Below are 144,179 nucleotides of genomic sequence, written 5' to 3'. Positions count from 1 at the left end.
TCTCATACTGCAGTAGCAGCAGGTGTACATAGTTCATACAACTTGCAGTCTCCTTCACAGCCGCCAGCTCCAATACTGCGGGCTGTACTTCAGTGTATCTTACTGCAATAATTGTTATCACACATTAACTTGCAGTATGTATAATCTATGAGACTGGCGACATACTATCAAACTTTTGGAAAAATATCATCAACATAATTCTGAAGATAGCAAGGAGAGATATATGCGAAAACTATCGCTCAATGGGCTTAACAGCTCATGAACCAATCTGCTGTCAAGAATAATATTCAGAAGAGTGGAAAAGAAAATTGATGATCTGTTAGACGATGATCAGTTTCGCTTTAGGAAAGTTAAAAACACCAGATGGGCATTTCTGACATTGTGCTTATTAGTGGCAGTAAGGCTGACGAAAAATCAAGAAACGCTCATAAGGTTTGTAGATCTAGAAAAAGCGGTCGACAGTTTAAAATGGTGTAAGATGTTCGAAATTCTGAGAAAAATATAAGTAAGCTATAGGGAAAGATGGGTGGTACACAATATGTACAAGAACAAAGAGAGAACAATAACAATGGAAGACCAAGAACGAATTACTCAGATTAAAAAGGGATGCAGTCTTTCACCCCTAGTGTTCTATCTAATGACGAAAATAAAATAAAAATTCCAACAGTGAGATTAAAATTCAGGGTTAAAGAATATCAATGATAGTATTCGCTATGACAGTGCTGTCCTCAGTGAAAATGAGTTAGAATGATTGGATCTGTTGAATGAAATGAGCAATCTAATGAGTACAGATTCTGGATTGAGAGTAAACAGCAAAAAGCAAATATAATGATACTAGCCAAAATGAAAATAGTGATAAATTTAACACCCAAATTGGTGATCATGAAGTAGACGAAGTTAAGAAATTCTGCTACCCTGGGAGCAAAATTATCAATGCCAGACGTAGCAAGGTGCAACATAAAAAGCGGACTAACACAGGTGAAGAGAGCATTCCTGGCTGTGAGAAGGCTTCTGGTATCAAACATACACTCCTGGAAATTGAAATAAGAACACCGTGAATTCATTGTCCCAGGAAGGGGAAACTTTATTGACATGTTCCTGGGGTCAGATACATCACATGATCACACTGACAGAACCACAGGCACATAGACACAGGCAACAGAGCATGCACAATGTCGGCACTAGTACAGTGTATATCCACCTTTCGCAGCAATGCAGGCTGCTATTCTCCCATGGAGACGATCGTAGAGATGCTGGATGTAGTCCTGTGGAACGGCTTGCCATGCCATTTCCACCTGGCGCCTCAGTTGGACCAGCGTTCGTGCTGGACGTGCAGACCGCGTGAGACGACGCTTCATCCAGTCCCAAACATGCTCAATGGGGGACAGATCCGGAGATCTTGCTGGCCAGGGTAGTTGACTTACACCTTCTAGAGCACGTTGGGTGGCACGGGATACATGCGGACGCGCATTGTCCTGTTGGAACAGCAAGTTCCCTTGCCGGTCTAGGAATGGTAGAACGATGGGTTCGATGACGGTTTGGATGTACCGTGCACTATTCAGTGTCCCCTCGACGATCACCAGTGGTGTACGGCCAGTGTAGGAGATCGCTCCCCACACCATGATGCCGGGTGTTGGCCCTGTGTGCCTCGGTCGTATGCAGTCCTGATTGTGGCGCTCACCTGCACGGCGCCAAACACGCATACGACCATCATTGGCACCAAGGCAGAAGCGACTCTCATCGCTGAAGACGACACGTCTCCATTCGTCCCTCCATTCACGCCTGTCGCGACACCACTGGAGGCGGGCTGCACGATGTTGGGGCGTGAGCGGAAGACGGCCTAACGGTGTGCGGGACCGTAGCCCAGCTTCGTGGAGACGGTTGCGAATGGTCCTCGCCGATACCCCAGGAGCAACAGTGCCCCTAATTTGCTGGGAAGTGGCGGAGCGGTCCCCTACGGCACTGCGTAGGATCCTACGGTCTTGGCGTGCATCCGTGCGTCGCTGCGGTCCGGTCCCAGGTCGACGGGCACGTGCACCTTCCGCCGACCACTGGCGACAACATCGATGTACTGTGGAGACCTCACGCCCCACGTGTTGAGCAATTCGGCGGTACGTCCACCCGGCCTCCCGCATGCCCACTATACGCCCTCGCTCAAAGTCCGTCAACTGCACATACGGTTCATGTCCACGCTGTCGCGGCATGCTACCAGTGTTAAAGACTGCGATGGAGCTCCGTATGCCACGGCAAACTGGCTGACACTGACGGCGGCGGTGCACAAATGCTGCGCAGCTAGCGCCATTCGACGGCCAACACCGCGGTTCCTGGTGTGTCCGCTGTGCCGTGCGTGTGATCATTGCTTGTACAGCCCTCTCGCAGTGTCCGGAGCAAGTATGGTGGGTCTGACACACCGGTGTCAATGTGTTATTTTTTCATTTCCAGGAGTGTAGGTCTTAATTTGGAGAAGAAATTTCAGAGGATGTACGATTGTTGCACAGCATTGTATGGTACTGAATCATGGGCAGTGAGAAAACCGGCACAGAAGAGAATCGAAGTGTTTGAGATGTGGGTCTACAGAATAATATTGAAAATTATGTGAACTGATAAGGATAAAGAATCATGAGGTTCCCCACAGACTCGAAGAAACGAACATATGAGGACAGGATGATGGGACATCAGGGAATAACTTCCATGGTACCAGAAGGAGCTGTTGATGGTAGCCAAAGATCTGGATATGTCCAACTGATAACTGAGGGCATAGGGTGCAAGTGCTCCTCTGAGATGAAGAGGTTAACATAGGATAGAACTTCGTAGCTAGCCACACCAAACCAGTAGAAGACTGCTGCGAAGAAAGAAAAAAAGAAACTGACTTCCCTGGGAGTAGAAGGTGCAGTTTGTGCGAAAACCCAGTATGTATTGTGTGTGTGTTAAACCGGGGACCTAGAAGCGACGGAGAGGCTTCGTCCCACCATAACCCTCAGTGGTTCAAAATCCTACAACAGGCCACAGCTGTCCACTCACCCCACTCACATCGAACCCAGGGTTATTGCGTGGTTCGGCTTCGGCGGAGCTCCCCCCCCCCCCCCCCTCCCGGGAACGTCTCACACCAATGTTTGCGTCGTAGAGTAATTATGGTGTGCGCATACCTGGAGACACTGTCTGCTCAGCAATCGCCGACATAGTGTAACTGAGGCGGAATAAGGGGAACCAGCCCGCATTCGCCGAGGCAGATGGAGACTGGCCATCGCACAGGACCTCGACACTAATCCGCCGGGCGGATTCGTGCTGGGCACTGGCGCGCCTTCCCGCTCGGGAAGCAGCGCGTTAGAACTCGTGGCTAGCCGGGCGGTCAAACCCGGTGTACTATGAACCGATTATAAACCTCAGCTCCCACAATACCTTTGTACAGAGGCCAAGTAAACGTGTGCGATTACTACAGATGCAGGGGATCCTGGTCAAGTGCAGAGGTTAGATCAGCAGCAGAGATGAACTCACAATAGCTCGTCACATCGGCTCTTTTCTCGTATATCACCATTACATACTCTTATGCAACATGTAAATGCAAGTTTAAGAGATTTCCCACTAAGGAAAGAGGGGTTGCGGTGGGTGAATGGTGGGAAATGCATGTTTGGAAATTGGGGAATCAGGCCTTTACCACAGAATAGCGAGTAAACAGGAGGGCAACTCGGCTGCAATCCAGGCGCCAAAATTTAGGCATCATGCGCGAAGTTTGCCGTATGGAAACCGAGTAAACAGCTATGGCTGAAGCCAAAGGCGAACGGATAACTTTTTTTTCACTTTATGAATTATGCATTTTAGTTGCTTGGCTTACCTACAAGTAAATACTTGTTTGATGTACTGTTAAATTTAGAAATATATAATGAGCGATAGTAAGAGAAAAGATCACACAGGAAAATAACGAGTGGTTCCAACAAACCAGCTGATAGCAGTAATCTCAAAAATGAGTTTTCCGATCTTCTTGCTGTAAACAATAAAAGGTCACTAAACTGTAAACAATATTGCTAGTAAATGAAGCAAAACTACATCAACTCCTGGAGTTAGTTTTTCGGTAGAAGTTCTGCTTTTTTCGTTAAAATATGAAAAACGACTCGTTTCACATTTACGCGTTTTCCTCATTACTGTATCAATTCTGAGGAAACTAATTTGTGCACAAAATTGATTTCTTTCGTATCTTATAGTTTCATATCACAGCTCGATGATGAAGTGTCTATTTTTTCGATATTTGTCACAGTTACCCTGATACTGAATTTCCTAGTAGTCTCCAGGATAAAATCTGAAGAGGTTGCAGTGAAAAATGTGGCTGCTGCCTACTTTATGTTTGGTTCTTTTTAGGTGATATGTTGCTGTGTACTAAATATTCCTTACATGTCAACATTGTTTTCAAAGTTAGAAGGAAAGCCACGTCTCACTCAAGTGTCCAGAAAATAGAAGTCAGTATTATTTGAGTCCGCTGCCTGACGGTGGAGCATGCAAGTGACTTGCAGCTTAGTCATTAACAGTGGGTGCAAGTAGACACACATTTCTCAAATTAGTGATCGTGATTTATTGTTGTACTTACTGCTGGAAGAAAATGATGATGAAACCATTCCACACCAAAAGGTCGAAACAACTTTCTGTGAAATTAAACGGAAAAGCTGAAACACATCTCATATTTAGAACTAAGTTTGCAGAAGTTTCTTTGCGACACTTATCAGTAGTCATTTATTAATCGATGAGTGAACCTACAGGTCTGGGTTTAATTCAAAAAATTGTATAGATTACGTTTTAATGAAGTCTGTTGTCTCCTTTTAAAGTAATACCTACGTTCATTCGAAATAAATTCGCTGACTGCATTAGTAACATGTGAAAATTTATACTATGCACGTATTCGAACCGGAATTTCCCGCTTATCGTGGGCGGTTGCCGTAATCTTTTTTTTTATGGTTGTCCTCATTTTGTTCTATATTGTCTGTTGAATTTGTTCGGGGCGGACGTCCCATGACACCCGTTTGGGTTCTTTGTTGATCCATTCACTCGTTGTTTTGTTTCAGAGAATAACTAACCCATTGACAGAACACGCCGAGCTACCGTGCCGGCTATCAATGCCGCTGTCAGTACACCTCTAGCTGTTTCTAATTGGCTTAAGAAGGCTGTAAATCGCCATTAATGACTTTTCATCCAGACATGCGAATAAATAATACATATGTGTTATTTTCAGGTTGAAAACATGAATGAAAATTACAGCTCTGATACGAAAACTGAGACTCCCGCCGTGTGTCACCTAACAGCTGTTTCTATTAGAAGTGAGGTTGATGTATCAGCTCAAAGTCCCGGAAAATATAAATTAAGAAGTAAAATAAAATTTCTGAAAGGAAAAAACGATATTTATAAAACGATGTAGCTCCGTTGTTATCTGAAGCTTAACTCGACGTTAAATCCTAAATTTTCTAGGATCGTGGCTCTTGCCGTCATGCCAGAGCTACCTAGGAAATGCAATCCGAAAACAAAGGAATTAGGTTACAGTACGCTTGTTCGCCCACTGCTTGAATACTGCTCAGCAGTGTGGGATCCATATCAGATAGGGTTGATAGAAGAGATAGAGAAGATCCAACGGAGAGCAGCGTGCTTCATTACAGGATCATTTAGTAATCGCGAACTCTGCTGTTATATCTCTGGCACTGAGGCAAAAACCCAAAGTAAAATTAAGGACAATACACTAGTAAACTTGTTTTGAGCTATTTTATGCTTACTAGACTTGTAGTAAATCTCCTGAGCGTTATTTATGCTAACAGTATACGAAATTACACACAGTGAATGAAAAACATATTTATGTAGCTACGTATTTTTGATTTGAATCTACTCCAGGAGACAAATCACTGAACTAACAAGAGCATATACTACAAATTTAGGTGTTTTAAAATTTGTTTTCCACGTAAAGTCCACGAAGTCAAACACAAAACACACATTATGTCAGATAAATCAAAACTCCACAATATATATTAATGTCTTAATTTAGACAGTAAATTTGCGTGTTTGATATGTCATGAGACTATAAATTGTACAATCTGAAGTATTTTTAGTCCGATTTGTTCAGAAAAATATGATCAAGCGGACGTTTATTTACAGTAATTAGTGCTATAGACACCAACTGCAAATACGAAAAGAAAAACAGTAGTCGTCTAGTAGACTCTAGAAAGTAAAAATTCCAAACGCTGGACTGTATGTACAGACAGATGTGCTGGTCAACTGCAAATGAATCTTTTCCTGGACATCCTACATCTCCTCTATTTATTGCCAATGCCCACTAATTTCTTCGTTCCGTGGAGCAACAAGCATACAAAATGCACCAGTCTTATTGATGGAGCTTCCCAGCATGCTGATATGGTTTTAATCTGCGTGGAAGTTCCGTTTCATACTCCGCTGCAGAGTGAAAATTCATGTATTACTGTATTATTGATGTATACAGCGTAAACATTAATAAAACCTATAAAGTGTAGGGGCTGATTTCTGTCTTGATATGGAGGAAAAAGGACCTGTGAACATGTGTCTGGAAATACATCGTTGCCACAGTTGGTGGCGCTGACGAATGACAGCTCCTCTGACCACATGCCATGTGTTCCTTGTGTGTATAAGGCTGTGTGATTAACACAGAGTACCGTAAGCAGCAAAATGGTCTGATATTCATGACAGGAAGAACTGAGATGGTGTTTGTGTTCGGCCAAGCATATGGTAACAGTCGAGAGGCAGCCCAGCAATACCAAAACGAGTACCCTCACAGACACCAACCACATCACACAATATTTCAAGCCCTTTTTGGGCGTTTGTGTGATCATGGTTTTTTTTAAGCAGACGAACGTGCAGAGAGGCAGCGAACTCTGTGTATACAAGAAACTGGTCTTACAAATCTGGTGTACGCACAGTCCACCGCCTCCTTCCACGTTTGTCTGTCTGAAAGGACCCATGATCACAGAAACGCCCAAAAAACGCCTCAAAATGTTGTTTGATGTGGTTGTTGTCTGTTAGGACACTTCTTTTGGTAAATCCCTGCTGCCTCTCGACCGTTTCCATCTGCTTGCCCATATGCAAACACCATTTCGGCTTGTTTGCGACATGAATGCCGTACCATTCTACTGCTTACAGTACGGTTCGTCACTCACACGGCCTGCGACACACAAGAAACACACGGGACGTGGTCAGAGGAACAGTCATTCGTCAGTGCCATCTACTGTGGCAACGATGCATTTCTGGACCCATCTTCATAGGACCTTTTTACCTCAATTTTCAGTAGGGAATACACCCCTGCAGTTTGTTGATTTTGTTAATGTTCACTCTGTATACGTCATTTCACAGGTCTCTATCAAATTTTAATTTGTTTCATGTGATCCATACTTGAAAATAAAATGATGTTATTTTCTTTAGAACTTAAATAAAAGTAAAAAAAGTTTTATGTAGGTTTTTCGATCTTGAGATCCTGTGATATCCTGACTTAAACGTTACTCATTCCGCTACTGACATACCTTACTCTTTGGTGAATATTTTGGTACTTAACAGACTTCGTGCTTCTCAATCACAAGAGCAAAGGGAGGCAGCCCATGAAATGGCTCAGTTGGCAATGCGAAATCGTCGAGCGAACAACAAAGATCAACATGTAGATAATTTTCGACGAGATCCAACATTGCGGTTGCAGTTGCCTGTTCTGGAATAGCAGCCACATTGTTAGAAGGATGCTGTACGGCACATTCAGCATTAAAATTACCGTTAAATCTTCAAGCTATTGAAGAACCAACATGTAATATTACAAAAAACTCAGCAATGGGCAGAGTTTTATCAGTATCCAAGATCATCATCTGGGACAAATGCATTGTGGCGCATAAATGTGCATTAGAGGCACTTACCGAACATTGAAAGATCTACGCAATGACTCAAGATGATTTGGAGGAGAAATGGTTTTACTGTCTGGCGATTTCCGCCCAACACTGCCAGTACTTCCAAGATCAATGGCTGCAGACGAAATAAATGCTTGCCTCAAATCATCGAATCTATGGCGCTATGTAAAGAAACTTCAGCTGACAACAAACATGAGAGTTGCATTGCTTAATGATACATATGCTGAAGATTTTTCTGAGCAATTGCTGACTATCGGCAATGGTCGAGTACCCTTAGAAGAAGTGAACAGATTGATTTAATTTCCTCATAATTTATGTAACTTTGTCTCATCAAAAGACGAACTTATCAACAAAGTATTCCCAAACATCATTACTAACTACAAAAGTAATGAATGGTTGAGTGAGCAAACAATTTTAGCGGCTAAGAATAACGGTGTAGATGACCTAAACTACATAATTCAGAATGAGATCATTGGTAAAATGCATTCATTCAGATCTATTGACTGTGTAACAAATGCAGATGAAGCCACCAACTATCCAATTGAATTTTTAAACTCCTTGGATGTGCCTGTCTTACCACCACACAATTTATACCTAAGAGTTGGCTCTGAAGTAATCATCCTTCGAAACATAAACCAACCAAAACTGTGCAACAGTATGCATTTGGTGGTAAGTAAATTGATGAACAATGTTATTTACGCGACGATACTCAGAGGAAAATTCGAAAGTGAGGAAGTTCTCATACTGAGGATCCCAATGACCCCAACCAATATGCCATTTGAGTTTAAAATACTTCAATTTCCGATCCGTCTTGCATTCGCCATGACCGTTAACAAATCACAAGGCCAATCCTTGAAAGTCTGTGGTTTAAATCTGGAACACACATGTTTTTCACATGGTCAGTTATATGTGGCATGTTCACAGGTTGGAAGACCATCTGCATTGTTTGTTCTTGCGCCTGATAATAAAACAAAAAATGTCGTGTATCACAAGGTACTTAATTGAAGAGTGGAAGCTATGCATCAAAAAATATAAAGATTAAAGAATCATTAAAATACTTAATTTTTATTTGTATTTCCTAATAAAACATTGAACTTAACATCCAAAATCTGATTATTTATTGGTTTAAGGCAGAACAGAGTTCGCTGAGTCTGCTAGTAGTTTATATGCTATAAAAACGTGTGTGCTAATTTCATATGTTATGCAGTATTGCTTTTTGTTGTATCTCAGTACATTACTTTTGGTCTTCAGCCCATTTAGAATGGGCTTCCAATAAGAACACAAGTTGATAGCAATTTTCATTAAAGAACATTTGAAATAAAAAAGAGAGTTCCACTGAAGTAGAAAAATACACCTTTTTATTGTGTTATTAGTTATGTATTAGAAAAAAATGGAGGAGGTAAACAGTCTCTATTTTTTCCCTTATAAATATTGTTTTGTGTATTTGTCTGTACATATTTTCGCTAGCAATAAATGTCGATGTTTTGAAATGTTATTTCACTTCTCAGGACATTTCCACAAAAAATTGATCAAGAACATACGTTATCAAGTTTTTTTGCCATTAGTGAATTTCATAATTGTTAATTCCTCAATTCTGATAACATACTCATACTTTTTGTATCACAGATGGTAACTCATAACCTTATTTTCACCATTTGGTACTGGTCTAAGTGAACCGATGTGATATGATGTGAAGGACAGCGCGAATACACCCTCATGTAATGGTACCATGACATGATGGCTGTGTGAATTGGCTTTTAACCAACATATTTGAAAACTGTTGCCAAAACTCTTCATATTACATTTTTATGACATTTTCTTTCACATGTTATATATTTACTATCTGTTGAAGTTCAACAGAAACCTTCAGAAAGTCTTTTAATTTTTTTCAACTCGATTCTGTGAAACATTATGATATTTTCTCCTTGTTGAAGTAAATAGAAACGTTTCCATTACAGCTGTAATCTACACTGGTTTTTTAATTTTATTGTGATAAAGAAGTAAGTTTTGCAGTTTATAAGTACATAAACTAGTGAATTTTGTAAAGCAGTATTCTCTACCATTTTTTTAATTCTTAGAAGTGAACTTAAAATTTTTACAAAATTGCAACACTGTGTGTGGACAATGACCTTCAACCTCTATTTTCGTGCCAGCCACTATAATGTGAACCCTCCTTCACCATCTGACAGTGATGTCTGATATTCATCTAGCATGAGTCAGCCTTAACAGGGCAATCAGTGTTGCCAATGCAAGGTAGAGTTATAGAAACAAAACTCAGTAAAATCTTTTGACCACAGCACAAGTGCAGGAGAATGTTATTGAATTCCTGATCAATAAAATAACTGCAACTGGAAATTTACAATAAATACTATGAAATTATGCTAGGGAATAAGGGTTTGTCTAAAGGATATTGCCAATTACAGTTCTCAAAATAATATTTGATTGGCGATTGTTGTCACAAGAAAAATCATTTCATTTTTCAGAGGAGCTAAATTTAATGAAATTGATCCCTCAGAAATTACTGAAGAAAAGAAGGAAGATTAGAGTTTAACGACCCATTGACAGTGAGGTCAGTGCTGTTAGGTGCCTCACTTACAGATTAACAAAATTTCATATTAAGTTTCGATAACATCTCTCAGTTCGTTTACAGGGTTAGGTTGAAATGATAAATCTAGCTTTCAGTGACTTCCTCCATTAACATCATCATGTGCTGACATGTCATCATTCATGCTGTCATAGTATTTTATATGTAGCGCTCCACCAAATTGTGTCTTGGAGATGTCATGCAGAGAAAGAGATATTTACCTTTGCTACCAGAGGTTATGTTTATATCTGTAATAGAAGACAGATCTCATTGGAATAAAGTTTATATCTTCCAAGTACCAAGAGTGCACTACCATACACTACTAAGAGTGTAGACCCTGTACTAACAAAAATAGTTGTTGCACAATCTAATCTCAATGGTTTTCCTGGTGACATAAACCAAATTGGTCGATGGATGGAGAAAGATTTTTATCGTATCAAAAATAGTTCCATACTTGTGTTTGAAGCTGTGCTTGACATCAACTGATTTAGATACTATGAATCAAGTCACAAAGGAATACAGACATTAGCTGTGAGTGGGCATTGATTTAAATCAGTGGGGAAAGTTGAAACTTTGTACCGGACTGGGATTCAAACCATGGTCTCCAATTACTAGGCAGATGCTCTGACCACTAAGCCATCTAGACACAGTTGTCATCGTAACTGCACGGACTACCCTAGCACACTTCTCATCTGCCCCAAATTCTCGACTTATCCACACACAATTACTGCAGTGCCCTTTGGCCATTATCCTCATTACTCGTCGCACTTCGCCTATTTTCGTAAAAGCTCGAGCCTGGTGTGCATGTCTGAAATAACAGGCACAACATATACATAAATAAGGTGAAGATGGACAGTGATATCTGCAGTGCTGATGCACACGAGGCTTGAACCCTCACAAGAATTGGCGAAATGCTGCAGGTAATGAGGGAAATGGACAAGGGGCACTACAGTAGTAGTGTGTGGATAAGTTGAGGCATACTAGGGTATTTCATGGAAATGTGATGACCACTGTGTCCTGATGGCTTAGTGATCAGAGTTTCTGATAGTAAGCAGGAGACCCGTGTTCGAATCTCGGTCTGGCACAAATCTTCAACTTTCCCCATTCACTTAAATCAACGCCCACTCGTAGCTAATGTCTGTAATTCCTTTGTCTCTTAAGTCTGTCTTTTTCTGCCTAACACACACTTTATCTGGCTCCTGATAATAACAACAAAGGAAGTAATCAAAAGCTTCAGTTATCTCTTAAATCTAATGGGACAAGAAAACTGAGTGAAGTTTAACCAAGAATGGTGTAAGAACTACATTGCTCTACGTTGCCAAGCTACTGTCCCCTTAGGTCCATCTCTGTAACTTTTATATCTTTCACTCTGATAGTCATACCTGCTACCAAAGACATACAGCTAGTTCAGAACAATATTATTGTGAGGCTGGAAATGGCATCTTGATGTACCGACTTACTGAAAACAGACACATCAGATCTTTCCACTTCCTGCTTTAGAGCTGCAGTTACGAAATTCTTCTATCATATTTGAAGATTACTTAGTTTTTCTGCAGTGGGAAGTATGGTACATGAAACAGCCCTTGGATCTCCATTGGTGCCAATCATTGCTAATTTTCCAGTAGCAGATTTTACAGAAAAAGCTTTAAACTCTGCGCATCTTCATACAACTTGTTTCTATAGACATAAAGACAACACCTTTTTAAACTGAAGCACTTAACTGGATACACTTTGACCACAGGAATTACACATATCTAATCATCAGGTTTACAACACACACAGAGAAAGAAAGCAAGTTGCAATATTTTGATGTGCGCCTGAATGAAAATTCGACAGCTGAAAGAACCAGTTTACCAGGGTTACACTGACACATACATATCATTATCTGAAGCTTGGTTTCCACAGGCATGAATTACTTAAATGTGCATGCCCTCACCACCACTCATGTAAGGCAGTTTACGTCTGGAAGCATCCTATTTGCACACTGTCATGTCAGCTTACACATAAGCTGCGAAAGTTAAAAGGCATTTAACTTTCTTGCACAATATCATTTCCCCTGCCATCACATATGAACTTCAGTAACTGCCACTAGTTTGAGCTGCTCTCATTTTACCCTTGTTTGTTGTTGTTGGACAGTATTTGTCTTGAATGGTTTGTTTAAGCACATGAGTAGTTAGTGATAAAATAATGGCTTGGTCTTCAGTAAACAAGTAAAAACTTCATAAAGTTGCACTGTGTTCTTAAACCATGAGATGGGAATCTCATTCTAGAATTTAGCAAATCCTTATAATCACTTATTTGCAATAAAGTCACACAGTATCGGTTGATGTGATTCAGGGACTCGAAAAATACTATAACTGAGTGAGTGGACTTGTTGAGGTTCATATTACAGCACAACAGTCAATATTGTATGGGTATTTTTTATTTCTATACAATGATAATAATTTTTTGCTTTTGTGATTGAGTGTAAATATTATGGTGAAGTAGAAATACAATATTTATTTGTGCCTTTAGAAATTTAAAGCTACTCTTGACCCCAATTAAAATCTTATATAAATACAACAATGTCTGTATTGGTGCAATCATTAAATAATGACTATTCTGCACAGTAGTAAGAAGTTTGGTTGCAAAATAAAATACTGTAATGATTAATAAAACGTTATATTTCTGTATCTATCAGAATGTTGGCTAACTCCAAAAATAAAAACAAAGCAAAACTCTTAAAACAAAATTTTACTTTCCACTCTATCTTTAGTGTGGTGTAGATGACATCCAAATACTTAACACAAAAATTTATAAATAACGCTCTTCAGAATGCGGCATGTGTATTGCAGTGATGATAGTGTCTCCAGCTGCCAGATATTCACTTGTAATTTAGTGTGAGGTGGTGCGGCACCTCACATATGTGTATTAAACGTGCAAACAAAGTTGACACTCGGCTCGCTGGCTGAGGGAGCGGCTGTAAATGGGAAATGTCTTTGCAGTCGCTCCCATCAGCCAACGCGCCAAGTGTCAACTTTGTTTGCGTGTACAATATTAGATTTTTGTGTAGAGCCAGAATGGTGACTCAAAAGGAATTCAGAATTGATTTTACATTCGAAAATGATTTTCTTCCTCGACAGATAGCTCCCTTGTTAGCTTATTGGATGTCTAAATGGTTTCTGATAGACACCCATTAACTCACATACGAATATGGGAGAAGCGAGTTTTACCTAAAGCTTACTGATTGACTTTGGCTGATATAAGTTTCTCCCCACAATACTTCACTTGTGACCATCTGTAAAGTTGTGTAAGTAGTGTTTCCAAATTCGGCATGTGGAAACGCTAAGTAAGGGTACTGGTGGAGGGTTGCACTTGTAAACACTTCAGGAAGGCTGGTGTCAATCAACACTGCTTCTATTAAAGAGCTTAGAAGAATTCTGTCCTGACCTCTGTAATACTCAAGAGTTAATATAATTTCATATCACAACAATTTGAAATCTACTTTAAAATATTTAAAGCATGTTTCCAGGGTAACAAACATAAATTTCACCAAATTAGATTTATGTTCTCAAGCAAACAAAGGTGCAATTGCATTCAGCCAATAAACTGATGTAGATTATTCACACCTCTTTCATTCTGTGGATCTAATTAAAACGAAACAAAACATTAGACCATCCAAACGACTGCTGCAGAAAAAATGCTTTATTCAGTGAATGACTATCTTGGTTAAAGAGTGCCTGATGTTCACTCATTCGTAGCTGATGGGACATAATATGTCCCACTAAAGTGATACGTAGTTTTCTGCATTGCGACGTCTCTAACCCATACCTGGCTGGTGCTACCATCCATCGAAAAGCTTTCGGAGCATGGGGAAAAATTTTACAAATATGGATATATAGAATGTTGCGAGTGGTCAAATGGAGCACAGGTGTTTACAGCTGACACAGCGCAACTGTTTTCATGAAAATCCAATTAAATCACTATCTCCTCCATTCCAAAAATGTCTAAGTTAGTAATTCTGTGTCCTTATTCATGACAGACATTATCTTGAAACCATACTAAGAGGCGCCGACTTTGAAGGGGCAGGGTACTTTGTGATCCCCTACCCCTCGTTATTTAGGAGTAGGGGCACAGAATATATAGAGTATGCAGAAAAGAAAGCAGAGGGCGGCTCTTTTTATGTATGAACTCTTATATGACAAGGGGAACTTATGGACTGGCCCTGTTAGATTTACGTCATGTATATTTATGGAGTTTGAAAGTGTCTTTGTCCAGACATCAGTTTCCTGATACGCTACGACATAATTTTGAAAAAGTAAAATTGGAAAACGTTGCATCTAAAAAAAAAGATGGACTGTGTGCTTCTCAATCACAAGAGCAAAGTGAGGCAGCCCATGAAACAGCTCGGTTGGCAATGCAAAATCGTCGAGCGAACAACAGAGATCAACATGTAAATAATTTTCGATGAGATCCAACATTGCGGTTGCAGTTGCTTCTTCTGGAATAGCAGCCACATCGTTAGAAGGATGCTGTACGGCTCATTCAGCAGTAAAATTACCGTTAAATCTTCAAATGGCTCTGAGCACTATGGGACTTAACTTCTTAGGTCATCAGTCCCATAGAACTTAGAACTACTGAAACCTAACTAAACTAAGGACATCACACACATCCATGCCCGAGGCAGGATTCGAACCTGCGACCATAGCGGTCGTGCGGTTCCAGACTGTAGCGCCTAGAACCGCTCGGCCACTCCGGCGAGCGTTAAATAATCAAGTTATTGAAGAACCAACAAGTAATATTACAAAAAACTCAGCAATGGGCAAAGTTTTATCAGTATCCAAGATCATCATCTGGGACGAATGCATTGTGGCACATAAACGTGCATTAGAGGCACTTAACCGAACATTGAAAGATCTACACAATGACTCAAGATGTTTTGGAGGAGCAATGGTTTTACTGTGTGGCGATTTCCGCCCAACACTGCCAGTACTTCCAAGATCAATGGCTGCAGACGAAATAAATGCTTGCCTCAAATCATCGAATTTATGGCGCTATGTAAAGAAACTTCAGCTGGCAACAAACATGGGAGTTGCATTGCTTAATGATACATCTGCTGAAGATTTCTCTGAGCAATTACTGACTATCGGCAATGGTCGAGTACCTTTAGAAGAATTGAGCGGATTGCTTTAATTTCCTCATAATTTATGTAACTTTGTCTCATCAAAAGAAGAACTTGTCAACAAAGTATTCCCAAACATCATTACTAACTACAAAAGTAATGAATGGTTGAGTGAGTAAGCAATTTTAGCAGCTAAGAATAACGATGTAGATGACCTAAACTACACAATTCAGAATGAGATCATTGGTAAAATGCATTCATTCAGATCTATTGACTGTGTAACAAACGAAGATGAAGCCACCAACTATCCAATTGAATTTTTAAACTCCTTGGATGTGCCTGTCTTACCACCACACAATTTATACCTAAGAGTTGGCTCTGAAGTGATCATCCTTCGAAACATAAACCAACCAAAACTGTGCAACAGTATGCATTTGGTGGTAAGTAAATTGATGAACAATGTTATTTACGCGACGATACTCAGAGGAAAATTCGAGGGTGAGGAAGTTCTCATTCCGAGGATCCCAATGACCCCAACCAATATGCCATTTGAGTTTAAAATACTTCAATTTCCGATCCGTCTTGCATTCGCCATGACCATTAACAAATCACAAGGCCAATCCTTGAAAGTCTGTGGCTTAAATCTGGAACACACATGTTTTTCACATGGTCAGTTATATGTGGCATGTTCACAGGTTGGAAGATCATCTGCATTGTTTGTTCTTGCGCCTGATAATAAAACAAAAAATGTCGTGTATCACAAGGTACTTAATTGAAGAGTGGAAGCTATGCATAAAAAAATATAAAGATTAAAGAATCATAAAAATACTTAATTTTTATTTGTATTTCCTAATAAAAAATTGAACTTAACATGTAAAATCTGATTATTTATTGGCTTTAAGGCGGAACAGATTTCGCCGTGTCAGCTAGTTAATGATATATACTGATACTTAACCATAGACCGTTAGCTGTCATTTGCATTTTGTTATTCCATGCCAGATGCGTTTTTGTTATACCACGTTTTATAGCGGTCGAACAGGATAAAAAGTATCCTATGTCCGTCTCCTGGTTCTAAGCTACCTCTCCACATATTTTCAGCCAAATCGGTCCAGCCATTCTTGAGTTATAAATAGTGTTACTAACACGACTTTCTTATATACACTCCTGGAAATTGAAATAAGAACACCGTGAATTCATTGTCCCAGGAAGGGGAAACTTTATTGACACATTCCTGGGGTCAGATACATCACATGATCACACTGACAGAACCACAGGCACATAGACACAGGCAACAGAGCATGCAAAATGTCGGCACTAGTACAGTGTATATCCACCTTTCGCAGCAATGCAGGTTGCTATTCTCCCATGGAGACGATCGTAGAGATGCTGGATGTAGTCCTGTGGAACGGCTTGCCATGCCATTTCCACCTGGCGCCTCAGTTGGACCAGCGTTCGTGCTGGACGTGCAGACCGCGTGAGACGACGCTTCATCGAGTCCCAAACATGCTCAATGGGGGACAGATCCGGAGATCTTGCTGGCCAGGGTAGTTGACTTACACCTTCTAGAGCACGTTGGGTGGCACGGGATACATGCGGACGTGCATTGTCCTGTTGGAACAGCAAGTTCCCTTGCCGGTCTAGGAATGGTAGAACGATGGGTTCGATGACGGTTTGGATGTACTGTGCACTATTCAGTGTTCCCTCGACGATCACCAGTGGTGTACGGCCAGTGTAGGAGATCGCTCCCCACACCATGATGCCGGGTGTTGGCCCTGTGTGCCTCGGTCGTATGCAGTCCTGATTGTGGCGCTCACCTGCACGGCGCCAAACACGCATACGACCATCATTGGCACCAAGGCAGAAGCGACTCTCATCGCTGAAGACCACACGTCTCCATTCGTCCCTCCATTCACGCCTGTCGCGACATCACTGGAGGCGGGCTGCACGATGTTGGGGCGTGAGCGGAAGACGGCCTAACGGTGTGCGGGACCGTAGACCAGCTTCATGGAGACGGTTGCGAATGGTCCTCGCCGATACCCCAGGAGCAACAGTGTCCCTAATTTGCTGGGAAGTGGCGTTGCGGTCCCCTACGGCACTGCGTAGGATCCTACGGTCTTGGCGTGCATCCGTGCGTCGCTGCGGTCCGGTCCCAGGTCGACGGGCACGTGCACCTTCCGCCGACCACTGGCGACAGCATCGATGTACTGTGGAGACCTCACGCCCCACGTGTTGAGCAATTCGGCGGTACGTCCACCCGGCCTCCCGCATGCCCACTATACGCCCTCGCTCAAAGTCCGTCAACTGCACATACGGTTCACGTCCACGCTGTCGCGGCATGCTACCAGTGTTAAAGACTGCGATGGAGCTCCGTATGCCACGGCAAACTGGCTGACACTGACGGCGGCGGTGCACAAATGCTGCGCAGCTAGCGCCATTCGACGGCCAATACCGCGGTTCCTGGTGTGTCCGCTGTGCCGTGCGTGTGATCATTGCTTGTACAGCCCTCTCGCAGTGTCCGGAGCAAGTATGGTGGGTCTGACACACCGGTGTCAATGTGTTCTTTTTTCCATTTCCAGGAGTGTATATACACTCCTGGAAATTGAAATAAGAACACCGTGAATTCATTGTCCCAGGAAGGGGAAACTTTATTGACACATTCCTGGGGTCAGATACATCACATGATCACACTGACAGAACCACAGGCACATAGACACAGGCAACAGAGCATGCACAATGTCGGCACTAGTACAGTGTATATCCACCTTTCGCAGCAATGCAGGCTGCTATTCTCCCATGGAGACGATCGTAGAGATGCTGGATGTAGTCCTGTGGAACGGCTTGCCATGCCATTTCCACCTGGCGCCTCAGTTGGACCAGCGTTCGTGCTGGACGTGCAGACCGCGTGAGACGACGCTTCATCCAGTCCCAAACATGCTCAATGGGGGACAGATCCGGAGATCTTGCTGGCCAGGGTAGTTGACTTACACCTTCTGGAGCACGTTGGGTGGCACGGGATACATGCGGACGTGCATTGTGCTGTTGGAACAGCAAGTTCCCCTGCCGGTCTAGGAATGGTAGAACGATGGGTTCGATGACGGTTTGGATGTACCGTGCACTATTCAGTGTCCCCTCGACGATTACCAGTGTAGGAGATCGCTCCCCACACCATGATGCCGGGTGTTGGCCCTGTGTGCCTCGGTCGTATGCAGTCCTGATTGTGGCGCTCACCTGCACGGCGCCAAACACGCATAAGACCATCATTGGCACCAAGGCAGAAGCGACTCTCATCGCTGAAGGCGACACGTCTCCATTCGTCCCTCCATTCACGCCTGTCGCGACACCACTGGAGGCGGGCTGCACGATGTTGGGGCGTGAGCGGAAGACGGCCTAACGGTGTGCGGGACCGTAGCCCAGCTTCATGGAGACGGTTGCGAATGGTCCTCGCCGATACCCCAGGAGCAACAGTGTCCCTAATTTGCTGGGAAGTGGCGGTGCGGTCCCCTACGGCACTGCGTAGGATCCTACGGTCTTGGCGTGCATCCGTGCGTCGCTGCGGTCCGGTCCCAGGTCGACGGGCACGTGCACCTTCCGCCGACCACTGGCGACAACATCGATGTACTGTGGAGACCTCACGCCCCACGTGTTGAGCAATTCGGCGGTACGTCCACCCGGCCTCCCGCATGCCCACTATACGCCCTCGCTCAAAGTCCGTCAACTGCACATACGGTTCACGTCCACGCTGTCGCGGCATGCTACCAGTGTTAAAGACTGCGATGGAGCTCCGTATGCCACGGCAAACTGGCTGACACTGACGGCGGCGGTGCACAAATGCTGCGCAGCTAGCGCCATTCGACGGCCAACACCGCGGTTCCTGGTGTGTCCGCTGTGCCGTGCGTGTGATCATTGCTTGTACAGCCCTCTCGCAGTGTCCGGAGCAAGTATGGTGGGTCTGACACACCGGTGTCAATGTGTTCTTTTTTCCATTTCCAGGAGTGTATATATAGGTATATTCTTTTTCTGGACAATTAAATGCAGTTTTCTCCCACCTTGCACCAACTATCCAATTGAATTTTTAAACTCCTTGGATGTGCCTGTCTTACCACCACACAATTTATACCTAAGAGTTGGCTCTGAAGTGATCATCCTTCGAAACATAAACCAACCAAAACTGTGCAACAGTATGCATTTGGTGGTAAGTAATAAATAAATATATACATATGCTGCAAGGTGGGAGAAAACTGCATTTAATTGTCCAGAAAAAGAAAAGTATATATATAAGAAAGTCGTGTTAGTTACACTATTTATAACTCAAGAACGGCTGGACCGATTTGGCTGAAAATTGGTGGAGAGGTAGCTTAGAGGTGGGAGAAAACTGCATTTAATTGTCCAGAAAAAGAAAAGTAAAACTTGAAAGCAAAAGCTGTCTTTCACATTACCTTATTCATACCAAATGGACTAAGTCCACAGAGATGTCATGCTATATTGATTGACAAAACACTTCTAATTATAAATATTTTTTTGACATGTAAACAATGCAATACGAAAATCATCATAGTTTCTTAGATCTTCTCAGCAACTGATATTCTGTTCGTAGAATCATATGCACTGCCAGTGGTCCTCATCTTCCCAACAAGATTTTTCGACTTCGTATCTTGGCATCTTCACCAGCTGTTCCCCAAGTCTGGTCACTTTGCTGAGCTTGACGATCCACTGGTGAGCTTTACTTACTTGGCATGTTGAGCAGTATAAGCATAAATATGCTGTTCATGTGGAGAAGAAAGAAAACAAAACCTTACCCTTATGAATCGGCCTGTGGCAATGTGGTGACGATTCCTTGTGTCTGATATGAGAAATAATTACTCTCTCAGTAGGTCAGGCCAATGCATGGTGGGCCTATGATGTAATTGATGGCTCAGTTCATGGACAAGCCAGTTGCGGGATTGTACTGCCTTCTCATAGAAGGACCTCATGGTAATCTGGAATCTGTCCAGCAGGAGCGGGATGCCACTGTCCCCATGCTGTGGACAAGTGGAGTCATCATCATCTTGGACAGTTTCCACTCAAAAAATGCAGAGCGGCCTTGAAGTCCAGGCTTTGAACCTCCTGCAGCATTGCGATGAGTGAATCTGCGGCCTTTACCGACATCATGGCTGCATATTGCAACACTGATTAGACCAGAGTTCTGTACAGTGTGACACCATAATGTGGTGGAAATGTCGACTATAGGTTGAGCAGCAGATATAGAGTCTGAAGGTGCTCTATGGCACTGCCTCTGACGCCACAAATGTGAGGGGCTCTAGAGAGTATTTGTTCTATAATGACACCTAGGTACTTTGCCACCCTGTTCCATAGGATAGGTGCTCCCAGTTTTTCAGCTCACAGAAGATCTGGCGGCAGCATTCTTCAGGTGAAGATCACTGCCTGGCTCTTCGCTGCATTGAATTTCAACTGCCACTTCGTCTACCATGAACCCAAAGTGTCACACACGAGCTGGTGGCGACGTCTCATTACGTGCCGACGTCTGCTGCGGATAAACGGCGCTGTATTATCGGCGTAGAGCACCAATTCAACGTGTGTCATCCGTGGTATATCTTCAGTATACAGGGAGTACGGTAAGGGGCCGAGTACCGACTCCTGAGGCACTCCTGCACGTATATGTCGATCTGTAGATGTACCATCGTCTGCCCTCATGTGGAAAGTTCGCTTGGATAGGTACGACGTCGGCACCTGACAACAAAGAGGCTATACACGAGGCGGTCGTGCCAAATGGAATCAAAGACGCTGGAAACATTGAGGAAAACTGCTCCAAGATATTCCCTTGTTGGCGGTGCTCTCATCACAGGCTCTATCATTCTCAAGAGCTGGTGAGAAGTTAAGTGGACCGCATCAAAAACCGAATTGCTTGTTAGGAATTGCATTCCCCCAGGGTGATGTGTTCAATCAGCCTCTTCGTGTACAGTCACTCGAAAACTTTCGAGAGATACAGGAGTAGACCGATGGGTCGGTAGTTGGTTATCTGGTTTGGATCTTTGCTGGTCTTCAGTATGGCCACAGCTCCAGCGTGTTTCCATGCTGAAGGGTAGCCGCCTGAGCAGAGTATCTAGTTGAAGACGTCGGCTGAGTGCCGATGGGCTCCCAGCGGAAGGTTATCAGCCGGTAGTTGTTGCTTCCATCGCTGCCTCTTGCTTTCCTGGGGCTCAGCGAGCGAAGTTCCTCTGTGAACGGTTCGATGACATCATATTCATTTCTGTCCACTAGGAAGATCTGTAGTTGCTCATCAACTCGACGGATATAGCCCTCATCCAAGACGTTGGTCACCAGTGTGAAGTTAGCAACAGTCGAATAAACAAATTCTTAAAAATTTCTCTGTTCATTTGCAAATGATAATCGAAATGGCAAGAACTTTTACCACCATAAAAACAGTTTTGGGTTCTAGTACGGTTCCTAGGTTCAATGAACAACAAGAACGATGATAAGTTGGCCACCTCTACCAGTAGGCACTTTCAAACCAACGTTTCCTTTGCAGACATGTCGTATATACGGTACTTCTATGTTTTCGTGATACCCAAGTTTCTTCTAAATATCCTACAGACCTATTATCCTCAGCTCACAGTGAGTGCATTGTGTGTAAAAACTTCGCTCTTGCTGCTGCAATGTCTCTGCATTCCATACAGAATGGAAATCTCTGAGCCAGTATAATTTATTTTACCACATAGATCACCCTATATTTCTCTAAGTGTCAGATACTCTTCTATGATGTAGTAACCAAGTACAGATCTACACACGAGCTCACTGTTAAAATTGTCAAACGCTATAGATTTCCAATCTCATTTTTATCCCTTTCTTGGAGGTTGAAGTATATGTTCACATCTGTAGACCCCACCGATATTAGTGCTCTGTTAATATGACCTATAGTCAGCTCCGAAGTACCACAAGCCTTTGCTATCACTTTACGAATTTGTGTCAAATTTATATTCACACTTGGTTCTTCACCATTGGCCAGATCAGTGAAAAACTTTAGCACATTCGATATGACAATTTCAGTTTGTTTTCGAATGTCTTCTCGTCCTTTGCGCACGCCAACCAGTGTAGTGCTACACATAGGCCCTTGCACACAAGTCAATGCACCTTTTCACAGAAGATTGAAACCACACGTAAACATGTGACGTTGTGCAGGAACATTGAACATTTAGCTGGTACTAACGTACTTCACTGCTACAATGTATACATGGTAACAGAGCTGTCAGGTGGATGAATCACAGTGCTTTGCACCTAGAGATTGCATGTAGTTGGTGTCACTTCGAGTCATCTATTTTCTTAATGGCCACTGTAGACAGAAATTCAACATGACGTCAGTTTGCTTAGCTCATTACCAAATGGTGAAAGTTAGGTTATGAGATACAATCCATGATGCAAAACGTCAGAGTATAATATCAGGATTAAGAAACCAGCAATGATAAAGTTAAATAATTGCCAAAACAAAATTCATAATTAATATGCTTGACTGATTTTGTATGGTAAATTGCTAAGAAGTGAAACAACATTTCAAAACTTCGACATTTATTTGCTACAGAAAATTTATACATACAAACTTATGAAACAATATTATAAGGAAATATATGGTACCTATTTGCCTTATCTCTTATGTTCCTTTTTCCTACATGGCAAATAATGCCATGAACAACTGTATTTTTTTCCTTCAATTGAACCGACTTTCTCACTTAATGAAAGGTTATTTAATAAAAATTGCTTCATAAGTTTATGTTCTTATTGATACACAGTGTAGTAATCAGATCTTTTCAGTTATTGTAAAACCAAAGTCGATTTTCACTTTCAGATACCTGGCCTCTTTTATAGACGAACAATCAATGGAAAAAGTATCCAGTCGTCATGGAACACATCAATTTGTCACAAAAACAAAGCAGCATAATAAAATAAAAGCTAAGTAAATGCAAAAGCACGAAATCTACATTAGTGACTGCTGTGAAAATAGGTTAACTTCTGACAGTAGCAGACGACGACACAGTTCCCCCCACCTTCAACCCAATCTCAACATCAAAACTTTCTTCCCAAGAAACTTTGACTGTAATGTCCCATTCTGATCTATGCTGTCCTGTGCCAGTGACAGCTTATGTGAATGCCGCCATTTGAAATGCACTGTGTAATGTTTTGACATGATGTTCCATTCTGTTCCATTGGGTGTGAATTGGCTTTAAGCTGTTATATTTTTCAAGATGTCAGAGACAAAGTAATTTGCTTACACATTCCGCTAATGATGCCCAGAATGTTTGACTATATTGTGGAATCTGTAGATTGATTAATAAACAAATAACCCAGGGAACACATTGATCTATGCTGACCGTTTACGAGAGTGGTGAGTGATTATATGATACAATAACAGCCTGCCCCAATTTTGCATGGGCAGCACTAAGGACGATTGTTCTGGCATAACATTAATTTTGTTTACAGGCCACTGTGTACGGTTATGATCAAAATTCAGAGAACAGCATTAGGTAACAGAATGTCATCATTTTTTATATATATTCAATGATTTAAGCAGTACATACCAGCAAATTTATCGCGAGGCACAAATGTTATCTGTTCCTGCCCTCTTGAAAGGATATATGCTAGAATTGGCATGAAATCCTTAGGGGACTCTCGAAAAACCTAAGCTGATCACGTGGGAATCTGAATCTCTGTTCATCTGCGTATGATTCAAGTACGTTAACTATAGTACGATAGCATTCAGCACCTGTTGTTGTAGGCGCTTCCTAGAGAGGTAATATTATAAACTTCACCATGGTTGGACTACATATCAAGGCATCCGTGAAACTCTATATTTTGTGACTGCATTTGTTATGTGTGTGTGTTGAAAGTGGAATTCCCTATGGTATCACAGCAATAATGGCACTCATAATATGAGTCTATGCTACTTTAGTCTACATTTGTGCATAATCTAAACTGAGTAGTAAACAACTGTGATCATAACAATAGAAAACTTTTATCAATATGCACAAGGTTCTTTTCATATGCTACCCGTTCTCACATTTCCCTTCACACCACTTCAACATTAACTCTATACCACCAAATCTGTTCTTATCAGCATAATATTTGATACACCCTGAACCACACGGATGACTGAAAGCAGTTCTGCCATTCATCACAAGGTGGCAATGGCGTCGTTTTCACAGTGGTAGGTGACTAATTCATCATAGTTCAGCCAATTTGTATGAATTATTTAAAATGTGTACACACAAATCTTCATTGAGATTCCGTCTATCTTTTCAAAATCCCACAGTAGTTCCTGAGATTAGCCTGAACATACAGACAGAAACCAAAGAGGGGGACTTTGGTCGTGTAGGTAGGAGATTTATTACTTTTCCCCCCAAAACCACTGTTTAATGAAGCTACATCTAGCTTTACAAAGAACTGTAGTTACTTTGTTATTTTTACGCGAAATATAAGATTAGTCACAAAATACCAGTCAATAACTTTTGGTACAATTTTGTTTGTTAGCAAAAGTTTTGATTGCCTCATTATGATACATCCATTATGATACATAATTTTTGCCTGGTCAATTTATGAGTGAATTTCAGTTACGCACACCAACAACACAAGTAGACCCAATATAGGAGTGTATGGTACACCAGCAGCTTCTAAACAAAGACAGAAATTAATGAAACTACTAATGACAACTCTCTGATTCCTGCTGTTTGAATATAAATTATATCATTTAATAACTGTTCTGTCAGTATTATGGAGTTAAAATTTTTCCAAGATAATGTTATGAATCGCTCTATGAGTTGTCTTCATGCAGATAATAAGATGTCTTAGTTCATAGGAGTTTGTCTTTAGACAGCAACCAGTAGACCCCCAATTCTTTAAAGAATAGAACTCACCTGTATAAAACAGCTTCAAGTGTCTGATTACTTTACAAATGATTTAATGTGTTAAATACTTGATATTAAGTGTGTAAATGAGAAAAAGGTTACAAAAGGTTTGAAATTATACACATAGTACTCTTGTTATAAAACAATGGATGAATATAGGTTAGGCAAATTGCGCTCCATTTTAAGCAAAAGCACGTGTTTCACACATCTCAGTGATTATGATGTCATATATTCTGAACTATGTGTCGTACAATGATATAATTTGGAAGGTACATTGAGTAATATATGTAGTCACTGTCTGCAAAATGTGTGATGAATAGCCTCTGTAAAGTAATTTATTAAAACGTCATGCCTGATGTTAAAGTTTTACTGTGGGCCATTTTAAGCAGAACCTAATTTTTCACACACCTAAATGTCGGTGATGTCATATCTCTTAAACTTTGTGGCACACAATGATTTGATTTTGCAGGTACATTCGCTAAGTGCTGTCATTCTCAAATACTAGATGAATAAAGTCCAGGTATTTGCATGCCATCAGCTATGCTGCCTCAAGACAAATACAGTTTTTCACTGCAATACTTGCCTCGTGTTAAACTTTTAATATCATAGCTCTTAGTGAGTAGGCAGCGACGGTATTTTAAATTTTTGAATTCCGTCAATAATTACGTGAAATATTGAAAATTAAATTCTTGTTGTCCCTGGAATCCGTTAGACAGGCAACATGCAACTGGCATTTAGTTCCTGGATAGTCACTTAGTAATATAGATCTAAGTGGAGTGTTCTTATGGAATATAAATTGTGAAGTATTCAAGAACATTTGTCCATCTTCGCAATAATAATGTTCGTCAGTTACATTTTTCAGAACTTTAGAAGAATATTTTAATAGCTAAAGTGGTAATCAATTATTAACATCTCATTTAATATATTTATGAATGTTTGCACCGAGCTCTACTGCCGATCGCATATTTATAACTTTAAATCTGAACAATAACACAGCATCGGAGTTGCCCCCGATATTAGCTTTCCTTATGTTAAAGAGAATTTAATCCTACCTCGTTTGGGAAAAAGAAAGGTTGTCGTCACATTTACTGTGCCAAACGGGTGATAAACCATTAGACGAATGCTGAGTTTTCACTAAACTTGAAGAAAAATGAAAATGTCGTTGCATTGAAGCTGCTGATTTGATGTTGCAATAAAAAGTAAGCTTAAATTTTACTCCGTAATTCTTACATATAAAACATAAAATGCATTGAGGACAATACAATTATCGGAACCACCGAACGCAAAAAACATACTATCATAAAAAGGTACTGTGACAGCAATTTCAGCTGTGGGCCAAAAAATATATCTATGAAACCAGTGTTGCCAGATTTAATCGTTGTTTCATTAATTGTGGGTGGAAGGGGCACGGAATGGAATTTTGTGGTGATTGTTTGGGAAGAGAAGAGTGGGGATTTCTTTGATATACGACTAAATTTAGCAACACAAATTAAAATCTTAAAAATTTCTATTCCGTCGTAACGATTTGAGACAAAGTATGGACACGGCATCGGGTAACAGTCGATTTAAAATGAGCGAAGGTGATTGGATATGCAGTGACCCTCAGTAAGTAAAACAAATAACACTGAGGTAGCGTATTAACTATTCCCTCTGCCTTTTGTCATCGTTAATATTCATGGTTCATTTGTTGGTATTTCAAACTATTTACCGCCATCGATTTAGAAGCAGAACTCTCGTCATTTAATTTTGACGCGGGTAAAACAAGTGCCGCCCCCCCCCCCCCCCCTCTATCCAGTTTATTCTATAGTGATTGTTTACCTCGGCACCGATCAGTGCCTGGATTAAATTCCAAATCGCAGCGCAGGATAAACTAACCTAGGAAATACCCGATAATCGTCATTTGGTGTTGCATTGCGTGACCTTCGAAGAGAAATCGCAGAGATCTGTTCATCCATCCGTAAAAGACACACCAATGGACAGTAGTTTCCGCCTATTAGTGTTTACCCTATACAGATCCATTAACAACTCGAGGGTCTGAGATTTAGCCTAATGTTCTTTCTTTGAAATGTGTGTAAGCTTATTCTTTGCAGTACTATACTTTATCATGGATCTTCAATGAGAATACTCATACTGAAATTTAAGTTTCATCACATACGAATATTTGTGAGCGTACAAACGTTGAAATCGTATTAAATACGTATTTCCAATGGTACTCAAATCTCTACAACGTCTACTCTGTTGTGAGCTGGAGACCGGTATTGTGTAGATTCATTAGTTAATTTAAATTCCGATTTTACTCAAACGTTGTGTTGTTTTATATTTGGGTTGTTTCAGTAACTACACTGTGCTGTAACGGAATTTTCAGATGCAAAACACTTGATCTATATCGTCATACGAAATGTAAGATATGTTCTAAATACGAACATCTGTATTTTAAGATGATTAAGTCTGACTAGTTGGAATAGTATAATTCTTAAAGTATGCTGTACAGAATAATACGGCTTCCTCATACACGGATCAAACTTCTCTTTTGTCTTTGTCTTTAGAAACATATGTAACTAAAAAATTTATGCTCTACACACACTTAACTATGTATGTATGTGCAAAAGTAACTGATGACCTCTGTAGTGGATAACTAACTGCATCAAACATAAATACTGGTGAACCACGGTCTTTTCCTCCTATTTCTGCATTTGACAGAGTGGAATTAGTTTATGTATCATCGTCCAGATTTAGCTTTTCTAAGTAGTCCTGAATTACCACCACTGAATACTATGATGGTTGTTTTAAATGATATGGTTGCTTACTTCTGTCATTTTTTTCCTCACTCAGTGATCATGAATTTTCGCAACTGATATTACTGTCAAAAATTTCTCTCTAATTCCCTGGAGGTGACTGTAGCAGGCTATAGCCGAAGATGATGATCTGCTTGCCCACGGAGGATCCATCCGCAGCTTGTGGTCTAGTGGCTAGCGCTGCTACCTCTGGATCACGGGCTCCCGGGTTCTATTCCCAGCCAGGTTAGGGATCTTCTCTGCCTGGGGACTGGGTGTTTGTGTTGTCCACATCATTTCATCATCATCATTTGTGGCAGTGGCTAGATGGGATTGTGTAAAACTTGGACTTTGAAAAATTGGGCTGTTGTAAGGGCGCTGATGACCGTGCAGTTGAGTGCCCCACAAACCCATAATTATCATGAGTAAGGATCCACCTGGATAATACTCAGAACACTTTATCCATTGCCCTGTAGAGTGTATAAGTAGTTTTCCACAAAAGCGAGGGCTAACACATACTAACTTGATTTCTTGTGACATTGATTTTTTTTTTTTTTTTTTTTTTTTTTTTTTACATAAAAATTCTCATATATCCTGTTCATTTTAGTTTATATGTAACCATACTAGTGGTGCAGCACTGGATTTCTTGTCAGTCTTCAAAATGCACCAATTGTAGTATTAAAATCTGCATTCCAAATTAGTGCAGGCTTATTACTGATAGAAAATTAGTGTTTTATGGATTCTCAATGAGGTAAGAGCTTATAGTACTGTAGATGTTAACCCAGGGATATGTGCTTCTGTGTTTTAGAACATTTAGTGTCTAGGAAGAGCACGATTTAAATCTCAGTCTAAAGCGCTTGCAGATGATGTCAAGTTAGTGGTAGCAAAATGGCTGTCGAAAGCATCCAATTCCACCCATCTGCTTTGACCCGTGACGTAAGGGTGTTGTGTATGACGTCGTCATTGCGGAGTTTGAGTTGGTTGTGTTTGTAGATATCATCTTGTATCTTTTGGTGATAAGTAATTGTTTTTTTGGGACTGTTTGTTGTAATGTTGTGTGTATTGGATGTCTTTTAATTTCCGTAGGGATGTTTGACTTTTGAATTTTTGAGGTGTTGTGGTTTTGGTTTTGTTTTTCGAAGTTGTAGGTGTTGGTTTTTTTCATATCAGTAGTTGTGGTTGACCTATAAAGGTCAAGGGAAATGACCGATTCCATTTTATGTAGTTTTATATGTAGGTACTGGTGTTTTGGTATCATCAGCAGTGTCTGATTCCAATTTCCGTAGTTTTTGCTGTAGGCATTGGTGTTTTGGTATCGTCAGCTGCGGTTGACCTATATAGGTCAAGGGAAGTGTTCGATTCCTATAGATATTGTAATTATTTTTGTGTTTGCCTTTTTGTGTGCTTTGGGATTGCGTTTTTTATATATATATATATATATATATATATATATATTGTCCCCTCCCAAAAAGAAACCATTTCCCACATTTGTCCTGTTATTTTGATTGTATTTTAGGAGGAAGATGTTATTGTCTTATTTATGTGTATTGTTGTGTTTGTTGCCGTGTGTGTGTAGTGACATCATAGGCGCCATATTGGGGAGTCTTAGAATAGCCATTTCCGCCATATTGACGACGTCATGCGTCAAAGCGGACAGGTGGAATCGGACACTTCCGTAATCCCAGATGACTGACACTCCTATTAAAGGCATATATAGTATGGCGAGCACAGCATGACTCATTACACTTGTGAATAAACATAGAACACTGAAATATTTAACCTTCACAGTGAAATGAAACAAACAGGCCTACTGAAGGAAGTAGAAGTTTTGAGAAGGGGGGGGGGGGGGGGGAAGACAGATGGAATATTACTACATTAAGAATGATGACACCATTCCAAAACAAATAGTAACCAAAAATTGACAACACTATATTCTCAACTTTCAGCAGAACCTAAAAATGCAAAACGAAACCATTGGTATCGTACATTTTGCTTGATATATCTAGCTGAAACTCTGCTCTTGATCGAAGGAATGCACATACAGTTTACAACCCGGTACTGCAAATTTTGTCTTGACCCATACAACTCATGTGCAGCCCTTCATACCAAGAACTCTCACAGAACTCCAAAATCTGATATTGCAAATTTCCCTTGACCTCTATGGCAGCTAACACGAAGGCCACAGTACCAAAAACCAATACATACAACTTGTCAGACCCATTATCCAAACCTTCATCTGCCCTATCCATCTAAAATGGAGTCAACAGTACAACAAGCCAAAACTCATTCGCATAACTAATATCAAAAACATAACCTGACAAACAATGGTAAATCAATGTCGATAAACCACAGTGTAACAAAATTACCAAACTGTAACAAGAAAAACACTTGGGAATCTTGCATCATCCACTATTTTGATATACGTAAAGAACTATTCATACATACCATATCTGCGCGAATTGTAACATGCAATAACGTATTCTTAGATTTATCTTTTCTATCTTTACCATCAAAAAAGGAAAACACTATTAAATTTCTGACCATAAGAAACATACAGCACTAATATTACAAAACTTGTGCATGAATCCATCTCCCACAATAGGCAAAATCAAAGTAACTCACTATCAAACTGGTGCAAACTTGTCCAGTGACAGCCTCACACATTCAGTTAATGTCAAATGACACATTAAGATACCTAAAAACAACTTGGAAACAAAGCACAACACACACGTCATTCACCATTACGTGCTATGCACTGCTCAGTAATTCATTATTTAAGTAATCATGAGTGATTACTCATGCTTGCTTGTACTTTGAGGCAATGCCCAGTCTTTAATAGCATCTATGTTGGTAATACATTTAAGACCTAATAACAATGAAATGAAAGTCTTTTGAGAATGACAGTTATTTCAAATAATCAGTTAAGTTGAAGATTCTATATTCTTAGTCCTAAAATGAATTAGAAAATTCTAGAGAGTTCTTAATTCAAAACAGTTTTAATTCTACCACTTTTACAATCAATATTGTTTTCACACTCTGGTGAATTGCCATATTTTGTTGTCAGTCAGTCACATGTAATATTTTTGGCTCAGAAACAAGTTAGTTTCGAAGTATGTGATTAAATGTGTGTCTCACATAATACATTGTTCATCTGTTTAAAACTTCAAATGCTTCCATCCCTGTATATATACTCCTTTATGTAATTTTTCCTGACCCCTGTAAACTTGTGACCCTGTGGTATTCACATGCCATGGTCTAATTAAAAACACTTGTTGGGTGAGATCTTCCATGCGCCATTGCAGTATTGCTGCTATGACTATCAGCAGTCCATCTCATCGGTTATGGCTTCGGCAAACAGCAAGTATGTAGTCCTGCTCTTGTACACTGACATTAATGATAGTCATACAGACTGCTGGCTACTGAATGTATCAGCTACTATGCATGATTCAAACACTAAGCTACGAGTTCATTGATGTGATATAGCACATTGGCAACAGTGGGCAATTTGTGTAAGACATTGAGAGCTCTTATTGGAAGAAATCAGTTCCAAGGTGTGAAATTTCAACTAACAAGAAATGTCAGTCTGACTGTAAACACAAGGAAGAAAGCCAGTCGGCACTCAAATTACCTTTCTGTAATTATTATACAGAAAGGAGTGAAAAAAAAGGGCACCACTGATATCGCATTACAGTTGCTATGTTGTTTAAGGCATTTGTCACATTTCCTGTCACTGGTCAAAGCTCATGACTCGTATTGAATATTTCTCTTTATCTGGCCTATGCTGTGAATGCTATTTAATGTTCTCTTGCAAGGAATGAGAAGATTCAGTTTACTGGGAGACATTGCTGAAATTGTGAAAAGTGATGTCTGTGTTTTAGTTAGGGTTCATCCAAATTGATAGATGGATACATCAGTGTGGTCTGGCATCTACAAAATGTTATATGATGCTCCCCGACTTCAGTGACCTATTACACACTTAGCTGTAGTCCACCTGAAGTAGTTTACAGCTATTTATGTACTTTCTTTATCATTGGTACAAGCATTAGAGTCTTACTCTTCTGAATTTCTGTTAAGTGTGTATTATATTCTGTCTGAATTTTTCAGGTGTGGCAATATTAACTTTGCGAGGCGGGACACCTGTAATCGGTGCGATAAGGGTAAGTGTACACACAAATTTGAAAATAGTGTTCTTATGGAGAATTGGTTTTGTGGATTGAAAATCTATCTCTGCGTAAGAAACACTACAGTAGTTCACTGTTTTACAATATTAAGATATTTTTTAATGTAAATTTTGTACAAGACGTGTCTGAGCTTGTTGCATCAAAGTTTCGAACACTGAGTGAGTATTTGGTCTGTTCGAGCAGCAGTGAGAATTCATCATGTGTGTGCTCATAAAAATGAGCATCCGAGCTGTACACCTGACAGCACAGAAAGTAGCAGTAGCTGAAATTGGAAATGGTCATCATATTATGCAGGAGACAGTCCCATTACAAAGTGTACATCAGGCTTCTTCGGTTTCTGACAAACAGTACACTATTTAAGCAGTGGCTAAAAAGCCATACACACACGGTTGGCATCAGTGAGGAAATTAGTTTGAGAATTTTCCTCAAACTGCTAGTTTTCTCCCAAGTGCATAGCAGCCATTTTGTGTCATTTCTTGTGCTCATTTTTTATGACTCATATGGTTTGTGCCTTCTGCAGTGTTCTTTAGTCTTTGTTGATTTTATTTTCTTGTAAGTGTGTAAAGTTCTTCTGCAAAATTCATTTGTTTTAATAGCTTAGAAGAAATGCAATATGAGGGGTGATCAATGACATTATAGAAGAAGAAGGTACTTTCATTACAAGGGAAAAAGTCTTAAAAACTTATCGTACATTTAAAATATGTAATCAGACAAAATTGACATTGGCAGTATGTTAGGAAATTTTATAGCCTATTTGCCAGTTATTGGAAACTCAAATTTTATCCGTATTGTCGGATTTTTCTTTTTTTGCTTTATCAGTTTCACATTCCATTCCATTTCATGTCTAGAATAATTTGATGATCCTAGAATATAAAACACTGAATCGAATATTGTATTGAAATTCAGGGGAAACATTTGAATGGCCCCACCTTATCGGTATGACATCAAATTTTGCAGACATAGTGACAAAATCTGCACCTAGTACGACAGAGTACCAAATCTCAAAGCTTTAACTCCTTGCTCTAGTTGCACATCAAAGAATGTTGTCTAACTGAATGAGAGGACGCGACCTCCCTTGACCTCAAACTCATAGCATGGGTGGCAATGACATCATTAGTGGAACCACACACACCTAATTTTCCTCAAGCATCACATGCCAAGTCACCCTCTCCCCCTTTCAGAATGAAATATATCACCAGACTAACAACCAGTGGCTGAAAGAGCCACAGACTGCAAGTAATAGAAAGAAATAATCATCTTCCATCCCAGAAGTCGTGACAGGAAAGTGCTCACAGAAGCAGAAGTCTCGCAGTGACAGGAAGGAAAAATTGAAAATCAAACTAAATTTGGCAGTACCAGCCAATCCAGCTCAATCGTCCCTGATGTTGACCTATGAAAACTGAAGAAGAACTTCATCCTCAGATTGTACACAAGCCACTATTAACGTAACTTGTACTACCTTCCCCTTCACTGTATTCACAAAACCAAATCTGATGTACCATCAAGAGACTCTCCAGCTGGCCGAATTCTGTTAACAGATGGCTACTTACCCTGCTGTCTGTATGACAGTACACGAGATATGGTATTCAGAAATCAAATTCCCAAGTGATGATAACTACAACATCTATTGTTATATTCACACTAACAGCAAGACGACATCTGGAGGTCCCTAAATACTGATACAGTCGGACACCATCAGTGAGCAAGTGCCACTAACCTATGGATTGGAAGCTGTGGCAGTGCAAGTCCATTTGTCCATTAAGGGGAACAATATCTAATATCTACTTCTCCCAGATAGAAACATACCATATCACAAGCTGGCAGACCTAGTAGAACTAATGTCTCCGCCTTTCTTGCCACTGGGGGACTGAAATACCCGCAACAATGTGTTGGCAACAAAAACCACATCCAGTAAGGGTCAGTCAACAGAGCTATTAATTTCTGAGCCAGAGTTGAGCCGACAGAATTCACACTTCATCACACATGTTGATCGTATTTCACCATAGATATTACAATCTGTAGCCTGAACAGCTCCCCCAATCTGGTGGGACATCCATTGCCACACTGACCATTTTCTTATCAGTGTGTGTCCATTAGCAAGTACCTTCCACAAGAACTTGCAGAGATATTTACATTAGTATAAAAACTTGCACAAATTCGCTTGTGCAAGTTGCTTGGGCAAAAATTGATCCTGTAAAGGAAAGGATACTGCGGCATACATATTTAAGATTACAGGAAACACTTGATTAATTTATTGCCCATACAGAGCCTGCAAATTGTGAACTTTTTTTTTTACATTTTGCGTTATCTGTTGTATCAAAATAATTCTGCTACAATATTTTATAGTGCAGCGTACCTTTAACCCTATTCTTCAAATCTATATGCACATCCCACAGCTGGCTGCTTTGGCCGAGCAGTTCTAGGCACTTCAGTCGAGAACTGCACTGCTGCTACGGTCGCAGGTTTGAATCCTGCCTCGGGCATGGATGTGTGTGGTGTCCTTAGGTTAGTTAGGTTTGAGTAGTTCTCAGTCTAGGGGACTGATGACCTCAGATGTTAAGTCCCATAGTACTTAGCCATTTACATCCCACAATATAGGAAAGCACTCAACTTTCCTGAGAAAAAGTTGTGTTCTTTCACTGGTCTGCATGTATTTCTCGCTTCTTGACACCACACTGCTGTTAAACACAAGATGCAAGAAACTGTTTCCATGAACCTGCAGAAACTGCTAATGGAAGTTGATGAAACTTGCAAAAGTACACTTTCTGGGGATGTTTCCACATAAAAGGACTAGTAGAAATAGCTTCTACAACTGACTTCAAGAAGTCAACTTGCTGTTGGATACACGTCTTTATCTTCCCAAACTATTGATCAGCAGAATTTGACCGTGCTAATCATTTAGAAAAGCCAACTGGCAAGCTTACACCTCGAAAGCAATATCTGAAACCAGTCAACAGAAGGAAATCGAAAGAGTGATAAAGGATGCTATTGACAAAATTATACTGTACATGCTGTGGAAGCAAGAATCCTCTATTCATTGTGCCCTCCCACCACTCGAGAAACCTGTGCCCCGATGGGCAAAAAGAAATACCTGCAGCTATTGGAGAGCATTGGCGGGTGCTTTGATGACACAAATGCACTCCTTCTGTGGAACATTTAATTGCGTTTAAGGTACATTGAGTAAGGGTACAATTTTTAATAAACAAGAATAATCTGGAGTGCTGGGAACACTATGTATGATCAATGAGCCCATTCCCCGTGCACAGAAATATACTGATTCCTCAATCATTGCAGACTGGGTATCTGCCCCAGGTGGGAATTTCAGGGGTTCTAAATTCATATTCTTGAAGGAAAAAAAAGTACTTGTTTCACAAATGCACTGCTGATGACCTGCTGTATTCAGTGCACATTGGTCTATTGATTATTCATATGATTTTGTAATACATTCTTGTTGGTTTTTGAACACATTCTAAGTTGTTTTCTGAATGAGTTATAAGTTGATTTTTGAATGCATGCATAGTGTATGTGATGTTTCTGCCAGGGGAATAGCCATCTCATCTACAAATAAAAAGCTTTCCTGCAGACAAAGAGGAGATAGGGCTATACGAGCTGAGCCGAATAAACCCGAATGAGTGAATGTCAGTACTGTTTGCTTATGTGGTTGACTGGGTGTGTGAAAGATCAGCATTGTTATAATTATTAACAAAATCCATAGATTCAGTCTAGCAGAGTGGAAATAAATGACTAACAGGAATGACAAGTAAGAAATATTGCATAATATCTTCTTGGTGTATCCAAGAAAATGAAATTTTGACAAATTTTTGCCAGAGCGCTGCACTATTAAAGACCAGTTGTACAGTCCTCGGCTAGCAGTTGCTTGATTCTATTGTATGTTGTAAACGTAATAGGCATTTGATATTGGCACTTTGTGACTTATATTATGTCATGTTATTTGTGTAAACAAAGTACATAAAAATGACCATTTTTGCAATAAAAGTCTCGCTTATTTTGCTTGCTGCAATATTAGAAAAACCTATTTAATTTTATCAAGCAGAGAGCGACAAAATAGACATAATCAGATTGAGATTGTAATAATTGAATCCTTAAAGGATCTTGCTGAGGCCAGGATTTCTGTGGCAGAATAATCTATAGAATTTCCTGTGGAGATACATGCTTGACTATGGCTGACTTACAGGGCTACGAAAGGCGAGTGTGGCATTAATGTTCAATGCACCTTTCACATACTATGTGTGTTCTCTGAACAATGTAGACTTTGCCGTGCTGTGAAGATATTCTGTAGTTTCCAGCCCTCCGCAATCCCATATCATCTTTCACTGAGCTGAGAAGAGAACAAGTCTTTGTAGGTGGCCAGAAGATTGCTTTATGTTTCCTTAGGATTCACCTAATTTTGATGAAATATTGATGACATATGGAAGGAACACCGTGGATTTGAACCACTCCTCGTCTTGCTCTCATCGGAGGTCACATTTCTTGCTCTTCAGAGCTGTGCTGATCCAATGTGGAGGACATCCATTATTTGTGAACACAGTGTAAGTGTTTCAACTCCTTTGCAAGGCTGTCTTTGTTAGACACACCATGTGTCAGGCGCACCAAAGTTCGAAGGACACCTGTAGCTTGTGATGGATGGTGGCAGCTAGACGCCTACAAATACAGGAGTGTATGTGTGGGCTTACAGTAAATGGAATGTCCCAATGATCAATCAACTTTCTGACTTAGCAAAACATCTAGAAACAAAGCCAGCCAACCTTCTCCACTTCAGTTGTAAATTGGATATTCTCGAGAATTGAATTAAATTGCTGCAAAAAGCGTGACAGTTTTTCTTTACTGTGGGGCCACACTGCAAAAGTATCATCTGCATAGCAGTAGAAAACTTTCGGTTTAATTCTGCCAAATCAAGTGCCCTCTTCTCAGAGTCTTCAATAAAAGAAAACTTTACTACCAGAAAGGTAGAGGATGACCCATGGCACCACCATCAGTTTACTCAAAATATTCAGTGTTGAATAAAAAGTAGATTGAGGAATGTGCTTGATGAAGTAGCACTGTTGTATCGGTTTTGAACTTACTGCTGATGGGTGACAATGAATTGATGAGATGGACCATAGCGAAGAGTGAGATAGACTCAAAGCTTACTAATAAATCTGATTGAGTCAGAGTGACTTCAGTCTATTAATAAAGTCACCTGAGTTGTGAATATGAATTGGATTTGTAAGACTTAATGAAAATGAATACTCCAAGACTAGCTGCAGTAAAGTAATATGTTTTTTAAATATTTTACGACAAGCCTGTTATGGATTATTGCCATTATCAAGTGACCTGCGAAAATAACATTTGCATTGTTACTTATATCTAGTAGGAAGTGACGAACATATTGCATCTATAGTAATTTCTTTTTGTGTTGGAGCTTCCTAATTATAATACCTTTTGTAGTTAAAATGTAAAAATATGTTTTGTCAGATATTTTGACAGTTCTTTACTACAATGCTATATGTTTACAAAGTATATACAGCTTACAAGAATGGTGCTACATTTCATTGTTCTTGTTTTCCCTTTAAATTTTGTCTATGGTCTGTGTAAGTTTTGTTTACCATATGACTATTTCTTTTTGTATTCTATTATGTCAATAAAGTTTTTGAAATAGTATTTACATACACAAAAACTTCATTAGCCCCACGGTGAAGATGAACCGTCACGCTGTTTGCAGCATCTGAGTTCAATCCAAGAGTGTATCCAATTTATGATGGAAGTTTAGAAGGGCAGTTGTCTGTCTTTTCTGGATGCCTTGGTCAGTTGGAAATTGGATGGATCATTGGGGCATTCCATGTACTGTAAACCCACACATACAGATCTTTATTTGCAGATGTTTAGCTGTCACAACCCATCACAAACTATGGGCATCCTTTGAACTTCAGTACACTGGACGTATGTTGCGTCTAATAGATAGCATTGTAAAGGAGCTGGAACACCTACAATCTGTGTTCAAAGGTAATGGATATTCTCCACATCAAATCATCACAACTTTAAGGAGGAAGAAATGTCATCACTGACAAGAGCCAAAAAGAGAAGCAGTGGTTGACATCCAGGGTGTTCCTCCCATATGTCAGCAATATTTCGTCAAAATTAGGCAGAATCCTAAGGAAACATGTCAAAGTAAGCCTCTGGCCACCCACAAAAACGTGCTCTTCTCAGTTCAGTAAAGGGCAATCTAGGGTTGCAGAGGACCAGAATCTATGGAATACCTTGCCAGCGTGGCAAAGCCTACATTGGTCAGACAGTAAACACAGTAAAAGGAAGTTGTGTTAAATATCATCACCACACTCGTTTTCACAGCCCAGTGAGAAAACCATAGCTGAACACTGTATCTTCGTGGGACATTCTTTGGATTATTCTGCCACAGAATTCTTGGCCTCAGTGAGATCCTTTTAGGATTCAATGATTAAGAAATTGGTGGAAATTCATTTCGCAGAAGATCTTATTAATTGTGACGGTGGGTTTCGATTGGATAAGGCACAGGACACAGTGACTTCTTTAATTTCTTCAGAAAGAAAACATTTTATGACTAATGACACGTCTATGACAATTTTATTAAATTGGCGTCTGGATTTTAACTCCACGAGCCCACGTTCAGACAATGACCACATATGGAGTGTCACCATTATGCAAGCACCTCTGCACCCTAGGTGGAGCAATATTTGAAGGGGGCTCTGAACTTGACAGAGGTCACTCATGTATCAGCTGCTCTTGCCCGTGTATCTCCATGCCAATTTTTGGTATAAAAATACGAATGTAAAGAAGCAGCCTCCAGTGCAGTACACTCACCTGAAGATGGCAGAATGGTTGTCAACAGAAATATCGTGGCAAGAAGTCAACGTCATCCAGCTGCAATCCTAAAACTTCAACAAACAGGGGTTTTCATGTTTGATCACAGATTTTTGTACATGACTTAGTATCCCATTGACTGTTCTGGGCTGGCAGGTTCAGTCATCAGCAATTAGTTTATATAGGAGAATGGAGTCCTTCAGGATTCAGTTTTCAGTGTTACTGTCTACACCATTGCAATTAATGGTGTAGTGGCCTCCATGATGCCCATAGTTTTACCATTCCTGTATCTGGAGGACTTTGATCTGCACTATAGTTCCACATCATTGCACACCACAGTAACAGCTTCATGGAGCCATGTAGAAAACACAAAACTGGGCTGTGGATCAGGGTTACCCCTTTTGTCCTATGAAAACTTGCCTCATGACCTTTTTGCTGACTTCAGACTGTGCAGTCTCATCCAGAGATTTACTAGGTAACTAGTTACTTCAAGGGATTGAAAATGTTAGATTTTTAGACATTTTGTTTGACACTAAGTTAACAGTGTTACCTCTCAAATGCAGATTCTATGATGAAATTTAATAGCATCAGATTTCTTAGCAACATCTTATCTGCAATTTGACACAGCATTTATTACACGTGCACAAGCGTACACTCGTGTGTGTGTGTGTGTGTGTGTGTGTGTGTGTGTGTGTGTGTGTGTGTGTGTCTCCTGATGGAAATGGGTATCGGGGTAAGAAACCAGCAACTCGTAACAGATTATACTTGCAGATTGTGAACCACTCATGTTACTCCACTCTTGTTTCACAACCAACAGTTCAGACTGTTTACAAACCAGCCTAGAACAATTGCGATATGATTGGAATGTACTATGTGCCATTCAGCACTCCATGAGTACCCTAAATATGGGACCCCTGCGGGTCCAGGGGTAAGAATAGGCCTGAGGTATTCCTGCCTGTTGTAAGAGGTGTCTAAAAGGAGTGTCTCATGTTTCGGCCTTTATGTAATGGTGCCCTGTAGGATTTGACCTCTATTCTTCAAAATTTTCCGAAGAGCGAGCCCAGCGCCTTACATGGTGCATTGTGTCCATCATGCCTTGAGATCTGTAGTTCGCTTTTTCGTTGTCGCATTGAAGTCCCACTCATTCTCCATCTCTTGGATGAGGACACCCTCCTGGTTGCATTTTCCAACATGCACTATGCCAGTGTCGCTTTCTGTGACGATGATGACCATGGGCTTGTTTGCACCTGATAACCAGCACGTTGCGGTGGGGCCACCATGTACCATGTTGGCTGTAGCCCCTGACAACACAGGGATCGCTCTGCTGATGCCTGTGCCATTAACTCCCCACATATGCCAAGGAATAAATGCATGTCACCCTGGGGCATTGGGACTCCCGGCAATGGCCATCCTGCCAGGTGGACTTTGCCGGCCGCGGTGGTCTCGCGGTTCTAGGCGCGCAGTCCGGAACCGTGCGACTGCTACGGTTGCAGGTTCGAATCCTGCCTCGGGCATGGATGTGTGTGATGTCCTTAGGTTAGTTAGGTTTAAGTAGTTCTAAGTTCTAGGGGACTGATGACCACAGCAGTTGAGTCCCATAGTGCTCAGAGCCATTTGAGCCAGGTGGACTTTGCTGCAGCTGGGTGGCGGCCGTGGGGAGGCCCCCTGGTTGGAGTGGGTGGCATCAGGGCGGATGACACGCGATGAAGCGTACCACGTCATCACTTGCTCTTGATCAAACACCAGCAATCTCTAAGCGTTCTAAGTCTCAGTACAATGCAAGGTAGTATGACCCTAAATCGTTCCTCTCCTTGGCGACACCATGAGAGGATTGCCAGGTTAAGGATGGAAGGATGGCAGCGAACCTTATTCACCCTGGTACCTCATATGTACAAGAACTAATGGGGGACTCCTTTGTTTCAATGAAGCCACAGTTTTGTAGAGCATTTAGAGGACAAGTTTGGGGAGGTGGAGAGCTCGTCCAAAATGCGCTCTGGGTCAGTCTTCATAAAAGCAGCTTCCTATGCCCAGTCATGGGCTTTACTCGCTTGTAACAACTTGGGAGATGTTTCCGTTACCATCACGCCACATAAGAGCTTAAATATGCTGTAGGATGTTATATTCCACAGGGACCTTCTTTTGCAGTCTGATGATGAGCTGCACACCAGTTTAGAGCGATGAGGTGTTCATTTCGAGTGGCGTGTCCATCGGGGTCTGAGGGATGATCAGGTTGCCACCGGTGCCTTCATCTTGGCCTTCGAAGGTGACAACTTACCTGAGAAGGTCAAGGTAATGGTCTACTGCTGCGATGTCAAGCTGTATATCCCTCCCTCGATGCGGTGCTTTAAGTGCTGGATGTTCAGCCATATGTCTTCCTGCTGTACTTCCAGCGTTGCGTGTCGAGTTTGTGGACCTCCGTCACATCCCAATACTCCATGTGCCCTGCCTCCCACCTGTGTCAACTGCGGAGAGCATCATTCACCTTGCTTGCCAGACTGCAGAATTTTACAGAAAGAGAGGAAAATCATGGAAATCAAGACCCTGGACTGACTAAATACACTGAGGCTGAGAGAGAATATGAGTGCCTACATCCTGTGGCTATGACCTCCTCATACGCTGCTGCTATATGAACAGTTGTAGCCCCATCAGCTCTGCGAATTCCAGTTGGCTCTCAAAACCAGAAGGCTACACCTGTCCCCTTGATGGTGGGGGTCAAATTCCCCCCCACCCCCCAGTTGCTCCCGCACCACATACCTCGGGAGCGCTGCCCCCCCCCCCCTCCCCATTGGGGACACACCAGTCCCCACCTCCCAGCCGGAGAGGTGTAAATCATCTTTGGCTTCTCTCACCAGGAAGGGATGCCTTGGGTCACTTCCTTCCCAGGCATCTGCTAGTGGGAAAGATGATGCCCACCAGTGGCTGAAGTGCCCAAAAGCAGCTGGTCATAGGGCTTCATGATCATCCTCAGGTCCCCAGCTCGTGGTCGTGCGGTAGCGTTCTCGCTTCCCACGCCCGGGTTCCCGGGTTCGATTCCCGGCGGGGTCAGGGATTTTCTGTGCCTCGTGATGACTGGGTGTTGTGTGTTGTCCTTAGGTTAGTTAGGTTTAAGTAGTTGTAAGTTCTAGGGGACTGATGACCATAGATGTTAAGTCCCATAGTGCTCAGAGCCATTTGAACCATTTTGATCATCCTCAGTCCCGGAGACTGAATCAGTGAAGCCCTCCCAGTGAGAGAAAACCAATGAGCAGCGAGAAAAGTCCAAAACAAAGACCTCTAAGACCAAGGAAATTGCAGTGGCACCCACACCACTGCTATCTAAAAGCTCTGTGTCTGGGGGTGAGGTGGAGATGCTAGTGTCCACTGAGGACCTAGATCTCAGTGTCAGTGTCGTCGTAATTGCCGTCTGTGTCACGTCTGCTGTGCAGCGAGCTTCGTTAATTTAAGTATTCACTGTATTTTTCTTACTTGTTACTTCTTCTTCTGTGTGTTTTTGCTTTTAGGAAGCTTTAATTGTCGAGTGCTAGTAATATTGTTCCACAGATTTCGTGTGTGTTTTGAATACAGTCCAGAGACAGGTAGTGTTATTTTCATTGTTTTCTACAAGAAGTGTCTAGTAACCACAGTTTAGTCAACTATCAGCCGCCTTTAGTGAATTAGCAGTCTAGTTAAAAGTTGATTAACTCTCTACAGTAAATTGATTTCTTAGGATGGATAGGATGTGCGACTGCTTTGTACGGACGCAGGAGCAGCTGGCCACTGTTCGCGAACAGCTGAACGTGTTGGTGGCAGCGGTCAGCCGTCTTCAGGCTGCTGCCTCGGAGTGTAGCAGCAGTGGGGAGTCTGGTGTGTCGCATGGTACACCCAAGGTGTTACATGCTTCACCCACTGTCTCTGCTGTCGAGACATCTTCATGGGTACCGGGCGCAGTTGGGCCACCCTCTCCCCAAGGGGAGTGGTGGGTTCAGCGGCGTTCGCGGCGCACGAGGCGGAGGGTCAATGTGGAGGCTGGCCATGTGGCATCGCCCGCTCTGCCTGTGAGTGGACATGTGGCCGCTCCTTCAGCAAGGTCCGAACAGGCACACGGGGGGAGGGGTTTATTAGTGATTGGGAGCTCCAACATTAGGCGGGTGATGGAGCCCCTTAGGGAAATAGCAGAAAGGTCAGGGTAGAAGACCAGTGTTCACTCTGTCTGCTTGCCGGGGGGTCTCATCCGAGATGTGGAGGAGGCCCTGCCGGTGGCGATAGAGAGCACTGGGTGCACCCAACTGCAAATAGTTGCTCATGTTGGTACCAATGACTCTTGCCGTCTGGGTTCAGAGGTAATTCTCAGTTCATACAGGCGGTTGGCGGAGTTGGTGAAGGCGGAAAGCCTTGCTCGTGGGGTGGAATCTGAGCTAACTATTTGTAGTATCGTTCCCAGAACCGATCGCGGTCCTCTGGTTTGGAGCCGAGTAGAAGGCTTAAACCAGAGGCTCAGACGACTCTGCGGAGATCTGGGGTGCAAATTTCTCGACCTCCGCTATCGGGTGGAGAAATGTAGGGTCCCCCTGAATAGGTCAGGCGTGCACTACACGCAGGAAGTGGCTACAAGGGTAGTGGAGTACGTGTGGCGTGCACATGTGGGTTTTTTAGGTTAGAGAATTCCCTCCCTAGGCCCGACAAGACGCCTCCTGAGACGCGGCAAGGTAGGAGTAGGCAAGATGCAACAGGGAATAACAATATTAATGTGGTAATAGTAAACTGCAGGAGCGTCTATAGAAAGGTCCCAGAACTGCTCTCATTAACAAACGGTCACAATGCCCACATAGTACTAGGGAGAGAAAGTTGGCTGAACCTGAAACCAGATGTAAACAGTAATGAAATTCTAATCTCAGATTGGAATGTATACCAGAGAGACAGGTTGGACAGTGAAGGGGGAGGCTTGTTTATAGCGATAAAAAGTGCAATAGTATCGAAGGAAATTGACGGAGATCCGAAATGTGAAATAATTTGGGTGAAGGTCACGGTTAAAGTAGGCTCAGGCATGGTAATTGGATGTCTCTATAGGCCCCCTGAAGGATAATTTGGAAAATATTTCGAGTAGATTTCCCCACCATGTTATAGTTCTGCATGGAGATTTTAATTTGCCGGGTATAGACTGCGAGACTCAAACGTTCATAACGGGTGGCAGGGACAAAGAATCCAGTGAAATTTTCTCAAGTGAATTATCTGAAAACTACCTTGAGCAGTTAAACAGAGAACCGACTCGTGTCGATAACATATTAGACCTTCTGGTGACTAACAGACCAGAACAATTTGAAACGGTTAAGGCAGAACAGGGAATCAGCGATCATAAAGCGGTTACTGCATCGATGATTTCAGCCCTAAATAGAAATATTAAAAAAGGTAGGAAGATTTCAGAGTACCTGATGGCCCAACGCAAAAGATTTGTCTCAAGTACAGGTAGTGTTGAGGATCAGTGGACAAAGTTCAAAACCATCGTACAAAATGTGTTAGATGAGTATGTGCCAAGCAAGATCGTAAGAGATGGAAAAGAGCCACTGTGGTACAACAACCGCATTAGAAAGCTGCTACGGAAGCAAAGGGAACTTCACAATAAACATAAACATAGCAAAAGCCTTGCAGACAAACAAAAATTACTCGAAGCAAAAGGTAGTGTGAGGAGGGCCATGCGAGAGGCGTTCAATGAATTCAAAAGTAAAGTTCTATATACTGACTTGGCAGAAAATCCTAAGAAATTTTGGTCTTATTTCAAAGCGGTGGGTGGATCAAAACAAAATGTCCAGACACTCTGTGACCAAAATAGTACTGAAACAGAGGATGACAAACTAAAGGCCGAAGTACTAAATGCCTTTTTCCAAAACTGTTTCACAGAGGAAGACTGCACTGCAGTTCCTTCTCTAGATTATCGCACAGATGTCAAAATGGTAGATATCGAAATAGATAACAGAGGGATAGAAAAACAATTAAAATCACTCAAAAGAGGAAAGGCCGCTGGACCTGATGGGATACCAGTTTGATTTTACACAGAGTACGTGAAGGAACTTGCCCCCCCCCCCCCTCTTCATGCAGTGGTGTACCATAGGTCTCTAGAAGAGCGTAGCGTTCCAAAGGATTGGAAAAGGGCACAGGTCATCCTCGTTTTCAAGAAGGGACGTCGAACAGATGTGTAGAACTATAGACCTATATCTCTAACGTCTATCAGTTGTAGAATTTTGGAACATGTATTATGTTTGAGTATAATGACTTTTCTGGAGACTAGAAATCTACTCTGTAGGAATCAGCATGGGTTTCGAAAAAGACGATTGTGTGAAACCCAGCTCATGCTGTTCGTCCATGAGACTCAGAGGGCCATAGACACGGGTTCCCAGGTAGATGCCGTGTTTCTTGACTTCCGCAAGGCGTTCGATACAGTTACCCAGTCGTTTAATGAACAAAGTAACAGCATATGGACTATCAGACCAATTGTGTGATTGGATTGAAGAGTTTCTAGATAACAGAACGCAGCATGTCATTCTCAATGGAGAGAAGTCTTCCGAAGGAAGAGTGATTTCAGATGTGCTGTAGGGGAGTGTCATAGGACCGTTGCTATTCACAATGTGCATAAATGACCTTGTGGATGACATCGCAAGTTCACTGAGGCTTTTTGCGGATGATGCTGTGGTATATCGAGAGGTTGTAACAATGGAAAATTGTACTGAAATGCAGGAGGATCTGCAGCGAATTGATGCATGGTGCAGGGAATGGCAATTGAATCTCAGTGTAGACAAGTGTAATGTGCTGTGAATACATAGAAAGAAAGATCCCTTATCATTTAGCTACAATATAGCAGATCGGCAACTGGAAGCAGTTAATTCCATAAATTATCTGGGAGTAGGCATTAGGAGTGATTTAAAATGGAATGATCATATAAAGTTGATCATCGGTAAAGCAGATGGCAGACTGAGATTCATTGGAAGAATCCTAAGGAAATGCAATCCGAAAACAAAGGAATTAGGTTACAGTACGCTTGTTCGCCCACTGCTTGAATACTGCTCAGCAGTGTGGGATCCATATCAGATAGGGTTGATAGAAGAGATAGAGAAGATCCAACGGAGAGCAGCGTGCTTCATTACAGGATCATTTAGTAATCGCGAAAGCATTATGGAGATGATAGATAAATTCCAGTGGAATACTCTGCAGGAGAGGCGCTCAGTAGCTCTGTACGGGCTTCTGTTGAAGTTTCGAGAACATACCTTCACCAAGGAGTCAAGCAGTATATTGCTCCCTCCTACGTATATCTTGCGAAGAGACCATGAGGATAGAATCAGAGAGATTAGAGCCCACACAGAGGCATACCGACAATCCTTCTTTCCACGAACAATACGAGACTGGAATAGAAGGGAGAACCGGTAGAGGTACTGAAGGTACCCTCCGCCACACACCGTCAGGTGGCTTGCAGAGTATGGATGTAGATGTAGATGTAGACCCTCAGACACAATGAATATAGACTGCTCAGGCAATAAGTCGGTGGCCCTGAGGCGTAGTCTGCCTCATTGAATGTTCCATGCCTTCGCCGTCTCACGATGTCATCCTCCAGTGGAATTGCAGCGGTTTTTTCCACCGCATGGCTGAGCTGTGGCAGCTGTTAAGCCTTACACCTGCTTTCTGCATTGCCCTCCAAGAAACCTGGTTCCTGGCAATGTGGACCGCTGCCCTCCGTGGCTATTAGGGATATTACAGGAACTCCAGCAACTATAATCGAGTGTCAAGTGAAGTTTGCGTTTATGTCCTAAACTCAGTCTGTAGTGCAATTGTGGCCCTTCAAACCCCTCTTGAAGCTGTGGCTGTCAGAATAAGGACGACACAGGAAATAACTGTCTGCAATTTATATCTTCCTCCAGGTGGTGCAGTACCCCTGAAGGTATTAGCTGCACTGATTGACCAACTCCCTAAACCTTTCCTATTTTCGGGAGATTTTAACGCCCATAACCCCTTGTAGGGTGGCACCGTGGTTACTGGCCGAGGCAGAGATGTCGAAACTTTACTGTCTCAGTTTGACCTCTGCCTCTTAAATACTGGGGCCGCCACACATTTCAGTGTGGCTCCTGGTAGCTACTTGGCCATTGATTTATCCATTTGCAGCCCAGGACTTCACCCGTCTATCCCCTGGAGAGGACGTGACAACCTGTGTGGTAGTAACCATTTCCCCATCTTCCTGTCACTGCCTCGGCTTCAGGCCCACAGATGCTTGCCCAGATGGGCTCTCAACAAGGCATACTGGGAAATTTTCACCTCTGCGGTCACCGTTGATTCTTCCACACGTGGTAGCATCGATGTGATGGTTGAGCAGGTGACTGCAACAATCATAAATGTGGTCCCTCGCTCTTTGGGGTGCCCCCAGCGAAGGCGGTCCCTTGTTGGTCGCCGGAAGTCACTGAGGCAATTAAGGAGCATCGGCGAGCTCTACAGCAGTGTAAGCGGCACCCTTCCCTGGAGCACCTCATAGCCTTTAAACAGCTCCGTACCCGCGTTCGCCAACTTATCAAACAACGGAAGCAGGAATGCTGGGAGAGATATGTCTCGACGATTGGTTGCCATACGTCACCTTCCCAAGTCTGGATGAAGATCTGACGTCGTCTTGGGTATCAGACCTCAACAGGTGTCCCTGGCATTAATATCAATGGCGTGTTGTCTACCGATGCAAACGTGACTACTGAGCACTATGCTTGAGCCTCTTCATTGGGGAACTACCCCCCAGCCTTTCGCACCCTCAAACAGAGGATAGAGAGGAAAGTCCTCTCGTTCGGGCCACAGTGAACCCTATAATGGCCCATTTACAGAGTGGGAGCTCCTCATTGCCCTTTCACATTGCCCCAACACAGCTCCTGGGCCAGATCGGATCCATGGTCAGATGATTAAACATCTCTCATCTGTCTACAAGCGACATCTCCTCATCATCTTCAACCAGATCTTGTGTGAAGGCATCTTTCCATCACTATGGCGGCACAGCACCATCATTCCGGTGCTTAAACCCAGTAAAAACCCACTTGATGTGGATAGCTATCGGCCCATAAGCCTCGCCAACGTTCTTTGTGAGCTGTTGGAACGTATGGTGTGTCAGCATTTGGGTTGGGTCCTGGAGTCATGTGGCGTACTGGCTCCATGTCAGGGTGGTTTCTGACAGGATCGCTTTACCACTGATAATCTAGTGTCCCTCAAGTCTGCCATCCGAACAGCCTTTTCCAGATGCCAACACCTGGTTGCTGTCTTTTTTTACTTACGAAAAGTGTATGACAGCACCTGGCGACATCATATCCTTTATACAAGTGGGGTCCCCAAGGCCCGCTCTCGATTTTTTATCCAGAATTTCCTGTCGCTTCATACTTTTCATGTCAAAGTTGCTGCCTCCCATATTTTGCTACATACCCAGGAGAATTGGGTCCCGCAGGGCTCTGTATGGAGTGTGTCTCTATTTTTAGTGGGCATTAATGGTCTAGCAGCCGCTGTAGGGCCGCCTTACCATCTCTGTATGCAGACAACTTCTGCATTTCGTACTGCTTCACCAGTACTGGTGTTGCTGAGCGGCACCTACAGGGAGCCATCCACAAGGCGCAGTCGTGGGCTCTAGCCCATGGTTTCCAATTTTCGGCTGCAAAGTTGTGTGTTAGGCACTTCTGTCGGCGTCGTACCATTCATCCGGAACCAGAACTTTGCCTTAATGACGGTCCACTCACTGTAGTGAAGACATATCGATTCTTAGGACTGGTTTTTGACACCCAATTGACTTGGCTTCCTCATCTCTGTCAGCTTAAGCGGAAGTGCTGGCAGCACCTCAATGCCCTCTGCTGCCTGAGCAACACCTACTGGGGTGCAGATAGCTCTACGCTGCTGCAGCTCTACAGAGCCCTTGTTCAATCCCGCCTTGACTATGGGTGTCTGGTTTATGGTTCAGTGCCACCCTCAGCCCCAGTGCACCACTGTGGCGTTCGCCTAGCAGCAGGAGCTTTTAGGATGAGTCCGGTGATGTGTACTGGTGGAGGCCGGAGTCCCTCCATTGCAGGTCAGGCATGCGCAATTGCTCTCCAGATATGTTGTACACATTCATAGTTCTTTTGCGCATCTGAATTACAATGTCCTTTTCCCGTCCATGGTGATTCATCTCCCGCATCGGCGGCCCACGTCAGAGCTTACAATTGCAGTTCGTGTGCGATCCCTTCTCTCCAAACTGGAGTCCTTGCCTTTACCACCTATACTTGAGGTTCATTCATGAACACTTCCATGGTATACACCTAACCCACGGCTTCGCCTGGACCTTTCACATGACCCTAAGCACTCAGTTAACCCTGCGATTCTCCCCTGGCACTTCCTCTTGGTGACATGTACAAGGGCCATGAAGTGGTTTACACCAATGGATCGATGGCTGATGGTCACATTGACTTTGCCGATGTTCATGGAGGACATATAGAACACCTCTCCTTGCCATATGGTTGCAGTGTTTTCATTGCAGAGCTGGCAGCCATATCTCGTGCTCTTGAGCCCGTCCATTTATGCCCAGGTGAGTCATTTCTCCTGTGTACTAACTCCTTGAGCAGCCTACAAGCTATCGACCAGTGCTACCCTCGCCATCCTGTGGTGGTGTCCATTCAGGAGTCCATCTATGCTGTGGAACGGTCCCATCGTTCATTGGTGTTTGTCTGCACTCCATGTCACATTGGAATCCCAGGCAACGAACTTGCCGACGGGCTCGCCAAACAGGCTATGCGGAAACCGCTTCTGGAGATGGGCATTTCTGAACCTCACCTGTGTTCTGAGTTACACTGTATGGTTTTTTGGCATTAGGAGATGGAATGGCATAACAGTATACACAACAAACTGCGTGTTGTTAAGGAGACTATGAATGTGAGGAAGTCTTTCATGTGGGCCTCTCGCAGGGAATCAGTTGTCCTCTGCTGGCTCCGCATTGGCCATGCCTGAGTGACCCACAGTTACCTCTTGTGTCATGAAGGCCCGCTTGAGTGTCGGTGTGGCGCCCGGTGACAGTGGCCCATATTCTGGTGCACTGCCCCACTTGACAGCCCTGCGACGAAATCTTGGGTTACCCTACTTGTTGCTGCTAATTTTATCTGACAAAGCCTCATCGGCTGATTTAGTTTAAGTTTTATTCATGAGAGTGTGTTTTATCATTTGATCTAAGTTTTAGCGGATGTCCTTTGTCCCTCTGTGTCCTCCACCGTAGTGCTTCTAGGGTGGACGTGTTAATGTGTTGCAGAATGGCTGGCTTCTCCTTGTTTTATTCTCATAGTCAGCCAGCCATGGTAATCTGCTTTGTTGTTTTAATCTCTTCGTCCCGTTTCTTGGGTTTCTGTTGTTTTTCTTGTCCTCTTTTGTCCATTTATATGTTTGTTGCCCTTCATCGTTCTTGTGATTTTTCCTTTCATTGCATTTTGAGTTGCCAGTCGTTTGTTTTATTTTCACACTTGTGGCATTCTTTTATTCGGAATAAGGGACTGACGAACTCATAATTTGGTCCCTTTGCCCCTCTTTTAATCCAACCAACCAATCAACCAGCCAACCTAAATATGGATTCGCCCACACAGACGGATCCAGAATTCGTGACTAGGTTAGTTATTTTTGTGTACACAGCCCAGGAGAGGTTCACAAGCAGTGTTCTCAGAGTGCATGCTTTATGTATATATGACAGGGTTGGTAGCCATATGTCTAACCTTGCATTAAATAAGATCTCCCTCAGCCAAGACCTTTGTGATTTGTAGTGATGCCCACAAAAAATAAATTAGTGCTATCTCTGAAACGTTTTGTTCTCTTAACATACAAGACATTTTATTTGAACCTACAGTGCGGGAACCAGCATGACATTCATTTGGACACCAAACCAACTGGGCATACTGGGAAATCACAACTGAAGCACCAGATTTTGAATATGTAGTATAAGGAATTATGGGCTGCTACAACCTCAATAAAGGCATGTGATACTTCTTACCAAGCCTCTCTGAAGGAAACAGTTGTACCGTTCTGGTCATGAATGGGCCACACCATATTGAACTGAGAGTTCATCTTAAGGCTTCTGGACTCTGGTGGGCATGGGTTCCCAAGCTATTGCAGCTATTCTTCCTTTCATTTGCTGTAATCTTATTCTGACTGTAGCAGCCAGTCCATGAGGAGGTCGTGAGGTACCTATAGAGTGGTAGCCGTCTGACTGTGCAGGGAATGCACTATTGATGCCAGGCTGTTACTTCCTTGTGGATGCAAGAAGTAGGTGCCTGTCCGGGTCCTCTGGGCCATGGTCATCAAGCCAAGTGACCCTTGTTCTGGCAGAGTGGTGCCCAAGGGGAGAGCCATCATTTGGGGTAGTCAGCATCATGGCAGATGTCTGTCAATGTGAAAGGCCTAAGCTATCACCTGGTGCCTGTGTGGCTCTGGTTCTCTCTTTAGGCAGACCAGAAGTCTTCAGTGCAGGTCATTATGACCATAGGAACTTTACCTCATTGACCATGCTATGGGAAGAAATTGAAACAAAGTGGCTTGCAGAAACTTACTCTCCAATTGCTGGTTTGCACTTGTGCATATGAAGGGTCCTTCCTCTCTATTAAGCCCGTGTTCTTTGAACATATTTTGAGAAATCACTTCCTTCAGTAAATTATGAAGTGGTTCAATCATAATTAAAATGGCGAATCCTACCCAGTGCCAGGCGATACTTTGCAAATAACTGAATGATGTACCCATTACCGTAATGCCCGATAAGAGTCGAAACGTGGTACAATGTATAATTTTTCTACAAGACATACTGATGATGAACTACATGAGCTGTTGGAGAAGCATGGGATCCATTTCATACATTGTGTGTGTCGAGACTCACGGGGCAACAAGGTTGACACTGGAGCTTCTATCTTCAATTTTGAGGGGATTTCTCTTAGCGAGGTGGTCAAAATTTTTTTTAACTGTGAGAGGATGTGTGTGAGCATTCATGATGACATTTACACATGTTTTTATTATTTTTCTAATGTATATATTATTTTAAATATAAATTTAATAATAATGATAATAATAAATTTAAATAACCTTTTATGCATTCCGCATGAACTTTCCAATGTAATTTGTAATTAGTGGATTTTGTAACATTTCTGTTAGGCGCCCTAACCGCAATACAAAAAAAACTGCTGACAATGGTACAAATATTTTAATTGTAATACTGTTAACAGATAGATCTAATTCCATCAATAATGACCCATATATGTCTGTTTCAAAATCTCAGGCTTTAACAGTAGTTCCATTATTTCATAAAAATGTAATTAAGGGAGTCACTTCTTCGTTAATCCCAAGTTCACAATGACGTGGTAATTTAATTTCTTTATAAAAGATTTAATGTAATCATTTATGACATCATTCTTGCCTCACTACTAGCTTTCTCAAGAGAGTACTTCAAAATGGCACCAATTTAAAACAGCAGGTGAGCAGGCTCTGGAAGCATTATGGGGATTGAGGGCAGTGTAGCCCTCTGTGCAAGTCTGTGGTGGAGAAGTGGGCGTTCATGCCTCCCCTTAAGTTGCATTGCCACACATTCTCAAATAACCTGCTAATATATTTCAATCAAATATTGCCAGTTACATATATACATAAATATATTAAACAGGGGTGCTGAAGACTGCTGCACTGAGTGTGCTAGATCTAATGTCCTGTCCTCATATATTTCTTTTGTCTTTTTTTCTTCTCACCAGTGTTATCATTTTGCAAGTCACTGAATCTCTGTATTCAGAATTTTTTTTTAATGCAGACTTTTAATCTTATGTTACTAATGGTTTTTTGCTGTTGTTAATCTCATTGCAGAAAAAGTGGAAAGCTTGAAAAAGAAGAAGTTAGGCCATGAAATTGGTAAAGCTGCTGCAGAGAAGAGCCGTGGGCTTTTCAGTGCAGATGATTGGCAGTGTAATAAGTAAGTTATGTTTACAGTCAGTTATCTTTCCCACTCTGAAAAATGGATTTTGTTAGATCTTTTTAAGATTTATGGATTTTAGTACAAAATCATAAACTGAATTCTGTAACATAGTGCAACTGAACAGAGAGAGCGAATTCCGATTTGAAAACGTTGCATATTTCTTCATACTTTGTAATGTGACTTATTCAACAGAGATAAATGAAACACGCAAGCAATAATAATTCAACAAAATTCTTGTATAATTTTGTAACGGTAAAAAGTAATTTCTGGCCACCAGAAATAGTTACTGGAATGATTAACTATTTTACAGCATGGTAGTCACACATACGGAAAAAATTATTGAAAATGTGGCTATGATCATTATACACTAATTAACACAAAACTGGTAGCATAAGCCTAACAGCTTAAAAAATTATAAACTGCTTTGTCTATAATGGCATCTTACCACAAAAATGCTAATGGATAAGATACAAAATAAAATGAATTTAATGTTTTCTACAGTGATACTCCAAAAGCCACTTTATGGTGTGTGGTGGAAGATACTTTTGACACCACTACAATCACTCCTCCCCGCCAGCCCACCAACCCATCACTTTTTACTGTGTTATTTGTATCTGTTGCACAGGAAAAACTGCTACCGGGAAGTCACCATATGACTTTTAATATCTCATGTTTTCTTTTGTCATTTCATGATGTGTATGTGGGAGGAACAATTTTTGCCTAACTCTTGAAATGTAAGTGCAGTCAGAATTTTAACAATAATTCTGAGTGATGCCCAGTGTCTCTCCTGTAGTGTTTGCCATTAGAATTGGATGAGACAGTCAATAACAAACTTGAACATACCAAACAAACCCATGACAAAATACTACACTCTTCTTTAGATCGTCTCTGTTAATCCTACTTTGTAATGGCGTCTGTCAGACAGTGCTGGAGAAAAAGTTGAACAAGGATTTTGGAGGCTATTTCTTTTGTAGGTGTGTTACATTTCCTAAGAATTCTTTAAATGAGTTACAGCCTGGCATCTGGATTTTTAAAACTAGTTTTATGTGGTCATTTCACTTAGTTATTCTGTACTTCTGCTCCTATAAATTTTACAGATGTTAATTTTTCCAGTTGTTTGTAGCTAATTATGTAATCAGATTGTAGTGGAACTTTCCACCTATTAATGCAGTCCATTGCAATGTATTTACCTTGACTCAAATGAGACCATGTTCCAAGTGTTGATACCATACTGGTCTTCGTACATTTCACTAGTTTTCTTTCCTATATACATAATAATAATAATGTCCACGTCACCTTCCATTTTTAACCAGACAGAACGTCTGAGACAAGAAAGAAACAGTAATAATAATAATAATAATAATAATAATAATCATCTGGAAACAGCCTCACACACACTCTATCCCACTGGCCATTAAAATTTCAACACAATAAAGGTGGTATTCAACAAATGTCAAATTGACATGAAATGTACTACATACCTGGATATGCAAATCGTTAGTATTACAGTGCAACCCAAGAAAGTAGGTAGGAGTAATGCCATTCAGAAATTACATTTCAATTTTGATTTATTTGTGTGAGATCATGTTACTCCTTGAGTAAGGAGAAAGGCTGTGACAGGATGATTTCCTTTAGAGACTTCAATTTATAATTCCTTAAAATTGCTGTTTGCCTTGATCAGTATCTTGCAACTGTCATGCTAATGTAGAGTCGATGGGTCTAGGAGGGCCATACTCAGTGCCATCAGAATCTCAGCTGTCCCACACAATAGCACTCTAGAGGACAGTAATGTTGTTCACTTGGCTGTGCAGGATCTCACAGCTATGTCATTACCTAGAGTCAGCTAACAAACTTGTTTACCACAAGTTAAGTTTCCACAGGGTCAGTAAGATGATATGGGGATCACTGCTATCAGCATGGTGATCATTGTTGTGGTTTTTCTTCATGCACCAGAGGGGAGAGGTATGGCAAAAGTGGTGTGGCCAGTAGAAACAACACTGGACACAGGAGTTGCACCATATCATCTTTCCAGATGAATCCAGGTTCAGCATACAGCATCACAATACACATACCTGTGTGAGGAGCATCTGGGGAGAATGAAAGATGCCATAATGCATTCATCGTCATTTGATTTCATCACTTCATGTGATGAAATGGGTTGCAATTTGGTATACAGTACGATCACCCCCAGTTCACTTAGCTTCTAATTTGAACAGTGGCAGTTACATTTCTGACATGTCAAAGCCAGTGACTGCCAATCCTTCAAGATCTCTGTGATGTTATCTTTAGTGAGATAACAGAAAACAATGTATTGCCTCTGCTGTCTTGACCTACTGTGATAAACAGGGTGTTAGCTGCTTTGGTCAGCATGTTCTCTAGATCTCTACCCCACTGAAAGCCACTGGTCATGGGTTGTTGAAAGACCGGTTATGCCACCAGTCACCAGCCAGTATGGTTGATGAACTCTGGCATAGTTCAGGCAGCACAGAATGACTTACCCACACCTGTAATCCAAGTTCAGTTGAACCTGATGCCCAGCTGTGCTACCATTGGTGGCAACTCTTTGATAAATTTTGCATTCTGTATAGCCCCAAATCATATACAAATTTAATCTTTTTTTTTCTTCCTACTATATCATATACACAAAATATTTTAATGGCCAGCAGTGTATTTATTGAATCACGCTCAGGGGCTCGTGAAGAGATCACACAGTGTGTAAATGTATTATTATAGTTCTCCCTGGAAGAAACATGGATGTGTGTATACAAAGATCGTAATGCATCATTGAGGCCAGAGGTGTGCTTAATTCAGCACAGGATGCCAAATGGCTGTTAAGACAATGTTGATCATTATGATGAACTGAACAAATTATTTTTTGCCAGCAAGTGAAAACAGAATTTTCTCTGTGTGTGTATCCGACATCCAGGCACTGTTGTAGCATGCATGAAATGTATTTGCAGTTGTGTATATGGACAACAGTCAGCTATATAATGGAATGGTGACAATAAAAATTGGTGCCGGATCTGGACTCGAACCTGGATTTCCTGCTTTTTGTGAGTGGTGGCCTTATCCACTTTGGCTATCCAAGTATGACCCTTGACCAGATCCAAACATTCATGTCTTACCGTCCATGCGTCACAATATGCACTTGTACACGTAATGTAATTCCCATACAGGTGAGAGAGATTTTAATTGAAAGTTGCTGCTTGGTATTGGTGGATAAATGTGATATTGCAGTGTTCCTTCAACTGTGCATGCATGTCCGAAGGAACAGTGCATCATACTTCTTAACAACACAGGCATTGCAATATTGTTTTGTAGCATAGTTCATCTGACCTTAGGTGCAGCACTATATACTGATCATGACATGAAGCTTTAAATTTCACCAGTTTGATGATACTACTTGAGTATGCCAGATGAACTGTGGAAAATGTAGCATAGGCACTTAGAAATTTGGGATGTATTGTTTTTTCTGTGTGTGACACAGCAGTTGTCCCATCATTGGTGGGAGCTGTTGTGGTGTAGGCCCTACCAGCTCTCTCTGAGAGGAAAAAAATCAAAGAAGGGAACATTAATGAGAAAATGTAACATGTTAAATTGAATATATGTTACAAGGGCATCTACAGTTCAAAGGTACTGACCCCATACACTGTGGTTTGTAGTTCATCTGTGACATAGTTAAATTACTCATTGTACATAAAGATACGTGATACTGTCACAAATTTGGGTTGATAATTGACAGAATAACAACTCCAGTGGAACAGTACTTACATCCACCAGAATGTAATTCATTGTATTTGGTCTGTATGCTACACGTTCACATACTACCGCCTAGTGCTTTAGGAAAAGCATTGTTGGGAGACTCTTGTCAAATTAGGGACAATACACACAATTTTTGTGGTCCTGTATGACACAAAATGTTGTAAGGCATCCTTTGCCAGCACATGGTTATCACTGTGTGTAGCCCTTTTATTACTCTGGGTATATACGCTACTGGCCATTAAAATTGCTACACCAAGAAGAAATGCAGATGATAAACGGGTATTCATTGGACAAATGTATTATACTAGAACTGACATGTGATTACATTTTCACGCAATTTGGGTGCATAGATCCTGAGAAATCAGTACCCAGAACAACCATCTCTGACCATAATAACGGCCTTGATATGCCTGGGCATTGAGTCAAACAGAGCTTGGATGGCGTGTACAGTTACAGCTGCCCTTGCAGCTTCAACACGATACCACAGTTCATCAAGAGTAGTGACTGGCGTGTTGTGACGAGCCAGTTGCTTGGCCTCCATTGACCAGACGTTTTCAATTGGTGAGAGGTCTGGAGAATGTGCTGGCCAGGGCAGCAGTCGAACTTTTTCTGTATCCAGAAAGGCCCATACAGGACCTGCAAATGCGGTTGTGCATTATCCTGCTGAAATGTAGGGTGTCACAGGGATCGAATGAAGGGTAGAGCCACGGGTCGTAACACATCTGAAATGTAACATCCACTGTTAAAAGTGCCATCAATGCGAACAAAAGTGACAGAGACGTGTTACCAATGGCACCCCATACCATTACGCCGGGTCATATGCCAGTATGGCGATGACAAATACACGCTTCCAATGTGCGATCACCGCAATGTAGCCAAACATGGATGCCACCATCATGATGCTGTAAACAGAACCTAGATTCATCCGAGAAAATGACGTTTTGCCACTCATGCACCCAGGTTCGTCGTTGGGTACACTATCGCAGGTGCTCCTGTCTGTGGTGCAGCGTCAAGGGTAACCGCAGCCATGGTCTCAGAGTAGATAGTCCATGCTGCTGCAAACGTCGTCGAACTGTTTGTGCAGATGGTTGTTGTCTTGCAAACGTCCCCATCTGTTGACTCAGGGTTCGAGACGTGGCTGCACGATCTGTTACAGCCATGCGGATAAGATGCCTGTCATCTCAAATGCTAGTGATACGAGGCCATTTGGATCCAGCACGGCATTCCGTATTACCCTCCTGAACCCACCGATTCCATATTCTGCTAACAGTCATTGGATCTTGACCAACGCAAGCAGCAATGTCGCGATACGATAAACTGCAATTGTGATAGGCTACGATCCGACCTTTATCAAAGTCGGAAACGTGATGGTATGCATTTCTCCTCCTTACACGAGGCATCTCAACAACGTTTCACCAGGCAAAACCGGTCAACTGCTGTTTGTGTATGAGAAATTGGTTGGAAACTTTCCTCATGTCAGCACGTTGTAGGTGTCGGCACCGGTGCCAACCTTGTTTGAATGCTCTGAAAAGCTAATCATTTATATTTCACAGCATCTTCTTCCTGTCAGTTAAATTTCGCGCCTGTAGCACATCATCTTCGTGGTGTAGCAATTTTAATGGCCAGTAGTGTATATGGAAGGGCTATATGAGGGAAATGAACTTGAAGATATTTAGAAAGGGAGATGAAGTAAGTGGAGATGGGAGATACGATACTACGAAAAGATCTTGACAGAGCGCCGAAAGATCTAAGTTAAAACGATACCCATGAACTAGACATTATGACTAGACATCATTTCTTCATAATCAGTAAGAGCCTTGGGAGGACCAGCCATGAAAAAACTATCCCATCTGTTGTGCAAGATATATGAGATAGGTGAAATACCCTCAGATTTCAAGAAGAGTGTAGTAATTCCAAAGAAGACGTGTTGGTTCTGAACAGGTGTATTACCAAACTATAAGTTTAATAAGTCATGCTTGCCAAATATTGAGACAAATTATTTGCAGAAGACTGGGAATGGAAGAACTGGTAGAAGCAGACTTTGGGGAAGATATTTGGTTCGTGCAGAAGTGTAGGAACACACGAAGCCATAATGACCCTATGACGTACCTTAGAAGAAAGTTCATAGCATTTGTAGATTTAAAGAAAACTTTAATCAATGTTGACTGTAATGCACTCTGAAAGTCAGAAGGTAGCAGTGATAAAATACAAGGAACAGAAGGTTATTTGCAACTTGTATAGAAAGCAGAATGCAATTATGAGTCAAAGGACATGAAAGGAAAGTAAAGATTGAGGAGGGAATGAGACAAGGTTGTATCCCAGCAACAATGTGATTCAGTTTGTACATTGAGCAAGATGTTGAAGGAGCGAAGGAGAAATTTGGAGAAGGAATTAATGTGCAGGGAGAAGAAATATAAACATTTAAGATTAACTGGCAACAGTGCAATTCTGTCAGAAGCAGCAAAGTGCTAGGAAGAGCAGCTGATCAGAAGAAGTTACAAGATGAACATCAACAAAACTACAGTGTAAATAATGACCGATGGTGAGGGAGTTTGATTAAGAAATGAGAGAGTAAAAGTAGTAGATGGGCTATTTGGACAACAAGGTAACTGATGATGGCCAACATAGAGAGGATATAAACTGTGGACTGGCTATAGTAAGAAAAGCATTTCTGAAAAAGAGCAATTTATCATCTAATATAAATTTAAGTATTAAGAATTATTTTCTGATGCTATTTGTGTAGAGTGTAGCCTCCTATGGAAGTGAGTACTTCAGACAAGAAGAGAACAGAAGCTTTTGAAATGTGTTGCTACAGAAAAATATTGAAGTTTAGAAGGATATGTCAAGTAACTAATGAGGTGACACCAAATTGAATTGGGGGAAAACGAAACTTATGTCACAACTTGAGTGAAAGAAGGGAGCAATTGGTAGGACCCATTCTGAGACATCAAGGCATTGTCAGTTTGGTAATGGAGGGAAGTGTCGGAGCAAAAATTGTTGAAGACAAAGGGATCTATATGGTAAATAGGTTCAAATGTATGCAGGTTGCAGTAGTTATGCAGAGATAAAAAGGCTTGCACTGGATAGGCTAGCATGGAGAGCTGCGTCAAAGCAGGCTTCAGACTGGACGACGACGACGATGCCGCCGCCGCCGAGGATGCCAAGTGATGTAGTTTCGAAAAAGGTTCCACATGACCACCACAGATTTTACTGAAATTTTGTGTGAACTTTCGCACATGTTCCCAGTAAACATTGGTAAAGTTTCACAATCACCAATTCAATACTTCTGGAGATATAGTTATTTGTTTGACCACATAGCGCAGCTACCAACAGTGAATTCGTAAATTTTTGGCAACTTTGAGACATAATATCTCCGGCAGCATTTTCTTGAAAAGGGGGAGGGGGGGTTAGGCCATCTTGTACAACACTTTGCACTCTTGTAAGCGAAATATTATGTTCTGGTGTAACCACAAGCACTGGAATGTAGATGAACGGAAGAGAAAAGAAGGCGGTGAAACAACGTTGGCTAATGGTTCGCTGATTAGGACCGCACAACAACAGGAGCGGCCTCTACAAGAGGAGAATATAAGCGGTGCTCCTTTCAGCCTTGGCTGCTCACTATTCGCTCAGTATTAGCACAGCCTAGCAGAGAGTGTTAAGATAGCAGTGACACGTGATCCATATCAATTGCTTGCATGTACATTGTATATAGCAATGGACACTAACTTGCATGTCACCCATCGCTTGCGACCACTCATTGTAAATACAAGTTAAGTATTGTCATTCTTCTTATTTGTAATAAAAACTATTAATGTGATTTTGTTTGAATTGTTGTACAGCATTCCAAGAACGCAGCATTCTATAGGCACCCTATAAGCGATGAGTGGGCAGGACCCCACATATTAAAAAAGATTTCCTGATCAATTTTCATATGGATAATTTGATGCAAAATCTGCCAAAAAATACACACTTGAAAAAAATGTGAAGTTTATCTTTTTATATCTCTGGAAGTAATTGCAGGATAAACCTGAAAATTGGCACATAATAACTTGCCAATAAAAGATCGTAGAATATAAAATTTCATTCTCTTACTGCTTTCCAATCGTTTGCAGATTGAGAAAACTTGATGATTTTCCTAAGAACACCAAAAATCTGTATTTTTATCCAGTTTTTACAAAAAAGTCTTCTGCAAACACTTTTAAACCATTTTCATCAGAAAGTCCATGTTCTAAACCACCTCAGAGCTAGATTTGGTTTTGCAATGAAAGCTTATAAGGCCCTAAAAAAGTTGGACAAAGTGAAGGTGCATTGAAAATTGGGCGCACATTCCGCTGGTACTTGATCTGAATCTGACATCTTTTGTCATGTTCTATAGTTGTTTAGTACTCTCTTTGGAAGATAATATTAAGTCCTGATTACTAGGAAATGAGGTTGAGCCAGAACAATAGCAAATATAGAATCTTTTTTCTAGTTTTAGACATCTCTACAACATTCTGCTGTACAGAATTCATTTTATAAACAATTAAATTGAATGAGGATAAACAATAAGAAGTCTTTTTTCATTTTTGTGGCTCTTATAATCTCTAATAATTTGAGGCAATCAAACTGGAAAAGGTAATTTTTTGGGTTCTGTCTTATCAAAACATTCCCATCAGTAACATCATATGGCCAACAGTATAGTTTTCCCTCATGATATTCTACAGTAAATTAATGCAACCTGTAAAAAATAAAGTAGTTTGAAATAAACATATGCTTATTATCCTAAAAGAGACCTTTTTCAATTTAGGCCTGTGAGGCTTATTAGAAATGAATCATCAGGCTTGGGATCCTGTGTAAAGAAACTCTTATCAGGCTTGAGAACTTGCTGTAAAGAAACACGCCCATGGCTGCTGTCTTACAGCTATCAGGTGCGCCCCTATGGCACTGGGGGATGCTGGTTTTCGCACTTTAAAATGAAACAGCAGTGGTTAAGCAACCATGGGCCACAGCAACATGTTTATACAATTTTTCATCAGTACACCTTTCCACCAAAACTACAGGCTACACTAACACAAAGTACTCTATACCTTAAACTGGAATTAAACTAACACATCAATCACATTACACGATAAGAAGGCATACCAATAATTCCCTACAACATGAATCCATTCCTAAAAAAGTCAGGCAGACTACTATGCAGTGTGACAGTGGTGTAAAACCTGCAGGCTATTTATACAATGTGTGCTATTTTGCTACCATGAGCTCCACTGACTTGGTAATGCATCGCTACATTGTGAAGTTTATAACCAGTTTGATTTTGTAGTTGTAGCAGAAAAACAAACTGTAATATGTCACAATGAGTCATGACAAATGGCACCTCTTTGCTAAACAATCGTAGAACAAGATAAGAGATATCAGATTTGAGTATCAACAGAATATGGGCCAGCTTTGAATGCACCCCCACTTTGTTGATTTTTAGGGCTTTATTCAGTCCCATTGCAAAACCAAATACAGTTTTTTTAGGTGGTTTAGCACATGATGTTTCGAATGAAAATCATTTAAAAGAGTTTATAGAAGTCTCTTTTTCGTAAAAGTGGGCCAAAAATAGCATTTTTTTGGTAAATTGTCAATTTTACCTGCAATTTGTAAACTATTGGAAAACAGTAGGAGAACGAAATTTTATATTTTACTGTCCAATTTTTCAGGTTGATCCCACAATTACTTCCAGAAATATAAAAAGTGAAATTTCACATTTTTCCAAGTATTTAATTTTTCTGTGAACTTTGCTTCAAAGTAACCATAAAAAAATTGCCCAGGAAATCTTTTTTATTATTCTGCTTAAGAGAATGTAAAATGTACAATATGACCTAGTTTTGTTTCTTCCATGAAAATACTGGCAGAGATATCATGTCTCAAAGTTGCTCAAAACTGATGGGTGCACTGTTGGTAGCTGTCCTATATGGTCAAGCGAAGGACTCTTATCTCCAGAAGTATTGAATTAGTGATTATGAAACTTTACCAATATTTATCAGGAACATGTGCGCATGTTCATATAAAATTTCATCAAAATCCGTTATGGTCATGTGGGAACTTCCTAGACCACTTGTCATGGAATGTCCTTATTAATAGATGGTTTAAATTCTGTCATTGTTTTAGGCTTAGCCATGTGAAAATAGGTAAGAATTCAAAATTTCCTTAGAGGAAACAAATTGAAATTGTCATGAAGCTATATTTCAAGTTTGTTAGCTTTGGCTACACTGGTGGTGGATTACTGTTTAATGATGACCTTGAACATGTAGATTGCTGTAATTGTTCATATTTTCTGTTTTTTCTTCCTCTGATTCTGATTATTTTATTATGGTTGTTAGGTGTGGGAATGTCAACTGGGCCCGCCGACAGTCGTGTAACATGTGCAATGCTCCAAAGTATGGTGAGGTTGAAGAACGTACTGGTTATGGGGGAGGTTACAATGACCGTGGCGTTGTGGAATATGTACGCCGTTCGGACTCGGATGATGAATATGATGAGGTAATGGAGTAATTCTGTGCAGTAGGCGCACAGATCAGTATATTCTTGTTTATATTCCTTTACTATCATAATATTTATGAATTTGAATTTGTGTGTCACTCATTAGTGCACATTAATGTGTGTTTTTAGTGTTGGACTCCATGCAATCACTATGTATGTAGACATACCCTGATCAGCCAGAACATTATGACCATGAATCTAATAGTTGGTATATCCAACTTTGACACAGATAAGTCACGACACACTGGCATGGAAGCAATGAGGCCTTGGTAGGTCGCTGGAGAGAATTGACACCACATCCGAACACACAACTCACCTCATTCCTGTAAATTACGGGGAAGAGGGGGGATGAGCTCTGATACCACGTTCAATCTCACATTTTAATTACATACAACCCCATCCTCCTTTCAAAACACTGTCCATTCTGTTCAACTGCTATTATAAGTCTCTGCTGTCACTGATAGAATTACAAAATCATTGTAAACCATAAAATTTTTATTTATTCTCCCTGAACTTTAATTCCGTCTCCAAATTTTTCTTTGGTTTCCTTTATTGCTTGTTCAGTGTACAGATCGAGGTTTCCTTTATTGCTTGTTCAATGTACAGATTGAATAACATTGAGGGCAGGTTAAATCTCAACCACTGCTTCCTTTGCTGTAAATGTAGATTTGCCTTTTCTTACCACAACTATTTTCTAAGAGAAGTCATAGGGGTCACTAACACCTCTCATTTTCCTATATTTCTCTGGACTCCATACTGATCTTCCCTGAAGTCAGCTTCTATAAGTTTTTACATTCTTCTGTAAATAATTCTTGTTAGTACTTTGCAACTTGGACTTACTAAACTGACACTTTAGTAATATTCACAACTCTCAGCACCTGATTACTTTGGAATTGGAATAATACCATTCTTTTTTATATCTGAGGGCAGTCTGCCAGTCTCATACTTCTTGCACACAAGGTGGAATTGTTTTGTCATTGATGGCTCTCCCAAGGATATCAGTAGTTCTGATTTAATGTCATATATTTAGTGGCTGTGCTTCAACTTAGCTTTTTCAACTCTGTCAAATTCTTCTCAAAGCAGGAGGGTAGGTCGTGCGTCTGTGGCATCTGATAAGTCATACATGGCCCCCATGTTGTGCTAAATGGTGAGCACCTCCGGGAGCCCAGCATGTGTGGCACAGGGACCAGGGATCTTGGCTTAGCTACCTGGAGTGCGAGGGTGGTCAAAACCTCTATAAGAAACCCCTTAATCTCAATGTGTGCTGCATGCTGATGAAACGTTAATGCTGTTAAGGGAGAACCGTCATCAGCAGGCAACCTCAGAAGAACATGCTGCATCTCAGTTGTATAAGGCTTCCTCAGGAAAGTGGGGCTATGTCTGAGTGGGCCTGTATTTCCCTAACTGCTTGTAGGACGAGATGGATCTCTTGAACTCAAACATACCCACTCCCAGTGTGATTGCTTTAAAGTTCATTTTCCTTGCGTAGCCACTCTACATTTGCCTTTCAGCTTTCAGTTCTTTGCTTAGCACTGATTTCCCATCTGCACTCGTAATATTCCTACAGCTGCTTCTCTTTTCTCCAAAGATCTCTCTAATTTTCATGTAGGTGGTACCTATCTTCCCCCAAGTGACTCGTTCCATGTCAAATCAACGCAGGTGCCAACCTAGACCCTCTTTGATTTTCATTTACTATGCCTCAATACTAGGAAGTGATATATAACACTGTTTGTGCAGCTTTTCATGAAAGGAAATATGTTCATCCTGTTGCTATTCACATCAGTCTTCACAAGAATGTCCTTCTTGTCCACAGTTAAGATGTCAGGTTTTGCAGGGTATATGCATGGAGGTAAGTCCCATGAGGATGTAGGAAGCTAATTGAAACATCATTCATATCTTCATTAACATTGAAAACACATCTTCGTACATGCATGCAACAAACCCTGTGATATCACTAAGGTATGAGTCTCATTGGATCCTAGTTAGAGATTCATTTCTGATGTCTGGTGAATTGGTGAAAACTTTCATTTACATATTGTAATGGCCAGTGGGAATAACACAGTGTAACTTGTGGGTACCTGCAATTGTGTGAATCTCTCAAAGGAGATATTTTTCAGCTTCATACTCACTGTTGAATAATGAAAGTGACACACTGCAATGTTCTTAGAGTACCATTCAAACAACTGTCTGGGTGTCATTACCTGAGAGCTTGTAATGCTAAACGGCCCTGCTCATTACGAAAAATCTTGTCATTGTTTTCTGTGAACTTATTGGTTCTCTCTAGGGGTGATTTCGCTTAGCATCTTTACAGTATTAGCATTACATGATATTTGTTCCCTTAACCCTAGCATTACCAACGGGGGGGCCTCGTAGGCCCACTGACTCAGTTTTTCTATGTTGTATCCACACCCTTTGATATATGAACTTGAAAGCAAAGGTAATTGTTCGTTATTGAATGTACTATTGAGTCATTACAGAATTTCGGAATAAAAATGTAATTAAAATTCATTTACTTGGTTTAATTCTCTGTGGGCCTTAGAAGCCCACCCGTTGGTAATAGCAAGGAAAGATTTACGAGGTTGAGTCTCTCGTTTCAAATTCTTACCATGAAACGAATTTTGGCATTGTTGCCTTCAGACATATTATTATGAAGCGGACCATTGTTATTTTCAGTGTTTCTGCTGCTGTTGAACCAGCAACATGAGTAGACATCGTTTACGTGATAGTTCCATTGAAAGAGTGCTAGAAGAAGTTTTGAACGAATCAGATTTAGAGGAAAGTGAAGTGGATGATGATGTGGAAGAAATTAGAACTGATTCATCGTCTGAGAATGAAGATGAGGTTGAAGCCAATCCACCAGATGATAATGATACGGAATGTGATAAATTCATTGCAAAAAGTGGACGAGAGTATATTACGAAGCCATCTCGACAATATCGGCGTTCTGTACAAAATATAGTGCGAGAAAGAATGGGGCTAGGACAGCAAGGAAGAATTGCGTCTCCGAAAGAGGCTATAGAGCTCTTTTTTACACCTCAAATTATGAATCTAATAAAACTACACTCAAATGAAGAGGCTTCTCGACTAGGTATTCAGCACACAGATGAAGATGAGTTATTTTGTTATATAGGACTCTTGCTAATCATGGGTTCAAATCATGACAATAAGATGCCTGTCCAAGATTTATGGTCTTTGCTTCAGGGCCGACAAGTGTACTATGGATCAATGAGTCGGACCCGATTTTTCGAATTGACTAAAATATTGAGGTTTGATGATAAGAACACAAGAGAAATTCGTCGCCAGACTGACAAGTTTGCTCCAATGAGGGAAATTTTTGAAAGCTTCAATTCTTCACTTCCATTGTATTTCATTCCTGGTCTACATACAACAGTGGATGAGATGTTGTCTTTGTTCCGTGGTCGCTGTCCATTCAAGGTGTTTCTAAAAGAAAAACCTGGAAAATACGGCATTCTAATTCGAATGCTCTCTGATTCTGAGACTAGATATGTGATCAGCATGGACATCTATACAGGCAAGTCAGGAAATACACAGCATTCAAATGGACCGATGGAAATTGTAAAGAGACTAATAAAACCTATTGAAAAATGAGGCCGTAATGTTACCACAGATCGGTACTATACTTCAGTGGAGCTTGCTGAGACTCTATGGAATGATTTTCACCTCACACTTGTTGGCACCCTACAGTCTAACAGACGACACATACCTGAAGAGCTGAAGACTACAACTGGCCGCAGTTTACACTCTTCCATCTTTGCTTATACTGACCCTCAGACACAGAGGCCACCAGTTACTCTTGCATCAACGCTAGTCCGCGAGAAGCCAAAACGACTGCTGTTGATGCTTTCAACTTATCACTCAAAGAGAGGAACAAGAAGATGGCCTTTGTCCCTCTTCTCCATACTCATTGACATAGCAGCAATAAATGCATATTCACTCTTCCTCCTCAACTTTCCGAATTGGAAAAAGAATTTGCTAAACCGCAGAAGAGTTTTTATCACTAACTTAGGTCTCGAACTAATAAGATCTCAAGTAGATAAACGGGCACAAAATTTGTATGGACTTCAGAAGCCAGTAATAATGGCAATGGAAAGCATCACACAACGGAAGCTCAGCTGCTCTGTAGAACCATCATCCTCAACAGCAGAACCAGGAACACGTGGACGGTGCCACCTATGCTGCCAAGAAGCTGCATCTAAAAAGATCAAGTACAACAAGCTGGGAAAGTCAACTGTTACCTGCTCTCAGTGCCACAAACACGTCTGTGGGAAACACTACAGGAAGACAGTGTTGTGTGAAAAATGCGTTGCAGAATGAGACAGTAAATTTTGTTTGCTTCATGTAGTGTATCGAATTAAAAAAGTCGTTTTTATAAGAAAACACTATTTTGAAAAATTATTCCAAAAAATATATAAACTGAATCTCGTGATTTGTTCATTTTATTCCTATTATAATAACATCTTTTATTATCCAGTATACAAAAAAAATGTCTAAGCATTTTGAATTGTTATTAGAGGTATCAGAAGTAAATAAACTTGATTTATGATAAAATAAATTGTGGTATTCTTTATGGGCCTTTGAGGCCCCCCCGTTGGTATTACATGTAACAAAAAATACGTTGGTAATGCTAGGGTTAATGCAGGTGGTTGTGCTAATAAAAATTGCTGTTTTCCTTTTAAGTGGTCACATCCACACTCCAGTGCTGCCCCAACATTAAAGACCCCAAACAACATGGGGCCCCTTACCACTTGCACTGCATCCATCACGTTCAGATACACAAAGTTGTCCATCCAAAATAACAGAGATTTCTACAACTTTTCCACATTCTGCCATTCTAAAACTATTTTCTATGGCTAAATGTCACTGTTCTTGAACAAATATAACTATTGTATTTTGATTCTGTGGAAAATTCTTGTAAGACGTATGGCACACGGATACACTATGTAAGCATACTGATTTCCTGCAGAAATAACCAACATGTGGAAATATGTCTGCCACTGACCATCGGTGTTAATGTAATGTTATAATTCCCCCTCCCCAAGAGATTTTGGCCAAATCACAACTGAAGGACAAAATCTCTTAATGGTTGGTCTGAGGGAGATGCAATTTAAAATGGCTATTTACTTATGGTTCGAAACAGTACGTAAACAATCCCACTGAATGAAAACACATGTTCTCAGTGGGCATTCCAGTGTTAAATAAATAAATAGATAGTAAACAATACATAAGACTAAAAGTGACAATGGAAACGTATATTTACAAAATATACAGGTAATATTACCTGTATGCCAGAAATGTGAAAAATGCTTAAAATTACTTTCCATTCCATGTTAAATACAAACATCCAAATTTGTATTTGAAATGCTCAAGATTTACAAATATGCAATAAAATGCCTTAAAATTAATTTACTCTTATGCCACACAGAATATCTCCAACAACAACATGTGACATGTCAATTTTGCAAATGAGCTCTTTCCTTTTCCTGTAAAACATATACATATGTGTGAACTTTACACCACTGAAGCACATTTTGCACTCTTTTGTGTACTCTGCTTTCGCTTTTGTTATCCACAGCACAAACTTTAAACACTCACTTAAACATTAGGTTTCATCAGTCTTGTTTCTTGCAACAGCTGAGTCCATATGTCCAATCCTGAGTCCATTTCATTAACAGTCAGTGTCACCCACTGCACCCATGAGCAAAATGTGCTGCATAACAAAAGAATGAGCACAGTATGCGTTTCAGTCTGTGGCCCATCCATCCTCCTTCATATACCTACTTAGACCCGCCCCCAGTAGCTGAGTGGTCAGCGCGACAGACTGTCAATCCAAAGGGCCCGGGTTCGATTCCCGGCTGGGTCGGAGATTTTCTCCGCTCAGGGACTGGGTGTTGTGTTGTCCTAATCATCATCATCATCATCATCATCATTTCATTCCCATCAACGCGCAAGTCGCCGAAGTGGCGTCAAATCGAAAGACTTGCACCAGGCGAACAGTCTACCCGACGGGAGGCACTCGTCACACGACATTTCATTTTCATGTGAAACAAGCTAATAGATTCTAATGACACTCACATTCACTGAAACGTTACTGTGATAACTCATCAAAGAAAACAAAACAAAGCTTAAGAAATGCACAAATCAGACCTTCAGTTTGGGATTCAATTCTCAAAGTAACATGAAAAATGCAAAATAATTCCCAGCTATGATATCATAGCATCCTCTCAGCATCAATGAAACAAAGTCCAATACAATATCTGATAAGAAAATTAATCTCCCCAACTATTTCCCCCATAAATTAAATGGCTCGTTTTACCCTCCTGCTTGTGTATAACAACCATATATAACTTAAAATCTAAGCCTTAACAAATATCTTTAAATGTGCATTTGATAAAATCACACAAAGTGTTATTACAAAGTCACTGATCAACTAATACTTAGGTACACTTGAAACTAACTATTAAAAACACATTTAAAAAAACTATTTAAAATGTGCTCTCTCTCTCTCTCTCTCTCTCTCTCTCTCTCTCTCTCTCTCACACACACACACACACACACACACACACACACACACACACACACACACCACTCTCTCTAGTGTCACTCACTTCAACATATTCCATCATGTTCCTCCTTCCTTATCTCATTTAGGTATTTCCTCAGCACAAGTATTTTGTTTGTCTGTGGGCAAACCAAACAGCATGCATTTGGATGTGGAGTTGCAATCACCTCAAAAGGCCCATGATATAATTCAAAAAATTTCTTTGTCTCCTTTTTGTGCTCACTTGACTTCTCTTTTGTCCTCACCAACACCAGATCCCCAACTCTTATCTCTGTCACATTCAGCTTTCTGTCATCTCTTTGCATTGCTCTTCTCTCCATGTTCTCCCTTACAAAAGTTTCCAACTCTTCTCAACTCATTATACAGGGAATCAACATGGTATGAGGTCAGATTTTGTGGCTTTGTGTTGAACTCCACCTCCCATGTTGAAAACCCCATTGAGCTGTGCTTCACACAGTTCATTACAGTTTCAAAATCTTTCAGATATTGCACCCAAGAGCTTTGTTTATTGTTACAGTACGTCCTGCAGAGCTGTCCCAGTTCTCTCATATATCGTTCTGCCAGATTGCTCAAGGGATGATGTACCGAGATTCTTGTATGCTTTATCTTTGCAGTGTCTGTAAACTTAATCTGATCATTACTAGTGAATTGGGATTCATTGTCACTTCAAATAGCTTTAGGTACACTAATCAAAGGAAAATACTCTTGTGTGAACTTGGAAATAGGAGTCTTAGTGGTTGCCCATTTGATTGCAGACAACTTGATATATTTACAAAATACATCTGCTATTACAAAAATGTATTTCCATCTTCCAGCCCAACATTTTGCTTCATTATTTCAGTGCGTTTTTGAGGTCCATAGTGTCCAAAGCACAGGTGCACTTGTTGAATTAAGTCATTGACATAGTCCTCTGGAAAACATAACATCCATTCATCACTGTTTTTGTTTGCCCTTCTGAACAAAATTCCCTTATGTATTTTGTAATATTTATTCAAATTTTTCTCCTCTCTAGTTCCCAGGTGCCTCTTTATCTGTTGTAGTTTGGGATCCTGATCCTGTGATCTTCTCATGTCCCTACATACGCCTCTGATATTTTTCTCGCTCGGCAAACCCTTTATGTATAGCATTTCAAATTCTTTATTTCCATCGTCTTCCTATCTTAGCATATCCTTGGTTCCCACTGGTAATCTTGAGAAAGCATCTGCCCCAACATTTTCAGTTCCCTTTATGTACTGGGTGCTTTAATTAAATTGCTGCAGGAACATAGCCCACCTCATTAATCTGCTGTTCAACAATTTACATTCACATAAATAGCTCAATGCTCTATGATCAGTGAAAACAATCACTTCATGACCCAGTAGATAGTTTCTTAACTTGGTGAATGCCCACACAACTGCTAACAGCTCATTTCCAGTGATCCCGTAACTCCGCTCATGTTTGGAAAGAGTTCTAAATGCAAAAGCTATACTCCTCAGTTCTTCGTGTACACCTACCACTTTTTTCCGCGACAGTGCCACTCACAAAGCATAATCACTACTGTCAGTGCGCAAACACTAAGGCAGGGTTGGATCCAGGTGGTATAGTACTACAATGCTATTTAAACTATCCTTTATTTCCTGAAAATCTTTGGTGCAATCTTGTGTCCACATCCAAGTTGCATGTTTCTTTAGTAACTTGGTTAGGTTTGGTGAGTTTGGACTCTGGTTCCTGATAAACTTTCAATAGAAATTACACATTCCTAAAAGGATTTGAATTGCAGCTTGTTATAAGGAATTGGACACTTAGCTAAAGCCTCTATCCTGTCTTTCTTTGGTATCTTTCCTGTGGGCATGATAACATGTCCCAAGAATTCTATTTCCTTCCTGGCAAACTCACACTTGCTTAGTTTTAGCTTCATGTCTCCCCTTTTAAGGGCAGCTAACACTTCCCTCAATAGATGGCAGTGACTTCCCCAGTTTACAGATGCCATCTATGTGTCATTTACGTAGAATGTCAGTTTGCTCAAAAGCTCTCTATGTAAAACATGATCTAATCCCTTATAAAAGTAGTCACAGAAGCGTTGAGACCAAAAGGAACCACCATATAAGACAGCAGTATACTGCCTACTCTTATTGGCTAAGGGAATGTGCCAGAAACAATGTCAGATCCACATGTGACATCATTTTGGCATGATAGAACTGATAGAGCAGATCATCCATATTTTCTGGATGGCCTGTTTCCCTACAGATTATGGGATTCAGCTTTCTAGCATCCAACACAAGCCTCACTGGTTTATCGCTCTTCTTGACGACAACTAGTGGGTTACTGTATTAACTATTGCTGCTCTCTATTATCCCTATCTGCAGCATTCTTTCCAGGGCAATTTCAACTGCGTTCCTTAGTGCAGCAGCTATGTGGTTTGGTCTCTGCATGAATGGTTATTTACACAGCAGATCATGCAGGTCCTTCCTGTGTCCTTAACTTATCCCTTCAATATTATCAATGTTGTGTTTAATCTCTGACATTGTCTTCTTCAGCTCTCTGTGGCTTCCCCTCCCCCCTGCTGCTGTTCGCTGTTTTCTTTTGCCCTTTGGTCCACTACAAGTGATTCTATCATTATTTTCCCTGTTAATGACTTGTTTTAGTCTGTTACTAAATTAGCCCCACTTTCATCTATCTTTAACGGATTTCTTTTACAGTCTAGAACAGCTCCTAAATCGGTCATCCAATCCATCCCAATAATAAAATTCATACAGAGTTCTGGAATAACCATACAGTTGTAACTAAATTCAATGTCACCTATCTTAAATCACAGCATTACCTGGGTCCTACCAGGTTTGCTTAACCTGCTAGTCGCACCTGTAATCCACATTCCAATGACTGGCAATTCCATAACTTGTATAATGGATTTCAGATGTTCATAAAACATTTCAGAGATCCCACTAATCTCACTGTTTGAAACAAGAAGTGCTTCAGTCTCAAACGCTCCAACACTCACTTTAATTTCTGGTTGTAATTTTACTACCTTATTACTTTTAAAAGGTTCTTCATCAAGCAGATTATTCTCAATGCTTTGAAATTCATCTATAGCAGCTTCCATTGTTGTAATGTTGAATCCTCCCTCTATGTGATTTATTGCCTTATTGCTGCTCCCAGAACTAATATTACATTTTAATTTAACACAGTCTACTTCCACATTTACATCTGTAATATTTGTATCCCCCAGCTGAATTGACAACACAGTGCAAAACATAGCTGTCTATCACACCAGTTTCATCAAGAAGTTCCTCAGTAGCTGCCAGTAATTTCATATTTTTCATTTTCCATGTGATGAATTTTTTTTTTTATCCACCGTGCTTTAGTATTTCTGGTGACCTGGTCTTTTCTTGTTGCTCTAAACTACTGACTACGTTTATAAATTCTTCACTAATTTCATCTAGCCCTGACTTTGGTACCCAAAAAGATGAAATTCCAATTTGTTTACAATTTTCACTCATGTACTTACTTATTGCTACCTCTACATTTGCATCTGCATTAGATACATGCTAGTGCCCCCTGTCTGCCATAAAGTTTGTCTTCTGTGCATGAAGAACTATTTACACCAATAACATCTACATTGCATACAGGATGTGCCTCTGCAGCACTACTGGTTACTATAATAGGTATCTGAGGCATTGCTCCCGTTAATTGCTTCATAAAGATCTCTAGTAATACTGCTTATACCATTAATATTATTAGGTGAATCTGCTTCCACTGCCAATTTACTGCGTCCTCTACACTAGCATCAACATCGGCAAAAGCACATACATCAGCAGCATCTTTCTTGACACAAGATTCAAAATTCACATCACCATCAACAACATTTGAAATATCACATATAGAACCAGCATGGGGAATATTAGTACTTAAAGGATCCACCCTTCCAACTTCTGCATGCATAGAAACACAACTGTGCTGCTCAGTAGTATTAATACACACACTCTCAACTTTTCTATTGTCAGCTACAGTATCAGAACAAACAGAACTATGATATCTCAAAATTGTCGGACTAGTATTTCCATCGTTATAAATATTTGGATCTTCACCATTCATTCCATCACTTGATTCAGCCCATTGAAAAAAAAAGCTTATATTTTCATTGACACTCTTTTCTTTGAATTCTCTCTCTCCCCCTTCCATTTCTATCCAGCACGTTCAAAAATTTTTCCCCAAAATTCACCTTCGTCCAAAATCCTCTCCATATGAAATGAATTAAACTGCCTTTCTCTCTTTGTCTTTTTCCAAGCTTTTGTGGCGGCGTTCGTAGCGACAAGCAATTCGCTGTAGAAACGGCTTACGAAGTCACCGCCACACTTTTAATAGCGGGCCGACCGGTCCGCTGGAACAGTGAACAGAAAGATGAAAACCCAAACACTCTGATTAAATAAAAGTCGGTACTTATCTTTATTAACGAAGATACAGAAACACAGTAGTGGACTCCGTGTCTACAGAAATCTGTCTAGTTCGAGTCGGAGCGGCTAGGTCAGCGTCGGCTGACGACAAACAACAACTCTGCTGCGATGAACACACAACTGACTAGCAAGTACACAATTCGGTGGCGAGTATACAACTGAGCGGTGAATACAGAACTGTCCTAGCGCTCGCGACTCCAGCGCTTAAGAAACCAGAAGCCAGCGGTGGCGCGCGCAGACTTGCGGCGATTTCCTGTCTCGCTGGCGCTGCTTATGCGGACGGCGTCCGGACTTTGATGCTGCCAACCTTTTGGCAGCGGGCTCGGGTGGCATTACTGGCTAGGATATAACACAAGCATTGTCAGTCTTTATCCTAACTTGGGCCTCAGGTGGGATATCTACTCATTTCCCCAGTTGTGAGATACGGCTGACCCCCCGAGCTGTCCCCTTCAACGTGATCATATTGTGGCCTATTGTTATCCCTTCTATCATTTGATCCTGAGTTTCTCCTACCATCATTCCTGGAATCTTTGTGGGAGTTTCTGTAGTCATCCTTGTAATTCCTCTTGTCCCTTCCATCGTGATTTCTGTCATTATGGAAATTATTTCTGTTTCTGACTGGTAAAGCAGTATCCATATTCCCAACATAATCAAGGAATAAGTGTACCTCATCTCCTGGAGCATTTATGAGATACTGTTGTTCATCATCAGGTAGTCTCCTCTTTAAAGTGGAAATGATGATCAATGCTAATTTTTCTTTCCGTCTTACAAAAATCTCTCATATTTCCCTTCCCCTGGGCTATATACAGCCCCATAAAAAAAATGGATTCTGGATTGTTTTACCTCTCCCCACTATTTATTTAAAAATCCCTTCTCAAAGTCTTCAGAAGTCATAAAATTGTTCCGAATTTGGTTTGCACGTGACAAAGCTTCCCCTTCTAATAACCCTCTCATAAACTTCATCTTTTGCAAATCAATCATTCCATCCACAAATCGATCTCTACAATATGCAACAAAATTGGCTGGATGACATGGAAAATATTCTGAACATTATGTATGGGCAGCATATTTACAATATTGCTAACATTTCCATGTTCCATCTTAGCTGCCTTTGACTCTCTTTTCGATTTTCTTTAATACCACAGTACTGACATCAAGCTTTATTTGCTCACTTTACTATTTACTTCTCTAACCTTTTCTATTATACCAATATAATTCCTTTCCAATTCATCTTTCAGCCGTCCTTCCAATTTGGAATTTTCAGCTGTGCAATTTTCATCCAACTTAACAATTTTGTCCCTTACCTCTGCATTTAATCTGACACATTCCTGTTCATTTCTATTTCTAATCTAAGCTTGCCTTCCATTTCTGACAGCCCCTGATTAAATCTCTCCTCCACAGACTGTATACTGCTTTTTATTTCATTCATACTACTCATAACTCCTTTTGACTGTTTGTTCATTTAGCTTCCTTGGGTTTTTAATTGCACTTCTTATGCTTGCACCCTATTTTGAACATCATTTACACTTTTCTACAATTGAGCAAGAGGGATCAAAATTTCTTTGAATGTATTTACATCAGTAATGTTTATTGGAACAAAAATATTTTCATCTGTTGATTCCACATCACTTGCAGCATTATTCACAGTTGTTGGTTCCCCCATTATGACAAGCAAAGAAAACACACACAAATGTTTGCACTACATGACTATAAATGTTACACATAGTACACACATGCAGATTTACTTTACTTTTGAAGTTTTCATCTCCGCTATTGCACTTCGTAGTGCCAGAATTTGCTGCCGCAACGTATCTGCCATTGTCTTGTGTTGTACTGCACTGCTGCTGTACCCATGGTTCCTGCTGCTTGTCTCTGCCGCCTGCATGGTTTCCACTCCTTTATTTGCCGCCAAACCCCCGTTGAAGCACCAAATCGTTGTTTAATCCTTCTTCACTGCTTCTTGTCACAACCAACGCTGCCTTCATGCAGTCTGGTATAATTCAGACATCCTGGACGAGCCCCCATTTTGTAACACTAAACAGCCCTACTCACTATGAAAAATCGCATCGTTGTTTTCTGTTAACCTATTGGCTCTATCTAGGGACGATTTTGCTTAGCATCTTGCCAATACTAGCATTATGTGATATTTGTTCCCTTAATGCAGGTGGTTGGGCTAATAAAAATCACTGTTTTCTTGTTAAGTGGTCACGTCCACACTCCAGCACTGCCCCAATGGTAAAGACCCCAAGCAACATGGGGCCCCTCACCACTTGCACTGCTTCCACCACGTTCAGACACACAAAGTTGTCCGTCCAAAATAACAGAGATTTCTACAACTTTTCCACATTCTGGCATTGTAAAACTATTTTCTATGGCTAAATGTCACTGCTCTTGAACAAATATAACTATTGTATTTTAATACTGTGGAAAATCCTTGTAAGGTATGTGGTGCTTGCATACACTATGTAAGCATACTGATTTCCTGCAAAAATAACCAACATGTGGAAATAGTATCTTTGCATTATTTCAAAGAACTTCTATGACGTCTGCCACTGACCATCGACGTTATTGTAATGTTATAAGCTGTAGATGCATTACAGACTTGCATGGTCAGCAAGTTTCTTGATTATTAGCAATACCATCACATGGTCCTTTGCCGTGTGATGTGGCAAAGAAATATCACTCTGCAGACACACTGAAATCAGACCAATGAAAAATAGTGTTGGCAAATTTCTTGCAGTTCTTATACTGGGCTGCAGTACCATCCGAGAAGTACTACACATATTTGGGTGTTCCATGGAAATAGTGTCTCCTGAAGCTAACAAAGTGACGCTGAAAAATATGACCATTCACTGTGTCGTATTTAAGGCATTCTGATATTTAAAAAAATGTGATTGCATGGTTTCATTGGTGTCTATAATGAACAACAAGTGAATGCCTGTGCATTGTTCCAATGAAACCCCTGCACCTCATCTTGAAGGACAAATGGATAATGTTATGAAAAGTCACATATTAAATGTATTCATTGTCACCAGGTGTCTCTTTCATCTGTTGTAGAAATTCAGACTGTTGGTGGCTACGGAGGAATGCAGCAGAAGCTTTTTTAATTGTCTGCGAGGTTTTCCAAGAAGTTTTCCACATGATACATACAGCCGGAGAGTTGTTTTGTCTGTACATGTCCACAGTTTAGATGTTTTATCATTTCCATTTTCATCAAACAATTCTTACAGGTCTGTCATGATAGAATATATACCTGGGCAGGTTTCACATGTGGATGTATAGCATTTTGAGTGTGCAGGATGACAAACGATCCCAGCAAGACACTGTTTGCAGGTGCTAAGTTGATAGTCTGCATCATGCATAATCTGTTTTAATCTGGACCCTTCCAACTTGTGTTGTTGGTACTGAATTTCTGATACTGTTGATAAAAGTTTCTCAGCACTAGTCATTCTTGTTTATGAATTCTGGAACTATTTTCCATGACAGAAACAAAATATTTCTTCCCAGAAAAACAGTGGCTTACATCATCTCTGTAGATTTCTATGGCACCATTTACAATTTGTTCATCTAAGGCACATTTAGGTCTTGGATTGGGAGTTGCTAAGATAACACGTTCTTTGACTAACTGTTTTGCTTCTCTTGCTAAATAGTTAGAGGCTCTGAATTCATTTTGAATTCTTCAAATGCTCCAACATTTTGGAAGAAGTGTAAGAATTTGGATCTTCTCATTGCTTGTGTTGTTGGTACTGAATTTCCCTTTCAATTGCATTATCATTTCAGATTCAACATTTGTATTGTATTTGCATTTTCTTCCACAACAGTTACGTATTTACTTCGTAATACTTCAGACACTTGTTGAAATATTTTTGCACGTTCATTTTCACTCCCAGTCTTCTGTTTCACTGGGTACTCGGCAAGACATACCAAACTACCATTTAATGCATCTAAAGCAATTTTTGTGTCTGACTAGTCTGAGAAGCTATGCAGGTTTGTGGTTTCCACTTGTTTCAATGTAGTTAAGTCAGTCACAGGCATTTGCCCGTGAGTTAATTTTTTTCTGCATTTATCACATATTCTGTAGTCTCTCATTATGCCACCGATCATATCAACCATCCACATTTGCACTTTATGTAGTTTTTTCTTGTATCTGTTGTGTCCATCTTCCCTGACTGGATTACAGAAGTACATGATCTCCTCAAACTCAGTCTTCAATGTAGATTTGTATAATTTTAACACACACCACCTTTTGCAGCAACTATCTGTGTACATGTAACAGCCACACTGCCATCCAGTATTTTATAGCTTGATATTGGCCTGCCTACATCGTTACCTTTCTGTGCATTGTTATGGCACCACCTTTTTAACAATAAACATGTTTTTCAGTGCTTTGCAAGATACTATTGGGATATGAATACAGTTTATTTTGCATTAATGCAGCACATTTCTGTACGTAATAAAATATATCTCTTAATCACAATGTCATCCCAACTTGATTTTGTACTATGAATATAATAGAGGGAAACATTCCACGTGGGAAAAATATATCTAAAAACAAAGATGATGTGACTTACCAAACGAAAGCGCTGGCACGTCGATAGACACACAAACACAAACATACACACAAAATTCTAGCTTTCGCAACCAACGGTTGCTTCATCAGGAAAGAGGGAAGGAGAGGGAAAGACGAAAGGATGTGGGTTTTAAGGGAGAGGGTAAGGAGTCATTCCAATCCCGGGAGCGGAAAGACTTACCTTAGGGGGAAAAAAGGACGGGTATACACTCGCGCGCGCGCGCGCACACACACACACACACACACACACACACACACACACACACACACACACACACACATATCCATCCACACATATACAGACACAAGCAGACATATTCAAAGGCAAAGAGTTTGGGCAGAGATGTCAGTCGAGGCGGAAGTGCAGAGGCAAAGATGTTGTTGAATGACAGGTGAGGTATAAGTGACGGCAACTTGAAATTAGCGGAGATTGAGGCCTGGTTGAATGGACACAGGCAGACAGTGTTTGTTGGTAATGAGGATCACCCTGTGGCTAAACATGCCTTGGTGCACGGCCAGCACATCTTGGCACAGTGTTACACCGTCCGTGTTATCTGGATACTTCCCACTAACACCAACCTATCCGAACTCCGGAGATGGGAACTTGCTCTTCAATATACCCTCTCTTCCTGTTATCCACCAGGCCTCAATCTCCGCTAATTTCAAGTTGCCGCCACTCATACCTCACCTGTCATTCAACAACATCTTTGATCTGCACTTCCGCCTCGACTGACATCTCTGCCCAAACTCTTTGCCTTTGAATATGTCTGCTTGTGTGTGTATATGTGTGTGTGTGTGTGTGTGTGTGTGTGTGTGTGTGCGTGAGTGTGTGCGCGCGCACGTGAGTGTATACCAGTCCTTTTTTCCCCCTAAGGTAAGTCATTCCGCCCCCGGGATTGGAATGACTCCTTACCCTCTCCCTTAAAACCCACATCCTTTCGTCTTTCCCTCTCCTTCCCTCTTTCCTGATGAAGCAACCGTTGGTTGTGAAAGCTAGAATTTTGTGTGTATGTTTGTGTTTGTTTGTGTGTCTATCGACGTGCCAGCACTTTCGTTTGGTAAGTCACATCATCTTTGTTTTTAGATATATGATTTTTTTTACTATGGTGTATAGTGTACCATGGAGAAGCAAATATATTTTTTTCGTCGATTTCAGAGGTGACATATGTTGAGATAGTCAAGGTCACTGACCTTAATTGTGTACATTCTTCAAATGTGACAAAATTGGATATCCGTGCAAAGCTTGTTTCACGGCCTTTCCAAAATTACCTGGTTCACTGCTCTTTCTTTATTAGAACAGAAGTTACAGCCATATTTGTCAGCAGTGCTCGTCAAATTTTCCGCATGTTTTTAGAACTTGAGTGGGCATTACTCTTGTCTTACTTGTGTTAAAATACTGTAATTTGGATATTTTATTCTCTTGTAATGTGCAGTGAACACACCAAATTTTATACGAATCAAAGAGTGTCAGGTTGAAAATTGTACTTTTCTGTGTTGATTTGACATGGAATGACTCAAGTGATTCATGCTTCTATAGCCTTAGATTTGTCCTCCAGCCATTCCTACTTAGTCATTAGGCACTTCCTGTCTTGTTGTTTAGATGTTTGTATTCCCTTTCCCCTGCTTCATTTGCTACATTTTATATTTTCTCCTTTCATCAATTAAATCCAGAATCTCCTGTGATGTCAGAGGTTTTCTGCTCTACCTTGTCTTTTTATGTATTTAATCCTTGTTACTTTCACTATTTCATCTCTAAATGCCTACCATTTGCCACCTTCTGTTTTCCTTTCCCTTGTTTCAGTCAATCATTGTGTAATGTGCTCTTTTAAACACTATACAATCTGTGTTTTTTAAAAACTTATCCAGATCCCATCTCCATAATTTCCTACTTTTTTGCAGTTTCTTTAGTTTTAATCTATATTTCACATCTGCCCCTGGAAATGTCTTACAGTTTAAGATCTGGTTTTGAAATCTCTGTCTTACCATTATATAATCAGTCTGAAACCTTCCAGTGCCCCCAGGTCACCATTTATACAAAAATGGTTCAAATGGCTCTGAGAACTATGGGACTTAACATCTGAGGTTCTCAATCCCCTCCATTTATACAACTTTCTTTCAGGTTTCTTAAACCAAACGTTAATGATGGTTAAATTATGCTCTGTGCAAAATTCTACCAGGTGTTTCCTCTTTCATTCCCTTCCGCCCAATCAGTATCCTCCTACTGTGTTTCCTTTTCTTCCACTTTGTACTATTGAATTCCAGTCCCCAATCACAATTGAATTTTTGTTTGCCTTAACTGTCAGAATAATTTCTTTTATTTCATAATACATTTCTTCACACCCTTCATCTGCAGAGCTAGTTGGCACATAAACTTGTACTGCTGTGGGTATTGGCTTTGTGTCTATCTTGGCTAGATTAATGCATTCACTATGCTGATAGCTTCTCTTATTCTTTACTAGACCTACTTCTGAGTTTGATTTTGTATTTATAACTGTGTACGTGCCTGGCCAGAATTGCCCCTACATCTAACTTCAACCTATCCATTTCCATATTTAAATTTTTGAACCTGCCTGCCTGATTTAAGGGATCTAGCATTCCACACTCCATTCTGTAGAATTCCAATTTTGTTTTTCCTAATGATGACATCCTCCTGAATGGTCCCAACCCAAGATCTGAAAGGGGGGACTATTTTACCTCTGGTATATTTTACCCTAGAGTATTCCATCATCATTTAACCATATAGTAGAGCTGCAGGCCCTCGGGAAAAGTAAAGCTATAGTTTCCCCTTGTTTTCAGTCATTCACAGTACCAGCTCAGCAAGACCATGTTGACTGATGTTACAAGTCCAGATCAGTCAGTCACCCAGACAGTTGCTCCTGCAGCTACGGAAAAAACTGCTGCCCCTTCAGGAACCAAACATTTTTCTGGTACACAACTCAGACCACCACGGCAAGGTCCATAGTTTATGTGAGGGGAATCACAAGTATAGGGAAAAATCTCAAACTATCTTTTTTTGTCAGTTACACAAAATTTATTTCCTTTATAATCCAAAGATAACCATCTTTTTTCACATTTAGCACATATAAGTGCTGGTGTATTTTGACTTGTTACAATGTTCTGAAATAGCCTCTGCATAATAATGTCCTGAAATAGCCTCTGCTTAATACTTAAAATGCCAGGTATGTAAGGAATTTCCAACCATTTTAGTGCATAGTACTTAAGAAAGGAAATTTAAGATTATGCATTTCACTTCGCAAATCTACATGGCAGATTGCACTTTATGTATTGTACAGCTGTCCACCAACTGTAGGTTGGTTTGGACACTTATAATGCTTTACTAGGCATGGCCCTTTTGAAGGTAGTATGACCCCTGTCTTTGCCCAACCTTCAAATTGTCTTTCCAACCAATTATAGTGGGCTCTACAGTTTCACATGGACTCTGAACAGTGGTGGCGTTAGGCGTCGGCGACTGCTGACAGCCCCAAGCCTGTGGGGGCCTCGCAAAAAAAGTTATTCAAGCTGTTAAAATTTTAGCTACTTAGTTGTCTGTCTATTTCTGTGCTAACGTGGTAGTATTTATGTAGGGTCGTCTGGCAACCCCATTACAAAATGCAGTTATGGTGTACACCTATGCGGCAGCACACCAAAGGTACAAGTTCGGGACTGCAGAATGGTTCTGGTAGACCTATTACATTACAGGATTCACACGGGATATACCTGTCATGAATCAGCGCGTGTGCACTAGACTGCAGTAATGCATGGAACTCAAAGAAGACTGTTGTTATAAAGCCATTCATACAGACTAAAAAAATTTTGTAAAATAAATTATTAAATTACATACTTGGAGAGGAAGCTGATCGTCATATTAAAGACAGGTGCATGTTAAATGGAAAATACTTACCTTTTTTTTATACCATATTGACAGCCCACTTGGTATGCACAGTTTTCTGGAATTGACACTTTGAGCAAATAACAAGGAAATGCAACAATGCTCTGTGGAAGAGACAATGCAGGCAGGAGAACTGTCTTGGCCAGTAATGGCAGCTCTCTGAAACCAATCCTACCAAGTGACACTTCACTCATTTTTCAAGTTATTGAACTGTATAAGTGAACAAGTCTTTTATCTCTGAAGGGGTGGTTGTACCAATTTCAGTCATAAATACTAAAGGAACCCCGTACTATGGTAAGTCAGTATACAAATACAGTCTTGGCGAATTTATTTGGCTGCTATCATACATGACAGGATATATATAAAAAAAAAAATTCTTCCATGTATGATAATCACACAACCTATTCGCTCTATACTATGACATTGAGTGCCTTAAGAACCCACTGTACTTATCAATGTACTTAGCACAAAATGTCTTTTAGATCATCATGTCTGGAGGACCCTCAAGAGACAGAGACATAGGGAGAAAATTGAAATCCGGTGCATCAAAAAGAAAAAGGAAAGGCTGAGACGCGTACATCCAACCAAGCTGTGTGTTAAAGTGTGATGAAATTTCTTTAAAAAAAACTTCAGGTGTAACTGCTCCAGAGGGTTCCAATGAAGCTCTTATCCAAATGTCTTTAATTTATGAAACAGAATCTGCCCCAGGATCAAATTAATCTGTTACCTTTTCTGATACAGCATCAGAGTTGGGTGAAACTGCTGTGATCCAAGACTGTAAGCAGAATAAGGACTTCAAAAGTGATAATCAAGAGTAAACCATTCATATAAGAGAGTCACTTATAGAATTAGATCTGGGAAAGTGGGCATTTCCAGAAACAGATTTGTAGTGTCATAATTTAACTCAAAATGGTCCTCAACAAAACTTAGAGAAATCTGCTAAGTTACCCCAAAGATGCAAATAAGACATTTTACTAAATTTCATTTTACTGGGAAACTGAGTAATAGTGAAAAGCAACATCACAGATGGTTAGCTTACTCCATATCTCAAGACAAAGTTTATTGCTTTCTGTGTTGACTTTTTTCGCATTTGCAGAGAAAGAGGGTAAAAGGATGTTGTGGCTGGAAAGATCTGAGTAGGATATTGCAAAGGCATGAACAAAGTCAAGGACACATGGTGTGATGATTAGATGGATGGAATTCTGTAAAGGAATCAAATACAGAAAAACAGTAGATAAGGAAAACGAGAGACTGAGTAGGGAATGACGAAAGTATTGGTATAATTTGCTTGAAAGATTGATCGACATTATAAAATACTTAGCTTCGCACAATCTGGTGTTTAGAGGGCCTCAAGAATCTGTTAACCTGAACAATAGTGGAAACAATGAAAATTTTATAGACCTATTTAAATTGTTCCAAATATGATCTAACACTAAATGAGAACTTGCAACATATTAGCAAAAAGCAACTTCGTCAGCATTATCTGAGCCATGACAGACAAAATGAATTAATTGCATTAATGTCCAAATCTGTTATGAACGAAATTATAAACAGTCAAACAAGCAAAATGTTATGCCTTCATGCTAGATTGTACCAGGGATTCGATCCATGTGGAACAAATGATCATAAAATTAAGATTTTGTAATTCCTCAACTGCAGAGATAGAGGAGCATTTCGTTGTGTTTATTGCCATCGCAGAAACAACGGGAGAGTATTTAACAAATGCCATTTAAAGGAACTAGAAAATAATACCCTAGACATCCAAAATTGTCGAGGACAGGGGTATGATAACACAGCCAATATGGTTTACATTAATATAGGTGTGAGAACAACAATACTCAGTATTAATCAATGAACTTTGTTCATGCCATGCTGATGCCATTTTTGGAACTTGCCACTAACACTTCAACAGCTAAAACATTTTTCGGCTTCATCAATGATGTTCATACTTTTTACAAAACAAGGAAGCGTTGGGATCTTATAAAAACTATTTTGCAGTGAACACACAGTGTGTTGTGGGGCGATCACTGTTGCAGAAATAATTCAAAAGCCAAGATCGCTTAAATCCTATTTACTAAATGACCGGTTTCAACACACTAAAGGCGCCATCATCAGATCTTTGAAGATGCAACACGACAGGTTTGAGGGAGGGCTTAACTGAGATACACTATATACATTACTCTTAGTACAGTACCATTTACCTGAATGAATGTAGCTTAACATGTATGAATCATTTCGATATAATGTTACATGAGGCAGACCAGCTGATATAAAATCATTGTCACAGAAATAAAAACTAAAAAACCATTTTCTTTCTTACTGGAAAGTGAAACGGGCCTCACAAAGCTGATTCATTGCTGATGTGAAGTTTCTGCCTAGTGCCACTACTGACTCTAAAACCATAGTGGAAAAAGGCATTTTTTGTTAATAAAACTCACAACATCGCTCAATATGTTTCTTTATTTTGTATGCTGTTTCAGCTACTGTTGTCATCTGATCAAAACTTAAGATGTACAAAATAAGGAAGGTTCATGTTTCAGAAGTTCTGAGTTTTAATCCAATGATGGTAGTAGACAAAACAGCATAAAAAGTAAAGAAATATATTAAGCAATCTAGATGGTTTTATGTATAAAATATTCTCAGTGATCACTAATTCCTAATGGAAATTTATTCCCTTTGTTAACATGGCATTTTCCACATGTGTACAGCATTTCCAGATGTGCAAGAAGTGTTCAGTGTTAAAAAGATAAGACCTACAGAGGATTGAATTCTAGATCTCAGACTTCTGGCCTGACATGTACACACTGAGCCATTTGGCATATCACATTTTCTGTCCATAAGTGAAGGCTGATCTTAGAAACTACTGTATGGATTTTGATTCAGTTTTCACTAATTGACGAAACGATTCATGAGGAAGGTATGTGTATATAATTTATTGCCACTATGTCAGACAAGCTGTCTAGCCACAGATTGTGCTACCTTTGTGAAGCCGGAGTGGGGTCACTTGTGAGATATTTAGGGTGATTATAATTAGAGTTCCAGTTTCGAAATGCTGTATAAAAAAAAATAACCACAGCTCAGAATGACATCAAGTTTGAATGGAATGTTATCGAAGTAGGGGAAATGTTGCAATATCCCTGGCCTTTGAAAGTTATCCTACCTCAGAAAATTGTGAATGGGACCATGCCCTTAACATCTAATATGAGTTCAATGAGTATAATTTAATTGTATGACACTAACATTTAATGGCCCAAACTGTAGATCCTAAAGTAAAGATTTACACAAAGAATTACTAATTTAATGGAAAGGTGTCTAATAGAAATAGTAAGTCATTTAAACCCATGTTTTATTCACTAAAAACATCAATCACATGCATGAATTATAAGAATGTGCAATGATTTACAAACACACATCTTTGAAATTGAATCAGCGGCTTTAATTGTTGAGTGATGTTACTCAGCAGAACAAAAAAATAGACCCTGCTGGTGGTAATATCAATCAAAAAGTGAATTGCAAAGCTTGTGAATTCTACATGGAAAACAGTGACTGTAGACGAGGTGACTAACTGCGAAACGGTCAAATTCAACAAGCCTAGATTGAATCTGAAACAGGTTCTTGTACAGAAATGCCAGTTTGGCCCAAGGAAATACTAACACACCAGTACTATATATGCTCACTGTAATGACGCACAAATGCCGTGATGAATGCTACCATCGTGTAAATAACTCTCAATTGAAAGTGAGGGTGCACTGCTATTGCTGTGACTGCATTCCCTGCTCATCTGCTAAGGTGCGGTGATCTGCTGCTACATGTGTAGCCGACATGCACAGGGTGCACACAGATCAGTGTCTGTAATAACTCAAGATCCATGCTGGTTACGTCTGCTCATATAAATCTCTGTGCGAACTCTACCATGTCTTACGTCCAAACACTTCCATATCTTTTCAAGTTTCAACTTTTTGGTAGATTCTTATGTCCAGCTACCTTTTACTGCCAAACCATGCATTCTCATCAATAGCAAAAAATGCAGAAAACAGTGATCCAATATTGAGGCTTTTTGTACATATGGCATCCTGCCAGATATAACACATCACAATCTACCCAAATTCTGAGAGCATCCTACGAGGCTAAGCCATTATTTCTGCAGGCCGTGTTTTCTTCCAAACAGTGTCAGATGGCTATCTACAAAGGCCCTCTGAAAAACATGAAAATGCAGTGCTCTCCTTTACGGCTGCTGGGCAATGGGAGGTAGCTGCCACCCATGCCGTACTCTGGCATCCTCGCTTCCGTGAAGTCAACACCTGACCCACTGGCATCCTCTCTCTGCAAAGACCTATTTTTTCACCTCATCCCCTGTCCTTCCTGTCTCACACCCAATGTCTGTGCCTTCTCACGTAAACAAAAATTGTCTGCAAACAAGTGAGGCCATCACTGTGTTAGATGAAAAAGGAAATGAGGTTATTGGAGCCAAGAATTTACAGTTACTGCGTTTCTGTATGACATTCCTATGGTATCTGGTCCGATGTAATCCTCTAATTACAGAAATAACCTTATTTTCAATGAAACTGGCATACAAACTTGCCTGCCACATTTGAATGTTATGAGAATGAAAAAAAAAAAAAAAATAATGAAAACTTTCCCACTAAATGGTGCTGTAAGCTTCATAATGTAAATGGGTTTGGCTACAAATGACAGACGACTCACAATATGATGGCTATGCTGTGAGTTGCACATTAAACCACCCATACTGTGCAATGTGCATGACCACAGGAATTTGGCATTCAACAATTGTGACACTGTTAGTTAGATAAGCTCAATCATCGTGGCAAGGTCATGTCATATTAAATGGAAAAAATTGATTTTTAATTGTCCTGAGGCCAAAACCCGCATAAAAAGCAACAGTGACAGTGGTTTTTAATTGTCGTGAGACTGGCACAAGATATTTTCAATATGCTGTCCACCATTTTCTGCCCCAAGTTTAAATCAAGAAACAGTGTTCTACAACAGGTCATAGTGTATTCAGGAGTCACATTTGGAATGCGTTGCACAGTATGTGCCTTCAATTCAGCAATCAGAGCAGTGAACACAGCACCTTTCAGATAAACCCACAGCCAGAAGTAGCGCAGTTATGATTAGGTGATCTGGACAGCCAGGCTGTAAGGAAATAATGGTTGATAATTCTAGCAATTCCAAAATGCTTGTGCAGCAGCTGCGTTTCTGGCTGTGCATTGTGCAGAGGAGCACCATCTTCTATAAAAATGGCCCTGCCCACACAGCCATGCTGTGAAAGGTTGGAATGACGCTGGTGCGCTAAAGACTCTTAACAGTTATGAGTGACAGTACAGGCCACTGGACCCATGGGACCCATCTCCTCGAAAAAATATGGTCCTACGATAAACTATGCCGTCAGCCCGCACCACAGTCACCTTTGCAGAATGAAGCAGCACCAGCTGATGGGCGAACAGATTTTCTGTTGCCCATATTCTGGAGTTCTGTGTGTTGGCTCTTGAGATAAAAATTGGCTTTGTCTACAGAATGTTCCATGTCCATTCATTGTTCACTTCCATGCAAGCAAGAAATTCTAGGATAAATGTTTGTCTTAGTGGCAGGTCAGCATGAAGCAACTCGTGAACATGGGTAATTATGTATGGCTAACAATACAGGATGTTTTGCAGAATTTTATGCACCTTGCTCACAGGCGCATCCAAAGTTCAGGCTGTTCCTCGTCCAGTGCATGTCTGCAAACCATTGCTTGATCCCTGCTGCAGTGCTGTGGCCACATCTTCTACTGATGTTGGATCAATTATTTTCCTCCCTCTGCTAAATTGCACTATAAAAGACCTGTCTTTCAGAATTTCATCATTTTCTCTGACAGACATTAGGCCAATACTTTTTTTTCGTACTGTTGTGTGTCCAAAACTTCTGCAGAACTACTTGTCCACAGTTAACATTCTTTTAAAAGGGCTGTACCAGCAGCACACAATTTTGGCAGTGAGACAGTCATGACGAGTGTCTTAGGCGTGAACTGAGGGACCGCTGTGTACCTCACGTCTTATATTTTGCATATTCTGGACAACTGCCACCTAGTGGTAAGATTTGCATTAAATTTGTTTCCATACCATTTCCCCTTTATTTGGTAATATTCTGTTCAAATTTGATGTCATTCTGAGCGTGGGTCCTCTTTCTGTTAATTTATTTTTTTTACTAGAATATTAATAGCTGTGTATGTACATAAATTAAAGGTGATTAAAATAACTTTAGAGGCTAGGTGGCTGTTCCCCCCAGTTAGTGAAATACGCTTCCCCTTCAACATACATTGGTATCTTGCGTAGCAGTTATCTTAGTTCATTTGAAACTTTAATGTTTGCTGTATGTAAAGTATTACAGTTTGGCCAGCACATATTACCCCATAAACATGTTATATATGCATAGGCTTCCACAGCTAGAGTCAGTTTACAAAAGTTTTCTGAGTATGGTACTTCATCATAAGGGGGGGGGGGGGGGGGGGAAACTATACTCGAAAAACCTGGTGACAGTAAACTTAGGAGGAGGTCACTGAACAGTGGAAAAACGTTGGTTTCTCCAGTATAGTTTTTCACATTATGATGTGGTACCTTACTCAAAATACTTTTAGTTCATTTGTTATATTTTTTTGTGAAGATTTTATTTGCCTTGTCGTATGTGAAATTAAGAATTGTAAAGTAATATTGACCATAGTTAAGTCACTGGAGTGAGAAAACCCTGCACACATTATTAGCAGCTTGGATTTGCTGTTGTAAGCACATATTTAATCAGCAATTGTTATTGTTTCTTTTACAGTATGTTATGAAGTTTAAGTAATATCAGGAACTTCTGTTGATACATTGAAATATTCACATGGGATTTTCTGCATAACATAAAATTTAATAGATGCTATGGCATGGAAATAGGTTACCATTCACACTAATATATTATACCGTGATTGACAAATAGAATAAACTGAATATACCTGAAAATCGTTCACATATTTAACAAATTGTTTGGCAAAACAGTGTAGGCATTGGGATATACGTGTGTTTGCATTCATTTACGGATTCACTTGTATGGCAAGTGTACATACAGAGACAAAATCACAGACAGTATTTTGGAAAAAAGATTTCTGACTCACTCCTGTAACATAGCTTAAGTCATGTGAACATGGCTAATACTAAGCTAATGTCACTGATTACCCCATCATCAAAGATAGAATGAAGTTACTTTATTCTGACTTGATTTTGTGTGTTGTGTTCTTGCAGTTTGGAAGAAAAAAGAAGAAAAAGAATGGAGAGTCAATTCCAGAAAAACCACGCAGAGTAGCAAAACTGGATGTAGACCGTGATGAAGAAGATGAAGAAGAGGATGATGATGAAGAGGATGATGTATGCTAAATAAAAAATTTAGGTTATACAGTTATTAAGATGCCTGTGTCTAAAATGCTTTACCAATCAGGGTGGCCCAGTGGTTTGCACACAGGACCCACATTTGGGAGGACTATGGTTCAATCCTGCATCTGACCATCCAGATTTAGGTTTTCCGTGGTATCCTTAGGTCACTCAAGGCAAATGCTGGAATGGTTCCTTTGAAAGGGCATGGACAATTTCCTTCCCCTTCCTTGACCCAATCTGAGACCATTCCCCATCTCTAATGACCTCAATGTTGATGGGACGTTAAACCTAATCTTCCTTCCTAAAATGCTTTCCTGTATAAAATGATCCTTGACTCCAGTCACCCAAGAACTTCCATAAGAGAGTATACTGTATAAAGAATTTCCTGTTTAAAGTGTAACTCTCCTTCATAAGATGTACTGCCCTCTGATGGGGCAATGTTTCTGTTTTTGTTAGTAAATGGAAAGACCTTGAACAAATTACTTGTGAAGGGACAAAGAAACACCAGAAAATGAAAGCTGAAAGAAGTGCTGACGTGCAAAATGTTTTAATTCAGTAGATGTGTCCATTCCTGTAAAAGGACCAGTAATTCTAGCAATGGCTCTAGAAAGTGAGAGAAAGATAAAAAGATAAAGTTTTATTGCATTTACTGGTTGGTTTTGTAGGTTTAAGGGATGTGCTGAAATTGTTTAACAAAATATCTTTGGTTAGGCCACATTTGTAAACAAAGACATGGTAACTGCCTGGAAAAAATCTTGCTAACTTTAGAGACAAATTTGGGTGTGCATCAATATTTCGACTCCCCCCCTCCAAGAGAAAGCATGTGAAATTTATCAGAAGAGGATTAAAAAATTGTAGGCAAGAACATTGACAGTTCTCAGTATGCAGACAACACCACATCTCTGGCTGAAGTTAAGATCCATCTGGAAGGGTTTATATTAAATATGAAGGTTGAGAGTTAAAGATGACCTGGAAATGAAGGTCAGAATCTTCAAATTAGTTCAAAGTTGTACAGGTAACATTTGGTTATATCTTCTTGGGACCAGATAATCAGGGCAGCGGTGATTTTAGCAATAGCATCCAGATATGTGATACGTCACAGAATGGCTATGGTGCAAATTTGTTTCATACCCAGAAGTACACACATTTTGCTGGCAATAGAGATTCGGATTCGGATTGTCATATGATATTGTCGGTAGTGATGTGTGAGCCTGTGAAGTGGACAGTGAGAGTTGGCCATAAACTCAAGTGTTACACTCACCTAATGAGAGCAGAAGGGTTATTGAGGTTATTTATAGTTATTTATGGAGAGAGCTTGATGAGAAAAGGGAAATGTGATGGAAATGAGATATTTTGTGAGGTTAATGCAGTGGTTAAGAGGCTCAACTCATAATCGAATAGTGGTGCTCGAATCACCATGCAGAACTCCCATCAGAATGGCTTTACTCCTACCTGCTTTTAATGAACCCAGCTTTAAGAAAGTTTCAACTTTAAGTAATACACATAGAACATTCTGCAAATAAAAATCCATTTTTTATGCATTTCCTAATGTGACCAAATGAGTTTCCGATTCCTTTCATTTTTACACAGCTTGTACTTAAAGTTGTGTGATGGTGTCATATGGTAATCGATTCTTTTTGATCAACACACATCTATATTTTAGTTGTACACTTTACGTTTATGTATTTACTGCATGTAAATGTAGAAAGCATACAATTTAGCAAAAGCTCATCTTCCATGGTAATGAAGACGTTCGTACGTAAAAGTTTTGGACATGGCAAAAAAGTAAGATTTGGTGCAATCTTTGTTCAGTGGCCTACTCGAGCAGCAATGAAGCATTGTTAAATGCAGAAGTTAGTGGTTCCTCTGGGTGCAGAAGGAAGAACATTCGAGTGTTAGCATTCCGTGATTTGGAATTTTTTTTTTTTTTTTTTTTTTATGGTCTGAAGGAATGAGGAGTGGCAGCATTCCTATCAGCAGAAACATGCTGCAAGAGAAGGCTCATGAAATCATCCTAAAGATGCATGTTGAAAATTTCAGTGCACCAAACGACTGGTTAGAGCAATATAAAAAGCATGATAATCTCGCATTTCAGATTGAAAGTGGAGAAAGTGAGTCTGTGGTAATAGAAAGTTGGAAGAAAATTACATTGCCACAATTGATATAAGGTTATAAGCCCAGCCAATTTCAACGCAGGTGAAGCAGGTGTCTTTCGCAATTTACTTCCTGCAAAATGTATTCTGTTCAGCGAGAAAAATGTCACAGAGATGAAAAAAGGAAAGAAAGTGTGACTGTGCTATTATGTGTAACTAGTGATGTGAAATGTTGTGTCCACTAGTAATAGAAAAATTCAAAACTCACAGTTGTTTTATAAATGTAAAAATGCTACCTTGTACTTAAGAGTACAACAGCTTTGCCCAGAAGATGTCAGAAGGCTTTTAGGTGCCAAAAGGGGTGCAACAGGAAGAAAAATAGTACTTACTATTGAATGATGGCCTGTACATTCCAAGGACTGTAAATGTTGTGTTCCTTCCACCAAACAGCACAAGTTATCTGCAGCCTCTTGACCTAGGCATAATACACTGTTAAAGCCAAATACGGAGTAGCAAATGTCCAGAAGTAAATTAGATTCCTTGAAAGTAAGGAAGTGATGACTTGCCATTCTACATGCTGTGCTTGTTTCTTGTTGTTGCTGTTGCTGTTCTTGTTGTATAAACAACAGACTGTGTCAAATTGTTTCATGAAGGCTGGTTGTGGTACATCAGTTGCTGTCAAGGACAATATTGGTCCAGAAAGAATGGAGTAGAATCCCGGGTGTTCCTGAAACTGTGCATTTCCAGGATTTTGTTTCTTGTGATGACAAAGTTCTGACCTCCACACACAAGATCGACGTATGAGGACAGTCTGAAAAGTAATGTCTCTAATTTTTTATGTCAAAGCTCTTAAAAACATTTTAAATAAAACAAACCATCCAAAATCTTCATTTTTTCTTAACATAATCACTCTGGCGACAAATATATTTCACCAAACGAGAGACCAGTTTGTTGATGCCTTCACTGTAGAATGTTTGACTTTGCTGATGGAGCCACAACCTTACCTGTACCACTTTATCACTATCAAAATGAAGTCCCCGAAGGTGTTCTTTAAGTTTTGAAAACGGATGAAAATCAGATGGGGCCAAGTATGGAGGATTATCAGTGACTGTGAACACAAGGCGTTCGATTGTTGCAGATGTCGCAATGCTTCTAATTTGCCTGTCATTGTGTGCTGAAGGGGAGGGTGCTCCACACATGGATGTACTCTTTGAATTCATGCTTTCAGTTTTCAATGGTTGGAACTTGATTGTAACATAGTGTTTCTCATGCACTGGCATACTTATATTACACACCGCCATGTTACATGCTACAATTCAGAGCCCTCTAATGCCAAAGGATTACAACTTGTATCATTGAAGCAATAAAGACAGCCTAGTAATATGCATAACATGTAATACCTCAGCCGATATTGAGTCCAGAATAAAAAATTCAGAGATATTACTTTCCAGCATGCCTGTATGAATGATGTGCGGTATGCTCGTTAAGGAACAGTAAGGTGGTGGTGGTGGTGATTGTTGTTGTTGTTGTTGTTGTTGTTGTTGTTGTTGGGGGGGGGGGGGAGGGGGGGGGACAACAACGGTGACAGTGAATCCTTGGGTTATGATTCTGAGTCAATGTTTTTGTATGCCTACGCAAAACTTCCATATAAGGAAAAAATATTTGGGTCCCCAGAGGTGCATTAACAAAGGGTTTTATTGTATAACCAAATATGGAAGTGGATTTTGGTAGAGCCAGTATACCAACAGCCACCTAATTCACTTGAAATCCGCTATCAGAATGGTGTTCACTCATTACTAACATCTCACTATTAGTGTTTTTCTTCACTCCACATTGTGACAAATGTAATACAGCACCCTATTCTTGCTACTATATATGGATGGGGCTTTATACATGCCCTCCCAATTTTTGTGTGGAAATTTTTCTCTCATTGGTCCTCCCGTGATCAAGTAAGCACTTCTCAAAATCTTCCCTATACCCAGAAAAATGGAGTCTCACAAATAAAAGTAACATTTTTCCTAACAGCAATTAATGAACTTACAGAAGCCATGGGCCCTACAGTTTCACATTCCCTACACCTGTAAAACTTCAGCATGTGTCACAGTTCTTCATTGTAAGTTCCAGCCAACTACAGGGCACCATAAGGAAAGCCCAGTCTTGACCTGTTACTAGTAGTTTCTAGTGCACTACTTCCAAAACACTTGTAATGAGGGTTGCCGCAATCACAAATGGTGTTCCTGGATAGAAGGACGGGACCTCCACAGAAATGCCCTTGGTCTGGTGTATCTACAATCCAAGTTCTCTTAGCTATATGTGACATTTCTGTGAACCTTCTCTCATGATCATTCTCGTGAACAGCCCCCTGGGAAGATCTGTTCCCCACAACTTTGTCTAAAGCCATTCTTCAGGGCCAAAGGATGTAGCGAGTGTCTTTTTATGGTGAAACATTCCAGGATGTTTGCAAATCTATTATGATGGGTCATGTGTCAATGGCCAATGGGTTATGCCTTCACACACTAAGGTGGCAGTGAACAACATGCACTACCACAGAAGTAACATAGTGTTTTTATTGCAGAAGTAGTAGTCTATTTTGTGAGCTCTTAGATACATTTGTACCTGCTCACATGAGTCTTTTGCAATTTTCTGTGACCGTGTGAGCAGCTAAGTCATAATCACTACCCCTGACATATACTGGTTTTCTCCAGTCAAGACCTTGTATTTGAGTTCCAAAATATCAAAAAACTGATTATATTTATCTTTACCCCTAACAAAGTCAGAATATTAGGAATCGAATTCACAGATTATTTGTCCAAGGAGGCTACTAAAATGGGTGCCCTATGATGAAAGATACCAGGACCTGACTAACTGCATGGATGTATTCATACAGAATGTCCTGCCAAGATTCTACAATTCACTGCCAACTCCACACTGACCACCCTAGACTGACCCAGGCATACAAACAAGCCGCTCTGTGTCATTGTAGTTCCAGTGGTCCTATATCACTGGTGCACATTTAAATAAGAGGCACACTTTTACCACTATAAAGCAAACACTGAACTAGCTGACTTATTACCCTCAATATTACCTATTGATGTCAAACCATCAAACCTGATTTTACACCTTATCCAATAGTGTGGCTTGTACAATTTTATTTCGAGATCAGATAATATGGCCTTTACCAGTCCATGGGTGTGGGGTAGCTGATCACCAACTGCTGTAGTCTCAGCCCCCACCCCCAGAGTATCTTGGGCTGCCTGTGGGTGGTAGGTTGGCCTGATCCCACCTTGTAATTCATTTATCTTTCTACATCTCTCATCATTTTAATCTAAGGGTGTTACTTTATGTGCTCCACCATTTTATTGACCTAACTATGTCACTAGACTTTCATAATGACCAAGAACCTGCCAGTCAGACAAGGAACGACAGCCTCTAACCACTTTATATGCCCCAGAGGGCTTTGGGATGTTCCCTGCCTCCATACTCCCCTCCCCCCCCCCCCCCCCCCACTTTATGTTGTTTTTCCTTCCTTTGTAGTGGGTTTTATCCTTTCGTGTACTTTTTCTATCCAAGGCTGACATATTAATGGTCATTTTAGCTATCCATCTCATTAATTTCAGAAGAACTTTGTTGATTTGAGAGGCACACGTTAACTGTATTCATTAACATTTAAAAGTATTTCTGCATGTTAATCACTCATTATTGAGGACTTTACCAATAATCCGCGCTGTAGATCAATGGCGCTAATGGCTGCGCTCCATTGTAGCTTAACAGAAAACTTAACATTTATGTAGGGCAAGAATCATATTAAAATAAAAGTTCAAACACATGTATTGATTTCAATGACACAGAAACTCTATTTTTCAAATATTACTTAGCAACATATTACAATTTTTTACCGACCTCAGTTCTACAAGTCATCAATCGCGTCAGATCACTACAATAGTTTGAACAAGAAGAAAGATTGTTATAGAAGTATCGTAGATAACAAAAGATGAAGATTTCCATTATCTTTTCCATGAGTATTGTCTGAGGTATAATTTTCACAGAAAATTAAATTATTTCACTAGTAATAATTAATTATTACTATTTTAGTATCAATGCAGTCCTTTTTTATTAATGTCACAAGAATGTTCGCTGAAATTGCACACACAATGCCGTCGTGAATATTGTTCTGAATAAAGTATAGTTGTGGATATTGCAAATGCTTAGCTTTTTGTTGTAATTAGTATGGAGTCAGTGTATAAAGGTGGAAGGTTATGTTGTTAAGAGGCAAGGTTCCAGTTCTGATCCACAATCCAGCACACAGTTTTAATCTAGTAGGGAGTTTCGAAGAGGAACTTGTTTGTAATGTCAATTGTTGCTGAAATGAAAGAGCGCTACTCCCTTTTTGAGGTAACAGACAGCAATTCATTGCCTCCTGATCTTTATTTAAAGCTCATGTTTATCTGTATGAATGGACACAGTGGCATATAAATGTTGATGATGTGAAATATGCAAAGAACATAGCTCTTCTTAGTCAGTCAGTTGATGCATATATGTTGGCGTAAATAATAGAAGATTAATATGTCAAAGGCATTTTATGCTAATGTTGGCACACTGTTCTGTTAACTGTTGACCAGTCAAGGGAAACAACCAGAAAGGCCTAATATAGTTATAATAAACCATTGGAAAGTATTTTGAAGAAATGAAACTTAGTATAAAATTGAAAGGTGAATATAACAAACTTTATAAAAAAGTAATTATAGCAGTATTAAAAAATTGTACACCAATTGTTATATGTGATAATTCTTAAACAGTGTCATATTTGTAAAGGAAACTCAAGAATATGTAGATCACGTAGTGTGGGACTGTGCCTGGAAGTTTCCTTTTTGTTAAAGGAAATTTCAGTGTGGCCACAGCAATTTGTGGTGGAAGAAAGTAGGGAAATTTTATGGAGACAGTGGTCTGCATCTGGAATGTATCTCAAAAATGCCGTAATAAGCCACACAAAGCTATTGTTCACATAATAATGTCTATTATCTGGTAGTTTTGCTCATATGACTGATCACTTGGCAGGATATTTCATCATTATAGGTAATGCTTATATAAAAAATGTCATTATCATGAATATGACTACACGTAATGACAATGACGCAGTCAACTTTGTGATAATATATTGCCACTGTGGAATATCTTAAGGAAGTATTTGTTGTAATGATTTATTTTATTTAATTATCTTTATTCAACCAAGGATCACTCATGATATAGGGTTTGTCAGTGTAAAAACACACACACACACACACACACACACAAACACACACAAAACATGCTTTGTGAGGATAGGACAGATGGTCAGCTGTGGTCTTGATTAAGGAACCATCCCAGCTTATGTGTGTTGTATCTACTAGATGATGGTCACAAACTAGACCTAGTAGCTAATAAATATTATCTAATCAGCAGGTTTATTGTGTTTAATTTCAAGTAGAGAAGTGGAATGATAAGTGTTGAGACTAAAGTAAATATTTGGAAACGTTAACATAGAAAAAATGATTTTGTGATGCTATCATTGTGAATTCTTGTCAGCTCTGCATTTTCTTTTTCTCTCCCGAACGGAATAGACTTTGACTGTAGCAGTGACATGCATCCCTTACTGTGTTCCAGATTGTTTTGTCAGTACACATCTGAACAGTAAAATGAGTAATCTTTAATCTTCTCAGAATAATAAGTCATTAAATGCATATTAATTTCTTGCCATTATTATTTTTAGTAAAACAGAACACAGTAGGAGCCATTTATTTTCATACCTTTAACATTTGTCCCATGGCTGCATGAAAATTAGATATTTCAAATATTTTAAGTGTCCTGTTCTATTATAGGATGATGCTGATCTGTCCAAATATGACTTAGTTGGTTGGGGTGATGACAGTGATGCTGATTCTGAACAACAAAAAAAGGACAAAGAAAATCGCCCAAAAACGAGGCGGGGTCATTCAAAGTCACGTTCCCGTTCCAGATCTCCCACAAATGAGGGAAAGAGCCACAAAACTAAATCAAGATCAAGTTCAAGGTAATTCTGTGTGGATATATTGCAAAGTGGAAAAATAAACCTTTGATTCTATAATATAAACTATATGGCTTTCCTTTACAGCTCGTCACATTCATCTGGAAGTGGAAAACGAGGAAACAGCTCGTAATACATTCAGGTTCAGGTAAACAGGTGGTAATGGGTATGCACAAGGTCGATATCTACATCCTTACATACATTTAAAATACACAATTTGCAGAACTACAGCTGTCTCAGATTCTGGATTAGCTATTGTCATGTTGATTGTCACAACAATCATCTCTACAGTAATACATACATGTACTAGAGGTGCAGTATTAGTTTCAGGGGATGCTGATTTTGACATATGTGCTTACTTGCCCCTGATTTTTTTTTTTCTGATTTTATATTAATTTTCATTGCTTGTCCTGTGGAATTTTTCGTATAGCAATGTACAATATTTACTTTTTACTTACTTAAATATGTTTGTCTACCACTGATCTCCAACTGCTCAAGGATTTTGCCATGTTCCAAAGAACATTTTGAGTGCCAGTGAAAAAGAAAGTGTATTTTCTTCACTTAGCACTTGTGAACACAGTTATTAAAATTTTATTGTAAAAAAAGGTTGTTCCTAGTATAGCAGAAAGAAAGGAAAAAATGGCCAGTTAATCTACTACAAATGGACCCATCTGAATAGCTGAGCAGTTAATGTACTGCTTCCAGGGTGCTGGGAGGTGAACCTGCCCCAGATCAAATCTACCTCGCAGATTAATGATGAGGGCTGGTGAGCTGGCCAGCAGGGAAGGGGTTTTTTGTGTGGTTTCCCACATCCAACTTGGTGAATACCAGTCTGGTACAAACATCACCTATATCCTGCCTCAGCCACACACTAAGCAAACATTTAGAAAAATATTGTCACACTTGAACATCGATTTACTCTAGACATTGACAGATTGCATACACAAAATTCTGTCCTGGGTGGAGTGGTGGCATTAGGAAGGTTATCTGGCCATGCACTTACAGTAACATTGCTTCAACCTATATAACGATGCTGACCCCTTAAATGGATGGGGAAAAAGGTGGTGGAGAAAGAACAGGAGGAGGAGGTGGAGCAGGAGAATCAGCTACAGTTGTAATAAAGTGGAGAATGTAGTATAGAACTTTGTAAATTATTACACAGAGAATAATTTGTCCCACTTTGCTTGCCATTATGCATTATATTTCAAAATATTTGTGAAATGCTAACATTATATGTAGCTGAAATATCTGTTTTAAGTACGAGAGATTTTCTTTATTTTGATGGCTAGGAAGTAGTTAAAGTTGGATAAAATATAGCTAACATCACGGCAGTGATAAGTGGCTAGATTCTCAGATTTTGTCATCAAAATGTGGAAACTTAGGTTATTTGTTTCACATGCCTGCTAATACTTCAAATAAGTGTGTAATTGTTTAGAGTACCCAATAGTGTACAGCAAAGAACAGCCATATCGTCACTATGTTAAGCTTAATAAATCCACTAATAAGATAACACAGCAAAACCTATTACTGAAATAATAGAGCTACTTAAATTCTAAATCCCCCCCCCCCCTCTCTCTCTCTCTCTCTCTCTCTCTCTCTCTCTCTCTCTCACGCGCACACACATTCACTCTTACTATATATTATTAATAAAAAATGAACACCTGTAATATTGTTCCAGAAAAGTATAAAATCTGCTGCTACTTTGAAACATAATTGAGTCCAGTACAAAAATCAAAATGCATTTGAAAAATTATATTAATTACATCAATAAGAAGCAAAAGCTACATGGTATTGTTAAGTTCAAAATGTTTATGTAAGTGCACACACAAAAGTAAGCAAAATTGTAATCTAAAAATGGTAATGGAAAATCCTTGAAGGGATATAAATAATTTAAGAAATAAAGGTAGCAATTCACCAAATAGTCAAATTGCAAAGTCATCAGCTGACACATAAACAGTGCTGAGAACATTATAAGGTTCATTGGAAAGCTAGCAGGCAGAAGTTCTGCCTTGGTTATGTGACTGTCAACAACTCGGTAATTAAACTATTGGGTCAGTAGTTACCTGAACTCCTTGGATTACTTATATCGTTTTATTAGTAAAAAATTAAAGTTACTTTTGTGTTGATTGGAAACAAACATGTTACATTTGATATCTGTTTACTCCAGTTACCTCACTGTAGTTTTGGCACTCAATTGTGCAGTGAAAAATCTGTCATTGATGCACATTTGGCTAATAGTTTAAAAAGTTCTTCATTGTTGGGGAAAAAGCAAGCCCTGTGCAGGAAGTTCCTTCATTATTTAACAAAAAAGGGGTAAATAAATTGCAGTGGCTTATGAAAGGGTTCACTGAGTACAAGATGATTCTGCCGTAATGAATTTTGTATGCTACATGTTCTGTTCCGTAACTTTTGGTATTAGTAATTTCCCACTCCAACCACCTAACAAAGAGTAATTAAAGTTTTGGCAAACATCTTCTCAATGCAGGCTGAAAACTTACTGTAACATCATGCTGCTGTACCTAATATACCTTAAGCAAATGTTGAGTTTTAATTACAGTAGGGAAGTTCTGGTGGAATATAAATACTTTAGGAGCAAAGGAGACCACTCATTGAAAAGCAGAAGCATGGAGTTGTTGACAGGTGTACACAAAAAACAAAGAAAACTTGCTAACAAAAATTAAAACTTGCTAGCTTTTGGATAGATATCAAATTGAAATGAATCAATGTTCAGCCTATCGGTTAGGAAAGCAATTTAAAGTTGCTTTATTACAGGTGTGTTACTGACATAAAAATGTAATAACTGCTTATGGTAGTTAAAGAAACTTTTTCTTTCTTTAATTCCATTCATAGAATTGTATTATCTAAATGGAAGCAATATGCAGTCATCACAGAGCCATTAGTTTTCAAATGTTCAACAAGATGAAACTGTAGAAATTGTGACATTTCACCAACATACTATGTGGCAACAAACGGGCATTTTATGTGCAGTGCATCCAATGAACTGATGATGCTATTACAGTATGCTGCTGAAATATTTGTGTGTTTCTGTGATTTCATCTGGATAGAAACTTCAGAGTATATTTAAAATTCTTTTTGCATTACTTACACAATGATAAGAATAATGAAATAAATGCTCTAATTGGAAAGAATTTTGTGTTGTTTACAGCAGTTACTTAACTGAAAGTTCAAAAATATGTATTGTATTACTTTCAGTATTGCAGAAGCCATTTACTGTAAAACGTGAGGGAAACATTCAAATTCCAGCCAAGGGAATCGGTAATTGCATGCAACCTGCGATGTACCAGAAGCCCAGTTCAGGAACTTGCAAGAGTACTTGGAGATTGTGGTTGTGTTGTTGCAAGGTTGAGATGCGCAGGCCTAGAAAGCTCATGCTACTGATGTGCTGTGGCGTGTCTTCCCGTGAGATTTCCGTCACAGCTATATTGCTAGAGATAATACCAAATACTTAAGTTCTTTTTTCAAAATAAGGCAGGAAATATGACCTTACCTTATGTGGTATGAATACAACAGAAAAGCTTCTAAAGATATTTACCCTTGATTTTCTGTTTCCCCTTCTACTGCCTGTTTTTATGTGTCCCATATCTTTAATTATGGACAATAGTGTATTTTAGCATCTTTTATCCTGGTTCACATTTGAACAGGAATACTCATTGTTAATGATTCTCATAGTGAAATATTAAATATGCTAAGAGCTGTTAGCCTCTTTTGGATCATACACTGAGTTGTTTGTTTTGACTTGAGCTGCACTTAATTTAGTTTCTTAAATCCATCAAAGTTGTTCCTGGTTGAAGTGGTGAGTACTACAGAACACTAGCTACTGTATAGGTGGTGTCCAACATCATGTCTTGTTTTATAAACATTTAGTTGGAGGTATTCTTTTCACATAATTGTGGCAAACCAAGTTTTACAGCAATTAATTTTTCTTAGAAAGAGAAGTCTGTATCTATTTGAGACAGAATTATTTTGCACAGTAATGCTCTTCTCTCTCAAAATACTCACTCTAACACAGTTTCTATTCATATTTCTGAATATTTTAGTCACTATCCTGACAAGCGTATTTCACTGCTCTCTCTTTCACAGTTCTTTTCTCTTGAAGGAAATAACATAGTGTATGAATATCAGCAGACTGTTGTTCAATTACATTTTTTTCTTTGCAGGTAACATTAAGATGGAGCTGCACGTAGATGATGGTGTTTACAGTGAACTACAGGTCTCCTCTGGTACACGATTAGTATCCATCTTTCTTGGTAATGATATGGTAGTCCTCACATATAGTGCTTAAGGCTTTATGCGTTCACTGAGAAATAATAGGCTTGCAGAGAATTGTGATTTCCTTAGCTATAATTAATATGGGAAGGAGTTAACATGAATGAATATATTCAGCTGACTGAATGCAGTTACTGAGCATATATTGTTTAGTTTGTTTTCTTTATGTGACAGGATATGTTATGATTTTTAACTTTGTTGAAATGAAATAAAATGTATTGTTTTCTTTTTTATAGCATTTAAAAGATTCTAATCACAGTATCACCAGTGTGTTAGACAAAAAACCTTTTTGTCTGTACTAAGGGTTTAAATTTTTTTTAGACCTTTACTAAGGTTACTGTGGGCTGTTACATTTAATCTCTTCATAACATTACTGACGTCCCAGTTGTCCAGAGTAAGTTACTTTGAGCTGTTGCAGGAAATGTATGCGCAAAGGGTTAATGTTATATTGAGCAATACTTATTGCATTTTAATTTTTTAGCTTTTCGTTAATCAATAAAAATGTTATTGAAAACAATGTATTTTGATTATTGGAGTCTTTGTGGTTGGAATGTCAAAATATTTGACAATGAATAATACTGATAATTTATCTCTGAAATTAGGTAGTCACCTGGGGTAGTACATAGTATAAGGAGAATCGAAGATGGATCATGGATCATCGTTAATAATGATATTGTCTCAATTACAGGAGTATACCTGAAAGACGTAGTGAATGTTTTTCTGTTTAATAAAATCCTGCTTATGTTATTTAAGGATTGACTATTTGCTAGAACTAAATAAGCTCACAGCTTTTAAATATTATAATGAAAATACTGTAGCATATTCAGGAATGTAATGTTAATGTGTATGTGTGTTTGATAGCTTTCAGTTATGATTTTAATGTTAGGTGTGAAATGTATCAAATAGTAGCACTTAGTGAAAGACAGATGTAAGTTTCGTGGAAATTTCATGCTGCATGACAGGCCCCAGGTCAATTTTGCTGCAAGACATGGAAACACAGCTGTATGGACTCTATGGCAGCTGTAAAAATTTCATATTGATGCTGCTCTAGCTGACTGGGGTATACGAAACTCACTATCCTATACTTGAAAGGAGAGATAAATGTGAGAGAGATTTTATGGCTGTGGTAACTATTATGAATATGTATTATTAGGGAGTACTGAAGGACTAACACCATAATGTGAAGAGGAATGCATCTTGCTGTTAGCTTCCAGCAGACATCTGTTTTTCGGTTAAATGCAAATTTCAGCCAGCAAACTACAGAATTTTCTGCATAGGTAATGTGTTCAAGGGTTGTTACCCACCTTTATGATAGTGAAATGCTGAGCAAGTTACATTTTCAATTTTTAAAGGGTGATTCTACCAGGACAGCTATATAAACGTTTACTGACCATGAACTAAATGTTTTAACGAGAGTGTATTGGTAGGTGAAGTTTGTCTTATTCAGAATGTTTGTGCATGAGGGAAGTGTGTTTTCTATGGTATTAATTGCACAAAATGATTGATTTACATCTTATCTAAGAAAATGGATGCAGAAGGCTATGCTATATAAACCTAATAACCTGTTGATAGGCCATCTCTTCCACCTAGAAGAAATTAAAAAGATGTTCCAAAAAGATTTCCCCTGTATTTTTCTGCATGTGAATGACGTATTGACTTATTTGAAACAAGAGACAGAATTAGTTCTATTGTTAGCACATTTTGGCCTAACATAGAAGATCAGTAATTATTATTTTGTGAAAATTGTTAATGACAGTTTTGTGAAACTTGGTAAATAATTTTCTGCAGATGAACTTGGCCGCTGTTCTGAAAAGACATTTTGTGAAACTTTGAAAACAAGCAAAAAGAAACAAGACATTAGTCAATAAACATAGTGTAAGTAATTAGCCAGGGTAGAATGTTCTGCTACATATCCGTGAGAAATAAACTTGATAATCATCTTTTAGATTTTACAAAATGCTAGGTTCTGCAACATTTACCAGATAATAATGTTGACTTCATCAAAACATAAATGAGTATGTTAACTTAATGTTACATAGTTTCATCCATTGCTATCCTTCAGTGTAATATTGTGGTATGTTTCTAAACTAAAGCAAAATGTATTTATTGCTCAGAAGAAAGTAATCACTGTATGGGTTTCAAACATCATCTTACAGACATTTGTTTAAACAGTTTAGAAGACACCAAACAATATAATAGCACCTTTATCTTATGAAGAAATTTGTAAGTAGGAATCCAGCCAATTTTAGAACAACAGTGCTATTGAAAAATATAGCACTGGAAGGAATAGTGATATTCATTATGCTCTAGTGAATCCTGCTTTCACCACTTCACTCCTTTCTGAGCCCATTGTGTACATTTCATTGGATTTCATGTCACTTTTGCACAAATGACACAATCAGCATCATAGCACTTTTCTGGTTAATCATTGGAATGTGATATTGGAAAGAAATGTGCATTGACCGTTTCCATTGATGTGTTTGTTCTGATTATATTGTATATGGTTTTTCATCCAATTCAGTATCAAAGGCTTATGTAGTGAGGCAGGGCTAATTGTTCAGATATTTTTATCCAAATGAGAATTCAGCAGATCATATCATCTTATGCTGAATTCCACAACATATAGCTTAATATTTTCTAGTAGTATTGGACTTGTTAGTGAGACTTCTAATGAATGTGTACGTGTTGAAAAGACTTTCATGATAAATATGTGTTACCTTTACCTATTCTGAAAAACTAATTGGTGATTTATGTAGCATACAGCATATAGATGTGTCAGCATCGGCATTGGAGATATGCAGCTAACGAACGATACTGCTCACACTTCTAAACAATATAAAAAAGCTGTTTCTAGTAAATGGCTGCTTTGATCATATATTATAGGAACACAGTCTAAAATGTGATGAGCCATTAGAACCTTCAGTGATACTCATTAACAGTTGAATAATAGATGCATACCTACTTTTGTAGATCATCCTTTCTTGCTTGGATGACAGTGGTGGCACACAATCACTGAGACTCAATGAGACACCTAAAATGTGGAGGAGAATTTCTTACCAATGGCTGCTCAGATTGTTACTACAGACAGAGAGAGCGGTCAGGTGCATGCAAGATGTGCACATCTAGAAGACAATGGTATCTCAGTTGTGCTCAGTGTGACTGAAATCAGTTGACAAAGTGGGGAATGGGGGGGGGGGGGGGGTCACACAAGTGTGCTCATGTCCTTTCGAGTATTTATGAAACCTTTTTAACACTGTGCATGAAAAAAGGGCTGTTCTGCTGTCTTGCTGAAAGTAAAAGTTGCCTAGAGGGTGCTGTGTGTGAACAAACAACTGCACATTATCATATAGTAGATTCCTGTACCATTTGCTGGAAATATGTCTAAACATTCTCCACTCCAAACTAACTCCACCACCTGCCCGAATGGTGCTCTTTTGGGAAGGAGGTAGTATTTACTTTTACTGTCATTAGCTTGTATCACAGCTCATCAGTCCAGATATGTTTTTCACACATTTTGAACCCTCAGTGCTAGTGTTGCTTTACCTACACTAGTCTCTGTACCGTATAACAAGCTTTGAGAAGATTTACATGAATGAGCAGTGGCTTCTCTGATGAAGGGTAGTGGTTTGAAGGGCACAGGAAAAAAAAAGGCCAAGGCAAGAGCCAAGGGAGAAAACTTCTGCAAAAGTAGTGTCAGGTAGTAAGAGCAGTAATGGATCGGTTTCTATCTGTGACAGGTCATGCAAGGGTTAGGCAGTTAGTCGTGGGTATCATGCAGGCAGATACCTTTGTTGTGAGGCATTGTTACTCGGCGGCTGCAGCTGGGTAACGGTGTTGACTTCTCGACGGGCATCAGCATACCTGTAACAGTTGGGTTGATCATCGGTTAGTGTCAGATAGGTCATATACTGGATTCATAGTGTAGGGTAGTGTTGGCGGTTTGTTTGTGTGTTAGTGCGTGAGCTTGTCGGCTTCCCTGCTGTTGGCTGTTGGTCGGTTGTGATAGTAGCTGGCATAACCAGTCAGTATTGCTGATATGCAGAGGCTTGCTGATGATGTCGCTTGTGTGTGTGTGTGTGTGTGTGTGTGTGTGTGTGTGTGTGTGTGTGCCATAAGTGGTTATACCCTAGCTGGTAGTGTCTTTGGTCATTTATGCATGCACCTATGGTTGTGATCATAGATCCCCAGAGATAGGATGAAAGGACTTTTAGTGTGTCTAGAGTTCCCACATAGTTATATGATGAGTTTTTAGAATACTTCCTTGAGGGTTTCAAGCTGGTATTCATTGTGAAGATTCACGGTGTGAGTGTAGTGTGGAACATTGCTAATGATGCGTAGCACCTTCTTCTGTATGATCTGCAGGCAGTGCATGCATGTAGGAGCTGCATATCCCCAGACGGGAGCTGTGTACGTCATCAGTGGTCTGATTATTGTCATGTATATGCACCTAGATACCCTCCTATTCAGTGTGCTTTACCTGTTGAGCCTTGGGTAGAGTTTTTTTAGCCTCATGTGCACTCCATTGGCGATGTATTCTATGTTGTCCCTCCATGTAAGTTTGCAGCCCAGCCAGACACCAAGGTATCTAATTTTCTCTCAGAAATGTATTGGGCATGGACGTAGAGTTACCTGCATATAATGTTGATGTTTGTGCACTAGTTTTGGTCTTCGGGTGAACAGAACTGCTTCACATTTGTCGATGTTTACTTTAATATGCCATTGTTCTGACCAAGTCTCGGCAGTTCTGAGTGCTGTCTGTAATTGTGAATTTATGTTCTACAGTTTCCAATCTTGCACAAGGATGGCCGTGTCACCTGCTTAGATGCCCAACATCATGTTTTGCATAACAGGGAGATCACTAATGTAGAGGTTGAACAAGATGGACCCCAGTATGCTTCCCTGGGGTACTCCAGCTTGGATACTGTGTTGTGTTGATTGATTGTCTGCCTGCCAGTGTTGAAACATTTGTTCGTGAGATACAAGAGTATGAGACATATGAGCCCATTGGGGAAACCAGCATGGCTTAGAATGAGATTTTCACTCTGCAGCGGAGTGTGCGCTGATATGAAACTTCGCGAAAGGCAAAGGTCCCGAGTTCGAGTCTCGGTCGGGCACACAGTTTTAATCTGCCAGGAAGTTTCAGCATGGCTTAGTTTGCATATGAGGCTGTTGTACCAGAGATGGTGAAAAGCTTTTTAGATGTCCAAGAACACAGCCCCTGTGACTTTGTTTGTGTTGTAGTCATGTGTTACATGTTCAGCTACATGGAGGAGTTGTTGTTGTTGTGTTGAGTGGTGATTCTCAAAGCCGAATTGCTGTGGCCTTATAATGTTGTTGATGATGTAGTGCCTAGTGATGCGTTTTAGTATTCCTATCTCACCAATGTTGCTGAGAGAGCACAGCAGACTGATTGATCGGTAATTTTGTGGGTGGAAGTGGTTTTCTCTTAGCTACCTGAACATTAGGACCTTGGCCGACTCCCAAAAGTCAGGGAAGTGTTGGTGTTGTAATATGGCATTAGTTATGTGTGTATTCTATGGCTCTATGCGTGAATTCCTGGAGGACACATTTTGAATGCCATTGGGACCAGGGGCTTTCTTAGCATTGGAATGCAGGATAGCTCAAGTTATTTTGTTTGTGCTAGTACATCTGGTTTCATTGCACATGGGCTGGGCTGCAAGTCTTGTAACCTCCTGGTCCGTTTCAAGCATGAATACTGGGTCTGAAGGAGGCAGATTCAGCATGAAGGATACTGCAAGTGTTGTGGCCATAAACTCTACCTATCCCTTCGCAGAATATGCAGGGCCATTTGGGCATTGTAGAGTAGGAATATAATGTTTCTCTCTGGTGAAGTGTCTGGCTAGCTTCCATATACCAGCACATGTGGCATCTAGCCCTGTGTATTTCTGCCCCCCATTGATCATTTCTAAATGTTTGTATTTTCTCCTGTAATAGTCCCCGGAGTCTGTTAACATACAGTTCGTAGAACGGATGCCCGGGACGCTGCCAGTATCACCTGAGGTGGTTCCTCAGTGAGATAAGATCCAGGATTTTCTGGGCAGGTCTGTCGAGTGCTGTTGTGGTGGTGTGCATGAAATGGCATAAGACATTGCGTCTTGGACAGCAGCAGTAAGGACCCCCACTGCCTCATCAAATTGTTGTATGTTGTTAATTTCATGAGTGTCTGAAATATGACTATCAAGTGTTTCCTTGAACATGGTCCATTTGTGGTGCGCTTGTAGCTCACTGTCCTACAGTGTTTCTTCTATGTAAAGTATTACAGGCATGTTGTCTGAGTCTAGATCATTTTCAGCTACAGGTTGAATGTGTATGTGATGCCCTTGATGAGAGCTGTGTCTAACACACATGGCCTGAGTTGGGCCAGTGCGGGCATGTACAAGGGGACGTCCTGTTGCAGTATAATGTAATTTAGACGTAGTACATGTTCGTATAGTTTCTTGCAGTCGGATGTGCGTATTCATGAATTCCAGTTGGGGTGTTATGGATTTGAATCTCCAGTGACAATTGCTTGCAGTGCTCTGTTGAAAATTGTACTGATATCACGTGTTGCTATGTTTTTAGGTGGGTTGTATAGTGATACCAGTGTGGTGTTAGCTCTGTTGAACTTCACCCTGGACCGAGCGAGGTGGCGCAGTGGTTAGCACACTGGACTCGCATTCGGGAGGACGACGGTTCAATCCCGTCTCCGGCCATCCTGATTTAGGTTTTCCGTGATTTCCCTAAATCGCTTCAGGCAAATGCCGGGATGGTTCCTTTGAAAGGGCATGGCCGATTTCCTTCCCCATCCTTCCCTCACCCGAGCTTGCGCTCCGTCTCTAATGACCTCGTTGTCGACGGGACGTTAAACACTAATATCCATCCATCCATCCAACTTCACCCTGATGGCTGTAGCCTCCAGTCTAGTCTGTTAAGTACAGGGAACTTGATGTTTGTGTGTCCTTTGTCTTTGTGTCTGATGATGGCTGTGCCGCCCCCCTTCCTGCCATCTGTTGGTCGGTATGATAGATGCAGTAACCTGGGATATTCAGGTGTTTTTGAGGCGTAAGTAATGTCTCCTTCACAATAGCAATTCGGGGGGTGGGGTGGGGGGGGGGTGCAGCATGTTGTGGATCCGTACATTTACGACCATATAAGAAATAACTTCATCTTCAGCAGGTTGTGTGATTTGACCGATCTAACTGTGCCAGACTCACTCATTTGATTTATGTGAATACATTCCCAGTTCATTGTGTACTGTTTTGGTCAGGGTTCGAGCATATACCCCCTTGATCACATATTGCTGTGCCTTTTCCAATATGGTTCTGTATGTGAAGTATTCCATTTTCCTTTCTTTCAGAAAGTTCAGTAGATTCGTATAATCTGTCTTCTTCGCCACATACAGTGTGGTATGGACCCCATTGCATTTTGAATAATATGTTGTGGGGTTGTGTTTTTTGGTAAATTCTTTGTTTAGGAGACTAAGGTCTCCGTAGTTGTGTACAATGACTGGTGGGAAGTCAGCCGATGATGTTTTAGGTTCTGCGTAGCTTCATGTGTACTTGGGTGTGATGCAGTCGCAGGTTTGTTTGTGTTGTTACCTGTGTTGTTGGTGTTACTACTTGGCTCTGACGGAGTTGGCAACAGCACTTGGCAGTTGTCTTGTGAGTTTGTGGGCTCACTTGTCTGTGTGTCTTCGTGGTGTTTGTGGCATGGACTGACCTGCCACCACATTTTCTCTTCTGTATTGTGTGTGTCCTCTGTCAGCTCCACCTCTAGCTTTTTCAGTGCCTGAGCCACTGGAGGTCATAAAAGAGGGCATGTGTAAGGGTACTTGTAGCAGGTGCTTATGTATGTGGTGCATGTTTTTGTGTGAAGCTTGATCAGCTCTTGCTGCTCGGTGATCTGCCGATCTTTCAAGGCAACTCCCACCTGGAATGTGGCGAGTGCAACTGAGACACTGGCAGGGTCAACCAGCATCTCTGCTGCTTATGCTGCAGCCCTGCTGCAGGTAATTGGGTGGGATCAGCCGGGGAGAGTGGTCCAACATCTCCCCAGTGCAAGGAATTTTATTAGGTAGGGAGTGATCTGCCACCTTTTGCTTTTTTTGGAAAAGAAAACAATTTTTAATATGTTCCTTACGCAAGTGGAAAATCCCTACGACCTGTCCGCACATTGTGCAACGCGCGGTGCTTGAAGGATGCACAGGAGGAAGAAAGAAGGCCTGCAGTACATGGCGATGACCTATGTAAATGGGTCCCTGGTACTGTCTTCGAAGTCCCTAACAAAGGCCAGGAGAGTCCCGCCGGGGAAGAGTGCAACAAGAGTTACAGAAGTTCGGAGTTGCCGACTATTATCTGCTCTGCACTTGAGTGTCAGTAGATGTTCACGAACGGCAGTTGTGCCTTAGCTTATTTGTGACCACTCTGTAGAGCAATCTACCAGCAGCTACGCCATATGCAGAGTGCAGCGATCAGCTCAGGTCAGCTGCTCTACTGCAAATCCACACAGGTTGGTGACTTGATAGGATAGTCAGGTCTGCACTATATTCCATGACTGGCCACTGGTGTGGAAGAGTGGGTGTAGAATGCTTGGAGGTTGTTCTTAGGTTAGACAGAACTCAGGTGCCCAGAAAAAAAACTTAAGTCTTGGAAAAAAATTATTAAAATTGTGTAGATACCTAATTTAGAAAGTGAATATTAAAATATCGGTTGTTAACTGTTGCAGTATTGGTGGCAAAGTCCCCGAACACATTACTCTTGGTGAAGTCACTCTCATATGATACTAGGAACTTGGACTTGATTAAAACCTGAAATAGAAAGTAGGAAAATTTGCAGCATTTGGATTTTATTTCTGTAAAATAAATCTGGATGTTAGATATTTATTAAAAGATAAAAAAAGCTAGATTTATTTCATAGTAATGTAATAGTTTGGTAGAAGTAATACAGTCACTAATATTTAGTCCAGATGTAGAATAATTATAGTTAAAATTGCAACACACAAATCATGCTGTAGGTAAATACACACCAAGTAAGGTAATAAGACAGGAAATAATGACATTGGTTTAATGGTACCATTTTAGAGAATGTTGAAAATAGTGTTGCGCTGTCCATGCTGCAAAAGTGAATGTAAGGGGGGGAAAAATCCCATAAGGACAACTTGTGCATCTGCAGGGAGGTCTGTGCACAAAGCTTACAACTGTTTTGTCAGAATCTGGTGTAAAAGATTTATCAGAAAATTATTGGGAGAATTGGACTTAGTCAATAAGCATACAAACCTTCCACCCAGTATCTCATTGGTCAGCTTAGTTTTGAAACTGAAGAGATAAGACAGAAAATCAAAATATTAAATTCCTCGCTAGACAGTTCAGTTTCCTTCCCATCCCCATCCCCCCCACCCACCCCACACCCCTACCCCTACCCCTACCCCTACCCCTACCCCTACCCCTCCACACATACAATGGTAGTACCTACATCAGTATCAATATCACTCTTCATGTGTGTCCAAGAGTGATACTGGTTAAGTGCTACCAATGTGGGGGGGGATTGAAATGTATTAAAATGCACAATGTGACAGACCTTGAAAGTTAATGAACTAGTTTCAACTTCATGATTTCTCAAACACAGAACCATGCAAATCAACTGGTATATTCCATCTTGGACTTTTGAAATGTGTTCTAAAGTGTACCACATTTCCAATAATTGATAATGAAGATCTACATAATCATATCTTCAAAAAGTCTTGAAGACTCTCAGTAAAAACAAAAGAAGCATTTGATGTGCCACAAGGACATGTAAGAATGTTGCTAATGCCCTCAACATAATTTATCAGATGAGTTCAACAGCACACTCTGATTGCTCACTGAGAAGAGTTGTAAAACTGCAGTAGGCTACCATAGACTATCATAAGTAAGCATGAACTATGGTAGTTTTCCTAGACCTAATTTCATTCACTTTATTTGTGTATGTGACCAGTGGTTTACTAAATTCACCTAGAAACAGGAAGCTGTTAACCATCTAAAAACTGAATGAGGTTATATAAAGGGCTGCGTAAGCTATGGAAGATTTTTGTTCTACATAGTTATCCTCTTCTCTGTTTCTTAAAAAAAAAACAGTATTTATAGCAAAATTGAAATTGTCAATGTTTAATTAAGCTTTTATTAAAAAATTGTTGATTTGTAATATGAAACATAGGGATGTTGCAGTAAAAATAAAAAATAAAAAGAGATTTATCATATAGTGCTAGCAAATGCAATTTCCTCAAATAAGGTGAAATAAAAGAAAGTCAAACATCACTTCAATACTTCACTGAACGTATGTAAAACATGTTTCTGTTAGTTATAAACTACTTTTGCACTTATCAGTAATAACAATAAATTCTTGCCTTTGAACATGAGGAATAACAACAATAATTATACTGATTGTTTATGTTTATGCATGTAAACTGTACTTGCATCAAAAGTAATTGATCTGGTTATGTAAAAGTGCAGAGTTTCTTGAGCAACTAATTGTTATTACTTATAAAATGCAATTTATATAAAACACAGAATGGACTAACACGGAATGATCTGCAGTTGTAATTACATGCAAAACAAACAAAAAGAAAGATGTTATTGGCTAACAGTTTCTCCCTCAAACATTCATTTATGTTTCTTTCCCTACCGACTCTACCAATACTACTACAGCTAATTTTGCCATTTATATGTTACTTGTGTGTGTTGCCAAAACTGCCAAACCTAAGCTTTGGCAGAGCACAACTCTACCCGCTGGTGAGTTTGTTGTCTATAGGAAAGTATTAACACTGGATGATTCCAAGGAAAGAAAATGTGTTTGATAATAATTATCTTTATTTTACTGAATAGGAGTTCTCTTATAATAAATGGCATTAAATGCAAGACAATGCCAATAACAGAGATAACTTTATAGTATCTCATTACAAGACAAATGGTAAACTCCTGGGGTTGTGTAATTATCTAGGGGTAGTACTAAGATGCTATATGAAATGTGATGAACATGTGAAAGCTGTGGATGTGACGGCAAAAATAAGTCTTTAGTTTGTTAGGGTCCTACAAAAGTGCAGTGCGTTTGTAAAAGAAATCAGGTGGCACCTTATGTATCTGTGACTGTGTGTGCAGTTGCACAGTCTGCAGGTTTAAAAGGACGGAGCAAGTGCTGGAACGTCAGTCACCTGGCTTGCGCTGGATGGTATACAGCCGAAATATCAGAAGAAGTGGAATGTATCTGGCTGGAATACCGAAATTTTATAGAATGAGTTCAAACATATCCAGATGTGCTGTGAGAATCATAAGAGGTCAATTTAGCCCTACAAAAGTGAGGCAAAGGCAATCTTGGAACTTGGCCTTCTTTGGAGGTACAATAATGTTGTTGTTGTTGTTGTGAAAAATTTGGTAAATTTAGAGAACATATGCCTCAGTCATATATTGTGGAGAGAGAATATGAAGAAGATTGAGTAGCTATTACACATACTAAAGTAGCCATGTTTCACTCATTCCACTTGGTAATGGAATAAAACAAAGTTACAAATATTTTTATGAAGAACCTTCTATTATGCACTATACAGTGGCTCGCAGTGAACACATGTAGATGTACAGCCATTTCTCAGGTGAAGCAGTCTTAAAAAGAGGTAAGTTTTGACTAACTGGACCCTTTTCCGCTAGTTACATTGGACTACAGACTGTATGTTCAGGACATAGTGAACAATATTAGAAACAAAATTCTACAAGACACTGTGTGATCAATTTACAGTCCTCGAGAAATCGTAGAAGTCAGCCAGATCTTTGTGACACATGGTGTCATTCTGTAATGAAATATAAGTGAGTGAAGCTGTGTTGGTTAGAATGCAGACCATTGCAGTGAACGTTATAGCTTTTTGGCTCATTATAAAACACCCTATAAAGAGTAAAAGAAACATTTGTGGAAGTTCCTAAACTAGGTCAACTTCTACCACATAAATATTGGAGTCATAGTGAGAATTTCTGGAAGATGTGCTACTCATTGTTGCAATACTGAAAATGGCTTTCACACAGTAAGGCAGACACACAGCCCAGACAACAGTGAAATATTTTTTTCACTGTTGATTGGATAAGAAACTATCCTGAAAGTGCTGTAGAATAGAGCAGTTGGCACATCAGTTCCACCAACATAGTATAGAAATGCTCATTTTTTCTGAGAACTGGAATCAAAATTGTTTTAGGTATCAAGTATGGTATGCTGTGTAGACTGAGAATGGTCAAACAATTTAAGATCCTAAAATGCCTCTTTCACTGATCTCGACGAGCAGACAAAACACTGGAGCTCCACTTCTAAAAATCATCTGTAGAGCCTAGCTAGATTGTAGATGGAGTGTGTATCGGGTAGCAGGGCCAACCTACCTTAAGATCCAATGCTGCAACAACCGGTGTAGGAGGAGCCACTTATACCATTCCACTTCAAAGTCCGGGAAGGGGGAATGAGCAAGTTCCAGTTTTGCCATTGCCATGCCCCCCTCCCTCCTTTCCCCTATTTTCCCCAAATTCACTTGTTTGACAGCAAATCTTGGTTATGACTGAATGAAACAGTCACATCCTTGAAGCTACCAACTACACTCCTGGAAATGGAAAAAAGAACACATTGACACCGGTGTGTCAGACCCACCATACTTGCTCCGGACACTGCGAGAGGGCTGTACAAGCAATGATCACACGCACGGCACAGCGGACACACCAGGAACCGCGGTGTTGGCCGTCGAATGGCGCTAGCTGCGCAGCATTTGCGCACCGCCGCCGTCAGTGTCAGCCAGTTTGCCGTGGCATACAGAGCTCCATCGCAGTCTTTAACACTGGTAGCATGCCGCGACAGCGTGGACGTGAACCATATGTGCAGTTGACGGACTTTGAGCGAGGGCGTATAGTGGGCATGCGGGAGGCCAGGTGGACGTACCGCCGAATTGCTCAACACGTGGGGCGTGAGGTCTCCACAGTACATCGATGTTGTCGCCAGTGGTCGGCGGAAGGTGCACATGCCCGTCGACCTGGGACCGGACCGCAGCGACGCACGGATGCACGCCAAGACCGTAGGATCCTACGCAGTGCCGTAGGGGACCACACCGCCACTTCCCAGCAAATTACGGACACTGTTGCTCCTGGGGTATCGGCGAGGACCATTCGCAACCGTCTCCACGAAGCTGGGCTACGGTCCCGCACACCGTTAGGCCGTCTTCCGCTCACGCCCCAACATCATGCAGCCCGCCTCCAGTGGTGTCGCGACAGGCGTGAATGGAGGGACGAATGGAGAAGTGTCGTCTTCAGCGATGAGAGTCGCTTCTGCCTTGGTGCCAATGATGGTCGTATGCGTGTTTGGTGCCGTGCAGGTGAGCGCCACAATCAGGACTACATACGACCGAGGCACACAGGGCCAACACCCGGCATCATGGTGTGGGGAGCGATCTCCTACACTGGCCGTACACCACTGGTGATCGTCGAGGGGACACTGAATAGTGCACGGTACATCCAAACCGTCATCGAACCCATCGTTCTACCATTCCTAGACCGGCAAGGGAACTTGCTGTTCCAACAGGACAATGCACGTCCGCATGTATCCCGTGCCACCCAACGTGCTCTAGAAGGTGTAAGTCAACTACCCTGGCCAGCAAGATCTCCGGATCTGTCCCCCATTGAGCATGTTTGAGACTGGATGAAGCGTCGTCTCACGCGGTCTGCACGTCCAGCACGAACGCTGGTCCAACTGAGGCGCCAGGTGGAAATGGCATGGCAAGCCGTTCCACAGGACTACATCCAGCATCTCTACGATCGTCTCCATGGGAGAATAGCAGCCTGCATTGCTGCGAAAGGTGGATATACACTGTACTAGTGCCGACATTGTGCATGCTCTGTTGCCTGTGTCTATGTGCCTGTGGTTCTGTCAGTGTGATCATGTGATGTATCTGACCCCAGGAATGTGTCAATAAAGTTTCCCCTTCCTGGGACAATGAATTCACGGTGTTCTTATTTCAATTTCCAGGAGTGTATGTTAAATGTCTTGTAACTCCAGCTACATTTTATTCTGTCCTCCTCCTCCCTTCATCCCATTTTTCAGCCAGTACCCCTTAACTCCCTTCAACAAAAAGTGCTTAGATAAGATACACCTGTGATAACTCAAGCCATGTTGCGTCTGCTGGCTGGTCAGGAGAAAGTTAGAACTGCATTACTAGAAATTATCAGTTAACTTAGGCTCCTGTGGTGGACGGGACAAACACTGAGAGGACATGAAATGATCACTGGAAACCTCGTAACACTTGTAGATGTGAGGAAGACCTATTTACTAGAACTGAAGATCTGGCTGAAGCCTTGCAACACGGAAATTATTGTCCATGTGATCCACAGACACATTGTGCAGCAAATAAGATTCTCTAATTTACAGAATTGTATTGGATTCAATGATGGGCATAGCTGGCCGGAAGCAAGATCTCTCTGTGTATGTTGCATTGACCCTTAAACATTGAGTAAAAAAAATTTTTCTGGGTTTGTTCAATCTGAGATAGTTCAGAGCACAAATGATGTCAAATATTGTTAAAAAGATTCTCATAAGACTCTCACTAGGAACATGGAGTTCCTACGTGTTCATTGTTTCAATGATGCAGCTAATATGTTTGGGTAGAACAAGAATATAGAAATCTTTCTTCAAGAACTGTTATACCCACTGCAGAAATGATTGTTTCGATCTTGCTCTGGGGAAGTTTCGAGATGCTGTGATCAATTGCATAATGTCTTCATAACTGTGAAAGACATAATTCCGGAATTGCAAATGCAGGCGATGTAATCTAAATCCAATAGTTCAGTCACTGGTACCATTGTGTCCGGCCTGAGGGCCTGTAATGTTAAAATCTTTTAAACGTTTCAGTGAAAACTATGTCTGTATCTAGAAGCTGTATGTCTGTATCAGCCTTGGGAGAGCCAGTCCGGACAAAACTCTACCATCTGGTGAGCAAGAGGTATGAGACAGGCGAAATACCCTCAGACTTCAAGAAGAATATAATAATTCCAATCCCAAAGAAAGCAGGTGTTGACAGGTATGAAAATTACCGAACTATCAGTTTAACAGGTCACAGCTACAAAATACTAATGCGAGAGAGAATGCACATAGCTCAATTAGACACGAAAGATGATCATCTCTGCCTGGCTATGATATGTGGCTCAAAAAATTGGAGACTGTTTCGTACATGACACTTGCTGTTGAGGTGTTTGGATGGTGCGAAGAACAGGCCAGATTTCTGCAGAATCCAAATTTTAATGCAGTCTGATTGAAACATTCTGTAGACATTCTAAAAGCACTAAGTGCAAATCTCAGGACTGAGGAAGCATTTCATATGCTGTTAGAGGAATCCAAAGATTGTTCTAGGGGACCAAAATCTGATAGATCCAAGTGTACCATGCTAATGGAAAGTAAAGCAAGATTGAGAGGCACAAAAACATCATCTGTTTGTGAAGAATGGGCTCATGATTGAAGATTTTACAAAGGTATCGGAAATTCTTGCTTTCATTTTAAATGAGATTGATTGAGGGTTCGGCCAGGAGGACCTAAAGCCACTATCTGATTTTGAAGAGATATTTGTTATGTCTTCCTAAACAAACTCATTGTATACTTGGAAGAATCCTGGAGATACTAGAAGGTATCAGATAGATTATATAATGGTAAGACAGAGATTTAGGAACCAGGTTTTAAATTGTAAGATATTTCCAGGGGCAGATGTGGACTCTGACCACAATCTATTGGTTATGAACTGTAGATTAAAACTGAAGAAACTGCAAAAAGGTGGGAATTTAAGGAGATGGGACCTGGATAAACTGAAAGAACCAGAGGTTGTACTGAGTTTCAGGGAGAGCATAAGGGAACGATTGACAGGAATGTGGGAAAGAAATACAATAGAAGAAGAATGGGTAGATTTGAGGAATGAAATAGTGAAGGCAGCAGAGGATCAAGTAGGTAAAAAGACGAGGGCTAGTAGAAATCCTTGGGTAACAGAAGAGATACTGAATTTAATTGATGAAAGGAGAAAATACAAAAACACAATAAGTGAAGCAGGCAAAAAGGAATACAAATGTCTCAAAAATGAGATTAACAGGAAGTGCAAAATGGCTAAGCAGGGATGGCTAGAGGACAAATGTAAGGATGTAGAGGCTTGTCTCATGAGGGGTAAGATAGATACTGCCTACAGGAAGATTAAAGAGACCTTCGGAGAAAAGAGAGGCACTTGTATGAGTATCAAGAGCTCAGATGGAAACCCAGTTCTAAGCATAGAAGGGAAAGCAGAAAGGTGGAAGGAGTATATAGAGGGTGTATACAAGGGCGAGGTTCTTGAGGACAATATTATGGAAATGGAAGAGGATGTAGATGAAGATGAAATGGAAGATATGATACTATGTGAAGAGTTTGACAGAGCCGTGGAAGACCTGAGTTGAAACAAGGCCCCGGGAGTAGACAACATTCCATTAGAACTACTGACGGCCTTGGGAGAGCCAGTCCTGACAAAACTCTAACATCTGGTGAGCAAGATGTATGAGACAGGCGAAATACCCTCAGACTTCAAGAAGAATATAATAATTCCAATCCCAAAGAAAGCAGGTGTTGACAGATATGAAAATTACCGAACTATCAGTTTAATAAGTCACAGCTGCAAAATATTAACGCGAATTCTTTACAGACGAATGTAAAAACTGGTAGAAGCCGACCTCGGCGAAGATCAGTTTGGATTCTGCAGAAATGTTGGAACACGTGATGCAATACTGACCCCACGACTTATCTTAGAAAATAGATTAAGGAAAGGCAAACCCACATTTCTAGCATTTATAGACTTAGAGAAAGCTTTTGACAATGTTGACTGGAATACTCTCTTTCAAATTCGAAAGGTGGAAGGGGTAAAATACAGGGAGCGAAAGGCTATTTACCATTTGTACAGAAACCAGATGGCAGTTGTAAGAGTTGAGGGGCATGAAAGGGAAGCAGTGGTTGAGAAGGGAGTGAGACAGGGTTGTAGCCTATCCCCGATGTTATTCAATCTGTATATTGAGCAAGCAGTAAAGGAAACAAAATAAAAATTCGGAATAGGTATTAAAGTCCATGGAGAAGAAATAAAAACGTTGAGGTTCGCCGATGACATTGTAATTCTGTCAGAGACAGCAAAGGACTTGGAAGAGCAGTTGAACTGAATGGACAGTGTCTTGAAAGGAGGATATAAGATGAACATCAACAAAAGCAAAACGAGGATAATGGAATGTAGTCAAATTAAGTCTCGTGATGCTGAGGGAATTAGATTAGGAAATGAGACACTTAAAGTAGTAAAGGAGTTTTGTTATTTGGGGAGCAAAATAACTGACGATGGTCGAAGTAGAGAGGATATAAAATTTAGAATGGCAATGGCAAGGAAAGTGTTTCTGAAGAAGAGAAGTTTGTTGATATCGAGTATAGATTTAAGTGTCAGGAAGTTGTTTCTGAAAGTATTTGTATGGAGTGTAGCCATGTATGGAAGTGAAACATGGACGATAAATAGTTTGGACAAGAAGAGAATAGAAGCTTTCGAAATGTGGTGCTACAGAAGAATGCTGAAGATTAGATGGGTAGATCACATAACTAATGAGGAGGTATTGAATAGAATTGGGGAGAAGAGGAGTTTGTGGCACAACTTGACAAGAAGAAGGGACCGATTGGTAGGACATGTTCTGAGGCATCAAGGGATCACAAATTTAGCATTGGAGGGCAGTGTGGAGGGTAAAAATCGTAGAGGGAGACCATGAGATGAATACACTAAGCAGATTCAGAAGGATGTTGGTTGCAGTAAGTACTGGGAGATGAAGAAGCTAGCTTGCACAGGATAGAGTAGCATGGAGAGCTGCATCAAACCAGTCTCAGGACTGAAGACAACAACAACAACAACAACCGAACTAACTCTCCATCTATACAATGTTTGTAATAGTTGCTTGGGGTATACGTAGCAGACTTCATGTGCAGTTGAAAATACTGTGAACCATAATTACTGCTGTACAATCATGTATTGCATCATCTATTGAAAGACAGCTTATAACTTGAGTGTGGTAGGGTTAAAGAATTGTTTCAGAGAGTTATTTGCCTGATCATTCTGGTAATGACGGTTCAAATATCAATGTCCTCGTAGAGGCCATTCATTGTTTTGTGACAACTTTAAATTTAAGTCGAATCGACAGTGTCAGTGTCTAGATGCCACCTTCATCAAGACAGGGTGAGAAAATGAATCTTAAGGATGTCATGAAAGAATTTGTTTTCCAAACTTCGGAAGAAAAACTTCTTTCTGAAAAAGAAAAAGAAAAAAGCAAACAAAATAATTGCCCTTTTCTGTGGAAAAGAAATTGTGTTTTTCTCTTAACTGTTAAGATGTGATGTGCAATGTTTGTAAAAATAGTAGTAATAAAAATAATAGGTTTATCTATGGCTAATTGATATTGCATACATTTGCAAGTGCTCTCAGAGCAAAGTAGAACTAACATTTTCCCAGCTGTATGATGCGGTTTTCAAATTTGAAAGAATAAAATTGTTGCCAAGAAGCAGGACATACAAAATTGGGCCCATTTTTATGACTTTTAGTATTAATGAATAATTTATCTTTGTAGATCATACATGCTATTAACCATGAAGGGTTTTAGGCCGACAGCAGACAACAGGCAGCTAGACCAGCTTTATAGCCAGCCTAGAGGATGACGCTGGTGAGATACAACTCGTCATCTGGTAGCAGCTCTCCAACATACATGTTACATAAAGTATCTTTTTTTCGCCATGATCAGTGCCATACCATAATGCTGCTGCTTCACAAATCATTTTAAAGGAATGAAGGGAATGAGAAATCGTGTAAGACAGGACCTTCACAGTACTTGGAGTGAAACTGATTAATATTATTATCTGAAGATGGCAATATGTCCTATCTTGCATCCTTTAATGGTCCATAATAATGTTTGACTTACAGGTATACAAGAAGCCTAGGTATTCAAGGACACAGTTTTGTTTTGTTATACAAGGTTTTTCAAGACTGTGTAATTTATGCATGGGACTATAAAGTTTTTGTTTTCAAAAAAAGTGTCCGATTTTATAAGACTAAATATTTTGTGTGTGTGCCCATCCAAAGTTAGAGCACTTTTTCAGTGACATTTAGGATATAAATTTTCATTTACCATTCACAAATGTTCAATTTTATCTCCATCAGATGCACGACAAACATCCAGACCAACATCAAACTCATACCATAGTTTCACATCCAAGTCTCGAGTTACTGCATTCACAGCTGTTGCTGTGTGACATTGTAGTTCACACAAAGCTGTTGGAAGGAGAGTCACACAGACAGAGCCTTTCACAAATCCTACAAAAAGAATATCACATACATTTACATCCATACTCAGCAAACCATTGTGACTTGCATGCCGGAACATACTTCGCATTATACCAGTGACTAGGGCTTTTTTTCTGTGCTATTCATTTATGGAGTGCAGGGAAAATGATTGCTTAATGTCTCTCTCTATGCACTGTAGTTAATGTAATCTTGTCCTCGTGATAACTACAGAATTGATACATAGGAGACTGTAGTGTATTCCTACATTCATCATTTGAAGTTGGTTCTTGAAACTTTGTAGGTAGCCAACTCATGATAGTTTGCTTCTATCATTAGATATTGGCCAGTTAAGTTCTTTCATCATCTCTGTGACACTTTCTCCTTCATCACACAAACCTAGCTGTCCTTCCTTGCATACATTAAATATCCCCTGTTATATTTGGTGCAGGTGAGACACACTAGTGAACTATTCTAGGATGGATCACTTAAGTGTTCTTTATGTAGTCTCCTTTGAAGACCGATGGCATTTTCCTAATGTTTGAGACCAATGGCCCTTGTAGTCTGGTCCCTTCAATCCCACAAACCAACCAACCAATCCTAGTGTTCTATAATGAAAATCAGTCTACCAACTGATTTTCATAGCCCTGCAAACTGTCACACCCAGGTATTTGTATAAGTTGACTGATTTCAACTAAGACTCATTGATACTGTAGTCATAGAATACTAAGTTTTTTTTTATTTTGTGAAGTGCAAAATTTTACATTTCTGAACATTTAAAGCAAGTTGGCAGTCTTTGCACCACTATGAAATCTTATTAATGTCTGCCTGAGTATTTGTGCAGCTTTTCTCAGGCAGTACTCCATTATAGATAACTACATCACTGTGGAAATTCTGAGGTTACTGTTAATATTGTCCACAAGGTCATTAATATACAACATGAACAGCAATGGTACCAATAATGTTTCCTGGGCACATACAAAGTTACTTCAGTATCTCTTGATGACACTCCATCCAAGAAAATATTCTGCATCCTTCCTAACAAGAAATCATAAATTCTGTTACCAATCTTGCTTGGTATTCCATACGATAGTACTTCAAATAATTTGTGTATGTGTGGTACTGAGTCAAATGCCTTTAGTAAGTCAAGAAACACAGCATCTACCTTACTGCTTTGATTAACAGCTTTTCGGTATCCACACTGGTTGGCATGGAGGAGGTTATTCTCTTCAAGATACCTCATGAGATATGAGCTAATAATATGTTCTAAGATTCTGCAACAAATGGATGTCAAAAATATTGAATGAGAGTTTTAGGGATGGTGTCTACTGCCTACCCTTGGTTTAGATAGGTGTGACTTGTGGTTTCTTCCAACGGTGGGATTATTTTTTGTTCAAGAAATCAAACTGTTTAGTATGGTTAAAAAAGTGTTAATTCAGCCACAAATTCAGTATAATATCTGACAGTGATTTCATTGGACACTGGAGCTTTACTCAACTATGTGGTTTCATCATTTTTTCCCCCTCCACATCATTGAAACTAATATGTAGATTGCTCATCTTTGCAGTGGTGCAAGAATTAAATTGGGGCAATACACTTGGTATTTCCATTGTAAAGGAACATTTGAAAATGGAGTTCAGTGTTTATGCTTTTGGTTTGCTACCCTTATTTCAATTTCTGTCTCATCTATTAATGCCTGGACACTAATTTTGGTACCACTAACAGCATTTACACATGACAAGAATTTCTTTGGGTCTTGTGAGCGATGTCTTGATAATATTCTCCTGTGTTAGTTGAAGGCTTCGCACATTGTCCTTGTGACAATCTTGATAATCTTATGCTTTGTTTTACACTTATTATGCTGCAGTCTGTTTCTTTAGAATTTCTTCTCAAGGACACTGGACCATGGAAGGTCTGTGCCACCATGAGCTGTTCTATAAGTTATGTTTCTATCCAGTGCATGGTCAACTGTGCTTTTAAACTTCAGCCATATTTCTACATGCTAGTATCCTGAACTAAATGTTTCAAGTTCCTCATCAACATATGACCCTACTGGCGTTTTATCTACTTTGGTGAAAACATATAACTTCCTACCTGTTTCAGTTGCCCTTTGTACTTTGGTGATTATTGTTGCTATAACTGCCTCAGACCAACTCCATGGCCGAATGATTAGCGTCGCTGCCTCTATTGTGGAAAGATTTGGGTTTAATTGCTGGTACCCCTTCAGATTTTTTCTGATGTGGCGAGCTCTGGAATGGGCTTCAGTCAGCCTTGTGAGACCAGTGGCATCATCAGGATTTATGTACTAGCAATAACAGCTGGAGGGATTAGCGATATGCTGATGACATGTCCAACAATCGTAGATCACTCCTTGTACTGTCTAGTAGGCAGCAGTTGGAACAGGCCTAAGGCCTAATCCCTGAGTGATGTTTACATTTGCAGCTGCCTCGTGGTCAATGTGGATATCTTCAAAGAGGTCAGGTCTGTTTGTTGCCTTTAGATGTGATGTTTCAAACTATTTGTTTAGGTAGTTTTCAGAGAAGGCATGTAGTAATGTTTCACAGGATGTCTTGTCACACCAATAACTAACAAAATTACAGTTATCCCAGTTGATCGCCTCCTCCAGTGATCACAGTATGATTGGGGAACTTTTAATTACTAGCCAACTGTGGTTTTCTGTAAACTTTTCATTTACACCTTAGGGTGAGTCTGGTGGTCAGTAGAAGGATCCAGTTACATGTTTACACCCAACTCTGATAATGAGTCTAGTCCTAAAAATCTCACATGTAGTTTCAGTTTCAACAAGGATGCTACTGCTAAAGTTGTACAAAGCACAAACGTTTGCAAGTGTATGAAAATTCTCAAAAATAAACCTTCTTTTCACATAAATATACAATAAAATTAGGCAGCAGGTTTTTAAATGAGGATACTGTTACCAAAAGTTTCTAAAAAGTATAAATAAACTTTTTAATTGATACAGTACATTTTTTTTCTGTCAGTCGCAAATGTTCGAAAATACACAGTATATCATAATACACATGAGTATTGACACTAGCACTGAAAGATTATGCAAAAATGACATGAGCCGTAAAATAAAAATCTAGAGTTTAGAATTAACCTATCTGACACACAGTCTCTCACAAACTGAAATTCGAAAATCTCCTTGTGGAGGATGTCCCAGGGGCAGTAGTCAATATTCAGGAATGATCATTTGAAGCAGAAAACTTCATACGGACATCTACCCTATTCCAAATGATTTCCGAGATAGAACACATTTACTGTACATTGTTTTTATTTTCGCAGAGGTTGAAAATAGCGCTTCAGTTGTAAATTACTTTATTTTTACATGACCAGTTTCGAACTGTTATAAGCCCTTCTTCAGGTGTTGTAGCTGTGCTGTGGTCCTCGAGTGCTGCGTGTACCAGGCACGGTGTGGTGCCTATGAGCACAGAACAGGGACTCCCTGTTCTGTGCTCATAGGCAGCACACGGTGCCTGTTACATGCGGCACTCCAGGGACCACAGCACAACTATGACACCTTAGGATGGGCTTATAACAGTCCAAAACCGATCATGTGAAAATAAAGTAATTTACCACTGAAGCAGTATTTTCAACCTCTGCTGTAATGCTCAGTTGTGGATGTTCTTCCAACAGGATTGATTTTCATTATTATGCAATACCTTGTCAGGTTTACACATGTACAACATGCATTTTACAAAGTAATGATTGATAAATACGTATTTTTAACACATTCATCTCTAACCATTACTGTACCTGTCACAATACAGCTGTTGTACAGCACACAACAAATGTTAGAATATCACACCATAACTTCATTGGATTTGTCCACTCTTAGGAGAGCATGTTGCATTGCTTGTCTTGAGTGCCCGTGTATGCTCCCAAATTAGGGCAGCAGTGTCCATGATGCAGCCAAGGAGTTCATATAGAGTATTCACCTTTTGATGGTACACTTCAGATTTCATCCAACCCCATAAATAAAAATTTAATGGCATAAGGTCTGGTGATCTTTGTGGCCAGTTAATTGTACTGCCAGGACCAAACCCGTGATTAGGGTAAGTGTGGTTCAGATGGTCCCTCACATAAAATGTGGAGGGACTCCATCATGCTGGAAGTACATTGCAGTCCATGTGGCCAAAGCAACATTCTCAAGGTGTTTACCAAATGAATTTTCCAAAAAATACAAATATTTCTGCTCCATCATTCACTCTTCTAAAATGACTGAACCATCAATATATTGCTGATTATGACACACCAAACACTAAGCAAAAAATGAACCTCGAAATTTGTTTCCACTGTAGCGTGTGGATTTTCCTGTGGCCGTTGCTGATTATTGCGTGTGTTCTTGATTTCATTCTGTGTAAATATGACTGCATCAGTGATTAGCATTAATGGAAGCAAATGGCAATTGTCATGTAACCTGTGACAAAATTTGAGTTGAGTGGCATTGTTGTCTATGTGGAATTGTGGATGTGCTGTATGTGAAAGGGTACAAGTTATCTGCATGTAAGGATCACAATGAACACTGACACATGCAGAAAGTTGCCATGTGCTGGTAAGTAGGACAACACTGCACCATTTCAACAATGTCTTGTTGTTCCATCATAGGTTGTTGAACTACGCCTTCAGAAGAACGATGGAAATTTGGAAGAATACCCGTTTCACACAACATGCAGAAAACTGGTAAACACTCTATGATCAGGAATTCAAGTGCTGATGGTATTCTTCAACACCAGCAGGAGCACTACCATTGCAGAAGCCGTAAATGTACACCACACCTGCATATTCATTAGTGTGGATGTGTGGTATTTTGGCCAGCATGTGTCCAAACACAGTTAACCAATGATTTCTTTTATACACTTGCAATCCCTTGCATTGCTTCCCTCACAATACACCATGGACAGCTGCACATCTACCATAACAGGCTAATTTAATGGCAGAAAGATATCCAGAGTGAAGAGGTTGAAAGCAATAAGGTAGGTGGGACTTGAATAAAATGTCAAGGAGGTTGGGTGGGTAAGACACACAGGTGCACACCACTAGCTCTAAAACAAACGTTCATAAAATGTGTTCTATCTCAGAAACCATACAGAATAGGACATATGTTTTCTGCTTAAAATTAGTGTTCCTGTCATCTCCGTGAATATTAACCACTTCTCGTGGGACACCTTAGTTTTGATGCATAAGTTAAAATGCAACCAAAGTTGTTATGTTATTTTGTGGAGAAGATATGGTCTTGTAAAATCAGATGGATTTTCATGAAACACCATAAATTTAAAATGAACACATTGATCGTGTCCTGGACTACACCAGTTGGTATAGTCTGATCAGTTGTCTTCCCCGTCTGTTTCTTCAAGACATGCTTGCTGTGTATGTTTTTTGTCTGATGTGGAATTATAATCAATCTTGCTGCCACTGGGCAGATGAGGTATGATTGTATACCATAGTTCTTCAGTTGTCTGAGTGCCTTTCAAGGTATTATACACAAGTATGTAACAGAGTGGCAACTCAATTCTTGTCTCTCTCTTCTCTTTATACAAAATCATGGACAAAATTGTGGTGGCCTTTTGTCAGTTGCACAAAAATCGCTTTGACTGCAGGACAACGACCTGTAATTATTCTGCACTAAAGAAGAGGTTAATATACTCATTGGTTTAGAAACCACTGAAGGTGTCAGTTGTCACTATTGTTCACCTACTGGAGTAACTTCTCATAGTACAAAATAGTTTGTGTTGATTATGTTCCACAGCTTTCAAAAATCGTAGAAATGACGTATTGTAACATGTAGATGCTGGATAATTTATTTTGAATTATATTTCCAGTTTCAGTAAGAGATCATTTTCCAATACTCTTTTTGTTAATAACAAAAGATAAATAAATGTCATAACTTGAAAACTGTTTTAGGAGATGTACAGGATATTTCCAATTAAAAGTTTTAGTTTCAAAACACTGTAGAAAAAGAACCACTGCTCAGAATATCAAATTTGAATAGCATATCACTGATGCAGGTGAAAACATCATGGAACAAAAGAAAATTGAATGAAGATTTGATCAATATATGGCGTTGTAAGTGTCAGAATATACACACCAACAGACGCATATGGCTGTTCCTCAGTTTGTGCCCAAAATATCCAACATGACTGTGTCCATGAAGGATCATGTACTGTTGATAAAGCTCTTTACAAGAATGGTGACTGCACACCAGTAGCCCTGCAGAAGTTCTGGGCACTCAGGGGTATGAAAAAAGGCATTGGCTCGATGTATTCTAAGGGTCTGGAGAAAATTATTAAAGAATTTGAAAAAACGTTATTTTGAAGTGCAGTGTGGCAGAGGGAGGAAAGTAGTTGATCCGATGTCTGTTGAAGATGTGGCCAAAGCATTGCAGGAGAGATCGAGCAGTGGTGTGCAAACTTGCAGTGCATTGTGAACTGCCCGAACATTGGACATGCCTGTGAGTAATTGGTATAGTCGTACGAAACATCCTGCTTTGCTATCCGTACAAAATCACCAGTGTTCAGAAGCTGCTTGCTGATGACCCACCAGCAAGACAAGCGTTCGCTCCGTAATTTCTTGATCGCATAGAAATGAACAATGAATGGCTGTGGAACAGATGAAGCCCATGCCCATCTCCAAGGACATGTCAATACACAGAACTGAAGAATATGGGCAACGGAAAATCTGCACTCACATCAACAGATGCCACTTCATTCTGCAAAGGTGACTCTGTGGGGTGGGTTGATGGCACCATTTATGATATGGCTGTATTTTTTCAAGAAGATGAGTCCTGCAGCTCCTATTACTTGTACTGTCACTGGTAAGTGCTATGAGAGTCTTTTGCATACAAATCTCATTCCAATCATTCAGCAGCATGGATGTGAGGGCAGGATGCAAGATGGCACTCCTCTGCACATTGCACAGTCAGTGAAGCAGCTGCTGCAGAGGGATTTTGGAGATGCTAGGATTATCAGCCATCCTTTCCCTACAGTCTGGTCATCCAGATCATCTGATGTTAATCTGTTTGACTGCGGCTGTGGAGTTATCCGAAAGATGTGTTCAGTGCTCCAATTAAGAATGTAGCTGAATTTAAGGCATGCCCTGGGCAACACTTTCTGAATGTGAACCCTGAGACACACCAGTCTGTTGTGAAACTTGCTGTTTCTTGATATTTACCTAATTTGCAGACTAATAATTTAGTGATTAGGAGCAGAATGTTTTTAAGTTGGTTAGTATCTCGAAGTACATGCGGTAAGAGCAAGCCATTATTGCTTATTTTCCCCTGGGCAGCAGGTGGTGTGTTGATGTGTGGCTGCAATGACACAAAATGGTTAGTTTATACTGAGAGGCATAGTCCACTTAGTGGTGCAGTTACAACTGTGCAGAAAACATCGGGCAGTAATATTACATGTCTGTGAGAAGACAGTTAGACACAGAGAGAAAAACAACTATTACATTTTCAGTGGGTACATATTAGGGTACCAATGATCACAATATGTACACTTATACCTCTAACACCTCCTATATGTACAGTATAAGGTATGGGTGCATAACTAGAAGGTCTCGACAGGGTAATTGAAGATATCACAAGCAGCTGTGGCAGCAAGTTGAAGGCTGCAAGTGTTGCAGAAAAACTTGCAACACAGGGGCAACTGTCACTCAGTGTCATCTTCTAGAAAGACAGGTGGTGGATTTCAGCCTGATCTAAGAACCATATCTATACAAAGGGGAGTTTTAAGCCTCAGAAGAATTGGAGTTGATTTATGGTAGGAATTTACAGAACTCCAGAACATTCATTTATGATAAAAATGGAATTTCATTCATGCCAATGACAGACTTCTGTTCCAGTGATTTAATGACTATTAGGATGGAACAGTGCAAGGAAGGGAGCATGAGGGAAATTGTATTGGCCTCAGCTTACCTTCCTTATGAGGACAGAATCCTTCACAGGAAGTGAGGAGATTTGCAGACAGTTGTTCACAGGAGAGGTGAGCATGGTAGGTTGTTGAATTTTTACTTGAAAATATCCTGGAGATTCTGAATAGGGGAAGGAAACCTATGTTCAGGAACATAAGAAGGGAAGAAGTAATTGAGATAACTTTTGAATCCATTCTGATGGGTAACTGTGTCAAACAGTGGCATGTGGCATTGGAGCTATCTTTCGCTGACCACACGTATGTTAAATTTGAGGTTGAAATGAGTGTTAAACATACTGTGGCCTGTAGGAATTCTAGAAAAATAGACTGGGACTTTTATATGAAAGACATCTCTTCACACTTATGTGAAGTCAGAACTTCATTAACACTTTCGCTGCAGCTGACGTTTATAAGTGTCACAACAAGCCAGTGCGGCCGACACTTATAAGCGTCCGCGCTCACTGTCCGATTACTCAGTCTAGTTGCAGCGTCTAAGCTAGCATCAAAGCGTGTAAACTTTTGTTTTGTGGGGTCAGTTATCGAACATATATTGTTCGTAATGGCAGTTAATGGACCTTCCAATGTGAAAAGCAGCAGGAAAAGTGTTTCACTTACTAATTTCTACACATCCGGGCATCCCCTGGGCGTCTATGATAAACGTAGACTGCTAATTCTCTCACACCAGGAGCAAACATGCCACTAAATTGACGACCTCTATCAGAGTCAATCTTAAAAATGCGCATTTAAAGTAAATATAATTTCAAATGAATCCAGTTTCCTTTTTCCTTCTTAAGAATATGCGTTTTACAATCCAAATTGTATTTTTTGTGACATTATCAACAAATCACAAACATCTGAATGACGCCTGTGACCCCTGCAGGTGTCAGATAGCAGTTCATCTTTCAGGATTTCAATATTTATCAATGCGAGTGCAACTCTCTCTTGAAATTCAGTTACACAGACATTTTTGTCAGTTACACGCTTGTAGATAGCATGAGCGTTGACAACTGCCATATTTGTGAGGAGCTCGAATACAGTCTTGCAGTACCATTTCACTTCATTTTGTAAAGCTGAGGCATAAGATGCAATTTTGTGTGGCACACCTATGAATGATTTTGTGACATTATATTTCAAAATAGTGAATTGTTTCTTTTGGCTATTCCTTTTCTTGAAGTGGTTGCTACCAGTCCTGAAACTTCTTTAGTGGTCAGAAACAAGTCATCTCTTTTGTCCTTCCATTTTCCTGCTATAACATGTGTGTTACTCTGGATGCACATTATTTCATCTTTCTTGAACTTTCCTTTTACTATGGTCATCAGACTGTACTTTCTGTTATTCCTCAATGTAACAACAAGTTGGATTGAATGTTTGTTGAACTTACGGGCTAAGACAACACTTGTGTAGTAATTGTCCATATACAAAGAGTGTCCAACATTCAATAATGTTCCCATCGTCTCGATCCCGACATGGGAATACTTTTTATGCAGGAGTGATCTCCTTTCCAGCATACCCTTTCACATGCCAGGAATGGCCTTCCTGAATACACAGCTCGAATAGCTTGAGATCGCATTTATGATGTTTTCCCGCAATACACTGGTGAAACTTCAGTCTTCCTCTGAATGGTGCTGTAGTTTCATCAATGCACAGTTTCTCATAAGGACAATACACTTTGTGAAATTTGTCATTTACTAGATCAACTAATAGTTTTGTACAGTTTGCCTTTGTTTGTACCAGAATTGTCCAAACAATGTAGCATATTCAAAAGCACCTCAAATCTGTTGTGTGATAAGCCTTACTTACTTCATTTTTGTACCATACATTCTTTGACCAATGGTTTTTGAATGTAGGTTTTTGATCCAAACCAATCCACGAAACAAATGTAAAAAACCATAGCATTTCATTATTTGTGTCTTCACAGTGTGGCAGTCTGCATTCTGTACATTTTTTCATACATAGATGCTCAGCATAATGATTTATCTTGGTGACAATCATTTCCAAAACTCGATCATCAAAGAACAATTTATAAAAATCCAATTCAACACTTCTTCCATTCACTTCTGTCTTAACATGATCAGCAATTCCCTCATTAAATGCTGTGGTAAAATCATTCGTATTTCCAGTTACATTGTACCAAGTAACTTCGGTGATGGTTCTGGCAGGCTGATTCCCCAATAGCTGATCTTTTTCCTCTCCTCAGTCCACCTGCAACAGAATCATTGGAAACACTATCAGAACTTTCGTGAGAGTATTACTGGACACACACTCACTGAATTTTCTTTCCTCGTCCAACCAACCCACAACTTTCTCTGTGCCACACATTGTCACAAATTCACAAGAAAATAAGGTGAAGTATTCATGGAAACAACTTCAAACGTACATAATGTCTAGCAATGTTACTGTGTGAGCTACCGTGAGTGTAATAGAGGTCGAAAATGCAAGGAAACAATTGACTCTGGGGCAAACTACAAGATTCTACTGCACATTGTCCGCCAACAAATTTCGAAAGTAAAAGTGCACAGCCTCTCCATGAGACCAGGGAAATTAGGGGAGAGTTGCCAAAGTCTGACTGTTGTCTAAGTTGGACCACCTTTTTATTACATCTACATCTACATACATACTCCACAATCCACCATACGGTGCGTGGCGGAGGGTACCTCGTATCACAACTAGCAACTTCTTTCCCTGTTCCACTCCCAAACAGAATGAGGGAAAAATGATTACCTATATGCCTCTGTACGAGCCCTAATCTCTCTTATCTTATCTTTGTGGTCTTGCCACGAAATGTAAGCTGGCAGCAGTAAAATTGTACTGCAGTCAGCCTCAAATGCTGGTTCTCTAAATTTCCTCTGTAGCGATTCACGAAAAGAACGCCTCCTTTCCTCTAGAGACTCCCACCCCGAGTTCTTGAAGCATTTCCATAACACTCGTGTGATGATCAAACCTACCAGTAACAAATCTAGTAGCCCGCCTCTGAATTGCTTCTAGGTCCTTCCTCAATCCGACCTGATAGGGATCCCAAACACTCGAGCTGTACTCAAGAATAGGTCGTATTAGTGTTTTATAAGTGGTCTCCTTTACAGATGAACCACATCTTCCCAAAATTCTACCAATGAACCGAAGACGACTATCCGCCTTCCCCACAATTGCCATTATATGCTTGTCCCACTTCATATCGCTCTGCAGTGTTACACCCAAATATTTAATCGACGTGACTGTGTCAAGCGCTACACTGCTAATGGAGTATTCAAACATTACCGGATTCTTTTTCCTATTCATGTGCATTATTTTACATTTTTCTATATTTAGAGTTAGCTGCCATTCTTTACACCAATCACAAATCCTGTCCAAGTCATCTTGTATCCTCCTACAGTCACTCAACGACAACACCTTCCCGTACACCACACTGTGTGTTGGTAACTTAAACTGTTTAAGTTGGCTCTGCTGGTGAGAAATGTTGTTGAGATCACATGGCATAGCGGGCAGTCAACAATAGCCACTGATTGATTGATTAATTGAGGGGGTTTATGGGACTAAATGGTGAGGTCATCAATTCCACAATTCCAAAGTTACACGTGGAAGAGAGAGATAGTCCGCTAAAAGTGGACAGATCCAGTCAGAGGAGTCAAACTATAAGCTGATAAAGTTAAAACACTCACAGTAGAAGGTATAAAAGGGTAGTCCAAATCTAAAAACTTGGAAAACAGAGGGATAAAGAGCAGTCTTTGCAAGGGGGGAATGACATGGTTCCCAGTCCGAGGAAACATGAAGAGAGGCCCCAACCACAACCACCCTACTCCTGATCCAGGAGTAAAGCAAAACTTTATATCTGAAAATAAAAACCACTTTCACAGAGGAAACCGAGGACCAGTTCAACCATCTGTGAATTGTCTGCGAATATTAAAACTAAGGAATGTGGAAGACTATACTTACTGCAAAGGACCAAAAGAAGGGGACATTTCACCAATATTTAGGAGACCATAAGTCTGGCTCCACAACCACATTGTGAGGGTGGTTCATTATGCAAGACGAAACAATGTGTGAGCCTGGTATGACCAATGTGTAGATGGCACAAGACAGTAGACTCCTCCCGAGAGGAGTGGGAGGAAGAGAGCCAAACCACAGTAGACTCCTGGATTGTGCAGAGTTTATCACTGAGAGCAGTAGTGCACCAGATGTCATTCCACTTTTGGGTAAAGAGGTATTTGACATAGATCCACATATCCACAACTGGAATCATGAAATGGAATGGGGGGGGGGGGGGATGGTAAGTATCTGTTTCTCTAGCCAAATGGTCAGCCACTTCATTCCATGGGATGCCTACATGACTTGGGACCCAGAGAAAGACAACTGAGTAGGTGGCACGGCCAAGGGCAGAGAGAAGGTCATTAATAGCAGAGACCAAAGGGTGACAAGAGTAGCATTGGTCAATAGCCTCATTGAGTTAGTACATATTAAAACTCTGTGGAGGAAGCCTGAGTAACAGAAAGGAGGGCCCTGTGGATGGCTAGCAACTCTGCTGTGAACACACTACATGGTCCCAGCAACAAATGGTGTTCTAAACCAGTAGAAGACGTGAAAGCCTATTCCGCCTTACCTATTGTCGTAGAACCATCAGTGTAGAAGATTGTGGCATACTGGAATGCTGCAAGGGTGGAACGTACAAGATGCAGGAATACCTTAGGGGCGACAGAGACCTTAGGAACTTGGAATAGGTCACTCCCAATCCGTGGTCTAGACACCATCCAAGGAGGAGTGTGGGAGGAAATACACGGTGCACTTTCCAGTGGGTGGAGATGGAGATCCTAATGAAGGGAAATGAGATGCATTCCAACTGGCAATTTCACTCATGGGCAGTTATCAGGAGCGAGACATTCCTCATTTGCAGAGAGGATAGGGTACACGGGATGGTCAGGGAATCGGCAAATGGCAATTGCATAAGAAACCTGGAGATGGTACAGTCTTATTTGCAGTGGGGGAATCCCTGCTTCTGCAAGGAGACTGTCAATGGGACTAATGCGAAAGGCACCAATAGCCAGGTGCAACCCACCGTGGCGAACAGGGTCAAGTATTTTCATAGTGGAAGGAGCCACTGAGCCATAAACTTGATAACCAGTCTAGTCTGGACAAGACCAGAGCACTGTAAATATGAAAAATAGCATGGTCTGCACCCCAATATGTGTGGCCCTGGAGGCAAAGAGCATTAAGCTTCCACGCAGATGTAGTCTTCAGGTGGCAAATATGGGGCAGCCACATCAGCTTTCTATCAAAAATAAGGCACAAGAAACAGGACTGTGTTGCAACATCTAGGAGCTGGTCACCTAAACAAAGTTCTGGGTCAGGGTGTAATGTGGGTCAACAACATAAATGCATTACTCACGTTTTGAAGGGAGAAAATTGGAAGCCATTGGAGGTGGTCCACACAGAGGTCCATCGGATGGCGCCTTGGACCCGGCGTTCAGCAGACGCTACCAAATGGGAGCTGCACCAGATGCAAAAAATTGTCGACATACAATGCCAAGGTAACTGCAGGCCCAACAGAGGTTACAGGCCCATTGATGGCTGTGAGGAAGAGTGTGACACTTAACACAGTACCCTGTGGGATACTGTTCACCTGGATCTGAGTGAAGTGTCAGCTGTAACCCGGAAGAGCTGGTGGGATAAAAGCTTGCGGATAAAAGTGTGAAGGGTGCCGTGAAAGCTCCAGTCATGGAGGGAAACTAAAATGTGATGGTGGCAAGCTATGTAGTGTGCCTTATGTAGGTCAAAGAAGACTGCAACAAGGTGTTGATAGTTAGTAAAAGCCTGTTGGATTGGTGTTTCCAATCTGAGTAAATGCTCAGTTGTAGATTGTCCTTTTCAAAAGCCATACTGACATGGTTACAAAAGGTCCCGAGATTCGAGTACCCAACATAATCAGAAGCTAACCATCATCTCGTGCAGTTTACACAGTACGTTCATCAGGATAATCGGGTGGTAGCTGTCAAGAAATGCTGGGTTCTTCACGGGCTTAAGAATGGGGATAACTATACTGTCATGCCACTGCGATGGGAAAGCACCCGTGAGCCAAATGCGGTTGAAGACCCTGAGTAGATGTTGCCTCTGGGAACCTTCAAGTGTTGAATCATCTGGTTGTGGATGGAATGTGGGCCTGGGACCATGTCATGTGAATAGTTAAGAGCCTGCAAGAATTCCCATTCAGTGAAGGGTTCATTATAGGGTTCAGCATGATGGGGGTTGAAACAGAGGGAGGTCTGTTCAACTCGGCACTTCTGCTGGAGAAAGGTGGTGGGACAGGAAGAGGACCACAATACCATTGTGAAGCATGTCACAAGGTGTTCAGCAAGGGCCAATTTATCAGTACACAGAGCACCTTGGAGTACAAGACCCTGGACAGCTGACGGTCGCTGGCAGCCCAGAAGGCTGCGGAGCTTGGACAAAATGTGCAAGAGGAATACATCCCCAGAGAGGAAACATAGCACTCCCAGCATTCCTTTTTACTCTGATTAATGAGGTAATGATCCTTTGCATGGAGACGCTTAAAAGTGAGGAGGTTGATATGTGAAAGGTGTTGTTCAAATTGCCGTAGCACTTGTCGGTGGACGTGGACAGTGACTGCTACATCCTTGGTCCTCCATGGTACCAGTCGATGACAAGGGGGACCTGTGGATAGGGAGACAGCAGTGCCCGCAGCATGAGTAATAATGGCAGAGATGCCCTGCACAACCGCATCAATGCAATTAGAAAGAGAAGTGTCGAAGTGCACAGCATACTTATATAAAGGCCAATTTGCCCTGTGGAATGCCCAACATGGCATTCTGTCTGCCTGACGGTGCCAAGTGAATGATAGAATCACCAGAAAGTGATCACTGTCACAAAGATCATCATAGGGTGATCAATGTAGGGAAGCCACGAGAGCAAGGGAGGAGATTGTGAGATTGATAGCAGTAAATGTGCTGTGAGCGGTACTGAAGTGGTTTGGGGAATCATCATTGAGGAGACACAAATCAAAGTCTGTAATAAGTTGGTCAGTTAGGAGACCACTACCCTTGAAGTGGGACTCCCCCACAGGGAGTGGTGTGTATTTAAGTCCCAAGGGGAGAAATGGTAGGGGGAATTGCTGTACTAAAGTAGACAATTCAAGATAAGGAAGTGGCCTACTTGGAGGGAGGAAGACATTGCAAATGGTGATTACTGGAGTTGTTTGCTCTCTAACCACTATTGCTTCCAGGCTGGTATGAAAAGGGATCCAGTCACTAATGACTTTGGAGCAAACCAAAGTGCAGAACCCTCCAGATGCTATCCTGGGGCTGGCAGAGTTCTGAAAGAACACCCAGTAGCTGCGAAATGTTGGAGAGTGGTCATCACAGAGGTGCATTTCTTGAAGAGCAAGACAGAACGCAGAATAGGAGGTAACAAGGCGTTATATTTCTGGTAGGTGACAATAGTATCATGTGGCAAGAGTCCAGGTTAGACATAAAGAAGCCAAGGAGAGGTCATGTCACTCAGTCAGTGGTCCTCACTGACAAGCGTGGGGTGACATCCATAAATAAGATGTCAGACTCAGGTTGCAAGGGGGAAGATGGCTCCTCCAAGGGCACCACGGGGAGGGGGGTGACGGGGGGGGGGGGGGGGGAGGGAGCTTTTTCTGGGACTTTTCTTCTTCTTGTTCTTCTTGTTCTCCTGGTTTGGAGGTGGAGGAGGGCAGGGCACAGAGGGAGTACAGGCTTCTGCAAGATCCAGAACCAAAAGAGGGCAAGCTACCTTGGGGTGCACAGATAGTGTGTCTCATGGTCAAGTTGTGGTAGTAGGCTTCTGGGCTGAGAAAAACCACAGAGAGGGGGCCCAGGGGCGAGCCTCATCACCAGCAGGTGCTGAAGAAGGGGGGCACTTCTTTGGCCAGAGAGGGGGAGGGCTTCTAGAGGGGAGGGTGTGGGAACTACAGGGAAAGGGGAGGGGAGAGGGGACAGTGATGGGGTAAGGAAGAGGAAGGAGGGAAAGAATGTAACAGAGGCAAAAGTTGAACGAAGTGACACCAGATGGAGTCTGTCATATTTCTGGCTAGCCTCATCATAAGACAAGTTATCCAGGGACTTGTTCTCTTGGATCTCCTTTTCTCTCTTGTACACTGGGCAATCTGGTGAACAAGGAGAGTGGTGGTCATGACAGTTGACACACACAGGAGTTGGTAAACAGGGTATTCTCTCATGGAGTGGGTGTTCACAGTCACCACACAGAGTGTCCACCGTACAGCGAGAAGACAAATGCTAAAACCGCAAGCACCGAAAGCATCTCATGGGTGGTGGGACGTACACGCATCACATCTGTAGCACATAACCTTGACCTACACTGGGAGGGCATCCTCTTTGAAAGCCAGAATGAAGAATCCAGAATTGGTGTGGTTGTCTTTATGACACTCCTGCACATGTCGAACAATATGAATGTTGTGTTGCTCCAGATTAGCCTGGAGTTCCTCATCAGTTTGCAGGATGGGGTCCGTATGAAAATTCCCTCCCTGGACCATATTCAGAGACTGGGGAGCCCGACCTCATCTTACTGGGAGACTCCACTTCACCATACTTGTCCTTGATATTCTCCACAAAAAAACAATGGCTTTGGGGCAGTGAATGTGTCCCCCTCTGCCCTAGAGCAGATGAGGTAGCAGGAAAAGGATTTCCTCCCAAGACGACAGGCCTGGCCCTCCTTCCACGGTGTAGCCAGGGACGGGAAGGCTGCCACATCATATGAAGCAGCATTCGATAATTCACCATTTGAAGTGACAGCCATTTGAGAATGGACAGATTTTTGCAGCTTGATACACTTCATGCACCAAGCCTACACCCTGCTACCACCCACTCTGATCAGGGGCTCTCCCCATGGGCACCACCCATCCACAGCAAGGGCTACCTGGTACAATGGCCATTGCCAGGAATTCCGATGCTCCAGGAAGACAAGCAACCACTACTTGGCATGCATGGGGAGGTAACAGCTCAGGTATCAGTAGAGTGACTCCTTTGTTGTCAGGGGGTTCTGCCAGATGGGTACATAATAGCCCCACCACATGGACTGGCTACACGTGTTTGTTACCTAGCGGGTTGGAGGGGGGATACAGTGGGGAAGGAAGAGGGGAAGGAAGGGGGGAGGGAAATCCATGCCATAGATGCTAGGGAGGGAGTTCTCCCCCCAAGTGGCTCACACTAAAAACAGAAAATTTAGAAGTGGAGCTCAAACCTCAAGCAGGCACCTAAAACGCCAGAAAGGATGAAAGAGAACCGGCAGGAGGAAGAAAACTGAAAGCAATAGAGGGAGCCAGCTGGATCATCAGGTCAACATAAATCAGAACACAGAAAGGGGAAGGAGGGAGCAGCAGGGAAGGATCAAGGATAGGGAGGGATGGGCAGGCTGAAAGAAATGATGATGATGATGATGATGATATAACTGCACAGTTATCAGCGCCCATACAAATTCCCAACCCTTGCTCAGTCCAAACTCGCCACTTTCATGAATGATGATGAAATGATGAGAACAACACAAACACGCAGTCATCTTGAGACACGTGAGTGAAGGAAATGCAGCCAGGGAAGGAAAAATGGGCTGCAATGGCTCGGGGTCCCATGTGTGCCATGCATGAACTCACAAAATAACCATGAGCCCCCTGGGTGGAATAGCTATTGAAGCGAGAACGGTTGCCATTATTATATTTTCTTCATTCTTGCTGCAAGTGTTGTGCTACAAATCATAAGCTTTTCTGTACAGAACAAACCAAGTGAGGTGGTGCAGTAGTTAGCACACTGGACTTGCATTCGGGAGGACGACGGTTCAAATTCGCACCCAGCGATCCTGATTTAGATTTTCCATGCTTTCCCTAAACTGCTTCAGGCAAATGCCGGGATGGGCAGAGCTGACTTCCTTCTCCATTCTTATCTAATCCGATGGGACTGATGACCTCGCTGTTTGGTCACCTCCCCTAAATCAACCAACCAACCTCTATAGTACAAATAGGTAAATAAATTATCTGCAGTATAGTTCATAAGTACCTTTCATTCATTAATAATTAAACATTGTAAAACTAGAGTTTAATTTTGTGTGTTCCTGTAGCATTATGTTTACTTATATGGCATCCAGTTGCCGAAGTTGGACTAATGCCTGTTTCCTAATCTGATCCGTTCCAGATTCGGAGACATTGATAACAAACAATATGTAAGCTCATTTTTACAGTAAGTAATAGGTAGGGGTAATCTTTTTAGATTTTCAAGATGCCAAAACTTCTACAATGAGTAATAGGTTTTCAAGATGACAAAAAGGGGAATGTACAGGAAATGGACAGAAGAAGAGCTCAGGTCACTATGGCAGCATACAGAAACAGTGAGCATGGACCTAACGAGTGTACCCAGAGCTACAATAAAGAGATATGCTGATAGTAAAAACACATTTTCAAATGAAGTTAAGCTATTCAGAAAGCAATCAACTTTTAAGTCTGAGATGGAAATATTTCTGGAACATCACCTCCTTTTATTTGAAGAGAGGGTTTTTGGATTTACTATCAAAGGTGTTCATAAACTTGCATTTGACATACTGGAGACATATGAACCATCTCATTCTTTCAGCAGAGAAAAGAAAATGGTGGGTACAAAATGGTTTTATTCATTTATGAGACAAAATCCACAGCTTTCCCTCCACCAGCCAGAAAGAACAGCAATGGCTGCAGCAAATGGGCTTAATGGAGAAGATGTGAATCAGTTCTTTGACCTCAGTGAAAAAACAATGAGAACAGACTTACAGTTAACACTATATTTAACATCACTAAATCTGGATTTACAATGATTCAAAAAAAGGCAACAAGATGCCATTACGCCAAAAGGCAAGCACCAAGTGGGATCTGTCACAGGCGGGGAGCTAGGAGTTAACACCGCAATTATTTGTGCTGTCAGTGCTGCTGGATACTTTATTCCACTTATGATTATAGTCTGGTGTAAGAGGAGGCAGCAAGAACCTGAAATCAGTGTTCCACTAGCAAGTGTAGTTAACATCTCAGACACTGGCTACATGAATTGTGAGTTTTCTGTGTTATGGCTCAAACATTAAACCATGTGAACTGTAGCAAGCATTTGCCTATGCTCCAGCTACTTGATGGTCACAAAACACACAGCAGAAATCTACAGGCTGTTGAGCACACTCGTGATAATGGTATTATAATGTTGTAATTACCTGGGTACACTACCCACAGGTTACATCCACTTGATAAACGTCTTCAAACCTACTTCATTCAAGCCCATGACAAGTGGTTATGTGAAACCATAGGTAAAACTATAACACAGTTTCAGGTGTCTGGACTGTTGAATGAAGCCTATGGCTGAGCACCAACTGCTTGAATAGCAGTGAGTGCCTTCTGCTCAGCAGGAATTTGGTCTGTGAATAGGCATGTGTTTTCAGATCATAATATTTCACCAGTTGATTGCTTGAAAAGTGACGATAATTTTCTAGAGAAACCCAATTCTACAAACATTTAGAGAGGAATCTTCTTCAGAAGACATTTGATGTTGCTGAGCAACAGTCACACAATATTTTTTAAAGGAACACACTGTCATTTGTCTGTTTTATTGTTTATTTAAGGACAATCCAGGTTTCAGCCTTCTATGCGTCTTTCAAGTATTAGATTTTATGTCTTTAACATATATTACAGGACACTTAACATGTTGTCAAGCTCAAAGTTGGCCTAGTTTATTTTTTAGTTTGATTTGAAGCAATTATAATTATGAGTATGAAAATTATTTCAGTAATTTCATAATGTAAACATCTTAATGATGCTGAATATTTCAAAGCTCTTTGTTCTGTATAATACAGCCTAAGTACCTGAATAATATGTTTGTTTAATAAATATGTTGAACTGAAGCTTTATTTAATATATTACAGTTATTATTTACTTCGTACTCATTATTTTTATGATCTGGTCCAATTTAAGCAACTGAAGGTCCAAATTAAGCAAAGGTTTTCCTAACTCAGACCATTTACACATTTATAAATTTGAAATGATGCCTGTTTATGAAATGTGTTTATTCAAAATATAAAACCACCTGAAGAATGAGTGCAACACGTAGCTTTTTGTGCAGTACATTTTGTTTCAATTAGATACATAATAAATACCTGGGGTATTTCACATAAGCACTTGTCCTGGGCTTGAATGAAGTGGGGTTGAAGGGGTTTAGCAAGTGGTTGTAACCTGTGGGTAGTGTACCTAGGTAATTGCAATATAGGCAACCTTCCCCTGTATATCCATTTGAATCAAGTGTAGCCATGTATACAATTTTTACAGATGGCCAGGAATATGTGTGTCAGTTTGATACGCATGGCCTGCCAGTGAAGTTGCCTTGCGTATCCCTGTGATGCATGTGGCAGCCAATGCATTAAATAGTGCTACACTACTTCTTTAATGACACATTCATTTCATTACTTAACACTGCATTTCTGAATCATGACATAAAAGTGTTTAAAGCAAATAGATCTCTGGCACAAACTACAGTTTAGAAACTGAGTGCTTTGACGTAATAAACAAAGCACTATCACTGTCTTATTTGTTCCTTGACATTATAATCATGAACCTTTTACTCCACGCTAGTTACAATACCTTACACACAAGCATTAGGCAGCTATAGTTGAGTGAAGTGACAGACAAACAGCTGGTGCACGTGGAGTTTAAAATCTGTACATTGAGAAGGTGGCAACTGCATACTTTCGGAATTATGGTCCTAATTTTTGCACAGGATTGATTGCTGGGGCTGATATGTTGCAAGTGTGCACTTTTCTCCTTAAAATATGAGGTTGAGTTGGTGATGTTTCCTTGTAATGAGACAGTGAAATCAAAATTACAAAACTGGATCAGAAGGCAGCATGTGGAATATTGGAGAATGATCCCAAAACAAAAACATGACAAGCTAATTTTGGCAGAGTCATGTTCTAAGAGAAGTTCTGTAAGCCTGGGCTTGAACAGGAAATGGACTAAGCTTATACATATATCATAAAAATAAAAAAAATTCTGAATTCAGTTTGGTGTACTAAACATTACGAAGTTCATAGTTACAGTGATTAGTGCTAACTTCTTCCCATAATTTAGTAAATATTATACCTAGGGGCTCTGTATTTAAATTCATACCTGCACAACATAGAACTCTCAGTGCTAATCATGAAGAGTAAATGTATTATGACCTTAAAAGTTTTTCTTAACAGCTCATTTTTCATAACACTGAATGTAATATTGTGTATAGAATTACTGTAGTGCCTTGCAGGAATAACTGGAAATAGACAATTTATACCACAGGTCATCAATGTTGCTATAAGTAAATGTTTAAATATACTAGTTAATGGAACAGTGTTCCTGCCGAAAGATATTTTGTGACAAACATGCCGATGTGGAATAACATCTTTATGTCAAAGCATCAACTCAGAGAGGCATCTAATTTTGTCTGTCTGTGTGTGCGTGTGTGTGTGTGTGTGTGTGTGTGTGTGTGTGTGTGTGTGTGTGTAGTTTGATATAAGTTTGTAAGTTTGCAAATTACCAGTACCGTATTTTCATTTGGAGTGCTGTCTGCCCCCGGTAGCTGAATGGTCAGTGTGACGGATTGTCAATCCTCTGGGCCCGGGTTCGATTCCCGCTGGGTCAGGGAATTTTCTCTGCCCAGGGACTAGGTGTTGTACTGTCCTCATCATCATCCTATCATCCTCATTGACTGCAGGTCGCCGAAACAGCGTTAAATTGAAAGGCCAGCACCTGGCGAACGTTCTGCCCAATGGGGGTCCCTAACCATACAATTACATAAATAAAATTTGGAGTGTACTGGTGATCCTCTTACTGAGCAATATTATAATGTATGTTTCTAATCTTGAAACATCTCAAGTTGGCAGGCAAATCAAAATGTTCACAAATAGTTACATATTGTTGTTGCATCTACTACATTCTCAATGGATTCCATTACTGCCTATAAACTTTATCTGCACTGGCTAAGCCAGTGTTCACGAAGATTAGCAGTATGGTGGATTTTTGTGATATGGTGTAAAATCAGCATTCTCAAACATGCCATAAATTTTTATAAGATTCAAATAAGAATTCCAATGGGGATCCTCAGATGGTACTGCTTAACATTTTATGATCAGTCATATGAACTTTCTTTG

At 40.5% G+C, this 144,179-nt stretch overlaps 1 protein-coding gene across 3 annotated transcripts; it reads left to right on the top strand.

The window, feature by feature from the left end:
• Positions 1-26,831: 26,831 nt before the first annotated feature.
• LOC126470500 (zinc finger Ran-binding domain-containing protein 2) lies at positions 26,832-103,264 on the top strand. 3 transcript variants are annotated; one of them, XM_050098383.1, is made up of 8 exons: positions 26,832-27,066; positions 32,340-32,392; positions 53,078-53,183; positions 63,296-63,455; positions 90,199-90,321; positions 98,276-98,466; positions 98,548-98,602; positions 102,639-103,264. In XM_050098383.1, the coding sequence occupies exons 1-7, from the start codon at positions 26,999-27,001 to the stop codon at positions 98,591-98,593; spliced, it is 747 nt and encodes a 248-aa protein (XP_049954340.1). In that variant the 5' UTR covers positions 26,832-26,998; the 3' UTR covers positions 98,594-98,602; positions 102,639-103,264. The 3 variants fall into 3 exon arrangements, with proteins under 3 accessions (XP_049954340.1, XP_049954339.1, XP_049954341.1); XM_050098382.1 differs by having other exon boundaries at positions 98,548-98,608; XM_050098384.1 differs by lacking the exon at positions 98,548-98,602.
• Positions 103,265-144,179: the final 40,915 nt, after the last annotated feature.

This window comes from Schistocerca serialis, chromosome 3 (assembly GCF_023864345.2).
Source record: "Schistocerca serialis cubense isolate TAMUIC-IGC-003099 chromosome 3, iqSchSeri2.2, whole genome shotgun sequence".
NCBI classification, from domain to species: domain Eukaryota; kingdom Metazoa; phylum Arthropoda; class Insecta; order Orthoptera; family Acrididae; genus Schistocerca; species Schistocerca serialis.
This window is presented reverse-complemented; position numbering and strand designations above follow the sequence as displayed.

Bases quoted from the DNA above. Each gene is read 5' to 3' on its own strand.
- LOC126470500 (XM_050098383.1), top strand. From the start codon at position 26,999: ATGGACACGGCATCGGGTAACAGTCGATTTAAAATGAGCGAAGGTGAT. The intron at 27,067-32,339 runs GTAAGTAAAACA...TGAATTTTTCAG, and splicing joins TGGATATGCAGTGACCCTCA to GTGTGGCAATATTAACTTTG. The intron at 98,467-98,547 runs GTAATTCTGTGT...TTTCCTTTACAG, and splicing joins AAATCAAGATCAAGTTCAAG to CTCGTCACATTCATCTGGAA.